Source organism: Prinia subflava, chromosome 31 (genome assembly GCF_021018805.1).
Source record: "Prinia subflava isolate CZ2003 ecotype Zambia chromosome 31, Cam_Psub_1.2, whole genome shotgun sequence".
Classification (NCBI taxonomy): Eukaryota; Metazoa; Chordata; class Aves; order Passeriformes; family Cisticolidae; genus Prinia; species Prinia subflava.
In genome coordinates, this window is record NC_086277.1 from 516664 (window position 1) to 632944 (window position 116281).

At 56.7% G+C, this 116281-nt stretch overlaps 5 protein-coding genes, 2 long non-coding RNA genes and 2 pseudogenes across 7 annotated transcripts; 5 read left to right on the forward strand and 4 right to left on the reverse strand.

Annotated features, from left to right (window-relative positions):
* The first annotated feature begins 22102 nt into the window (after positions 1-22102).
* Positions 22103-24476, forward strand: LOC134562873 (zinc finger protein 239-like). The gene is made up of 2 exons (XM_063420499.1): positions 22103-22577; positions 23094-24476. The coding sequence occupies exon 2, from the start codon at positions 23219-23221 to the stop codon at positions 24233-24235; it is 1017 nt and encodes a 338-aa protein (XP_063276569.1). The 5' UTR covers positions 22103-22577; positions 23094-23218; the 3' UTR covers positions 24236-24476.
* A 1512-nt stretch (positions 24477-25988) lies between these two features.
* LOC134562770 (Fc receptor-like protein 2) lies at positions 25989-48438 on the forward strand. The gene is given in 13 exon segments (XM_063420275.1): positions 25989-26110; positions 28519-28679; positions 28768-28998; positions 29297-29551; positions 29652-29930; positions 30319-30321; positions 46700-46898; positions 46900-46955; positions 47202-47504; positions 47583-47669; positions 48052-48073; positions 48183-48241; positions 48329-48438. Coding segments are annotated over 13 exon segments (1887 nt in total).
* Positions 48439-50884: 2446 nt separating this feature from the next.
* On the reverse strand, positions 50885-51522 carry LOC134562913 (uncharacterized). Its single transcript, XR_010083285.1, has 3 exons — positions 51437-51522; positions 51048-51069; positions 50885-50958 (listed from the first exon to the last, which is right to left on the reverse strand). It is a non-coding gene; the product is annotated as an uncharacterized LOC134562913 (long non-coding RNA).
* A 6725-nt stretch (positions 51523-58247) lies between these two features.
* Positions 58248-61784, forward strand: LOC134562771 (Fc receptor-like protein 4; annotated as a pseudogene).
* A 45-nt stretch (positions 61785-61829) lies between these two features.
* Positions 61830-69042, forward strand: LOC134562772 (Fc receptor-like protein 5; annotated as a pseudogene).
* Positions 69043-71631: 2589 nt separating this feature from the next.
* Positions 71632-72552, reverse strand: LOC134562912 (uncharacterized). The gene is made up of 3 exons (XR_010083284.1): positions 72414-72552; positions 72248-72334; positions 71632-71670 (listed from the first exon to the last, which is right to left on the reverse strand). It is a non-coding gene; the product is annotated as an uncharacterized LOC134562912 (long non-coding RNA).
* A 103-nt stretch (positions 72553-72655) lies between these two features.
* Positions 72656-74427, reverse strand: LOC134562773 (uncharacterized). The gene is made up of 4 exons (XM_063420276.1): positions 74255-74427; positions 73422-74165; positions 73054-73332; positions 72656-72669 (listed from the first exon to the last, which is right to left on the reverse strand). Exons 1-4 carry the CDS (start codon positions 74364-74366, stop codon positions 72656-72658), a joined length of 1149 nt encoding a protein of 382 aa, XP_063276346.1. The 5' UTR covers positions 74367-74427.
* A 4460-nt stretch (positions 74428-78887) lies between these two features.
* Positions 78888-96787, forward strand: LOC134562774 (low affinity immunoglobulin gamma Fc region receptor III-like; the record flags this gene model as incomplete). The annotated part of the gene is made up of 6 exons (XM_063420277.1): positions 78888-79047; positions 93980-94243; positions 95473-95559; positions 96101-96122; positions 96198-96259; positions 96341-96787. Coding segments are annotated over 6 exons (717 nt in total), but the record flags the coding sequence as incomplete, so codon positions are not given.
* A 10113-nt stretch (positions 96788-106900) lies between these two features.
* Positions 106901-114329, reverse strand: LOC134562775 (Fc receptor-like protein 4). The gene is made up of 8 exons (XM_063420278.1): positions 114218-114329; positions 109894-109914; positions 109575-109805; positions 109142-109396; positions 108763-109041; positions 107477-107779; positions 107312-107398; positions 106901-106926 (listed from the first exon to the last, which is right to left on the reverse strand). Exons 1-8 carry the CDS (start codon positions 114327-114329, stop codon positions 106901-106903), a joined length of 1314 nt encoding a protein of 437 aa, XP_063276348.1.
* Positions 114330-116281: the final 1952 nt, after the last annotated feature.

Consider the following 116281-nt stretch of genomic DNA (forward strand, 5'->3'; position numbering starts at 1 on the left):
TGCTTTGGTAATTTGAAGTAGCAGGTGCTGTTGCAGTTCTTCACTCAGCTGCCCGCAGTAGGTGCCAAGTCCTTGTTTCCACAGGAACAGCCAAAAACTCTCTCTTATCACCTGTCAGAAGGCAGAGCAATGTAGAGTCTGTCACTGGAGTCCAGCATAGCAGACATCAGCTCTTTATCCTTAGGAAAAAACTTCCAGAGTTTCGCATTGTCTGACTAAATCACTTCAGCTAGCTGGTTCCCATTCCATCCAAACTCCTCCTAGGTCATGGTGAATCTTTAAACCAGGCCAGGCCGTGCATCCACTTCTTGCTCAGTCAGGGCACTATCTAATTCTCCTCTGACACATCTATCTTCTTGTCTTGGGGTGCAGTTTCCCTAAAAAACCCTCCCAAGATGCACTGGGGCAGTTTTATTTGCATATACAAATGCATATGCATTTGTCCTGGTCACAGCAGAGGTATTCCTGCTAAAGGAGGTATTTACAGAGAACAATGATAGGGCTATCTAGGCATGGGCAGCTTCTTTTCACGTTTTAATGAGGTAGGAAAATGTTGCCAGGCAACTTTTCTTCAGGGCAGCTTCCCTTCCCACTCAAACTTGCTGGGGTGTGGGGGTTACCTCTAGCTGGGAGGGGGTCAGCCGATTTCGAGGGACAGCAGCCTCACCCCAGCTATGAGGTTCTCTGCAAAACAGAAAAAACCCCATTTTTCTCAAAGGCTGGGTGAAGGCACAAATTGGGAGGAGAGGGGTTGCATTCTCAGAGCTCTTTTAATATGCTAATGCGTGCTCCGTGTTTTCCTCTGGTGGGGATGGTGCGACTGTCTCCGCTGTCTCGCTATGGGGATAGGATAGGGATAGCCCAGTCCCACCCCCCCCCCGCCTCCAGGATTATGAGTAGTTTTTTTCTTTTAATTCATTCCTAACAATGGGACTGCTGCTGCTGTGGTGACAGGGACAGGGCAGAGGGATGTGGGGATGGGGACAAAGGTACAAGTGCCATGCGGATTGGCCATGGGGATAGAGGCCATAGGGCTGGTGGGGGTGACGTATGCCAGCACGGGGTGGTTGTGGCGTCCCCATTTCCAGGCTGCCCGCAGTGTCCCCATGTCCTGCCTGAGCATGGAGTGGTCACAATGTCCCAGTCCCTGAGAGATACGTTCCACTCTGGTGTCCCCAAACGGAAACTTTGGAGACAATGCCACAACCTGAGCCCTGGGTGCTTCTGTCCTTGTGGTGCCACGCCCACCCAGCCCTGTCCCTTCTCCCTTCCAGCCCAGACCCTTGGCCTCGCTGGTGAGTCCTTGGGAGATGCCGTGTGCCTGCCCCGCTGTTCCCAGGCAGGCTGGTGTCCCCTGTCACCCGCAGGTGCCCAGACCACTCCGCTCCTGGTGAAGCCTCCCAGGACACCAGCAGTGCTGTGGGACCTGGTGACACTGACCTGCCAGGGCTTGGGGACCGCCAGTTCCACCACCTGGTACAAGGACAGGTGGCGATGGTGGCAGGAGGGACCTGAGTGCCTCAATGTCACAGAGAGTGGCAACTACATGTGTGACAGACCTGGCAGTGGTCTCAGCCCCCCTGTGACAGTCTTAGATGGTGAGGGGCATTTGGGTATCCCCAGGGTGGCACCTGTGGGGTCCCCAGGGTTTTGGTCCATGGGTCACTCCCTGGTGTGGCCAGAGCCCATCCCCTGCACACAGGGACATTCCAGAGCATCCCAGCACGGGGGGACTCTGTTTTTGGGATTGGGAACCCCTGGTGCCCTGGTTGTGACTCAATGGGAGACTGCCCGTGAAAACGGGGGTCCTCCAGTGTGACAGGATCCTCCTATCCCACAGCCCTGTTGGTGCTGCAGGTTCCAGCATGGCCACTGCTGGAGGGGGACACGGTGACACTGCGCTGCCGGTGCAGGATGGACACGTCGTTCACCGGGGTTCAATTCTACCGTGGGGACAAGGAGGTGAGGGAGTCCCTTAAAGGGACCGAGCTGTCCCTGTCCCCTCTGCAGCTGCACCACAGCGGTCACTACCTCTGCGGGGGCCGGGTGAATTTCAGGGCATCACCGGGATGGCTGGAGTTGGTGCCGGTGACAGTGACAGTGCACGGTGAGCACCCCACACCTCACACCTCACACCTCAGCACTCCCACAGCCCCTCCCCAGGGACTCGGGGTCACAAACCCCCCTCCCCTCTCTTCCCAGAGCTCTTCTCGGTGCCGGTGCTGGAGGGTCTCCCCATGCCCATTGAGGGGTCCTCCCTCAATCTCAGCTGCCGCAGCACCCCCAGCCCCCTGTGGCCCCAAGCCCCACTCATGCACCTCTCCTACTGGGACAGGCAGTTGGTGGGGGGTGCACAGGGGTCCCTGAACCTCCTGGTGCCTGCCGTGGAGCTCTCCGACTCGGAGAATTACAGCTGCCAGATGTGGTCCGAGGGGGGGTCCGTGTGGAAGAACAGCGCCCGGCTCGGCATCACAGTGCGCAGTGAGTGCGGAGATGGGCACGGGGAGCCCCCAAAGCCTCCCTGGGATCCCCAGTGTTGGCTGGGGACTGCCATTACTGCCAGGACCCCAATCCGTGCCACTGGTCCCCTTGTTCTTCCTGGGTCTCCTGCCGGTTCCCCCAGCCTATAGTGGGTACCCCCATCTTCCCCATTAAACTTTATCCCTGTCCCCCTGTCCCTGCTTGGCTCCATCTTTCCCTTCAGCCATCCCTGAGCCAACCCCACCCCTCTCTGACCTCTCCCCACAGTCCCCAGGTCCCACTGTCTCCTCCCTGTTGTCGCCCCACTCCCTCCCTAGGTGTCCCCTCCCTGAATGCCCTGTTGCTCCTTTCCAGCCGCGCCTCTATGCCCCCTCTTCCTCACTGCCGTCCACCTGCACCTCCCCGTTTCCCCCCGGGTCCCTCACTGCCCCTTGTTGTCCCCTCCCGCTGCAGGGGTCCCTCTCTTGGGGCTGTCCCTGTCAGCACAGCCCCCTGGGGGACAGGTGGCACCGGGGGACCCCCTGGTGCTGAAATGCGTGGTGGCCACAGGGACAGGTCCCCTGTCCTTCACCTGGCACCGGGAAGGCTCAGGGACACCACTGGGCACTGTGACCCTGCGCTGCTCAGTGCAGGTGGGCTCAGCCCCTGTCACCTTCACCTGGCTGCACAACGGGCAGGAGGTGGCCCAGAGTCCTGTCCTGGAGCTTGGGGACGTCACTGTGGGACATTCAGGCACCTACCAGTGCGTGGCCACCAACCAGCTGGGACAGGACGGGCACCGCGTGTTCCGGACACTCAGCCCCGAGCTGGCCCTGGAGGTGACCCCTGGCTCACTCTGGGTCACAGGTGGCATCACATGGGGTTCTCGGGGTGTTCAGGAACCCCAGAATTCAGGTTGACCCTGATGTGTCCTCCTCTGTTCCCAGCAGTGGCTGTGAATGTGGGCAGGACCCTCCTGTTCCTTGTGCTGCTCCTGGCTGTCATCGGGGGCTGTCAATGCTGGCACCACTGGGGTGGGTGACAATGGCAGGAGATGGGGGTCCTGGAGTGCTGGGAGGCCCCCAGAGTGGGGGTAGAGCCAGGGCAGCATCCAGGGCCCCTTAGCTGGGGGAAGCTGAGCCCACAGTGACCTCGACTTGGGGGCCTGGGTGATTTGGGAGGAATTAGGAGGGTCTTGATTTGGCTCCAGGGGAATCTCTGGGTGAGCTTTGAGGAACATTAGGGTGGCACTAGCAGCTCCTGGAGGGTTTGGGGAGCTCTTAGAGGGCTGTGCAGGGATGTTGCGGGATCATTTAAGGCTCCTGTGTGAGTCTTGGATGGTGCCCCTCCCTGCCGTGTTTGGGGTTCAGGAGGTCAGAGGGTCTGGGAGACCAGGGAGGTTGGGGGCACTGTGCTGATGCAGAAGTTCTGGGGGTTCAGGGGTGCTTGGAGAGTCTGGGAGGAATCAGGGCTCCAGTGGGGATTTGTGGGTCCTGTGGGTGGTTAGAGCTACTGAGGCCAGAGAAAGGGTCAGGAGTCCCAGGGTCCCCACAGTCACCCCCTCCCCTTTCCCTTGCAGCAGCCAGGAAGCTCCAGGACAGGTGAGTGGGGGCCTCCACCCGGGACACCTTTTCCTCTCTCCAGACACCCCTTGGACCCCCCTTATCCCAACAGGACTCCCCCAGAGCAGGGGATGTTGCTGCTCTCCCACATCGTGGGCACAAAGCAAGCAGGGGTGAGTACAGGGGGGGACAGGGCCACCTCACCCACAGGTTTCACCCCTCCATCCAGGTCCCCACAACCGGTGTCACTTCCAGGGCTCCCACAAGTGTCCCCTGACCCTGCCCCACCTCGGGATCCTCAAGTGACCAATGTGGAGCTGCCGGGACCCTACGAGGGACAGAGGGACCCCAGCAACCTGTATGAGAATGAGCTGTGACACTGGGGACACTGGGGGCACTGGGGGGCATCGACTCCCCTCAGGGGTCCCTTCTTCCTCTTCACAGCACCCCACGGGGCTCCTCATTCCATCACCCAGTGCAGGGCATGCACATGACCCTTTTCCCTCTTATTATACCCAAAATGCAGCTTTTTGATTAAACCGTATGGCAAACTAATCTCACTCTTTAAAAGTTTTCAGTGTTTAAGAAGGGATAAAGGGGACAGCAGACAGCTTGCTGAGTGCTTGGCAACTGCCAGAGGCACACGGTTATCTATAACAATTCTTCTTATGCACCTTTTGATTGTATTGGTGAAATACATATTCAAGAAGATGATACATATTCAAACATTCTTTCCAGTTTATGTGTTCTGGGAATTCTTTTGCTTGGTTTGACCCTTGACTCGTTTTCTCAAAGTTCGTGCCTGTGCTGAATTTACCACCTTGGGCCACTGCCCAGGAGAACCGTCGTGCCCTCTGCAGACCTGGGGCAACCGTGACACTTTCTTTGCACAGATGAAACTTGCAAAGCACTAATCCTCTCTTGAGTGAGACGAAATGACAGAGTGAAAACACGTGGGGAGACAATATGAAGATACCAAAGTCAGCGAAGGAGGAGTTGAATCTTAGGGATTCTCTGGGAAGAGAAGGAGAAGATGCCTTGGCTTTAGGCTGAAAATCTTTTGTAAGCCATGGTAATGGACTGTGATCTACTAGAGAATCCCTCTAAGTCATGCAAGGCATGGATGGGGAGATGAGAGTATTCAAATTGTAGATCTGAGCAAAGCCATTTTTGGTGAACTAAGTAAATATTGAAGGAGTTGTGATATTGTGAGAACCATGAACAGAGAGAGAGAGAGATGAGGTGAAGATGAAGAGCTGCCCGCAGAGAGAGAAAAGATCTCTGTTCCTAGAGATGAAAAAACCTTTGCTTTTGAAATGTTCATTTTTAAAATGGTGCCCCGTGAGTTGAGTTTACATGGCCCATTATGCAGCTGTGGGAAGGCTGCGTGATATGGGAGGGACTTCACAAATGCAGAGTCCTGGGCGAGTGCTCTTGTGAGAATTAAAAAGCCACAAGAGAACTGTTCTTTCTTGTGGGGGAGTTTCCATGGCAGACCAAAAGAGCCTTCTCTCTCAGAGAGAACTGATGAAAGACTATTTCAGAGGTAGTAACTGACCTAAAGTCTAAGTTGTGCCTCTGGATGTTTTCAGAGAGAAAGAAAGGAGTTTGTGGGGATCAGAGGAAGTGTTTTGAAGGTTTTCTTCTGGTTCTTATCAAACTTTTTCTTTCTCTTGTAGTTTTGGTAATAAACCTGTCTTTATAGCCTTCTAAATTTTAGCCTGCTTTGCTTTTCTGGTAATCTTACCTCACAGCAGAAAAAAGTGTAAATAATTCAAGTGGGCACTCAAACCACTACACACATTGGTGCCATGACTCACATACAGAAACTGGAGAACCTGAAACCACTACAATGCCATACTGCCGATGAAATGAATTTATTTTATTTCTTCACAAGGCCCCCTGTTCTGTGGTTTGACAGATCTTGGTAACGGAAGAGTCAGTGGTAAATTTCTCTTTGCATTCTTTCTTTTGATGTTTATTTACTTGGTTCTTTTCAATGTTATCTTATCACACAGCTAAGATACTCCACCAGTACATTAAATCAACATTAGGGCTATTTCACAAAATGATCAGAGTTATTCTCACCGTTGTCACTTAGTTACACAAATAAAGGCATTATTGACTTCTGCAACAGATAATGTTCCTATGCACAGTACATAGTCTCTATTTTGATATTTTAGAGGGGTCTAAACTAATATATTTATCACACTAAAATACATAATCTACACTGGGATTAGGGTAAGAAGGGTGACAAATTCGACTGTATCAAAATTATTTAAAACCTGATTACAAACTATATTATATCAAACTAATTTGCAAAAGCCAGTGTAACAGCAAAAGCCAATGACTACATAGTTATTTTTACCATGGGGAAGGTGTATTGAAGGGTTTCTTTGAGGTCTCTTTATTCTGCTGATTTTGTCAGCAATACATTCAATTCATATCTCGAATTGCGACGCTGTTTTGTCCATGACAGGATTTGATGAGGGATCTCCCCTGGTCCTTGACTCAACCCTGGAACACTTTGTTAAAATTTCTCTCCTCGTACACGGGCATAGGGCAGTGAGAGAGAGGCTTTGGTGGGTGCCGGCATCTGGCCACTGTCCATCCACGACAAGGCAGGAAGGAGGAGGAGGGTCCACTCAGGTTGTGGAGCAGATGGGTGTGGGATTTGCAGCACTTCTGGGGCTCTCTCAGCCCCTTGCTGAGAGGGACAAACTGATCCCTTGCTGCATTTCCGAGCTGCTTCCCTCACAGCTGCCCCTGCAGGGGCGGTTTCCAGCCAGCCCTGCTCTCCAAACCATCAAAGGCCCTCCCAGAGCCACTGCTTGGGCTGCCATTGCCACTGCTTTTGTGCTTCTTGCAGGGCTGAGCAAGCCACAGGCAGGCCTTTTTCCCCCACACAATTCTCACCTCTGCAGCAGCTCTAAAGCTGCCACAATCCAAACCAAGGGGGCAGGGGGCAACCTCAGGTGCTGGCTGCCCCCTGGGGCTGGCCAGAGCAGGGCTGGCCAATGCCCATCCCTGTGCAGTGGGGCTGGGCCGTGGCTGGGCCCCACACTTGGATGGCCAGTGGCTTCCAGGAGGAGGAGTTGGGGAGCTCCTTCCTGCCTGTGGCTCCATTCCCCAGCTGCTCTTGCCGGCTAACATCCTGCAGGGGACGAGTTAGAATGGAGAAGTCTGGAACAGGATTTCTCCAAAAACCCAACAAACTCAAAGGGTCAGAGGCCCTCAGGACAGAAACTCCATAGGGGAAATATTGGGGACCAAGAGAGAGCTGGGGCAAGCCACAACGCATTCAGCCACTGCAGATCTGGGGAGTCTCCTGGCTGTGTGCAGCAGCTGTTTGCGGGAACCCGGCTGTCGCTGCCCATGTCCGCTGTTTTCTTCTGCTGCTTTGGGCTTTTTGCTACACCTTAACCCTTCATCCCCTTTCCCACCCAAGCCCTGCAGCTCCTGCTACACCTTTGGAGCTTTTACTACACTTCCTTTGCCACCCTGGGCTCTGCCTTCCCCACCGTTCCAGCTGCCACTCCCAGGGTTCCTGCTGCAGCCCGTTTTGCCATCCGCAGTGGCTCCGTTCCCCGCTGCCCCCACCCCGTCAGGGAGGGAAGGAAGCTTCTCTCTCTCTCCCGCCAGCGGAGTCTCCGCTAACCACGTAGAGAGACGGCCGAGCCCGCGCCACAGCGCCCCCTGCAGCCGCGGGGGAATCATCGCACCCGCCCTGCCCGGCCGGGAGCCCCCAGCGCCCCTGCCGGCCGTGCCTGGAACTGCACCGGAGGGGAAGAGCCTGCGGCTGAGACAGGGCTGGGCCTGGGTTTGTGCTTTGGTTTGTTGTTGCTGGCAGTGCTGTCGTTTGTTTGTCTTGTTATACATATTCTAGTAAAGAACTGTTATTCCTGTTCCCATATCTCTGCCTGAAATCCCTGTAACTTTGAAGTTATAATACTTTGGAGGGAAGGTGCCCATATTTTCCATTCCAAGAGAGGTTCCAGCCTCCCTTGGCAGACACCTTTCAAGCAGGATACCATCCCCTTGGCAGCTGAGGGCACGACACAGTTTGTCTTGACATGGAGCAGCATCCAGAGCTCCTGGAACTGACTGGAAACTCAGCCCCACCCTGTGCCATGGGCTCATTCTGGCTGCCCTGGAGAAGTGGAAGGCTCCACAACAACCACAGGGCCTTGATGACATCATTGTGTGGGGAACACAACACAGGAGGGCTTTGGGACAGAGGAGAAGAGAATCCAGAGCCTCTTGAACGCCGCTTTGGCCATCAGAGCAAGGAAGGTCCAGGGCCTTGGCAGGTTCCTCTGGTGCAGGTATCGTCCTGAGGGATGGGTCCGGGGTTTGTTCCTTTTGGGGAGCTCTCCATGCCAATCGTTCCTTTTGTGACCCTTTGGATTCTGAACCTTGTTGCTGTTGCTGCTGGTCTTGTTCTCTCTTTGCTGTTTACAGGAAATTTTTCTTCTCTCAGCCATTTCAGATCTTTGCCTTTTGTGCCTCCACTGCCAGGGGCTGGGGCAGCAGCCCCTGATTTTTAGTCACAACCCAGAATTGGACAATCCCATTCCTAAAGCCCAACAGAGCTGAACAAAGAAACACCATTTCTGCCAGTTTAACCAAAAAGCTGCATTTTGGTGCCAATGACAGGGAAATGAGTCCTGTGTTCCCCTGGCACTGGGAGGAGAGATGAGGAGCCATGGGTGTACTGGGAATGCTGAGAGGGGGATTGCAGAGCCACTGGGAGTGCAGGGGTGCTGGGAGACAGAATGGGAAACACCTGGATCTACTGGGAACAAGGGAGAGGCTCTGGGAGGGGAAATAGGGAGCCCCTGGGGCTCCTGGGAGCACTGTGGGGAGGGAATGGGGAAGTCTGTGAGGGTACTGGGAGCACTTGGATGTGGAATGGGGAGCCACTGGTGGTAGTGGAAGGGGGGTGGGGAAGCTGTTGGGGGTTCTGGGGGCATGGGGAGCTCTGGGTGCCCTGTGCAGCCCTAAATGTGACCCCAATTTGTGCCCACCTACTTGTGAATGTTGGGAACCCACGGGAGAAGTGGGGGGGACTCACAGGCATGGCTGCCCGTGGGTGGGGTCATCCACTGCCCCCCAGTTCCCCCAGAGTCCCCCAGTGCCCACCCTTGCCCTGAGTGTCACAGCATGTTCCTGTGGATGTCGCTGAGTTCCTGCAGTCGCCACGGGGTCCCCGCAGCTCTGCGTAGGTCACCAGGGCATCCTGGAGTGTGGTGGCACGAGGGGACACTGCGAGAGACACTGGCTGTGGGATCTGGGTGGGGGTGACACTCGTGGGTGATGTGTCCCTCTGTGTGTGTCCCACCCTGTACTCACCCCCCATCTGCTTGGTGCTCACGACGTGGGTGTACAGCACCTTCCCCTCCTCTGGGGGGCTGGGGATCCGGGGGGGCCCTGTGGGGATAAAGTGGATGTGTGGGGGGAATGGGAGGTCTTGGGGGTTGGGGCAAAAGGGGACAGTGTGGTTTGAGCCCCCCCTCACCTTTCCTGGTGCTTCCTGGCAGCTGCAAAGGAAAGAGGGGAGGGGTAACTGTGGGGTCCCCAAGGCCCACTCAGGAATCCTGAGACCCCACTGGACCCTCAATTTCTCCCAGCTCCTCTGAGCATTCCTGATGCCCTCCAGAACCCCTGAACCACCCCAGTGCTCTGCCCCCTGGGTGCCCATAAGTCCAAACATGGCAGGTAAAGAGACCCTCCAGATTCCCCCAGGGTCACTGAAAGAACCCCCAACATCCCTGCAGGACCCTCCAACACCACCCCAAATCCTTGAGGATCCTGGGCAAAGGTCCTGAGCACTCAGCACTGCCCAAGTCAGGGGCTGTGGGTGCCGTCCATCACCCCCACCTTCTCAGTGGCCCCCCACATCTCCACGGCCCCCACTGCTCCCAGTGTCACCCACCCATGTGGTTCCACCTGCACCAGCCAACAACTCCGCCAACAAGCAGGACCAGGAAGAGAAGAGACCCGCCAACCCCAGTGGCCACTTCTGGGGACAGAAGGGACATGTCAGGGTCACCTGTCACTCCGGGGGTCCTGCAATCCCAATGACCCTGTGTGACCCCACCTGTGTTCCAGTGTCCTTGTGGTGTCACCTCCAGGGCCAGCTCGGGGCTGAGTGCCCGGAACACGCGGTGCCCGTCCTGTCCCAGCTGGTTGGTGGCCACGCACTGGTAGATGCCCAAATGTCCCACAGTGACGTTCCCAAGCTCCAGAACAGGACCCCGGGCCACCTCCTGCCCGTTGTGCAGCCAGGTGAAGGTGACAGGGGCTGAGCCCACCTGCAGTGAGCAGTGCAGGGTCATGGGGTCACCTGTGTGCACCTGGTGTGACAGGGGACCGGGGGTGATGGTGGCATTGGCCACAGGCACTGTGGGGACACAGACAGGGCTGGGACTGAGCAAGGTGGGATGGGGCTGCCGTGGGTGGGGTCACCCCCAGCCCGAGGGTCCCACTTACCCAGGACAGTGGCATTCAGGGGGACACTCTCGGCTACGCTGTTGCCATCGCTGACCCGGCAGTGATACTGGCCGCTGTCATTGTCCCCAGTGTTCCACAGCTCCAGGTGGGGGCCAGAGCTCAGCGGTGCCCCCGAGCCCCCCTGGTGCCAGGTGAAGGACAGGGGACCTGTCCCTGCGGCCACTGCGCAGCTCAGCACGAGGCGGTCCCCCAGTGCCACCTGTCCCCCAGGGGGCTGAGTAAGCAGGGACACACCTGAGAGTGGAACCCCTGCAGGAGAGGGGACACAGGAGGGACTGGGGTCATGGGAGGAGCGGGGGACACCAGAGAGCAGTGAAGGACTCAGGGAAGGGGAGGATCAGAGAAGGGTGGGGGGATCCCCGTAAGGAAGAATGCGGCCCAGAGTTGGGGGAGAGGATTGGAAAGGGCTGGAAGGGACCCCAGGGATGGGTGGGAGATTCAGCCAGGGGACAGATGGAGAGGGTTGAAGGGAAGCACAGGGAAGGTTCTGGGGACACAGACAGGGATGGTGGGACCTGTGCACAATGGAGGGACCTCGGAAAGGGAGAGGTGAACCCAGGGAGGGTGAGGGGACCTGGTGAGGGATGCAGGCACCAGGGAAGGTGATGGGAGGATCCAGGGACAGACCTGGGAAGGCAGGGTGACAGGCAGAGGGTTGAACAAGGATGGGGGACCCGTGGAGGTTGCGGGAGCTCCCCGTGCCCATCCCCGCACTCACTGCGCACCGTGACGCTGAGCCGGGCGCTGCTCTTCTGCACGGTCCTCCCCTCGGACCACACCAGGCATCTGTAATTCCTTGAGTGGGAGACCCACACGGCGGGTACCAGGAACTGCGGGGACCCCTGCGGGCCCCCCACCAACTGCCCGTCCCGGATGAAGAGGTGCAGGAGGGAGGCTCGGGCCCACAGGGGGCTGGGTGTGCTGCGGCAGCTGAGATTGAGGAGGGACCCCTCAGTGACTTCAGGGGGACCGTCCAGCACAGGCACTGAGAAGAGCTCTGGGAAGGAGAGGGGAGGGGAGGACTGTGACTCTGAGTCCTCTGGGAAGTGGCTCTGGGGCTGTCAGGATATTGGAGTTCCAGCCGTGGTGGTGCTCACCGTGCACTGTCACTGTCACCGGCGCTGACTGTGACTGCCATAAGTTCACCGAGCCCCTGCAATGGTAGCGGCCCCTGTGGTGCAGCTGCAGCGGGGACAGGGACAGCTCGGTCCCCCTGAGGGACCCCCCCAAATCCTTCTCGTCTTGGTAAAATCTCACCGTGCTGACCGACAGGACCTGCCTGACCTGGCAGCGCAGTGTCACCTTGTCCCCCTCCAGCAGTGGCCGTGCTGGCACCTGCAGCACCAGCCGGTCTGTGGAACAGGAGGGTCCCAAGGCATTGAGGGGTTTGAGCCAGGTCCAAGGTGGGGGTCCATGGCACCAGGGACATCTGGGTGGAGTCTCCATTGCACAGGAGGATCCCAGGGACAGCAGGAGCAACCCCGTGGCAGAGGTGTCCCCATGGGTGTCCCATCCCCCTGGGATGCCCTGGAATGCACTGGGATGTCCCTGTGTGCAGGGGACAGGCTCTTGCCACACGAGGGATACGAGACCACCCATGGAGTAGAGCCCACCCAGACCTATCAGGGGCCACCCTGATCATTCAGGATACCCACTCACCATCTAAGACTGTCACAGGGGGGCTGCGTCCACTGCCAGGTCTGTCACATGTGTAGGTGCCCCTCTCGGTGACAATGACGTAGTCTCGTCTGTTCTGCCCCCATTGCTGCCCATCCCTGTACCAGGTGGTGGCACTGGCGGCCCCCAAGCCGTGGCAGGTCAGTGTCACCCGGTCCCACAGCACTGCTGGTGTCCAGGGGGGCTCCACCAGGAGCTGGGTGGTCTGGGCGCCTGCGGGTGACAGGGGACACCAGCCTGCCAGGGCCACCATGGGGATGGGGACAGCAGGGTGGAGACACGGCATCCCCTGAGGACTCACCAGCGAGGCCGAGGGTCTGGGCTGGAAGGGAGAAGGGACAGGGCTGGGTGGGGGTGGCCCTGCAGGGACAGCAGCACCCGGGGGATGAGGTGTGGTGTCTGTCCCCAGACTGTCCCCAGTGAACACTGGTGTAGCACAGAGGTCTTGAGGACAGGGACACCTTGGTCACCCTATGCTGAGGCAGGACATGGGGACACTGTAGGCACCCCATGCTGGCACAGGTCACTTCCACCATCCTCACAGCGCCTGTCCCCACAGCCACATCCCCATGGCCCTGTGCCCATGATCCCATTCCCATGGCTCCTGTCCCCATGCCCCATCTGCATGGCACGTGGCCCTTGTCCCTGTCCCTGCAACCCTGCCCCTGTCCCTGTCCCATCTGCCGCCCCGGCCCAAAGGTTCCTTTTGCCACATCCATGTCCCCACATCTCTCTCCCCCTGTTCCTGTACCCACATCCCAGTTCCCCTGTTCCTGTCCCTTTGTTCCTGTCCCCAAAGCCACCCCACAGCCCCGATCACCTCCATGCACTGGGTCTGCTGGCCTTGGGGACCTCAGGGGACCCCGCAGCCCCCCCGTGCCTCCTCCCCACTGCTCTCTGCCTCACCAGGGCCCATCCCTGGGGTGCCAGGCCTGTGCCCGGGGCACTCACCCCACAGGAGCAGTGCCACCTTCCTGGCCATCCCCGTGTCCCCGGCCATCCAGGCTGGCTGTCACTCGCTGCTGTGGCCACCGCTCCCCTGTGTGGCAGCTCTTCGGATTGAGAGGAAGGAAGAAAGGTCACAGCTCGTCCCCACGAGTGGTGGCCCTTGTTGTGGGCAGGGTGGGGGAAAGGTGGAGACACAGGAGGGGACAGGCTGGGGACATTAGGGGACAGTCTGGGGGCTCACTGGGGGATGGTGTCCCCAGGATTGGGGGACTCGGGGGTCCTGGGGAACCAAGGATGTGTGTCCATGAGAATGCGGGTCCAGGAAAATTGGCGTCTCCATGCCTGGGGGGATTCAGGGATGGGGCTCCTGTGGGAACATGATCCCCAGGGATTTTGGGTCATGGGATGTGGGTCCCAGGGTTGAAGGTGCAGGGGAAAAAGGGGACCCTCGGCAAGAGGGGTTCTGGGGGAAGAAGCAGCCCATGGGATGGGATAGAGGCCATGGTGGTCCTGGGCAATGGGAGTGATGGGATGTGGGTCCCAGGGAGGAGAGACCAAGGGAATGGGGGTGTCATGGTGGGGGTCCAAGGGGAATGGGGGTCCCAGGGATGGGCAATGGCTGGGTGCTCAGAGGGGTCCCAACTCCTTCCCTGAGTGCCTCAGATTTTGGGGTGATGCAGAGCCCACCACAGCCCCTACAGTGTGCTGATGGCCAGGGAGACACCCAAGGATTGAGGCTCTGGGTCTGTGCCCCACACACCCCTGGGATTTTTCCCGTGCCCCCCATTCCCTGCCTCAACCATCCCAGGGAACACCTGAGCAGGTAACAGGTGGGGGGATCCCAGGAAGGGGAAAAGTGGGGTGAGGGGTGCAGGGAGTGGCTGAGGGCTGTGGGAGATGAAAGATTTTCCCTTTCTCTTTCCTGCAGCACAAGGAAGAGGCCATTCATGCTGAGCCCAGGATGTGGGTTCTGTCCTGGGGGGGCACAGTCAGAGCGGCCCTGCCTGCAGGGAAAAGAGCTCCTGTGGTGTGGGGACACCTGGGTCTTGTGCCAGGGTCTTGTCCCAGGGGGGTCCTGGTTCTGGGGGTGCCACATCCTTGGGGATTCCTGTCCCAGAAGTTGCACATCCTGGGCACCTCTGTCCTGGGGGGCACCTGAAACAACCTTGCCCTGATGATGGTAAATGCCAGGATAAATTTGGTTCATTTCCCTGATGGCAAATTGGCTGAGACAAAATTTTACATCCATGAAATAAAGGAAATAATCTTTTCCCATTTTTCCCCAATAAAAATAAACTCAGAAATAAATCAACCTGGCAATAAAATGGTCTGGATAATAGAATCCTTTTAATCGTTGCTGTCCCTACAAATCATTCACAATAAAACACAAACAAATCAGAGAGAAATGAGACTTTTTGGTTCCCTTTGGGAGCCCATTGGTGCATTCCACAAGCCGTGTTTGCTTGTGGCTGACACCGAGTGTGGAATCTCCTGAGTGTCCAGCAGGTCCATGGCATTGTTCCCTGCCTGCTGGGCTCAACCCAGCCCATGGGGAAGGCTTTGGCTGGGGCACATTTAGGAACTCTTCCCATGTTTCTCATTCCCACCCTGAATCTTGATTTACCCCCCATGGGTTCTGCTCCCCAAAGTGGAGAAGCTCAGTCCATCCTTGGAACAGTGCACAGGGATGAGTGGAAATGCCCGTGTGTCCCTCAGGCTGTGCTTCCCTGGAAAATGCACTCCGCGCTGTCTTGAATTCCCCTGCCTGGGAACTCACTGCTCCTGCTGGGACACCCCGGCTCCCCAGACCCACGTGTGGAGCCCCTGCTCAATATTTCCACACTTTTCACTCTCTTGTAGTGTCCCCATGCAGAACCCAAACATTCTTCCCGGGAGGTTCCAACGGGCTGCAGGTTTTGTTCAAGAAGGAGGGTTCCAGTCAGGTTGTGGAGCAGATGGGTGTGGGATTTGCAGCACTTCTGGGGCCCTCTCAGCCCCTTGCTGAGAGGGACAAACTGATCATTTGCTGCATTTCCGGCCTGCTTCCCTCACAGCTGCACCTGCAGGGGCGGTTTCCAGCCAGCCCTGCTTTCCAAACCATCAAAGGCCCTCCCAGAGCCACTGCTTGGGCTGCCATTGGCTTTTGTGCTTCTTGCAGGGCTGAGCAAGCCACAGGCAGGCCTTTTCCCCCCACACAATTCTCACCTTTGCAGCAGCTCTGAAGCTGCCACAATCCAAGCCAAGGGGGCAGGGGGGACCCTCAGGTGCTGGCTGCCCCCTGGGGCTGGCCAGAGCAGGGCTGGCCAATGCCCATCCCTGTGCAGTGGGGCTGGGCCGTGGCTGGGCCCCACACTTGGATGGCCAGTGGCTTCCAGGAGGAGGAGTAGGGGAGCTCCTTCCTGCCTGTGGCTCCATTCCCCAGCTGCTCTTGATTCCTCAGATCATTCAAGGGGCAAGTGAGAATGGAGAAGTCTGGAACCGGTTTTCTCCCAAAACCCCAGATATCCAGAATGTCCCAAGCCCTCAGGACAGAAACACCATCGGGGATATAGTGGGGACTAGGAGAGAGCTGGGGGAACCCCCAGTATCTTCACCCAATCCTAATTTACATTGGCTCAACCCGTCGCCATCAAACTGGCCCAAATCAGCCATTGCCACTGTAAAAACTGCAGTTTTCACAGTGCTGTGGAGGAGGAGACATAAGGGTTCTTGTGTGTAATGGATGCTGGGGGAAGGCTGCAGGTTTTGTTCCTTGTTGGGGACTTTCCCTGGAAATCGTTCCTTTTGTGACCTTTTGGAATCTGGATCTTTTTGCTGTTGCTGTTGGTTTTGCTCTCTCTTCACTGTTTCAGGAAATTGTTCTTCTCTCAGCCCTTTGGGGTCTTTGCCTTCTGTGCCTCCAAGGGGAGTGGGAGAGGCAGCAGCCCCAGGTTTTTAGTGTGTTGGAGGTGAGGATTTTTTCCCTCTTGTTTTCTTTCTCTCCAGGTGTTTTCTCCCATGTGTTGCTAAGAGAGAATAACGACCATCCCTAAGAGGGACTAAAGAAGCGGCCAAGGTGGGGGAAGGGGTGCAGCTGGCTGGAGCCTCTCAGCCCGTGGGGTTTTTCTCTTGGGAGGGGCAGAGATTCAGCAAGATTTTGCTTGGGTGTGAGGGGAAGGGCTCAGCTCCCAGCTCTCTCTCCATCTGGGAATCAGAAGGAACTGTCAAACTGCTTACAGCAGGGAGAATTCACTGCCACCGCCAGAATCTAGCCCTGTATGGCTTCTTCCTTACGGTGAGTGAGCCTCTGCTCAGAAGAGCAGCCATCGAACTGCGACCTTATTGACATCCCCTTTGACTGGAAAGAACCTTCACCAGCTCCTCAGGCACCTCAGGGAAAACCCGGGACCCCGAGCTCCTCCTCCTGTGAGGGAGCCTCTCCTGGCTGCGTTTGGAAGCCAGGCTGCCGCTGCCCAGCCCCGCCGTTTTTCTGCCTTTGCTCTGTTTTTTTTCTACACTGGAAGTCAGCACCGCGTGCCTGCTGGGACACCCCGCGGCTCTTGCTACAGCTGTGGAGTTTCTGTTACTTTTTGTTTGGCCACTCTGGGGTCTGCTCGCCTCTGCCATTCCAGCTTGCTGCTTCCGAGGTTCCTGCTACAGCACATTTCACTATTCAGTGGGAAACGGGGCAAATTCCCCACCGTGAGTTGGTAAAGGAAACTGCTCTTCCACCTTTTGCACCGGCTGCGCCTGCCATTTCCAGAGAGAGACAGCGAGAGAGAGAGAGAGAGATAAAGAGAGAGATGTTGAGTTTCTGGTTGTTTGTCACTGCCATTGTTGTTGTTTTTTTTGCCTTTTTATCCATATATATGTGTGTTATTAATGACTCAGATCCCAAGTGGGAATGAGTTATAAAAGTTTTGTAACAATAAAAAACCACTAAAAACAATAAAAATTAAAAAATGCACAAAGCAAAAGGCTCCTCCACAAAATGGTGGCTTTTCCTTTTATACCCCTGGTGCTGCATCAGCTTGATGCATGTTCATTTTGATTTTGCACAATCTCAGCCCCTGTCACTCTCCTCAGCGCCAACGCAGTTTCATCACCGTGGTCCTCAGGGCCATCATTGGATGAAGTTCTGCTCCTCTTAAGGTCATGCCCTAAAGGCTTGGCCAGCAATGGTCCATGCAAGGTAAACCCACAAAACCCACACCGCAACACACAAAACCATCCCCATTAAAATCAACCTTGCAACCGGGCCACCACAAGAACATCAACCACTCCACAAGACATCTCACTATCCCAACACTAATCACAATATTTATTCAACAATATAATCAATAATGTAATATCAATTCATATAATAGCCAGCAAAAGTCAACTTCCATTAGCTTGTTTCTCACAATGCATTCTAGTAAAGAACAGTTATTCCTGCTCCCATATCTTTGCCTGCAAGCCCCTTAATTTCAAAGTTCTAATAAGTATGAGGGAAAGGGGTTATGTTTTCCATTCCAAGGGAGGTTCCTGCCTTCCTTGGCAGACACCTCTCTTTCAAACCAAGACATATTGGCAGCCCAAAACTGAAGAATTCTGTTCCTAAAGCCTGAAGAGCTGAACAAAGAATCACCATTTCTGCCAGTTCCCAGGAGCAAAAAACCAGATCCTGTGCCCCCTTGGAACTGGGATGGGAAACACTAAGCCACCTGGCGTACTGGGAGCACTGGGAGGGTGATTGTAGAGCCTCTGGAAGCATGGGGATTGAGAGGAACCAATCTGATTTTCATTTATGTCTCAACATGTGCTATGCATGAGGTGAAAAATTACTCCAGAGGCTGTACATGTGCTGGGAACCCTGTCCCAGGGAGGCTTCATGAAACAGCCGATCAGGGGAGAGAAACTTCCATGAGCGGGCTGTGAGTGACCTCCCACTGGCTGGTGGGACAGATGCCTCAATGCCCAGGAAAAATATCAGGGAAAAATGCCTAGGAAAAAGTGGGGAGGAAATCACGCTATGGGAGGAGCCGTAGCAAATAAAAGCAGTTACCTGTGACACAACAGGAGCCATTTTGCTTTGGGTTTCTTGGGGGGATCAGGGGCTTGCTCTGACGGTCAACTTGGCTCTCATCCCCCCATCTCCTCTTCCTCCCTGACTCCTTCTTCCCTGTCCACAGCCATTCTTCCCTGCTTTGCTGCTTCTGGGAGGCAGCTCGTTCCTGTGACAACCTGGTGCTCCACTGCTTCCCCAGCCTGGTGCTTCACTGCTTCCCCATAGCCCCAGTCCTGCAACACCAGCCCACACCCAGCTTGCAGCCATCACTCACTGATGCCAGAAACATGGAGGTGCTGCCACTTGGAAATTGTGCCCAGCCACTCACAAAAGCCACGAGGGCTCGCCACACACACACTCCATCTGCTGAACTAATGCCAACGGTGTGCCTGGGGTTCTTGCAGAAACGCTGTCCCTGTTTTCTGTTTCTCTCTGTGTCTCTCTTTTTCCCTCTCTACTCTCTCTTCTAATCCCCCTTTGTAAGAACACTTACCCACCTTTATCAATAAACAGTTCTCAGATATAATATTGCCATGTTTGTGCTTCATTTTTATTCAAGAAACTGATCAGAAAGAATCCTCCCTGACTGCTCCTTTTACAGGGGGATGGAACAGGGGGAGTGGGAGGGGGAATGGGGAACCCCTGGGTGTGCTGCAAGCACTGCGGGGAGAGGAGGGGGAGGTCACTGAGGGCACTCGGAGCACTGGGATGGGGGTTGGGGAGCCCCAGCAGGTACTGGGAAGGGGATGGGGGAGCCCCTGGGGGTACTGGGAGAGGAAATGGGGAGCACAGGGTGCCCTGACTCATCACCAACTCCCTTGGAAGGATGGGCAACCACTGGAGCCATGGTGGGAGCACCCCCAGTGTTCTCCAGTGCCTCCTGCTTCCCAGGGTGTCACAGCTTCTGTTGTAGATGTTCATAGATGTCATTGGGTTCCCATAGTTGCCCATGTGGCCCTTTCAGCTCCAGGTAGGTCGCCTGAGGATCCTCCCCGGGGGTGCCAGGGAATCTGGGGGGGCCCTGTGGGAATAAGGGGGGGTGTGGAAGGGGATGGGAGGTCCTGGGGATGTGGGTAAAAGGTGTGTCATGGCTGGAGGCTGCACTCACCTTTCCTGGTGCTTCCTGGCAGCTGCAAAGGAAAACTGGAGGGATGACTTTGGAGTCCCAAGGACCCCCAGAAGAACCACCAGGTCCTCAACTCCCCCCAGGTCCCCCCAGAATCCCTGATGCTCGCCAGAAACCCTGAACCACCCCACTTCCCCCAACACCCTGAAGCCCCAGAACCCAGAGCCTGGCAGAGAATGGGAGCCTCTGAATTCCCAAAAATCCCTGATGGAACCCCCAACATTCCTGCAGGACTCTCCAAATCCACCCAAAATCTTTGAGGACCCTGAGTAAAGGTCCGGAGCACTCAGCACTGCCCAATTCAGGGGCTGTGGGTGCCGCCCATCATCCCCACATTCTCGGTGGCACCCAACCTCCCCAGGGCCCCTGTTGCCCCCATTGTTACCCATCCATGTGGTTCTGCCAATGCCAGCCCAAAACTCCACCCATGAGCAGGACCAGGAAGAGAAGGGACCCGCCAACCCCAGTGGCCACTGCTGGGGACAGAAGGGACATGTCAGGGTCACCTGTCACTCTGGGGGTCCTGCAATCCCAATGACCCAGTGTGACCCCACCTGTGTTCCAGTGTCCTTGTGGTGTCACCTCCAGGGCCAGCTTGGGGCTGAGTGCCCAGAACACGCAGTGCCGGTCCTGTCCCAGCTGGTTGGTGGCCACGCACTGGTAGGTGCCCGAATGGCCCACATTGACGTCCCCAAGCTCCAGGGTGGGACCCCGGGCCACCTCCTGCCTGTTGTGCAGCCAGGTGAAGGTGACAGGGGCTGAGCCCACCGGCACTGAGCAGCGCAGGGTCACAGGGTCACCTGTGTGCACGTGGTGTGACAGGGGACCGGGGGTGATGGTGGCATTGGCCACAGGCACTGTGGGGACACGGAAAGGGCTGAGGCTGGGGGGAAAGACTGGCACCTGCTGTGGGGGAATGGGGGAGTCTGCATGGTGGCACCTGGAGTCAGAGGGTCACCTTCACCCAGTGTGTGACACCCAGTGGTGGGGACTGTCACCTGGGATGGGCTGGGGATGGTGTGGGGGGGTTGAGGTGGAATGGGAATGTGTTGAACTGTGGGTGCTGTGGCTGGGACCACCCTCACCCCAAGGGTCCTTCTCGCCCAGGACAGTGACGTTCAATGTGGGGCTCTCAGCCACGCTGTCCCGTCACTGGCCCAGCCCTGGTGTGGCCACTGTCCCAGTGTGGTGCAGCTCCAGTGGGGGCCTGTGGCCAGCAGTGTCCCCAAGTCCCCCCAGTGCCAGGTGAAAAACAGGGGACCTGTCCCTGCCGCCACCGTGCAGCTCAGCACCAGGTGGTCCCCCAGAGCCACCTGTGCCCCGGGGGGCTGTGCTGACAGTGACACCCCCGAAGGCGGGACTCTGTGGGTGGGAGGGGACACAGGAGGGACTAGGGACATGGGAGGAGTGGGGGACACCAAGGAACAGTGAAGGACTCAGGGAGGGGGAAGATCAGAGAAGGGTGGGGGTACTCAAGTAAGGAAGAATGCGGCCCAGAGATGGGGGGGAGGATTGGAAAGAGGTGGAAGGGACCCTAGGGAAGGGTGGAAGATTCAGCCAGGGGACAGATGTAGAGGGTTGAAGGGAACCACAGGGAAGGTTCTGGGGACCCAGACAGGAATGGTGGGACCTGTGGACAATGGAGGGACCTCAGAAAGGGAGAGGTGCACTCAGGGAGGGGTGAGGGGAACCAGTGAGGGATGCAGGGAAGGTGATGGGAGGACCAAGGGAGAGACCTGGGAAGGCAGGGAGGCAGACAGAGGGTTGAGCAATGATGGGGGAGCTGGGAGGGCTCTGGGGGCTCCCTGTGCCCATCCCCGCCGGGCGCTGCTCTTCCGCACGCCCCCCCCCTCGGAACGCACCTGGCAGCTGTAATTCCCTGAGTGGGAGACCCCCACGGCGGGCACCAGGAGCTGCGGGGACCCCTGCGGGCCCCCCACCAACTGCCCATCCCGGTAGAAGAGGTGCAGGAGGGGGGCTCGGGGCCGCAGGGGGTTGGGGGTACTGAGGCAGCTGAGATTGAGGGGGGACCCCTTGATGGCCTCTGGGGGACCCTCCAGCACCAGGACCGAGAAGAGCTCAGGGAAGAGAGGGGAGGGGGATTTGTGACCCCAACTCGCTGGGGCAGGGCTGTGGGGGTGCTGAGGTGTGAGGTGTGGGGTGGTCACCGTGCACTGTCACTGTCACCGGCGCCGACTCCTGCCACCCCCATGATACCCTGGAGTTCTTCCAGCCCTGGCAGCGGTAGTGGCCACTGTGGTTTAGCTGCAGAGGGCACAGGGACAGCTCGGTCCCTCTGAGGGACTCCCTCACCTTTGGAGAAAAGGGGAAGGAAGCGAGGTCAGGTCTCATCCTCAGGTGTATCTGGCTCTTGGTGGGGGCAGGGTAGCCACAAGCTGGGGACAGGCTTTATCCAGGGTGAGGACAGGGTGGGGACAAGGCTGGGTGGCACACAGTGGGACATGGGGTTCTCAGGAGTGGGGGCCTCAGGGGGTTTTGGGAGCCAGGGATGGAGATCCAGAGGAATGGGGGTGTCCCAGGGTTGGGGGGTCCTGAGAGAAGAGGCCTTGTAGTGGAAGGAATGAGTGGGAGAAGGGTCCGTAGAAATGTTAAGAATGGGCAAGGAGACCTTCTTCTCCTTTTAAAATGCCTTTATTAATCAGCCTGGGTGGGGACTCAAAGGGTTGCACTCACTGCCAGTGCTCACTGGAAAGAATGCAGAGGAGAAGATTCAAACAGCTTAGCCTGAAGGCAGAGCTAGGCCTAAAGGCAGAACTAGGGTCTCCGACCTCGCAAGAGTCCTGCAGGTGACTATTCTCCTTTGGCTCACTGACAGTCTAGGGGGTGACTCTGAGCAAGTTCTATGTTGTCGGGGCGAGGTGACTGTATTGGCTCAACAGATAGCTCAATGTTCTACCAGCACCCCTGTGTGGTCCGCTTCGCTGCTTGGGCGCTGGCTCGCTGGCTCCAGGGGTTTTTATCCAGTGGTCCCACTTACGATTGTTGCTCGGACCCATGGGAGTCAGCTTCATTACCCTACTGGGCAGGCTGCTGGTTGCTATGGGAAACACTGGGGAGCAGTGGAGGTGGAGCCCAACAGGGCATAGAAGCCAGGAACAGGAAATATGGCAGGGAACACAACAACCAAGGTAAGGATACAGCAAAGGCACAAAGGCCTAACAGGGTACAGAAACAAGGAACTAGGAACACTGCAAGAGACAATTACTACAACAACAAAAGGGTAGGGGTACAGCAGGGGTACAAGGTAAGTGTTGACAGTAATGTCTAACAGCAACTTCTTAACTTTTTTGTCCTCTACACTCCCCACTTGTTCCTCTGTCACCCCACTCTTGGTCCCATCCTGCTCCCATCCCTGTCCGGATCCCATTCCCAGTCTCATTCCCTGGCTCGGCCCCGCCCCTCGCCGGCTGCAGCCGCCTCCGGGCGCTGTTTGCTCCCAGTTCCCTCCCAGTGCTCCCAGTAAGAGCCACACTGAGAGGGAAAGCGCTCCCGGTTCCTTCCCGCTGCTCCCACGATCGCTCCCGGTGCCGCGCGGGGCGGGGCCGCTTTGGAACCGCCTCGGGGCAGAGCGCGGCTGCTTTTTGGTGAGGAGGAAGTCAGTGCCCCTTTCCCCCTCTCTCCTGCTCCATCTCCCAGCCCAGCCTGGCCCTGGCTGCAGGACAGCCCCGCTGCTGACGCTGTCCTGCCGGGGATGCACGGGGGGATCTCCTTCCCCTTCCCTCTGGCAAATCCCATCCTGTCCTTGTCCTTCCTCCCCCAGACACGGAGCTGAGCACGGAGCCCAGGGAGGACAAATCCCAGCAGCAGAACCTGGTGGGAGAGGCCGTTTGGAGCGGCTCCACGGCACAGGAATCCATCGGGCAGGAAAAGCCCCGGAGATCCCTCATGAGGAGGGGCTGCAAACGCAGATCTCGGGGATCCGAGGAGGAAAGACCCATCCTGGGCCAGGAAGGTGGACAGAGCTCGGATCTGGGTGTCCATGAGCAGCTTCACGATGAGGAGAAGCCCTACAGATGCTCAATGTGTGAGAAGAGCTTCAGGTGGAGATTCTGCCTGACCCAGCACTTTGTCATCCACACGGGAGAACGGCCCTACGAGTGTGGGGAGTGCAGGAAGAGCTTCAGGCAGAGCTCCCACCTGACTGCCCACCAGAGGAGCCACACAGGGGATTGGCCCTATGAGTGTGAGAAGTGTGGGAAGAGCTTCAGCAGGAAATCCAACCTCACCTCCCACTGGGGAAGCCACACGGGGGATCGGCCCTACGAGTGTGGGGAGTGCGGGAAGAGCTTCAGCCAGAGCTCCCACCTGACTGCCCACCAGAGGACCCACACAGGGGAGAGGCCGTACGAGTGTGACCAGTGCAGGAAGAGGTTTTCCACCAACGCCCGTCTCTCCAAGCACCTGCAGACTCACACGGATGAGAGGCCTTTCTGCTGCCCTGACTGCGGGATGGGCTTCAAGCACAACCCCAACCTCGTCAGGCACCGGCGCATCCACACCGGGGAGAGGCCCTACAAGTGTGGGGAGTGTGGGAAGAGCTTCAGGCAGAAATCCACCCTGGTTGTCCATCAGAGGAGCCACATGGGGGAACGGCCCTACGAGTGTGTGGAGTGTGGGAAGAGCTTCAGCCAGAGCTCTAAACTGATCAAACACCGGAGGAGCCACACAGGGGAGAGGCCCTACGGGTGTGATCAATGCAGGAAGAGGTTTCACACCAGCTCCCTTCTCCTCAGGCACCATCGGATTCACACGGATGAGAGGCCCTTCCGCTGCCCTGACTGCGGGAAGGGCTTCAAGCACAACCCCAACCTCGTCAGGCACCGGCGCATCCACACCGGGGAGAGGCCCTACGAGTGTGGGGAGTGTGGGAAGAGCTTCTCCTGGAGCTCTGGCTTGACCTAACACCAATGGAGGCACCACTAAGAGAAGCCCTGTGAGTGCCCTGAGTGCAGGATCCCCCCTGGATGATCCCCTGTGAGCCCCGGTGGGCAGAGCCCTGGTGATCCGTGGTGCCGGTGATTCGTGTTGAGAAGATTCCTGCCTTGGGGCTCCACATCTCTCTGGCTCCCCGTGGAGCTTTCTCTGGACTTTCTCTGCAGTTCTCTTTGTCCATTCGAAACACCCAAAACCGGGGTAAAAATAAAGATGTTGAACTAAGACAAGGACGGGGAACATGGAGGGATCTTCCAGGGGATGTGGGGGATGCTGATCAAGGACTCCATACCCTGGTCCCCATGTCCGCTTCTCCCAGTTCCCAGTGTCCCCAGTCCAGGATCCCTCTGTCCCTGCTGTCACTCCCCTTGCCCCCTGCCCATTCCCATGTCACCACACTCCCAGTCCCATCCTGCTCCCATCCCAGTCTGGATCCCATTCCTGATCCCTGTCCCATTCCTGGTCCCAGTCCTGTATTCCAAGTCCCATTCCCAGACCCTGACACCATTCCCGGTCCCTGTCTCATAATCCCTGTCCCATTCCTTGTCCCTGTCCCCTTTCCCTCTCCCCATTTCCATCCCCAATCTCATTCCTGGTCCCTGTCCCCATTCCCGGTCCCTGGCCCCATTCCTGGTCCCTGTCCCCTCTCACTGGATGCTGCCACCATCACTCTGCCTCCCCCGCCCCATTACCATGGAAACACCATCCTGTCTGTGTCACCGGGACCCCCCCATGGGTCACACCCAGCACACCAGAGGTCCCCGATCCCACAAACAGGGTCCCCCCGCACTGGGGTGCTCTGGGATGTCCCTGTGTGCAGGGGACGGGCTGTGGTCACACCAGGGGGTGCCCCATGGAGCTGAGCCTGGGTCACAGATCCTTCCTTCCATTCCCAATAAACCCATCCCACTTCAATCCACCTCCTACCATCCCTCATCCCTCAGGGCCTTGATTCTCTCAGGACCCCCCATTCCCCCCGCACCCCATCCCTGGCACCCCATGCACTGACCCCAAATCCCTGGAGCCCACGTTCCCCTGGGCCCCCCTCCCTGAGTTCCCCAGCCCTGGGGACCCCCATTCCCATTGCACCCCCATCCCAATGGCTCCCCCTGCTCAGGACCCCCCATTCCCCAGGGACCCCCCATTGCCCTGGACACCCATCTCTGTCTCCCCAAACCCTTGAGCCCCCCACTCCTGAGAACCCCATGTGATGCTTTGCCAGACCGTGCTTCTCAGTGGCCAGGTGACCAGAAGTTCCACCTGGGGAGAGGGCCCTTGGTGGCCCAAGGGCTTAAAAGGCAGAGTGTGGGGTGGCCCTGTGGCTTACTGTGTTTTGACTTGGAGTGTCTGTCCCATCCACGCTGGAACCCAGGAGCTGGCAACTGTCTTGTTTTAAAAGAGAAATGTCTGCCAAGGAAAGTGAGAACCGTCCTAAAATGGATATAAAACCCATGCCTAAAATTTTAGGGGTTTCCAGGAAAAAATGCAGGAAAGTCTATAAAAGCTCTTTACTAAAGATTTTTTTTGAAGAAAACAGAACAAACAAGAACAGAAACCCAGAACTTTCCCTCCCGCCCAGGGCTGGTTTTTCATCTTTGGTGAATTATGACCACGTCCGGCAGGGGGCGCTGCAGGGAGCGCTCCCATCCAGCAGGGGGCGCTGCAGGGAGCGCTCCCATCCAGCAGGGGGCGCCCCAGGCCCAGCTCGAAGCCCTCAGGGCCGATGGCGGCCTCGGCCGGGACTGAGGAGGGGAAATCGCTCCTTTGGCAAACTCCCAGCCACCAAGAGGTCCTCTTAGCTTCCACGGACAGCGGGTGGAAGCCGCCAAGGCAGCAGGTCGGATCGTAGTGCCCAGTGGCAGCTGAGCAGTGTCCCAGGGCAGGGCACAGCCCTGCACAAAATCCACGACCGCAGTCCCCAATCCTGCACAGAGGAAAGGCAGCACCGACTGCCCAACCAAGTCTCGGGGTCACTACAGAACCTCTCGTGGCTTTATGCCACAATTCCTGAAACCCCTCAGCCTTTCACTCCACACTTTTCCTTCTCTTCTGGCAGTCCAGCCAAAACACGCGTATTCTTTCTGGATCATTCCAAAGGGCTGCAGGTTTGAGACAGGGTCCACTCAGGTTGAGCAGATTATTGTTGCATTTGCAGCACTTCTGGGGCTCTCTCAGCCCCTTGCTGAGAGGGACAAACTGATCCCTTGCTGCATTTCTGGGCTGCTTCCCTCACAGCTGCCCCTGCAGGGGCGGTTTCCAGCCAGCCCTGCTCTCCAAACCATCAAAGGCCCTCCCAGAGCCACTGCTTGGGCTGCCATTGGCTTCTGTGCTTCTTGCAGGGCTGAGCAAGCCACAGGCAGGCCTTTTTCCCCCACGCAATTCTCACCTTTGCAGCAGCTCTAAAGCTGCCACAATGCAAGCCAAGGGGGCAGGGGGGACCCTCAGGTGCTGGCTGCCCCCTGGGGCTGGCCAGAGCAGGGCTGGCCAATGCCCATCCCTGTGCAGTGGGGCTGGGCCGTGGCTGGGCCCCACACTTGGGTGGCCAGTGGCTTCCAGGAGGAGGAGTTGGGGAGCTCCTTCCTGCCTGTGGCTCCATTCCCCAGCTGCTCTTGCTGGCTCAGACCCTGCAGGGGATGAGTGAGAATGGAGAGGTCTGGAACCCTCCCAAGAACTGCCATTCCCACAGGACAGGACCCCCCTGGATGAGCCCCCCTAGGACAGAACCCATACCCCTGTGTGACCAAAGCACAAACAGCCTCTTTCTTCTGCTGCAGGAGAGAGAAAGTGAAAGTGTAGGGGCGCACGGCCGGACACCCCCATCCCACACAACCCCCAGATCTGCTCCTGCAGCCCAGAACCCCTTTTCCCCTTCCCCAGTGTTCCCCAACCCGTTCCCTGCTCAGGAGCTCCCCAGGATCATCAAGCCACAAACTGAGAGATGCAAAACTGAGGAAAAAGGGAAGTAAATGGACATGAAGAGAGGGAAAAGCCCCTGGGGGGCAGGAGGGACACAGACCCAGAGCCCCTCAGAATCTGCCTGTGGTGACTCCCAAAACCATGAGAACCTTGGGTGGGCTGTGTTGGGCTCTGGGTCATCCCAAAATCAGAGGCACCCAGGGAAGGAGCTGCAGCCCATGGGCCCACCCAGCCACTGCCCATCCCTGGGACCCTCATGCCCCTGGGAACTCATCATTGGGACTCCCATTCTTTATGTTTCTCCTCCCTGGGAGCCCCATCCAAGGACTGCCACTCCCCAAGACCTCCATGGCCCAGGGCCCCCATTCCCAAGGAATATTCTCCCCAGATTCCATCATCTATAATCTCCTTTCGCTTTCCAGGAACCTGATTCTCCCAGGACCCCCCTCCATTCTCACGTAACCCTCCATTCCCCCAACCTCATTCCCAGGACCCCCATCCCGTGACCCCAAATCCTTGGATCCCACGTTTCCCTGGGACACCCATCCCTGAGTCTCCCCATCCCTGTGATCCCCATTCCCCTGAGCCCCCCACTCCTGAGAGCCCCATGTCCCACCGTGTGCCACCCAGCCTTGTCCCCAGCCTGTCCCCAGCCTGTCCCCAGCTTGTGGCCACCCTGCCCCCACCAAGAGCCAGATACGCTTGAGGATGAGACCTGACCTTGCTTCCTTCCCCTTTGTCCGAAGAGCCACCACGCAGGGGACAGCAGCTCCTGGCAGCGAGTGACAGCCAGCCTGGATGGCCGGGGACACGGGGATGGTTGTGAAGGTGGCACTGCTCCTGTGGGGTGAGTGCCCTGGGCACGGACCTGGCACCCCGGGGATGGGCCCTGGTGAGGCAGAGAGCGGTGGGGAGGGGGCACAGGGGGACTGCAAGGTCCCTGAGGTCCCCAAGGCCAGCAGAGCCAGTGCATGGAGGTGACCAGGGATGTGGGGTGGCTTTGGGGACAGGAACAGAGGGACAGGAACAGGGGAACTGGGATGTTGAGACAGGAACAGGGGGACAGAGATGTGGGGACAAGGAAGTGGCAAAAGGAACCTTGGGGCTGGGCAGCAGTGGGGACAGGGACAGGGGCATAGGGATGCAGGGACAGGGACAAGGGCCACGTACCATGCAGATGGGGCATGGGGACAGGAGCCATGGGAATGGGGTCACGGGCACAGGGCCATGGGGATGTGGCTGTAGGGACAGGTGCTGTGAGGATGGTGGAGCTGACCTGTGAGAGCATGGGGTGTCCACAGTGTCCCCATGTCCTGCCTCAGCCCAGGGTGACCGAGGTGTCCCTGTCCTCAAGACCTCTGTGCTACACCAGTGTTCCACTGGGGACAGTCTGGGGACAGACACCACACCTCATCCCCCGGGTGCTGCTGTCCCTGCAGGGCCACCCCCACCCAGCCCTGTCCCTTCTCCCTTCCAGCCCAGACCCTCGGCCTCGCTGGTGAGTCCTCAGGGGATGCCGTGTCTCCACCCTGCTGTCCCCATCCCCATGGTGGCCCTGGCAGGCTGGTGTCCCCTGTCACCCACAGGCGCCCAGACCACCCAGCTCCTGGTGGAGCCCCCCTGGACACCAGCAGTGCTGTGGGACAGGGTGACACTGACCTGCCAGGGCTTGGGGACCGCCAGTGCCACCACCTGGTACAAGGATGGGCAGCGATGGGGGCAGAACAGACGAGACTACGTCACTGTCACCGAGAGGGGCACCTACACATGTGACAGACCTGGCAGTGGACGCAGCCCCCCTGTGACAGTCTTAGATGGTGAGTGGGTATCCTGAATGATCAGGGTGGCCCCTGATAGGTCTGGGTGGGCTCCACTCCATGGGTGGTCTCGCATCCCTCATGTGGCAAGAGCATGTCCCCTGCACACAGGGACAATCCCAGTGCATCCCAGGGGGATGGGACACCCATGGGGACACCTCTGCCACGGGGCTGTTCCTGCTGTCCCTGGGATCCTCCTCTGCAATGGAGACTCCACCCAGATGTCCCTGGTGCCACGGACCCCCACCCTGGACCTTTCTCGAGCCCCTCAGTGCCCTGGGACCCTCCTGTCCCACAGATCAGCTGGTGCTGCAGGTGCCAGCACGGCCACTGCTGGAGGGGGACATGGTGACACTGCGCTGCCGGAGCTGGCAGGATATGCCGGTCTCCAAGGTGAAATTTTACAAAGATGAGAAGGATTTGGGGGGGTCCCTCAGGGGGACCGAGCTGTCCCTGCCCCCCCTGCAGCTGCACCACAGCGGCCGCTACCACTGCGGGGCTTTGGTGAACTTGTGGCAGTCACAGTCAGCGCTGGTGACAGTGACAGTGCACGGTGAGCACCCCCACGGCTGGAACTCCAATATCCTGACAGCCCCAGAGCCACTTCCCAGAGGACTCAGAGTCACAGTCCTCCCCTCCCCTCTCCTTCCCAGAGCTGTTCTCAGTGCCAGTGCTGGAGGGTCCACCTGAAGTCACCGAGGGGTCCCCCCTGACTCTCATCTGCCTCAGCACCCCCAGCCCCCTGCGGCCCGGAGCCCCCCTCCTGCACCTCTTCTACCAGGACGGGCAGTTGGTGGGAGGCCCGCAGGGGTCCCCGCAGCTCCTGGTGCCTGCCGTGGGTGTCTCCCACTCGGGGAATTACAGCTGCCATGTGCGCTCCGAGGAGGGGACTGTGCAGAAGAGCAGCGCCCGGCTCGGCGTCACGGTGCGCAGTGAGTGCGGGGATGGGCACGGGGAGCCCTCGCAGCCTCTGTGGGGACCCCACCCCTGCCTGGAGCTGTGGGACAATGGGAACAATGACAGCGACCACTGTCACTGCCGGGTCAGTGACGGGGACATCGTGGCAAAGAGTGTCCCCTTGAAGGTCACCGTCCTGGGTGAGCAGAACCCTCGGGCTGGGGGTGATCCGACCCACGGCACCCCCACTCCATCTCGCCTGGTGCCATCCCTGTCTGTGTTCCCACAGTGCCCGTGGCCAATGCCACCATCACCCCCGGTCCCCTGTCACACCACGTGCACACAGGTGACCCTGTGACCCTGCGCTGCTCGGTGCAGGTGGGCTCAGCCCCTGTCACCTTCACCTGGCTGCACAACGGGCAGGAGGTGGCCCGGGGACCCATCCTGGAGCTTGGGGACATTGATGTGACACATTCGGGCACCTACCAGTGCGTGGCCACCAACCAGCTGGGACAGGAAGGGCACCGTGTGTTCCGGGCACTCAGCCCCGAGCTGGTCCTGGAGGTGACCCCTGGCTCACCCTGGGTCACAGGTGTGGTCATACAGGGTCCCTGGGGTGTTCAGGCTCCCCAGAATTCAGGGTGACCCTAATGTGTCCTCCTCTGTCCCCAGCAGTGGCTGTGAATGTGGGCAGGACCCTCCTGTTCCTTGTGCTGCTCCTGGCTGTCATTGGGGGCTGTCACTGCTGGCACCACTGGGGTGGGTGACAATGGCAGGGGATGAGGGTCCTGGAGTGAGGGGAAGCCCCCAGAGTGGCAGCAGAGACAGGGCAGACCCCAGGGCCCCTGAGCTGGGGTAAACTGAGCCCCCAGTGACCTTGGCTGGGGGCCCTGAGTGTTGTGGAAGGAATTTGTAGGGTCTTGGTTGGGCTCCAGGGGAATCCCTGGGAGAGTTTTGAGGAACATTGGGGTGGCACTAAGAGCTCTTGGAGGGTTCGAGGAACTCTTGGAGGGACGTGCATGGATGTTGGGGGATATTTCTTGGCTCCTGTGTGAGTCTTGGGGGGTTCCCTTCCTGTCAGGCTTGGAGTTCGGGGGCTCAGAGGATCGGGGACATCGGGGGGTTGGGGCACTGTGGTGATGCAGAAGTTCTGGGGGGTTCAGGGGTGCTTGGAGTGTCTGGGGGGAATCGGGGCTCCAGTGGGGATTTGGGGGTCCAGTGGGGATTTGGGCGTCCAGTGGGTGGTTGGGTGCTGAGGCCAGAGAAAGGGTCAGGGGTTCCTGGGTCCCCACAGTCACACCCTTCCCTTTCCCTTGCAGCAGCCAGGAAGCCCCAGGACAGGTGAGTGAGGGGCTCCAGCTGGGACTCCCCTTTTCCTCTCTCCAGACACCCCTTGGACCTCCACTTGTTCCCACAGGACCACCCCAGAGGAGGGGGCGGTGCTGGAACCAAATGTCGTGGGCACCGAGCAGGCAGGGGATGAGTACAGGGGGGGACAGGGACATTTCACCCACAGGTATCACCCCCCACCCAGGTCCCCACAACCGGTGTCACTTCCACGGCTCCCACAAGTGTCCCCTGACCCTCCCCCACCTAAGGATCCTCAAGTGACCAACGTGGAGCTGCCGGGACCCTACGAGGGACAGCAGGACCCCAGAGACATCTACGAGAACGTGCTGTGACACTGGGGACACTGGGGGGCACTGGGGGACATCGATTCCCCTCAGGGGTCCCTTCTTCCTCTTCACAGCACCCCATGGGGCTCCTCATTCCCTCACCCAGTGCTGGGCACGCACATGACCCTTTGCCCTCTTACTGTACCCAAAATGCAGCTTTTTGATTAAACTGTATGGCAAACTAATCTCACTCTTTAGAAGTTTTCAGTGTTTAAGAAGGGATAAAGGGGACAGCAGACAGCTTGCTGAGTGCTTGGCAACTGCCAGAGGCACACGGTTATCTATAACATTTCTTCTTATGAACCTTTTGATTGTATTAGTGAAACACATATTCAAGAAGATTACACATATTCAAACATTCTTTCCAGTTTATGTGTTCTGGGAATTCTTTTGCTTGGTTTGACCCTTGACTCGTTTTCTCAAAGTTCGTGCCTGTGCTGAATTTACCACCTTGGGCCACTGCCCAGGAGAACTGTCGTGCCCTCTGCAGACCCGGGACAATGGTGACTCTTTCTTTGCACAGATGAAACTTGCAAAGCACTAATCCTCTCTTGAGTGAGATGAAAGGACAGAGTGAAAACACGCAGAGAGACAATATGAAGATGTCAAAGTCAGCCAAGGAGGAGTTGAATCTTAGCTGGGAAGAGAAGGAGAAGATGCCTTGGCTTTAGGCTGAAAGTCTTTTGTAAGCCATGGTAATGGACTGTGATCTACTAGAGTATCCCTCTAAGTCATGCAAGGCATGGATGGGGAGATGAGAGTATTCAAATTGTAGGTCTGAGCAAAGTAATTTGTGGTGAACTAAGTAAATATTGAAGGAGTTGTGATCTTGTGAGAAGCTTGAACAGAGAGAGGGAGAGATGAGCTGAAGATGAAGACCTGCCCAGAGAGAGAGAAAAGATCTCTGTTCCTAGAGATGAAATAAACCATTCCTTTTGAAATGTTCACCTGTGAAATGGTGCCCCGTGAGTTTACATGGCCCATTATGCAGCTGTGGGAAGGCTGCGTGATACGGGAGGTACTTCACAAATGCAGAGTCCTGGGCGAGTGCTCTTGTGAGAATTAAAAAGCCACAAGAGAACTGTTCTTTCTTGTGGGGAACTTTCCATGTCAGACCAAAAGAGACTTCTCTGCCGGAGAGAACTGATGAAAGACTATTTTAGAGGTTGCAACTGGCCTAAAGTCTAAGTTTTGTCTCTGGTTGTTGTCAGATAGAAAGAAAGGAGTTTGTGGTTAGAAGAGGAAGCATTTTGAAGGTTTTATTCTGGTTCTTATCAATTTTTTCCTCTCTCTTGTAGTTTTGTAGATAAACTTGTCTTCATACCCTTTTCAGTTTTGAGCCTGCTTTGCTTTTCTGGTAATCTTACCTCACAGCAGAATAAAGAGTAAATAATTCTAGTGGGCACTCAAACCACTACACAAATTGGTGCCATGACTCAGATAGAGAAATTGGCAAACCTGAAACCACTACAATGCCATACTGCTAGTAAAATGAATTCATTTTATTTCCTCACAAGGCCCCCTGTTCTGTGGTTTGACAGATCTTGGTAACGGAAGAGTCAGTGGTAAATTTCTCTTTGCATTCTTTCTTTTGATGTTTATTTACTTGGTTCTTTTCAATGTTATCTTATCACACAGCTAAGATTCTCCACCAGTACATTAAATCAACATCAGGGCTATTTCACAAAATGATCAGAGTTATTCTCACCGTTGTCACTTAGTTACACAAATAAAGGCATTATTGACTTCTGCAACAGATAATGTTCTTATGCACAGTACATAGTCTCTATTTTGATATTTTGCAGGGGTCTAAACTAATATATTTATCATACAAAAATATAGAATCTACACAGGGATTAGGGTAAAAACGCTGACAAATTCAACTGTAACAAAATTAATTAAAACCTGATTACAAATTGTATTATATCAAACTAATCTGCAAAAGCCATGTAATAGCAAAAGCCAGTGACTACATAGTAATTTTTACCATGGGGAAGGTGTATTGAAGAGTTTATTTGACGTCTCCTTATTCTGCTCTGATTTTGTCAGCAATACCTTCAATTCATATCCCGAATTACGATGCTGTTTTGCCTGTGACAGGATTTGATGAGTGATCTCCCCTGGTCCTTGTCTCACCCTAGAAACCATTTGTTGAAATTCCTCTCCTCGTCCAGGGGTGGAGGGCAGTGAGAGAGAGGCTTTGGTGGGTGCAGGCATCTGGCCACTGTCCATCCAATGCAAGGCAGGAAGGAGGAGGAGGGTCCTGGTCAGGTTGTGGAGCAGATGGGTGTGGGATTTGCAGCACTTCTGGGGCTCTCTCAGCCCCTTGCTGAGAGGGACAAACTGATCCCTTGCTGCATTTCCGGGCTGCTTCCCTCACAGCTGCCCCTGCAGGGGCGGTTTCCAGCCAGCCCTGCTCTCCAAACCATCAAAGGCCCTCCCAGAGCCACTGCTTGGGCTGCCATTGGCTTCTGTGCTTCTTGCAGGGCTGAGCAAGCCACAGGCAGGCCTTTTTCCCCCCACACAATTCTCACCTCTGCAGCAGCTCTAAAGCTGCCACAATCCAAGCCAAGGGGGCAGGGGGCAACCTCAGGTGCTGGCTGCCCCCTGGGGCTGGCCAGAGCAGGGCTGGCCAATGCCCATCCCTGTGCAGTGGGGCTGGGCCATGGCTGGGCCCCAAACTTGGATGGTCAGTGGCTTCCAGGAGGAGGAGTTGGGGAGCTCCTTCCTGCCTGGGGCTCCGTTCCCCAGCTGCTTTTGCCAGCTCAGACCCTGCAGGGACAGGTTAGAATGGAAAAGTCTGGAAGAGGAGCCCGATCCTGTGCAGTTCCTCCTACAGTTTCACAGATTTTGCTACACTTCCTTTGCCACCCTGGGCTCTGCCTCCCCCGCTGTTCCAGCTGCCACTCCCAGGGTTCCTGCTGCAGCCCGTTTTGCCATCCGCAGTGGCCCCGTTCCCCGCTGCCCCCACCCCGTCAGGGAGGGAAGGAAGCTTCTCTCTCTCTCCCGCCGGCGGAGTCTCCGCTAACCACGGAGAGAGACGGCCGAGCCCGCGCCACAGCGCCCCCTGCAGCCGCGGGGGAATCATCGCACCCACCCTGCCCAGCCAGGAGCCCCCAGCGCCCCTGCCGGCCGTGCCCGGAACTGCACCGGAGGGGAAGAGCCTGTGGCCGAGACAGGGCTGGGCCTGGGTTTGTGCTTTGGTTTGTTGTTGCTGGTGGTGCTGTCGTTTGTTTGTCTTGTTTTACATATTCTAGTAAAGAACTGTTATTCCTGTTCCTATATCTCTGCCTGAAATCCCCATAATTCTGAAGTTATAATACTTTGGAGGGAAGGTGCCCATATTTTCCATTCCAAGAGAGGTTCCAGCCTCCCTTGGCAGACACCTTTCAAGCAGGATACCATCCCTTTGGCAGCTGAGGGCACGACACAGTTTGTCTTGACATGGAGCAGCATCCAGAGCTCCTGGAACTGAGTGGAAACTCAGCCCCACCATGTGCCATGGGCTCATTCTGGCTGCCCTGGAAAAATGGAGGGCTCCAGAACACCCACAGGGCTTTGAAGACATCAGTGTGTGGGGAACACAACAGAGGAGGGCTTTGGGACAGGGAGAAGAGAATCCAGAATCCCTTGAAGGCTACTTTGGCCATCAGAACAAGGAAGGTCCAGAGCCTTGAAAGGTTCCTCTGGTGAAGGAATCGTGCTGGGAGAAATGTCCGGGGTTTTTTCCATTTGGGGGTCTTTCCCTGCCAGTCGTTCCTTTTGTGACCCTTTGGATTCTGATCTTCGTTGCTGTTGCTGCTGGTTTTGTTCTCTCATTGCTGTGTCAGGAAATTGTTGTTCTCTCAGCCCTTTGAGGTCTTTACCTTTTATGCCTCCACTGCCAGGGGCTGGGCAGAAGACCCTGATTTTTAGTGACAACCCGGACTTGGAGAATCCCATTCCTAAAGCCCAACAGAGCTGAACAAAGAAACACATTTCTGCCAGTTTAACCAAAAAGCTGCATTTTGGAGCCAATGACAGGGAAATGAGTCCTGTGTTCCCCTGGCACTGGAAGGAGAGATGAGAAGCCATGGGTGTACTGGGAATGCTGAGAGGGGGATTGCAGAGCCACTGGGAGTGCAGGGGTGCTGGGAGACAGAATGGGAAACACCTGGATCTACTGGGAGCAAGGGAGAGGCACTGGGAGGGGAAATAGGGAGCCCCTGGGGCTCCTGGGAGCACTGTGGGGAGGGAATGGGGAAGTCTGTGAGTGCACTGGGAGCACTTGGATGTGGAATGGGGAGCCACTGGTGGTAGTGGAAGGGGGGTGGGGAAGCTGTTGGGGGTTCTGGAGGCTTGGGGAGCTCTGGGTGCCCTGTGCAGCCCCACACGTGACCCCAGCTTGTGCCCACCAACCGAATGTTGGGCACCCACGGGAGCAGTGGGGGGGACTCACACGTGTGGCTGCCCGTGGGTGGGGTCTTCCACTGCCCCCCAGTTCCTCCAGAGCCCCCAGTGCCCACCCATGCCCCGAGTGTCACAGCATGTTCCCGTGGATGTCACTGAGTTCCTGCAGTCGCCCACGGGGTCCCCACAGCTCTGCGTAGGTCACCGGGAGATCCTGGAGTGTGGTGGAACGGGGGGACCCTGCGAGAGACACTGGCTGTGGGATCTGGGTGGGGGTGACACTCGTGGGGGACGTGTCCCTCTGTGTGTGTCCCACCCAGTACTCACCCCCCATCTGCTTGGTGCTCACGACGTGGGTGTACAGCACCTCTCCCTCCTCCGGGGGGGCTGGGGGATCCGCGGGTCCCTGTGGGGATAAAGTGGATGTGTGGGGGGAATGGGAGGTCTTGGGGGTTGGGGTAAAAGGGGACAGTGTGGTTTGAGCCACCCACTCACCTTTCCTGCTCTTTCCTGGCAGCTGCAAAGGAAAGAGGGGAGGGGTAACTGTGGGGTCTCCAAGGCCCCCCCAGAAATCCTGAGACCCCACTGGACCGTCAGTTTCTCCCAGACCCTCTGAGCATCCCTGATGCCCTCCAGAACCCCTGGACCACCCCAGTGCTCAGGCCCCCTGAGTGCCCAGAGGTCCAAGCCTGGCAGGGAGAGGTCCCCACCAAATTCCCTCAGGATTGCTGAAAGAATCCCCAGCATTCCTGCAAGACCCTCCAACAAAACCCAAATGCTTGAAGACCCTGAGCAAAGGTCCTGAGCACTCAGCATCGCCCAAGTCAGGGGCTGTGTGTGCCGCCCATCACCCCCACATTCTCGGTTGCCCCCCACCTCCCCAGGGCCCCCATTGCCCCCATTGTCACCCACCCATGTGGTTCCACCAGCGCCTACCAACAACTCCACCCACGAGCAGGACCAGGAAGAGGAGGGACCCAACAACACCAGTGGCCACTGCTGGGGACAGAAGGGACATGTCATGGTCACCTGTCACTCTGGGGGTCCTGCAATCCCAATGACCCTGTGTGACCCCACCTGTGTTCCAGTGTCCTTGTGGTGTCACCACCAGGGCCAGCTTGGGGCTGAGTGTCTGGAACACGTGGTGCCTGTCCTGTCCAAGCTGGTTGGTGGCCATGCACTGGTAGGTGCCCGAATGTGTCACATTGACGTCCCCAAGCTCCAGGACGGGACCCTGGGCCACCTCCTGCCCGTTGTGCAGCCAGGTGAAGGTGACAGGGGCTGAGCCCACCTGCACTGAGCAGTGCAGGGTCACGGGGTCACCTGTGTGCACCTGGTGTGACAGGGGACCAGGGGTGATGGTGGCATTGGCCACAGGCACTGTGGGGACACAGACAGGGCTGGCACCGGGTGAGGTTGGATGGGGGTGTTATTGGTGCGGTCACCCCTAGCCCGAGGGTCCCGCTCGCCCAGGACAGTGACATTCAGGGGGGCACTCTCTGCCACACTGTCCACTTCCTAACCTGGCAGTGATAGTGGCTTCTGTCATTGTCTCCAGCGTGGTGCAGCTACACATGAGGGCTGGTGCCCAGCAGTGTCCCCAAGGCCCCGAAGTGCCAGGTGAAGGACAGGGGACCTGTCCCTATGGCCAGCACGCAGCTCTGCACCAGGCAGTCCCTCAGTGCCACCTGTTCCCCGGGGGGCTGTGCTGACAGGGACACCCCTGAGAGCGGGACCCCTGTGGGTGGGAGGGGACACAGGAGGGACTGGGGTCATGGGCGGAGTGGGGGACACCAGGGAGCAGTGAAGAACTCAGGGAGGGGGAGGATCAGAGAGGGGTGGTGGGATCCCTCTAAGGTGGAACATGGCCGACAGATGGGGGAGAGCACTGGAAAGGGCTGGAAAGGACCCGAGGGAAGGGTGGGAGATTCAGCCAGGGGACAGATGGAGAGGGTTGAAGGGAAGCACAGGGAAGGTTCTGGGGACCCAGACAGGGATGGTGGGACCTTTGGACAATGGAGGGACCTCCGAAATGAAGAGGTACACCCACGGAGGGGTGAGGGGACCTGGTGAGGGATGCAGGCACCAGGGAAGGTGCTGGGAGGACCCAGGGACAGACCTGGGAAGGCAGGGGAGCAGGCAGAGGGTTGAGCAAGGATGGGGGAGCTGGGAGGGCTGTGGGGGCTCCCCGTGCCCATCCCCGCACTCACTGCGCACCGTGACGCCGAGCCGGGCACTGCTCTTCTGCACAGTCCCCTCCTCGGAGCGCACCTGGCAGCTGTAATTCCCTGAGTGGGAGACCCCCACAGCGGGCACCAGGAACTGTGGGGACCCCTGCGGGCCCCCCATCAACTGCCCATCCCGGTAGAAGAGGTGCAGGAGGGGGGCTCCGGGCCGCAGGGGGCTGGGGGTGCTGAGGCAGCTTAGATTGAGGAGGGAGCCCTCGATGGGCTCTGGGGATCCTTCAAGCACTGGCACCGAGAAGAGCTCTGGGAAGGAGAGGGGATGTGAGGACTGTGACTCTGAGTCCTCTGGGAAGTGACTTTGGGGCTGTCAGGATATTGGAGGTGCAGCCATGGCGGTGCTCACCGTGCACTGTCACTGTCACCGGCGCTGACCGTACCCAAAATGACGTCCAGAAGTTCACCCAGCCCCTGCAGTGGTAGCGGCCGCTGTGGTGCGGCTGCAGGGGGGGCAGGGACAGCTCGGTCCCCCTGAGGGTCCCCTCTGGATCTTTCCCATTTCGGTAAAATCTCACCCTGCTCACCGACGTGTCCTGCCTGGCCCGGCAGCGCAGTGTCACCGTGTCCCCCTCCAGCAGTGGCCATGCGGGCACCTGCAGCACCAGCTGGTCTGTGGGACAGGAGGGTCTCATGGCAGTGAGGGATGCGAGAAAGATCCAAGGTGGAGGTCCGTGGCACCAGGGACATCTGGGTGGAGTCTCCATTGCACAGGAGGATCCCAGGGACAGCAGGAGCAACCCCGTGGCAGAGGTGTCCCTATGGGTGTCCCATTTCCCTGGAATGCCCTGGGATGCACTGGGATTGTCCCTGTGTGCAGGGGACAGGCTCTTGCCACATGAGGGTTGTGAGACCACCCAAGGAGTTGAGCCCACCCAGACCTATCAGCGGCCACTCTGATCATTTAGGATCCGCACTCACCATTTAAGACTGTCACGGGGGGACTGCGTCCACTGCCGGGTCTGTCACACGTGTAGTTGCCACTCTCTCTAACAGTGAAGCGGTTGGCTCCCTTCTGTCCCCATCGCCACCCGGCCTTGTACCAGGTGGTGGCACTGGTGGTCCCCGAGCCCTGGCAGGTCAGTGTCACCCGGTCCCACAGCACTGCTGGTGTCCAGGGGGGCTCCACCAGGAGCTGGGTGGTCTGGGCGCCTGCGGGTGACAGGGGACACCAGCCTGCCAGGGCAACACAGGGCTGGGGACAGTAGGGCAGGGACGCAGCTTCCCCTGAGGACTCACCAGCGAGGCTGAGGGTCTGGGCTGGAAGGGAGAAAGGATAGGGCTGGGTGGGGGTGGCCCTGCAGGGACAGCAGCACTCAGGGGATAAGGTGTGATGTCTGTCCCCAGACTGTCCCCACTGGAACACTGGTACAGCACAGAGGTCTTGAGGACAGGGACACCTCGATCACTCTGGGCTGAGACAGGACCTGGGGACACTGTGGACACCCCATGCTGGCACAGGTCACTTCCACCATCCTCACAGTGCCTGTCCCCACAGCCACATCCCCATGGCCGTGTGCCCATGATCCCATTCCCATGGCTCCTGTCCCCATGCCCCATCTGCATGGTACGTGGCCCTTGTCCCTGCCCCTGCATCCCTGTGTCTTTGACCCTCTCCCCACTGCTGCCCCAGCTCCAAGGTTCCTTTTGCCAAAGCCTTGTCCCAAAATCTCTATCCCCCTGAGCCTGTCCCCACATCCCAGTTCCCCAGTTCCTGTCTTGCCTCTCCTATCCCCACAGCCACCCCATGACTCTGGTCACTCTGGGGCTCATGCCCACGCACTCGCCCTGCTGGCCTTGGGGACCTCAGGGTACCCCACAGCCCCCCTACGCCCCCTCCCCACCGCTCTCTGCCTCACCAGGGCCCATCCCCGGGGTGCCAGGCCCATGCCTGGGGCACTCACCCCACAGGAGCAGTGCCACCTTCACAGCCATCCCCGTGTCCCCGGCCATTCAGGCTGGCTGTCACTCGCTGCTGTGGCCACCGCTCCCCTGCGTGGCGGCTCTTCGGATGCAGAGGAAGGAAGAAAGGTCACAGCTCGTCCTCACAAGTAGGTGGCCCTTGTTGTGGGCAGGGTGGGGGAAAGGTGGAGACACAGTAGGGGACAGGCTGGGGACATTAGGGGACAGTCTGGGGGCTCACTGGGGGATGGTGTTCCCAGGAGTAGGGGGGCTCGGGGGTCCTGGGGAACCAAGGATGTGTTTCCATGAGAATGGTGGTTCAGAGGTATTGGGGTCTCTATGACTGGGGGGATTCAGGGATGGGGCTCCTGTAGGAACATGGTCCCCAGGGATTTTGGGTCATGGGATGTGGATCCCAGGGTTGGGGTGCAGAGGGAAACAGGGGACTCTCGGGAAGAGGGGTTCTGGGGGAAGAAGCAGCCCATGGGATAGGATCAAGACTATGGATGTCCTGGGCAATGGGAGTGATGGGATGGGGGTCCCAGGGAGGACAGACCAAGGGAATGGGGGTGCCATGGTTGGGATCCCAGGGGAATGGGGGTCCCAGGGATGGGCAATGGCTGGGTGCTCAGAGGGGTCTCAGCTCCTTCCCTGAGTGCCTCAGATTTTGGGGTGACTCAGACCCCAGCACAGCCCCTACAGTGTGCTGATGGCCAGGGAGACACCCAAGGATTGAGGCTCTGGGTCTGTGCCCCACACAGCCCTGGGCTTTTTCCCATGCCCCCCATTTCCTGGCTGAGCCATTCCAGGGAACACCTGAGCAGGTAACAGGTGGGGGGATCCCAGGAAGAGAAAAGGAGGGTGAGGGGTGCAGGTAGTGGCTTGGGAGATGAAAGATTTTCACTTTTTTTTTTTCACTTTTTCTTTCCTGCAGCAGAAGGAAGAGGTCGTTCATGCTGAGCCCAGGACGTGGGTTCTGTCCCGGGGGGGCACAGCCAGAGGGGCCGTGCCCGCAGGGAAAAGAGCTCCTGTGGTGTGGGGACACCTGGGTCTTGTGCCAGGGTCTTGTCCCAGGGGGGTCCTGGTTCTGGGGATGCCACATCCTTGGGGTTTCCTGTCCCAGAAGTTGCACATCCTGGGCACCTCTCTCCTGGGGGGCACTGAGCATTCCCGCTGTCTCCAGTGGGGCCCTGTGACCTCTGGTGTGTCCAAACTTAAAGGGGCACCTGATACAACCTTGCCCCGATGACAGTAAATGCCAGGATAAATTTGGTTGAATTCCCTGATGCCAAATTGGCTGAGACAAAATTTTACATCCATGAAATAAAGGAAATAATCTTTACAAACACCATTTTTTTCCCATTAAAAAAAACATGGCAAAAATCAAAAAGACAATGTATAAAACAGTCTGGATAATAGAATCCTTTTAATCGTTGCTCTCCCAACAAATCACTCACAATAAAACACAAACAAATCACAGAGAACTGTGACTTTTTGCTTCCCTTTGGGAGCCCATGGGTGCATCCCACAGCAGCGTTTGCTTGTGGCTGACACCGACTGTGGAATCTCCTGAGTGTCCAGCATGTCCATGGCATTGTTCCCTGCCTGCTGGGCTCAACCCAGCCCATGGGGAAGGCTTTGGCTGGACCATATCCGGGAACTCTTCCCATTTTTCCCATTCCCACCCTGAATCTTGATTTACCCCCCATGGGTTCTGCTCCCAAAAGGGGAGAAGCTCAGTCCATCCTTGGAACAGTGCACAGGGATGAGTGGAAATGCCCGTGTGTGCCTCAGGCTGTGCTTCCCTGGGAAATGCACTCCACCCTGCCCTGAATTCTCCTGCCTGGGCACTCACTGCTCCTGCTGGGACACCCCTGCTCCCCAGACCCACGTGTGGAGCCCCAGCTCAATATTTCCACACTTTTCCCTCTCTTCTGGTGTCCCTGTGCAGAACCCAAACATTCTTCCTGGGAGGTTCCAAAGGGCTGCCGGTCTTGATCAAGAAGGACGGTCCCAGTCAGGTTGTGGAGCAGATGGGTGTGGGATTTGCAGCACTTCTGGGGCTCTCTCAGCCCCTTGCTGAGAGGGACAAACTGATCCCTTGCTGCATTTCCGGGCTGCTTCCCTCACAGCTGCCCCTGCAGGGGCGGTTTCCAGTCAGCCCTGCTTTCCAAACCATCAAAGGCCCTCCCAGAGCCACTGCTTGGGCTGCCATTGGCTTTTGTGCTTCTTGCAGGGCTGAGCAAGCCACAGGCAGGCCTTTTTCCCCCACACAATTCTCACCTCTGCAGTAGCTCTAAAGCTGCCACAATCCAAGGCAAGGGGGCAGGGGGGAGCCTCAGGTGCTGGCTGCCCCCTGGGGCTGGCCAGAGCAGGGCTGGCCAATGCCCATCCCTGTGCAGTGGGGCTGGGCCGTGGCTGGGCCCCACACTTGGATGGCCAGTGGCTTGCAGGAGGAGGAGTTGGGGAGCTCCTTCCTGCCTGGGGCTCCATTCCCCAGCTGCTGTTGATGGCTCAGACCCTGCAGGGGATGAGTGAGAATGGAGAAGCCTGGACCCACCCAGTTCTGTCATCCCCCTGGCAAGGACCCCCCTGGATGTGTCCCCCTAGGACAGAACCTTTCCCCCTGTGTGACACTCAGAAGAAACGGCCTCTTCCTTCTGCTGTTGCAGAGAGAAAGTGAAAGTGTTGGGGGCCAGCCAGGCACCCCCATCCCCCACAGCATCCCAACCCTGCAGACCCCTCACCCCTACTTCCTGTGAAATACAAAGTTATGTTTCGTGTCAGGGAAATGAAGAAAATCTGTGTAATTGTAGTTGTGGAACACGGCCATGGGACAGTTATAAAGATAAGTTCTAATAAACAACTGAGGAAAGCATGGAAAGAAGTTTTTGAATAAATCTTTTGCTTGCAATTACCTATTATAAGTCTCAAGCTATTCTGTAGTAAGTGTCTTTTAATTATAACTTTAGAAGCTTGCTTTGTATTAAAGAATTTTAAACTGTAGCTTTAGAATGTAAAAATGTTTTTTTAGACAAAAGAAGGAAGTGAAGAGGGGGCTCAGGCGTTCACAGAAGGTGGAAAAGCATCTTGGACACAAAGGCAAGACTTCAGCTCAGTAATTTATGGCTCCTAGAGAACGAAACTGGACATCACTACCCAAGATTGATAGATCTGGGAATAGAGATGGGGCCCCCACATCTGGAAGACAGATCCCACCATGTGGGAAAACATATCCTGGATGTACATCCTGGAGTATTGAAATATCGAAATAGATCACAATAGTCTATAGAATTATACAGGATAATCTATATATTTATGGCTGTTAGGTATTGAATTGTAACATTAAAACTAGAAATGAAAACTGCTGAGAAAGCCTATGAATATGTATGAATATAGCAAATAAAATCCCAGCAAGTCCAGCAATGGGTGTGCAGTTGGAAGAGAAAACCCCTGGCACTGTACCCAGCACTGCCTTTGCTCAAACTTCATTACATTAATTAATTATTAAATTGCTGGTTGATATATTGGCCGTGTCAAGCGTCTCATTTCTAACATTCCCACACCCTGGGGTACCCCCAAACCTTTCCCTGCTCAGGAGCTCCCCAGGATCATCAAGGCATGAACTAGGGGGTTAGGAAATTGAGGGATAAAAGAAAGGAGATTAAAATGAAGAGAGGAAAAAGCTCCAGGGGGATGGCGGCATACAGACCCAGAGCACCTCGTAATCTGCCTGGGGGATCAGCAGGCCACGAGCACCTCAGGGTGCAGCGCTGGGCCCTGGGTCATCCCAAAATCTGAGGCACCCAGGGAAGGAGCTGTGACCCAGGGGCCCACCCAGCCACTGCCCACCCTGGCATCCCCGTTCCCCTCTGACCTCAACCATGAGGCCCCCATTCCTTATGTGCCCCCTCCCTGGCCCCCAGTCCCAGGACTGGCACTCCCCAGGATCTCCATGGCCCAAAACCCATTCCTGTAGAGGACAAAAAAGTTAAGAAGTTGCTGTTAGACATTACTCTTAACACTGTTATAAATGCCAATATGATATTCCAATTAAAATAATAATTTGGTTTATTAACAAAGATCGAATTACAGAATTTTGGTAAACCCACCAACAGCAGAGATACTTGACAGGCTTTTTCCCCGGAAAATGCCAAGGGTGTACCATGAGACACGGAACCTGGCAGTCTGCTGTCTCCCCTTCGGTTCACAAATTTGCCAGGTTTGGGGCTGAGTTTTTATACACTTTATTCTGCCCTCGGCAATATTTCCCCATATTTCCCTTTGTTTCCCAGCTAGCTATTTAAATCCAAGGGTTTCTCTGACCAGGCTGGAAAGAGTTCTTTTCCTCAGTTCATATGTTAATGTCCAGTTTCTATAGATCCTTATGGCTGATGAATTGTCGAGATATGGATGATGATGCTTGATGATCTGTGAGGCTGTCAGCAGAGGTGTGGATCACTTGGCAGCCTTATCTTGATGGGTCTCCTCCCGGTGCTCGAGGAGACTGCCGGTTTCCCCGTAAACCTTTTGTCTATTCCTGAATGTGAGCTCTTGGGGTGGTGCCTGGCTTTTCACAATTTGGTTTCACCGACTGCTACAAGGTATCCTGAAACATATACTTTTACACAACTCACACATTTATACAGATTTATAGTTTTTCACTTAACCATAAGAACATGAATTAATCATTTCACATTTTTCACAACACTTACCTTGTACCCCTGCTGTATCCCTACCCTTTTGTTGTTGTAGTAATTGTCTCTTGCAGCGTTCCTAGTTCCTTGTTTCTGTACCCTGTTAGGCCTTTGTGCCTTTGCTGTATCCTTACCTTGGTTGTTGTCTTCCCTGCCATGTTTCCTGTTCCTGGTTCCTATGCCCTGTTGGGCTCCACCTCCACTGCTCCCCAGTGTTTCCCATAGCAACCAGCAGCCTGCCCAGTAGGGTAATGAAGCTGACTCCCATGGGTCCGAGCAACAATCGTAAGTGGGACCACTGGATAAAAACCCCTGGAGCCAGCGAGCCAGCGCCCAAGCAGCGAAGCGGACCACACAGGGGTGCTGGCAGGACATTGAGCTATCTGTTGAGCCAATACAGTCACCTCGCCCCGACAACATAGAACTTGCTCAGAGTCACCCCCTAGACTGTCAGTGAGCCAAAGGAGAATAGTCACCTGCAGGACTCTCGCGAGGTCGGAGACCCTAGCTCTGCCTTCAGGCTAAGCTGTTTGAATCTTCTGCTCTGCATTCTTTCCAGAGAGCACTGGCAGTGAGTGCAACCCTTTGAGTCCCCACCCAGGCTGATTAATAAAGGCATTTTAAAAGGAGAAGAAGGTCCCTTGCCCATTCTTAACATTTCTACGGACCCTTCTCCCACTCATTCCTTCCACTACAAAGCTTCTTCTCTCAGGACCCCCCAACCCTGGGACACCCTCATTCCTCTGGATCTCCATCCCTGGCTCCCAAAACCCCCTGAGGCCCCCACTCCTGAGAACCCCATGTCCCACCGTGTGCCACCCAGCCTTGTCCCCAACCTGTCCCCACCCTGGATAAAGGCTGTCCCCAGCTTGTGGCTACCCTGCCCCCACCAAGGGCCAGATACACCTGAGGATGAGACCTGACCTCGCTTCCTTCCCCTTTTCTCCAAAGGTGAGGGAGTCCCTCAGAGGGACCGAGCTGTCCCTGTGCCCTCTGCAGCTGAACCACAGTGGCCACTACTGCTGCCAGGGCTGGGTGAACTCCAAGGTATCATGGGGGTGGCAGGAGTCAGCGCCGGTGACAGTGACAGTGCACGGTGAGCACCCCACACCTCACACCTCAGCACCGCCACAGCCCTGCCCCAGCGAGTTAGGGTCACAAATCCCCCTCCCCTCTCTTCCCAGAGCTCTTCACGGTGCCATTGCTGGAGGGTCCCCCAGAGGCCATCGAGGGGTCTCCCCTCAATCTCAGCTGCCTCATTACCCCCAGCGCCCTGGGGCCCCAAGCCCCCCTCCTGCACCTCTTCTACCAGGACGGGAAGTTGGTGGGGGGCCTACAGGGGTCCCCGCAGCTCCTGGTGCCCGCCGTGAGGGTCTCCCACTCGGGGAATTACAGCTGCCAGGTGCGTTCCGAGGGGGGGGCCGTGCGGAAGAGCAGCGCCCGGCGGGGATGGGCACGGGGAGCCCCCAGAGCCCTCCCAGCTCCCCCATCCTTGCTCAACCCTCTGCCTCCCTGCCTTCCCAGGTCTCTCCCTTGGTCCTCCCATCACCTTCCCTGCATCCCTCACTGGTTCCCCTCACCCCTCCCTGAGTGCACCTCTCCCTTTCTGAGGTCCCTCCATTGTCCACAGGTCCCACCATCCCTGTCTGGGTCCCCAGAACCTTCCCTGTGCTTCCCTTCAACCCTCTCCATCTGTCCCCTGGCTCAGTCTCCCTCCCTTCCCTAGGGTCCCTTCCAGCCCTTTCCAATCCTCCCCCCCATCTCTCTGCAGTGTTCTTCCTTCCTTGAGTACGCCCACTCTTCTCTGATCCTCCTCCTCCCTGAGTCCTTCACTGTTCCTTGGTGTCCCTCACTCCTCCCATGTCCGTAGTCCCTCCTGTGTCCCCTCCCACCCACAGAGTCCCGCCCTCGGGGGTGTCCCTGTCAGCACAGCCCCCCGGGGCACAGGTGGCACTGGGGGACCGCCTGGTGCTGAGCTGCACGGTGGCGGCAGGGACAGGTCCCCTGGCCTTCACCTGGCACTGGCGGCTTTGGGGACACTGCTTGCCTCCGGTCCCCACTGGGGCTGCACCACATTGGGACAGTGGCCACATCAGGGCTGGGCCAGTGACAGGACAGCGTGGCTGAGAGCCCCACATATAATGTCACTGTCCTGGGTGAGCGGGACCCTTGGAGTGAGGGTGGTCCCAGCCACAGCACCCACAGTTCCACACATTCCCAATCCACCTCAACCTCCCCACACCATCCCCAGCACACCCCAGGTGACAGCCCCCACCACTGGGTGTCACACACTGGGTGAAGGAGACCCTCTGTCTCCAGGTGCCACCACGAAGATTCCCCCATTCCCCCACAGCAGGTGCCAGTCCCTCCTCCTGGCCTCACTCCTGTCTGTGTCCCCACAGTGCCTGTGGCCAATGCCACCATCACCCCCGGTCCCCTGTCACACCAGGTGCACACAGGTGACCCCGTGACCCTGTGCTGCTCGGTGCAGGTGGGCTCAGCCCCTGTCACCTTCACCTGGCTGCACAATGGGCAGGAGGTGGCCCGGGGTCCCGTCCTGGAGCTTGGGGACTTTGATGTGACACATTCGGGCACCTACCAGTGCGTGGCCACCAACCAGCTGGGACAGGACGGGCACCGCGTGTTCTGTGCACTCAGCCCCGAGCTGGCCCTGGAGGTGACCCCACAAGGACACTGGAACACAGGTGGGGTCACACTGGGTCATTGGGATTGCCGGACCCCCAGAGTGACAGGTGACCCTGACGTGTCCCTTTTGTCCCCAGAAGTGGCCACTGGGGTTGGCAGGTCCCTCCTCTTCCTGGGTCTGCTCGTGGTTGGAGTTTTTTGCTGGCGCCGGTGGAACCACATGGGTGGGTGACAATGGGGGCAAGAGGGCCCTGGGAAAGAGGGGGGCAACCGAGAATGTGGGGGTGATGGGCAGCACCCACAGCTCCTGACTTGGGCAGTGCTGAGTGCTCAGGACCCTCAAGGATTTGGGCTGGTGTTGGAGGGTCCTGCAGGAATGTTAGGGATCCTTTCACTGATCCTGGGGGAATTTGGATGGTCTCTTTCCCTGCCAGGTTTGGACTTCTGGGCGCCCAGGGGGGCAGAGCACTGGGGTGGTTCAAGGGTTTTGGGGGGCATCAGGGATGCTCAGGGGAGCTGGGAGAAATTGAGGGTCCAGTGGGGTCTCAGGATTCCTGAGGGGATCTTGGGGACCCCACAATTACCCCTCCCCTTGTTCCTTTGCAGCTGCCAGGAAGCAGCAGGAAAGGTGAGTGGGGGCATCAAACCACACTGTCCCCTTTTACCCCAACCCCCAAGAGCTCCCATTCCCCCCACACATCCCCTTTATCCCCACAGGGCCCCCCCGGATCCCCCAGCCCCCCAGAGGAGGGGGAGGTGCTGTACACCCACGTCGTGAGCACCAAGCAGATGGGAGGTGAGTACTGGGTGGGACACACACAGAGGGACACGTACCCCACGAGTGTCACCCCCACCCAGATCCCACAGCCAGTGTCTCTCGCAGTGTCCCCCTGCGCCACCACATTCCAGGATCCCCCGGTGACCTACGCAGAGCTGCGGAGACCCCGTGGGCGACTGCAGGAACTCAGTGACATCTACGGGAACATGCTGTGACACTCGGGGCATGGGTGGGCACTGGGGGGCTCTGGAGGAACTGGGGGGCAGTGGAGGACCCCACCCATGTGGACCCATGCATGTGAGTCCCCCCCCACTGCTCCAGTGGGTGCCCAACATTCACGGGTAGGTGGGCACAAGTGGGGGTCACATTTGGGGCTGCACAGGGCACCCAGAGCTCCCCATGCCGCCAGAACCCCCAAGACCTTCCCCACCCCCCTTCCACTACCACCAGTGGCTCCCCATTCCACATCCAAGTGCTCCCAGTGCCCTCACAGACTTCCCCATTCCCTCCCCACAGTGCTCCCAGTAGCCCCAGGGGCTCCCTATTTCCCCAGGGGCTCCCTATTTCCCCTCCCAGTGCCTCTCCCTTGCTCCCAGTAGATCCAGGTGTTTCCCATTCTGTCTCCCAGCACCCCTGCACTCCCAGAGGCTCTGCAATCCCCCTCTCAGCACTCCCAGTACACCCATGGCTTCTCATCTCTCCTCCTGGTGCCAGGGGAATACAGGACTCATTTCCCTGTCATTGGCTGCACTGGCAAAATGCAGCTTTTTGGTTAAACTGGCAGAAATGTGTTTCTTTGTTCAGCTCTGTTGGGCTTTAGGAATGGGATTCTCCAATTCTGGATTGTCCCTAAAAATCAGTGGCTGCTGCCCCAGACCCTGGCAGTGGAGGCACAAAAGGCAAAGATCTCAAAGGGCTGAGAGAAGAAAAATTTCCTGTAAACAGCAATGAAGAGAACAAAACCAACAGCAACAGCAATGAGGTTCAGAATCCCAAAGGGTCACAAAAGAAATGATTTGCAGGGAGAACTCATCAAAAGGAACAAACCCTGGACACTTCCCCCAGCACATTTCCTCCAACAGAGGAACCTGGCAAGGCCCTGGACCTTCCTTGCTCTGGTGGCCAAAGAGGCCTTCAAGAGACCCTGGAATTCTCTTCTCCCCTCTCCGAAAGCCCTCCTCTGTTGTGTTTCCCACACAATGATGTTATGAATGCCATGTTGGTGTTCTGGACCTTTCCACTTTTCCAGGGCAGCTAGAATGAGCCCATGGCACATGGTGGGGCTGAGTTTCCACTCAGTTCCAGGAGCTCTGGATGCTGCTCCATGTCAAGACAAACTGTGCCGTGCCCTCTGCTGCCAAAGGGATGGTATCCTGCTTGAAAGGTGTCTGCCAAGGAAGGCTGGAACCTCTCTTGGAATGGAAAATATGGGCACCTTCCCTCCAGAGTATTATAACTTCAAAAATACGGGGATTTCAGGCAGAGATATGGGGAAAAGGAATAACAGTTCTTTACTAGAATATGTTATAACAAGACAAACAAATGACAGCACCGCCAGCAACAACAAACCAAAGCACAAACCCAGGCCCAGCCCTGTCTCAGCCGCAGGCTCTTCCCCTCCGGTGCAGTTCCGGGCATGGCCGCAGGGGCGCTGGGGGCTCCCGGCCGGGCAGGGGCGGGTGCGATGATTCCCCCGTGGCTGCAGGGGGGCGCTGTGGCGCGGGCTCGGCCGTCTCTCTCCATGGTTAGCGGAGACTCCGCCAGTGGGAGAGAGAGAGAAGCTTCCTTCCCTCCCTGACAGGGTGTGGGCAGCGGGGAACGGGGCCACTGCGGATGGCAAAACGGGCTGCAGCAGGAACCCTGGGAGTGGCAGCTGGAACGGCAGGGGGAGGCACAGCCCAGGGTGTCTTCATTATCTCTCACTTCTTTCCCAGCTCTGCAGGGCGTCCCCAGCAGAGCAGGACATGTGGCAGACTGGGTGGGTGAGAGGGCCCCAGACCCTTTGTACCATTTCTCTGGTCCAACCACCGTCCAAAATGTACTTTTTATTTACAAAATCTTACCAGTTCTTACTACCCATGTTAACATGTCATTTCTACTCTAAACCAGTCCTTGAGATCCAACTCAGCAGAAAATGGGGGAAGAGAACAAGAACAAGGAGGACAGGAACACTCCCCAATTCCTCCATCTTACCTCTTCAAACCCATACACTAAAAATCCCAGATTTTACATTCACACTCTGTGATAAACTAACAACTACTCATTTCAAATTCTCTTAGGTTGTGATTCTTCATACAATGTGGGCATTCACTCCCATGGACAGTGATCAGAGGCAGTGTCCTCCTGGGCTCTGTGTGAGGCTGGCTGAGCCCCATGTACAGATCCCAGACCCCCTGTCCGGTCTCCAAACCCTCCAGGGCGGCCAGAGGGATGTCCTGGACTCTGACATCCCAAGTGTCACGGCGCAATCTCGTAGATGTCACTGGGCTCCCGCGGTCGTCCGTGGGGTCCCGGGGAGCTCCGCGTAGGCCACCTGGGGTTCCTGGGGGGACAGTGACACGGGGGGGGCCCTGCAAGAGACACCAGTTGGGGGGACCAAGGTGGGGGGTGACACCGGTGGTGACGTGTCACTGTCCCCCCAGACCTGAACTCACGTCGTGCCTGTTTGGTGCTCACAACGGGGGTGTACAGAACCTCCCCCTCCTCTGGGGGGGGCTGGGGGCTCCGGGGGGGCCCTGAGGGGATAAAGGGGATGTGTGGGACGGGATGGAGAGTTGTGGGGTGAGGGGTAAAAGGGGGGCCACAGCTGGAGCCCCCCACTCACCTTTCCTGGTGCTTCCTGGAGGCTGCAGAGGAAGAGGGGAGAGGTCACTGTGGGGTCCTCTCAGGATTCCTGAACGCCCATGGCACCCTCAATTGCCATGAGGACCCCCAAGCATCCCTGAAGCACCCCAGAATCATTCCCCAGTGCCTCGAACCAACTCAGCCTCAAGGATGCAAAGCCTGGCAGGGAGAGAGACCCTCCAAATTCCCCCAGGACCCCTGAAAGAACCCCCAGCATCCCTGCAGGAGGTTGCAGCATCTTCCTAAACCATACAGAAGCCCCTGCCAGCATCATAGTTCTGGGGCTTTGGTTGCCTCCCTGTCACTCCCCAACATTGTGGGGCTTCCTACAGCTCCCCGGGACCCCCTGTCCCCCTCATTGTCACCCACCCAGGTGGTGCCACCAGTGCCAGGTCACGATGACAGCCACAAGCAGGACCAGGAATAAAAGGGACCCACCAACCCCTGTGGCCACTGCAAGAAACAGAGAAGGAAACATCAGGATCCTCCATCACCCCAGGGGGTCCTGCACTCCCTGGTGACCCCCTGTGACCCCACCTGTGTTCCAGTGTCCTTGTGGTGTCACCTCCAGGGCCAGCTCTGGGCTGAGTGTCCGGAACACGCGGGTACCCATCCTGTCCCAGCTGGTTGGTGGCCACGCACTGGTAGGTGCCTGAATGTCCCACAGTGACATCCCCAAGCTCCAGGATGGGACCCCGGGCCACCTCCTGCCCATTGTGCAGCCAGGTGAAGGTGACAGGGGCTGAGCCCACCTGCACGGAGCAGTGCAGGGTCACGGGGTCACCTGTGTGCACCTGGTGTGACAGAGGACCAGGGGTGATGGTGGCATTGGCCACGGGCACTGTGGGGACACAGAAGGGGCTGGCACCAGGCGAGATGGAATGGGGGTGGTGTGGGTGGGGGTCACCCCCAGCCCGAGGGTCCCGCTCACCCAGGACGGTACATTCAGGGGGACACTCTTGGCCACTCTGTCCCCATCGCTATCGGCAGTGATGGTGGCCATTGACATTGTCCCCAATGTCCCAAATCTCCAGGTGGGGGATGGTGACCAGCATTGCCCCCGAGCTCCCCCGGTGCCAGGTGAAGGACAGGGGACCTGTCCCTGCATGCACCGCGCAGCTCAGCACCAGGTGGTCCCCCAGTACCACCTGTCCCTCAGGGGGCTGTGCTGACAGGGACACCCCTGAGGGCGGGGATCCCTGCAGGAGAGGGGCCATAGGTGGGATGGGGCAACCAGGAGGGGTGGGAGACAAGGGAGGGGAAGGAGGGGAGGGGAGGGCAGAGGACCCCAGTGAGCAAAAGTGGACCCCTGGGAGCCAAATTTGGATCTGGGGACAATGAGAGAGACCCCAGGGAAAGGTGGAGAGAGCCAGGCAGGGATTGGGGGTCCACACCAGAGACTGAGGAGACTCAGGGAATGATGTGGGGTTTAGAGAGGGGTGGGTGGACCCAGGGAGGGAAGGGAGACTAGAGGGTGGAGCAAGGACATTGGAAGGGGTTTGGAATGCCAGGGAGGGATGGGGAGAGAGAGAGAGGGATGAGGGATCTGGAGAGGGGACTGGGCAGGCATGGGGGAAACCAAGAGGGACTTGGGAAATTTGGGGTGACTCAGGGAGGGGTAAAGGAGGGATGAAGGATGCAGGCAGTGGTGGGGAAACCCTTGGAGGATTTCAGGATTGCCTGTCCCATCCCTCACTCCACTGTGCATTGTCACTGTCACCAGCTCTGACTCCCTCCACGTGGAATTGCAGCCTCCACCCAGCCCCTGCAGTGGTAGCGGCCGCTGTGGTGCTGCTGCAGGGGGGACAGAGACAGCTCAGTCCCATTACGGGGCTCCCCCAGATCCTTCTCCTCATGGTAGAAGCGCACGCTGGTGAGTGATTTGTTCTTCCAGCTGCGGGCAGCGCAGTGTCACCGTGTCCCCCTCCAGCAGTGCCCGTGCCGGAACCTGCAGCACCAACGGGGCTGGGGGACAGAGGGGTCCCGTCACAACAGGGCCATCTGGAGGGTCCTGGTGGCCACAGGGAGGCACCAGGGGCTACTAACTCCAAGGGAGGAGTCCCCCATCCCCCCACACTGGGATGCTCTGGGCTGTCCCCACGTGCAGGGGAGGGGCTCTGGTCACATCAGAAGCCATGGTGGTGACCTGCTGAGCGAAACCCACCAAGAGCCCTCGGGGCCCCACAGGCGCAACGCTGGGGACACCCAAACTCTCCTCACCATTTAGGATTCTTACGGGGGGGCTGCGCCCGGTGCCAGGTCTGTCACATGTGTAGGTGCCACTCTCTGTGACGATGAGATGATTGGAAGCCTCCTGCCACCACACCTGCCCGTCCCTGTACCAGGTGGTGGCACCGGTGGTCCCCAAGCCCTGGCAGGTCAGTGTCACCCGGTCCCACAGCACTGCTGGTGTCCAGGGGGGCTCCACCAGGAGCTGGGTGGTCTGGGCGCCTGCGGGTGACAGGGGACACCAGCCTGCCTGGGCCACCACGGGGCTGGGGAGAGCGAGGGCAGGGACACGGCATCCCCGAGGACTCACCAGTGAGGCCGAGGATCTGAGCTGGAAGGGAGAAGGGACAGGGCTGAGTGGGAGTGGCCCTGCAGGGACAGCAGCACCAGGGCTCAGGTTGTGACACTGTCCCCAAAATTTCCCTTTAGGGACACCAGAGTGGCACGAATATCTCAGGGGACTGGCACATCATGGCCACTCCATGCTCAGGCAGGACATGGGGACAGTGGCGGGCACCCCAGAAATGGGGATGCCACAACCACCCCGTGCTGGCACAGGTCACCTCCACCAGCTCCCAGGCCTCTGTCCCCATGGCCAATCCGCATGGCACTTGTCCCTTTCTCCCTGTCCCTGCATCCCTTTCCCCTGTCCCTGTCACCACAGCTGCAGCTGTCCCGTGATGTCTCCCCAAATCCCTATCCCTCATTACTGTCTCCCCCTCCCTGTCCCCCAAAGCCACCCCTACAGCCCTGGTCACCTCCATGAAGTGGCTCTGCTGGCCTTGGAGAACTCAGGGGGACCCCCCCCAGCCTCCCTGTGCCCCCCTCCCCATGCCTCTCTTCCCCACCACGGCCAATCCCTGGGGTGTCCAGGCATGTGCCCGGGGCACTCACCCCACAGGAGCAGTGCCACCTTCCCAGCCATCCCCGTGTCCCCGGCCATCCAGGCTGGCTGTCACTTGCTGCCAGGAGCTGTTTGTCCCCAGCGTGGCGGCTCTTCAGCCAGGGCGGAAGGAAGCGAGGTCAGGTCCCTTCCTCAAGTTTAGGTGACACCTGATGGGGGCAGGGTGGCCACAAGCTGGGGACGGGCTGTATACAGGGTAGGACAGGCTGGGGAAAAGGCTGGATGGCACATGGTGGGACATGGGGTTCGCAGGAGTTGGGAGCTGAGGGGTGTTTGGGGAGCCAGGGATGGGTTGTCCAGGGAATGGTGGGTCCTAAGGATGGGATGCCAGGGGGATGGGGGGTCCTGGGAGAAGAGGCCTTGTAGGGGATGGAATGAGTGGGAGAAGGGTCCTTAGGAACGGGTTCTGGGCCATGGAGATCCTGGGGAGTGCCAGTCCTGGGACTGGGGGCCAGGGAGGGGGCACATTAAGGAATGGGGGCCTCATGGTTGAGGTCAGAGGGGAATGGGGATGCCAGGGTGGGCAGTGGCTGGGTGGGCCCCTGGGTCACAGCTCCTTCCCTGGGTGCCTCAGATTTTGGGATGAGCCAGGGCCCAGAGCTGCCCCCTGAGGTGCTCGTGGCCTGCTGATCCCCCAGGCAGATTGCGAGGTGCTCTGGGTCTGTATGCTGCCATCCCCCTGGGGCTTTTTCCTCTCTTCATTTTAATCTCCTTCCTTTTATCCCTCAATTTCCCAACCCCCAGTTCATGCCTTGATGATCCTGGAGAGTTCCTGAGCAGGGAAGTGTTTGGGGGAACCCGAGGGTGAGGGAAGAAGGGGTGAGGGATCTGCTGGGTTGGGATGCTGTGGGGGATGGGGGTGCCTGGTTGGCCCCCAACACTTTCATTTTCTCTCTGCCACAGCAGAAGGAAGAGCCATTTGTTCTGAGTGTCACGGGGGGGGGGGGGGGGGGGGGGGAGAAGGTTCTGTCCTAGGGGGACACATTCTGAGGGTCCTGGCCAGCGGGATGACAGAATTGGGTGGGTCCAGACTTCTCCAGTCACACTCAACCCCTGCAGGGTCTGAGCCAGCAACAGCAGCTGGAGAATGGAGCCACAGGCAGGAAGGAGCTCCCCAAATCCTCATCCTGGAAGCCACTGGCCATCCAAGTGTGGGGCCTAGCCACGGCCCAGCCCCACTGCACAGGGATGGGCATTGGCCAGCCCTGCTCTGGCCATCCCCAGTGGGCAGCCAGCACCTGAGGGTCCCCCCTGCCCCCTTGGTTTGCATTGTGCCAGCTTTAGAGCTGCTGCAGAGGTGAGAATTTTGTGGGGGAAAAAGGCCTGCCTGTGGCTTGCTCAGCCCTGCAAGAAGCACAAAAGCCAATGGCAGCCCAAGCAGTGGCTCTGGGAGGGCCTTTGATGGTTTGGAGAGCAGGGCTGGCTGGAAACCGCCCCTGCAGGGGCAGCTGTGAGGGAAGCAGCCCGGAAATGCAGCAAGTGATCAGTTTGTCCCTCTCAGCAAGGGGCTGAGAGAGCCCCAGAAGTGCTGCAAGTCCCACACCCATCTGCTCCACAACCTGACCGGGACCCTCCTTCTTGAACAAAACCTGCAGCCCTTTGGAACCTCATGGGAATAAGTTTTTGGGGTTTGCACAGGGACACTAGAAGGGAGGGAAAAGTGTGGAAATATTGAGCAGGGGCTCCACACGTGGGTCTGGGGAGCAGGGGTGTCCCAGCAGGAGCAGTGAGTGCCCAGGCAGGGGAATTCAGGGCATTTCCCAGGGAAGCACAACCTGAGGGACACACGGGCATTTCCATGGATCCCTGTGCACTGAGATCCAAGGATCCCTGTGCACCCAAGATCCAAGGATGGACTGAGCTTCTCCCCTTTTGGGAGCAGAACCCATGGGGGGTAAATCAAGTTTCAGGGTAGGAATGAGAAAAAAGGGAAGAGTTCCTAAATGTGGCCCAGCCAAAGCCTTCCCCATGGGCTGGGTTGAGCCCAGCAGGCAGGGAACAATGCCATGGACCTGCTGGACACTCAGGAGATTCCACAGTCGGTGTCAGCCACAAGCAAACCTGCTGTGGGATGCACCCATGGCTCCCAAAGGGAAGCAAAAAGTCTCATTTCCCTGTGATTTGTTTGTGTTTTATTGTGAGTGATTTGTTGGGAGAGCAATGATTAAAAGGATTCTATCATCCAGACCACCTTATTGCCAGTTTGATTTTTTCTGAGTTTATTTTTATTGTGAAAAAATGGGAAAAGATTTTTCACCTTTATTTCATGGATGTGAAATTTTGTCTCAGCCAATTGAGCATCAGGGAATCCAACCAAATTTTGCCTGGCATTTACTGTCATCAGGGCAAGATTGTTTCAGGTGCCCCATCCCTGAATCCCCCTAGACATGGAGACCCCAATTCCCCTGTGTCTCGGTTTGAGGGGGAGGTGAATTTTTCAGGGAACTGTGCGCAAACCAATCGATAGTCAGGTTTGAATGCTGGCATTTTTTTGTGGCCACTGAGCGGTTGGACACGCCTCCGAGGACACAAGGAGTTAAAAGCAAGGACTCTCAGAATGTCTATCTCTTTTGGGTTCTGGTTTCAGCAGGGAAACATCTCCTCTCCCGTGCTCAGCTTTAGGGTGAGTGGGGGAGGGGAGCCACGTGGCCGGGCTGAGGAGAACCATGCGGCCGAACTGAAGTAAGCTGGGGCCCTGGCAGGGGGAAGAGACTGGACAGAAGTGGAGCTGAGCTGGCCCCATCCAGGATGGAGGGGTGGAAAACTGTGGAGGTGCCTTCCGTGTAGTCCGTCCCCCCCCCCGCCCTCCGGGGGAAGATGCCCAGCCGCGTGGGAGTTGCCAAGCCTGGGAGTGCCTGAGCCTGCACCCTGCCGGGAGCCAGAAACTGTTTACCCTTTCTTGGCAGAAGGAAACTTTTCCCAGACATTGATTCTCATGGCTAGTGGCTTCAGAAGAGAGACGGAAACAGCTTGGGACTGAGATGATAAAAGAAGATGAAAAGAATCCCAGATGGGCAGGATTGAAGAAGAGTAGCTTTTTGAGCTGGACTTTTCTTGCATAATGTTAGCCATAGACTGAACTTGAGTCTCTTGTGAACATAAACTGTATTTTGGGGTGGATGTGGCCGGCTCAACTTGCTGCAGTGGAGCAAACAGAGAAGAGAGGGGGAGGGTGTGGTGGCGTCCTCTGCCCTCAGGGGAAACCTGCTCATGGAACCCTCGGCCCCAGGGGAAAGATGGGGAGAGCTCAGCATGCAAGCATCCTTAAAAAAGCCCTATATGCAGTTTTGGCCCATGGACAGTGGTGAGAGCACTGGACATGGAAAAGAGCGTGTCACCACGGCAACTTTCTCTGGGCAGTGCCACGGGTGACATAGAAGCACATAAGGGGTGGACCCGTGTTTTCTGAGGAGCAGTCTGTGATGCGAGAGAGGCTCCTCTCTCCCTTGCTGAATTGAAGATTAGGTTTTTTGAGTGGTGATTGTTTGATTTAAAACCCAAGGGCTTGGTTTATGGAGAGTAACGTGTAGGGGATGGAAATTAGGGGAGGAGAAGAAATGTTCTGGGAAGGTTTCATTTCGGTTTTGTGTGTGTGTTCAGAGTTTTCCTTTCTATTTCTGTTCCTATGTAATGTAATAAAGTTTTGTTCTCTGTTTTCAAGTTTTAGGCTTGCTCTGCTCTGTTCTTGACCACATCTCACAGTAGCTCATTAGGAAAAACATACACTCATGGGTGCATTAACATCTGGTCAGTGCTAACCCATGACACCCTGGACCCCCATTCTAGTGGACACACATCCTTGGTTCCCCAGGACCCCCGAGGCCCCCCACTCCTGGGAACACCATTCCCCAATGATCCCCCAGACTGTCCCCTAATGTCCCCAGCCTGTCCCCTACTGTGTCTCCACCTTTCCCCCACCCTGCCCCCACCAAGGGCCACCTACATGTGGGGACGAGCTGTGACCTTTCTTCCTTCCTCTGCATCCAAAGAGCCACGGTGAGCCACAGCAGTGAGTGACAGCCAGCCTGGATGGCCGGGGACACAGGGATGGCCGGGAAGGTGGCACTGCTCCTGTGGGGTGAGTGCCCCGGGCACGGGCCTGACACTCCGGGGATGGGCCGTGGTGGGGCAGAGGGTGGTGGGGAGGGGGTACAGGGGGGCTGCAGAGTCCCCTGAGGTCCCCAAGGCCAGCAGAGGCAGTGCATTGAGGTGACCAGAGTCATGGGGTGGCTTTGGGGACAGGAGAGGGGGGACAATAATGAGGGATAGGGATTTGGGGAGGCATCACGGGACTGCTGCTGCTGTGGAGAAAGGGACAGGGACACAGGGTTGCAGGGACAGGGACAAAGTTACAAGTGCCATGGGGATCGGCCACGGGGAGAGAGGCCTTGGGGCTGGTGGGGGTGACCTGTGCCAGTACAAGGTGATTGTGGCGTCCCCATTTCTGGGGTGTCCGCACTGTCCCCATGTCCTGCCTGAGCATGGAGTGGCCACAATGTTCCAGTCCCTGAGATATTCGTGCCACTCTGGTGTGCCCAAAGGGAAATTTTGGGGACAAAGCCACAGCCTGAGCCCCGGGTGCTGCTGTACCTGCGGTGCCACCCCCACCCAGCCCTGTCCCTTCTCCCTTCCAGCCCAGACCCTTGGCCTTGCTGGTGAGTCCTCGTGGGATGCCGTGTCCTTGCCCTGCTGTCCCCGGGCCCGTGGTGGCCCAGGCAGGCTGGTGTCCCCTGTCACCCACAGGTGCCCAGACCACCCAGCTCCTGGTGGATCCCCCCTGGATGCCAGCAGTGCTGTGGGACTGGGTGACACTGACCTGTTGGGGCTGGGGGACCGGCAGTGCCACCACATGGTACAAGGATGGGAAGCACTGGTGGCAGGAGGGACCCGATCACCTCATTGTCATAGTGAGTGGCAACTACACGTGTGAGAGACCTGGCACCGGGCTCAGCACCCCCGTGAGAGTCTTATATGGTGAGGGGGGTTGAGTGACTCCAACCTGGGACCCCTGGGGTCCCCAAGGGCTCTGGGTGGGCTTCGCTCCATGGGTCACCCCCTGGTTACACCACAGCCTGTCCCCTGCATACAGGGACATCCCAGAGCACCCCAGATTACGGGGACTCCTCCCTTGCAGTGGGTGGCCCCTGGTGCCTCCCGGGGCCACCAGGACCCTCCAGACGCCCCTGGTGTGACCGGACCCCTCTGTCCCCCAGACTGGCTGATGCTGCAGGTGCCGGTGCGGGCACTGCTGGAGGGGCACACGGTGACACTGCACTGCCGCAGCTGGAAGAACAAACAGATCACCAGTGTGAGCTTCTACCATGTGGAGAAGATTCTGGGGGAGCCCCATGATGGGACCAAGCTGTCTCTGTCCCCCCTGCAGCTGCACCACAGTGGCCGCTACCGCTGCAGGGGCTGGGTGGGGGATGCAATTCCACAGTGGAGAGAGTCAGAGCTGGTGACAGTGACAGTGCACAGTGAGTGAGAGATGGGGACCGGCAACCCTGACACCCTCCAAGGGTTTCCCCACCACTGCCTGCATCCTTCATCCCTCCCTGTACTCCTCCCTGGGTCACCCCAAATTTCCCAAGTCCCTTTTGGTTTCCCCATGACTGCCCAGTCCCCTCTCCAGATCCCTCATCCCTCTCTCTGTCCTCCCAACCCTCCCTGGCATTCCAAACCCCTTCCAATGTCTCCATGCTACCTTCTGGTCTCCCTTCCCTCCCTGGGTCCAACCACTCTCTAAACCCCACATCATTCCCTGAGTCTCCTCAGACTTTCGTGTGCCTGCCTGGCTCTCTCCACCTTTCCCTGGGGTCTCTCCATTGTCCCCAGGTCCCAATTTACCTCCCAGGGTCCACTTCTGCTCACTGGGGTCCTCTGCCCTCCCATCCTCTCCTTGCCCTCCTTTGTTCCCCACCTGTCCTGGGTGCCCCATCCCACCTGTGGCCCCTCTCCTGCAGGGATCCCGCCCTCGGGGGTGTCCCTGTAAGCACAGCCCCCCGGGGGAAAGGTGGCACTGGGGGACCGCCTGGTGCTGAGCTGCGCGGTGGCCACAGGGACAGGTCCCCTGTCCTTCACCTGGAACTGGGGGGACTCGGGGACACTGCTGGGCACTGGCCCCCACCTGGAGCTGAGGCACGTTGGGGACAGTGACAGCGGCCACTATCACTGCCGGGTCAGTGATGGGGACAGCATGGCCGAGAGTGTCTCCCTGCATGTCACCGTCCTGGGTGAGCGGGACACTCGGGCTGGGGGTGACTCCACCCATGGCACCCCCATCCCACCTTGCCCGGTGCCAGCCCTGTCTGTGTCCCTGCAGTGCCCTTGGCCAATGCCACCATCACCCCTGGTCCTCTGTCACACCAGGTGCACACAGGTGACCCCATGACCCTGCGCTGCTCGGTGCCGGTGGGCTCAGCCCCTGTCACCTTCACCTGGCTGCACAACGGGCAGGAGGTGGCCCGGGATCACATCCTGGAGCTTGGGGATGTCACTATGGGACATTTGGGCACGTACCAGTGCGTGGCCACCAACCAGCTGGGACAGGACGGGCACCGCGTGTTCCGGGCACTCAGCCCTGAGCTGGCCCTGGAGGTGACCCCTGGCTCACCCTGGGTCACAGGTGGTGTCACATGGGGTCCCTGGGGTGTTCAGGACCTCCGGAGTTCAGAGTGACCCCATTATGTCCCCCTCTGTCCTCAGCAGTGGCTGTGAATATGGGCAGGACCCTCCTGTTCCTGGTGCTGCTCCTGGCTGTCATTTGAGGCTGTCACTGCTGGAACCACTGGGATGGGTGACAATGGGAAGTTTGGGAGTCCTTAAGGAAGGAGAAGCCCCCAGAGTGGGGGCAGAGCCTAGGCAGCTCTCAGGGCCCCTTAGCTGGGGGAAACTGAGCCCACAGTGTCCTCGGCTGGGGGTCCTGGGGGATTTGGAAGGAATTTGTAGGGTCTTGGTTGGTCTCCAGGGAAATCTCTGGGTGAGCTTTGAGAAACTTTGGAGTGGCACTTGAGCTCCAGGATGGTTTGGGGAACTCTTGGAGGGCCGTGCAGGGATGTTGGGGGATCTTTCTGGTATCTTGGGGTTGTTTGAGGACTGCCCCTCCCTGCCAGGCTTGGGGTTCAGGGGTTCAGAGGGTTGGGGACACCAAGAGGTTTTGGGGCACTATGGTGGTGCAGAAGTTCTTGGGGTTCAGGTGTTCTTGGAGTTTCTGGGGGGAATCATGGGTCCAGTGGGGATTTGAAGGTCCTGTGGGTGGTTGGAGCTGCCGAGGCCAGAGAAAGGGTCACGGATCCCAGGGTCTCCACAGTCAACCCCTCCGCTTTCCCTTGCAGCAGCCAGGAAGCTCTAGGACAGGTGAGTGGGGGCCTCCAGCTGGGACTCCCCTTTTCCTCTCACCAGACAACCCTTGGACCCCCCTTATCCCCACAGGACTCCCCCAGAGGAGGGGGCCATGCTGGACCCCCACATCGTGGGCACCGAGCAGGCAGGGGTGAGTACAGGGGGGGACAGGGACACGTCACCCATGGGTATCACCCCTCACCCAGGTCCCCAAAACCGGTGTCACTTCCACAGCTACCATAGCTGTCCCCTAACCCTGCCCCACCTTGGGATCTTCAAGAGACCAACATGGAGCTGCCGGGACCCTGTGAGGGATAGCAGGACCCAAGCAACATCTACGAGAATGTGCTGTGACACTGGGGGCACTGGGGGCACTGGGGTGCGTCGATTCCCCTCAGGGGTCCCTACTTCGTCTTCACAGCACCCCACGGGGCTCCTCATTCCCTCACCCAGTGCAGGGCACACACATGACCCTTTTCCCTCTTACTGTATCCAAAATGCAGCTTTTTGATTAAACTGTATGGGAAACAAATCTCACTCTTTAAAAGTTTTCAGTGTTTAAAAAGGGATAAAGGGGACAGCAGACACCTTGCTGAGCGCTTGGCAACTGCCAGAGGCACACGGTTATCTATAACAATTCTTCTTATGAACCTTTTGATTGTATTGGTGAAGTACATATTTGTTATAAACGCCAGGACAAATTTATTGCCAAATTCAATAGTTTGGTTTATTAACATCCAAATTACAAAATTTAGAATCAAATTATAACAATTTCAAACAATAAAAACAAAACAATACGAACCCCACAAACAGCGAAACTTACTTGACAGAAGTTCTCCCGGGAAAAGTTGAGCCAAGGGTGACCCCAGAGACACAGGACCTGGCAGCCGGTGTCTCTAGCTGGGTTCACGAATTTGCCATGTTCGAGGCTCGGTTTTTATACTCTTTATTCTGCCTCTGGCAATATTTCCCCATACTTCCCTTTGTTTCTTGGTTAGTTATTGAAACCCAAATTCGTCTCTGGTCAGATTGAAAAAGAGCTCCCCTCCCAAGTCCATGTGTTAATATTCAGTTTTTATGGATCCTTATAGTTGATGAATGTTCGAGATATGGGTGATATTGCTTGATGGTCTGTGAAGGTGGCTCCCGAGGTGTGAGTTGCTGATACAGGCTCATCTCAACAGGTCCCCTCCCAATACTTGAGAAGGCTGCAAAGTCTTTTGTTCCCTTCTGAATGGAGACGCCTGATTTTCAGGGTGGTCAGTTTCACCATCTGCTGCAGAAACCTCCTGAAACATAGACTTTTACCTGATATAAATTTATACAGCTTTATACTTTTCCAGTTTATCATAAGAACATGAATTAATCATCTCACGTTTTTCACAATATTCTAGGAGATTATACATATTCAAACATTCTTTCCAGTTTATGTGTTCTGGGAATTCTTTTGTGTGGTTTGACCCTTGACTCGTTTTCTTAAAGTTCACACCTGTGCTGAATTTACCACCTTGGGCCACTGCCTGGGAGAACCGTTGTGCCCTCTGCAGGCCTGGGACAACGGTGACTCTTTCTTTGCACAGATGAACTTGCAAAGCACTAATCCTCTCTTGAGTGAGACGAAAGGACAGAGAGGAAACAATATTACAGGAAACTAATTTGCAAAAGCCATGTAATAGCAAAAGCCAATGACTACATAGTTATTTTTACCATGGGGAAGGTGTATTGAAGGGTTTTTTTGATGTCTCCTTATTCTGCCCTGATTTTGTCAGCAATACCTTCAATTCATATCTCGAATTGCGATACTGTTTTGCCCATGACAGGATTTGATGAGTGATCTCCCCTGGTCCTTGTCTCACCCTAGGAACCCTTTGTTGAAATTTCTCTCCTCATCCAGGGGCGGAGGGCAGTGAGAGAGAGGCTTTGGTGGGTGCAGGCATCCGACCACAGTCCATCCACAGCAAGGCAGGAAGGAGGAGGAGGGTCCGGGTCAGGTTGTGGAGCAGATGGGTGTGGGATTTGCAGCACTTCTGGGGCTCTCTCAGCCCCTTGCTGAGAGGGACAAACTGATCCCTTGCTGCATTTCCGGGCTGCTTCCCTCACAGCTGCCCCTGCAGGGGTGGTTTCCAGTCAGCCCTGCTCTGCAAACCATCAAAGGCCCTCCCAGAGCCACTGCTTGGGCTGCCATTGGCTTTTGTGCTTCTTGCAGGGCTGAGCAAGCCACAGGCAGGCCTTTTTCCCCCACACAATTCTCACCTCTGCAGCAGCTCTAAAGCTGCCACAATCCAAGCCAAGGGGGCAGGGGGCAACCTCAGGTGCTGGCTGTCCCCTGGGGCTGGCCAGAGCAGGGCTGGCCAATGCCCATCCCTGTGCAGTGGGGCTGGGCCCCACACTTGGATGGCCAGTGGCTTCCAGGAGGAGGAGTTGGGGAGCTCCTTCTTGCCTGGGGCTCCGTTCCCCAGCTGCTCTTGCTGGCTCAGACCCTGCAGGGGACGAGTGAGAATGGAAAAGCCTGGACCCACTCAGTTTTGCCATCCCTCTGGCCAGGACCCCTCAAAATGTGCCCCCCTAGGACAGAACCTGCCCCCCCGTGTGACACTCAGCACAAATGGCCTCTTCCTTCTGCTGTGGCAGAGAAAAATTGAAAGTGTTGGGGGCCAGCCAGGCACCCCCATCCCCCACAGCATCCCAACCCAGCAGATCCCTCACCCCTTCTTCCCCCATCCTAGGGTTCCCCCAACCTGTTCTGTGCTAAAGAGCTCTCCAGGATCATCAAGGCACAAACTAGGGCATTGGGAAAATGAGGGATAAAAGGAAGGAGATTAAAATGAAGAGAGGAAAAAGCCCCAGGGGGATGGCGGCATACAGACCCAGAGCCCCTCGGAATCTGCCTGGGGGGATCAGCAGGCCACGAGCACCTCAGGGGGCAGCTCTGGGCCCTGGCTCATCCCAAAATCTGAGGCACCCAGGGAAGGAGCTGTGACCCAGGGGCCCACCCAGCCACTGCCCACCCTGGCATCCCCATTCCCCTCTGACCTCAACCATGAGGCCCCCATTCCTTATGTGCCCCCTCCCTGGCCCCCAGTCCCAGGACTGGCACTCCCCAGGATCTCCATGGCCCAGAACCCGTTCCTAAGGACCCTTCTCCCACTCATTCCATCCCCTACAAAGCCTCTTCTCCCAGGGCCGTGATTCTCCCATGATGCCCATTTACCCAGGGACCCCATCCCCAGGTCTGCCCCTTCCCCTCGACACCCATCCCTGGCTCCCCAAACACCCTGAGCCCCCCACTCCTGAGAACCCCATGTCCCCCATGTGCCACCCAGCCATGTCCTCAGCCTGTCCCCACGCTGCCCACAGCCTGTCCCCAGCTTGTGGCCACCCTGCCCCCACCAAGGGCCAGATACGCTTGAGGATGAGACCTGACCTCGCTTCCTTCCTCTTTGGCTGAGGAGCCGCAACCAATAGGGGAGCAACTCCTGGCAGCAAGTGACAGCCAGCCTGGATGGCCAGGGACACAGGGAAGGCCGGGAAGGTGGCACTGCTCCTGTGGGGAGAGTGCCCCGGGCATGGGCTTGACACCCCGGGGATCGGCCCTGGTGATGTAGAGCGCAGTGGGGAGGGGGCACAGGGGGCCTGTGGGGTCCCCTGAGGTCCCCAAGGCCTGCAAAGCAATTGCATGGAGGTGACCAGAGTCATGGGGTGGCTTTGGGGACAGGAGAGAGGGGACAATAAAGGGGGATTTGGGGAGGCATCACATCACAGGACTGCTGCAGCTGTGGTGACAGGGACAGGAGCACAGGGATGCAGGGACAGGGACAAAGTGCCATGTGGATTGGCCATGGGGACAGAGGTCTTTGGGCTGGTGGGGGTGACCTGTGCCAGCACGGGGTGGTTGTGGCGTCCCCATTTCTGGGGTCCCCGCAGTGTCCCCATGTCATGCTGTCCCTGCAGGGCCAGCCCCACCCAGCCCTGTCCCTTCTCCCTTCCAGCCCAGACCCTCAGCCTCGCTGGTGAGTCCTCGGGGGATGCCGTGTCCCTGCCCCACTGTCCCCAGCCCTGTGGTGGCTCTGGCAAGCTGGTGTCCCCTGTCATCCGCAGGTGCCCAGACCACCCAGCTCCTGGTGGAGCTCCCCTGGATGCCAGCAGTTCTGTGGGACCCGGTGACACTGACCTGCCAGGGCTGGGGGACTGCCGGTGCCACCACCTGGTACAGGGATTGGCAGCACTAGTGGCAGGAGGGACCCAGCCCCTTCACTGTCACCGAGAGCGGCACATACATGTGTGACAGACCTGGCACCGGGTTGAGCCCGCCCGAAGAGTCTTAAGTAGTGAGGGGAGTTGAGTGACTCCAACCTGGCACCTGTGGGACTCTGAGGCCTCTGGGTGGTTTTGCTCCATGGGTCACCCCGAGGTGTGACCAGAGCCCATCCTCTGCAAATGGGGACATCCCAGAGCATCCCAGATCAAGGGGACTCCTCCCTTGCAGTGGGTGGCTCCTGGTGCCTTCCAGGGCCACCAGGTCCCTCCAGATGCCCCTGGTGTGACGGGACCTCTCTGTCCCCCAGACTGGTTGGTGCTGCAGGTGCCAGCACGGGCACTGCTGGAGGGGGACACGGTGACACTGCGCTGCCGCAGCTGGAAGAACAAATCACACACCAGTGTGCACTTCTACCATGCGGAGAAGGACCTGGGGGAGCCCCCTGATGGGACTGAGCTGTCTCTGTCCCCCTTGCAGCTGCACCACAGCAGCCGCTACCGCTGCAGGGACAGGATAGAGGCCCTAATGCCACAGTGGAGAGAGTTGGAGCTGGTGACAGTGACAGTGCACAGTGAGTGAGAGATGGGGACAGGCAACCCCAACATCATCTGAGGGTTTCCCCACCACTGCCTGCATCCTTCATCTCTCCTTTTACCCCAACCTGGGTCACCCCAAATTTCCCAAGTCCCTCTTGGTTTCCCCCATGACTGCCTGGTCCCCTCTCCAGATCCCTCATCCCTCTCTCTGTCTCCTCATCCCTCCCTGGCATTCCACACCCCTTCCAATGTCCTTGCTCCACCCTCTGGTCTCCCTTCCCTCTCTGGGTCCACCCACCCATCTCTAAACCCCACATCATTCCCTGAGTCTCCTCTGTCTCTTGTGTGGTCCTCCATCCCTGCCTGGCTCTCTCCACCTTTCCATGGGGTCTCTCCATTGTCCCCAGATCCCAATTTGCCTCCCAGGGTCTACTTCTGCTCACTGGGGTCCTCTGTGCTCCCCTCCAATCCCCCTCCTTCTCTTCCTGTGTCCCTCATCTGTCCTGGGTGCCCCATCCCACCTGTGTCCCCTTGCAGGGATCCTGCTCTCAGGTGTGTGCCTGTGTCCTAGTTTAGGACAAATTAGGGGAAAAATCTCCAAAGGAGCCCCTTAAAGGAAACAAACCTCCACAACTCCTCCCCCCACCCCCCACCACCGGGTTCGGGAGGAATTTCCTTGGAGGAAAAGTGGAAAAAACTTGTTTATTAAGAAACAACAAAAAACCACTCCCCAACACAAGAAAAAACAGCCTGAGATGACAACAAATGTTTTCACCAGTCCAAGAGAGGGTGAGCAGTCTCTGCTGGGGAGGGTGCCAAAGCTTCTCTCAGGTGCAGACTCTGGGCAGGGGGGGGCGTCCCTTGACGTTCCCCGATCAGGGCCCGAAGCAGGTCTGATGTCTTCAGGGAAGGGGAGTAAGGAAAGAAGGGGAAAAACAAAAGCAGAAAAATGGCAAAAAAGCAAGCAAAAAGCAAAAAGCAAGAGAGCAAAGCCAGCAAAGCAGCCTAAAGCCAGCAGCAAGCAAGCCAAAGACAAGCAGCCAGGGGAAGGGCCCGGCTATAGACAAAACAAACTGAGAACATGGGAACAGAAACACACGATTGGGATACAAAGCATGAAAATGTCCTGTCACCCCAGGACAGCCTGTCAGCACAGCCCCCAGGGGCAGAGGTGGCACTGGGGGACTGCCTGGTGCTGAGCTGCACGGTGGCAACAGGGACAGGTCCCCTGTCCTTCACCTGGCACCGGGGAGGCTCGAAGACACTGCTGGGCACCAGCCCCCACCTGGAGCTGTGGGACATTGGATACAGTGACAGCAGCCACTATCACTGCCAGGTCAGCAATGGGGAGAGGGTGGCTGAGAGTGTCCCCCTGAATGTCACCGTCCTGGGTGAGTGGGACCCTCGGGCCGGGGGTGACCCCACCCATGGCATCCTCCAGGACACCCTCATTGCCCTGTGCCTCTCTCTCTTGCTGGGTGACAGCGCCTGCCCCCGTCCTCAGCCCTGTCTGTGTCCCTGCACTGCCTGTGGCCAATGCCACCATCACCCCCGGTCCCCCGGCACACCACGTGCGCACAGGTGACCCCATGACCCTGCGCTGCTCGGTGCAGGCAGGATCAGCCCCTGTCACCTTCACCTGACTGCACAACAGGCAGGAGGTGGCCCGGGGTCTGGACCTGGAGCTTGGGGACATCGATGTGACACATTCGGGCACCTACCAGTGCGTGGCCACCAACCAGCTGGGACAGGACGGGCACCACGTGTTCCGGGCACTCAGCCCCGAGCTGGCCCTGGAGGTGACACTGCAGGGACACTGGAACACAGGTGGGGTCACAGGGGGTCACCAGGGAGTGCAGGACCCCTGGGGTGATGGGGGATCCTGATGTTTCCCTCTCTGTTCCTTGCAGTGGCTGCAGGGGTTGGTGGATCCCTTTTGTTCCTTGTCCTGCTTGTGGCTGTCATTGTGGCCTAGTACTTGTGGCACCACCTGGGTGGGTGACAGTGGAGGGGACGGGGATCCCGGGGAGCCTTAGGAAGCCCCACAATGTTGGGGAGTGACAGGGAGGCAACCAAAGCCCAAGAATTGTGATGTTGGCAGGGGATCCTGTACAGATGGGGGAGGTGCTGGAGCCTCCTGCAAGGATTTTGGGGGTTCTTTCAGGGGTCCTGGGGGAATTTAGGGTGTCTCTCTCCCTGCCAGGCTTTGGGTCCTTGAGGCTGAGTTGGTTCGAGGCACTGGGGAATGAATTCTGGGGTGCTTCAGGGATGCTTGGGGGTCCTCATTGGAATTGAGGGTGCCATGGGCGTTCATGAATCCTGAGAGGACCCCACAGTGACCTCTCCCCTCTTTCCTCTGCAGGCTCCAGGAAGCACCAGGAAAGGTGAGTGGGGGGCTCCAGCTGTGGCCCCCCATTTACCCCCACCCCACAACTCTCCATCCCCTCCCACACATCCCCTTTATCCCCTCAGGGCCCCCCCGGAGCCCCCACTCCCCCAGAGGAGGGGGAGGTTCTGTACATCCACGTCGTGAGCACCAAACAGGCACGGCGTGAGTTCAGTGCTGGGGGGACAGTGACACGTCACCACTGGCGTCACCCCTCCACCTTGGTCCCGCCAACTGGTGTCTCTTGCAGGGCCCCCCCGTGTCACTGTCCCCCAGGAACCCCAGGTGGCCTACGCGGAGCTGCCAGGACCCCACGGGTGACCGCGGGAACTCAGTTACATCTACGAGATTGCGCCATGACACTTGGGATGTCGGAGTCCAGGACATCCCTCTGGCAGCCCTGGAGGGTTTGGAGACCAGACAGGGGGGTCTGGGATCTGTACAAGGGGCTCAGCCAGCCTCACACAGAACCCATGAGGACACTGCCTCTGATCCCTGTCCATGGGAGTGAATGCCCAAAGTGTATGAAGAATCACAACCCAAGAGAATTTGAAATGAGTAGTAGTTAGTTTAACACAGAGTGTGAATGTAGAATCTAGGATTTTTAGTGTATGGGTTTGAAGAGGCGAGATGGAGGCGTGTAGAAGTAGATAAGTTTTGTGGCGCAGTTAGAAATTAAGTTAAGGTGTGTGCATGCTTCAGCTAGGACAGTTAGAATAGAAACACAGTAGCTGCCTTAAGCTAAGATTGTTTGCATTCTTTCTCATGCTGAATGCCAGTAGAAATGAACCTGCAACTGTAAATTATCTGACACTGTATAAAACCAGCCATTTCAGGAATAAACGGGGAGAACGTATTTTGTAACCACATTGGTCATATCGTACGTTGCTCTCTTCCAGCACCATATAGAGACCCTGGTTTCAGAGTGTGAATGTAGAACCTAGGATTTTCAGCATATGGGTTTGAAGAGGCTAGAGGGAGGAATTGGGGAGTGGTCCCGTCCTCCTTGTTCTTGTTCTTTTCCCCATTTTCTGCTGAGTTGGATCACAAGGATTGATTTAGAGCAGAAATGACATGTTAACATAGGTAGTAAGTATTGGTAAGATTTTGTAAATAAAAAGAAGGTTGAGGAGGGTGGTTAGACCAGAGAAATGGAACAAAGGGTCTGGGACCCTCTGACCCACCCAGTCTGCCGCGTGTCCTGCTCTGCTGGGAAAGAAGTGAGAGATAATGAAGACACCCTTGGCTGTGCCTCCCCCGCCGTTCCAGCTGCCACTCCCAGGGTTCCTGCTGCAGCCCGTTTTGCCATCCGCAGTGGCTCCGTTCCCCGCTGCCCCCATCCCGTCAGGGAGGGAAGGAAGCTTCTCTCTCTCTCCCGCTGGCGGAGTCTCCATTAACCACGGAGAGAGACGGCCGAGCCCGCGCCACAGCGCCCCCTGCAGCCGCGGGGGAATCATCGCACCCGCCCTGCCCGGCTGGGAGCCCCCAGCGCCCCTGCCGGCCGTACCCGGAACTGCACCGGAGGGGAAGAGCCTGCGGCCGAGACAGGGCTGGGCCTGGGTTTGTGCTTTGGTTTGTTGTTGCTGGTGGTGTTGTTGTTTGTTTGTCTTGTTTTACATATTCTAGTAAAGAACTGTTATTCTTCTTCCCATATCTCTACCTGAAATCCCCGTAATTTTGAAGTTATAATACTTTAGAGGGAATGTGGTCATATTTTCCATTCCAAGAGAGGTTCCAGCCTTCCTTGGCAGACACCTTTCAAGCAGGATACCATCCCTTTGGCAGCAGAGGGCACGGCACAGTTTGTCTTGACATGGAGCAGCATCCAGAGCTCCTGGAACTGACTGGAATCTCAGCCCCACCATGTGCCATGGGCTCATTCTGGCTGCCCCGGAAAAGTGGAAGGCTCCGAAACACCCACAGGGCCTTGATGACATCACTGTGTGGGGAACATGGCAGAGTAGGATTTTGGGACAGGGGAGAAGAGAATCCAGAGCCCCTTGAAGGCCACTTTGGTCATCAGAGCAAGGAAGGTCCAGGGCCTTCACAGGTTCCTCTGGTAGAGGAAACATGCTGGGGAAAGGGTCCAAGGTTTGTTCCTTTTTGGGGGCTTTCCATGGAAATTGTTCCTTTTGTGGCCCTTTGGATTCTGAACCTCGTTGCTGTTGCTGTTGATTTTGTTCTCTCATTGCTGTTTACAGGAAATTGTTCCTCTCTCAGCCATTTGGGATCTTTGCCTTATGTGCCTCCACTGCCAGCGGCTGGGGCAGCAGACCCTGATTTTTAGTGACAATCCAGAATTGGAGAATCCCATTCCTAAAGCCCAACAGAGCTGAACAAAGAAACTCCATTTCTGCCAGTTTAACCAAAAAGCTGCATTTTGGGCCAAAAACCAGGGAAATGGGCCCTGTGCCCCCTGGCACTGGGAGGAGGGATGGGGGTGTACTGGGAGCACTGGGGAGGCAAAAGGGCAGCACTGGGTGCCCTCTGCAGCCCCCCCAACTCGTGATCATCACCCTGGGCAGTATGGATGACCACAGGAGCCATGGGGTGGGGGCTCTGAGTGTCCACCAGTGTCCCCCAGTGTCACAGCATGTTCTCATAGATGTCACTGGTGTCCTGCCCATGTGGTCCTGGCAGCTCCCTTTCAGTCACCTGTGAGTCCTTAGGGGGAACAGCATGGGGCGACCCTGTAAGAAACATTGGATCTGGGGATCTGAATTGGGGTGACACCTGTGGGTGACATGTCCATGTCCCCACCCACCCCCATACTCACCCCCTGCCCACTCAGTGCCCATGAGGTGGGTGTCCAGCACCTCCCCCTCCTCCAGGGGAGCCAGGGGCTCTGGGGGGGCCCTGCGGGCACAAGGGGCTGTGGGAGGGGTATTTGGGGAGGGGGGAAAGTCATGGCTGGAGCCTCCAACTCACCTGCCTGGGATTTCTTGGCAGCTGAAAGAAAAAGGGGAGGGGGTGATCACGGGGTCCCCTGGGCACCCAACCCCACCTGGGAGCTTTAAATGCCCACTGGACCCCTGAGCCTCCACCAGACACCAATTTCTACTGGACCCCCAGGCCTCCTGCTCCCAAAAACCACCCCGAGGACCCCCAGAACTCTTGAGACACCCAGGCACTCCCCTGAACCCCCCAGGACCCTGAATTGCCATGGAAACCCCGATTCTTCTCAGGGCCCCTGAGCACCCCTTGAGCACCCAGGAACCCCAAGAATGGAATGCAAGGAACCCTCCAAACTCCTTCAGGGTCCCTGATGATCTCTCAACATCCCTGCAAAACTCTCCAACACCTCCCTACAGCCCCCAGGAGCTCCCAGTGACATCCCAGTATTCCTCAAGGACCTTTCTGGGACACGCCAGGACCGTCCAAAATGCCCCCAAACCTGTGAGCACCCCAAGAAAAGGTCCCTGGGGGCTCAGCTTCCCCCAGGTAAGGGGCTTTGGGTGATGCCCCCCCCATCTGGGAGCTTCCCCCCACTTCTTGTAGGACCTCGTCTACCCCCATTGTCACCCACCCAGGTGATGCCACCAGTGACAGCCCCCGATGACAGCCACGAGAAGGACCAGGAACAGGAGGGTCCTGCCACCATTCACGGCCACTGCTGAGGACAGAGGGGGACACAGCAGGGTCATGACTCACCTCAGGAGTGCTGCACCCCCCATGACCCCCTGTGACCTCACCTGTACCCCAGTGTCCCCATGATGTCACCTCCAGGGCCAGCTCAGGGCTGAGTGCCCGGAACACGCGGTGCCCGTCCTGTCCCAGCTGGTTGGTGGCCACGCACTGGTACGTGCCCAAATGTCCCGCAGTGACGTTCCCAAACTCCAGGACAGGACCCTGGGCCATCTCCTGCCCGTTGTGCAGCCAGGTGAAGGTGACAGGGGCTGAGCCCACCTGCACCGAGCAGCGCAGTGTCACGGGGTCACCTGTGTTCACCTGGTGTGACAGGGGACCAGGGGTGATGGTGGCATTGGTCACGGGAACTATGGGGACACAGAGCTGAGTCCAGAAGGAGGGACTGGCACCCAGTGGTGGGGAGGGGACAACGGGAACCAGAGGAGAGAGAGGCACCTCAGAGAGGGGTGCAGGAAGCAGGGTTTGAAGGACACAGGCAGAGAAATGAGACCAGAAGATGGCGTAGGGACCTGGAAGAGGGTGTGGGATGCCAGGGAGAGATGGGGGGCCACGTGGACACCCAGGGAGAGGTGCAGGACTGGATGAGGGACCTGGGAAGGGTGTCAGGGAGGGTTGGGGTCCCCAGGCAGGGCTGGGGAACCCGAGGAGGCTGTGGAGGCTCCCCATGCCCATCCCTGTACTCACTGCGCACCGTGACGCCAAGCCAGGCGCTGCTTTTCCGCACGGCCCCTGACTCGGAGGGCACCTGGCAGCTGTAACTCCCCGAGTGGGAGACCCCCACAGCGGGCACCAGGAGCTGCGGGGACCCCTGCAGGCCCCCCACCAACTGCCCGTCCCGGTAGAAGAGGTGCAGGAGGGGGGCTCTGGGACGCAGGGGGCTGGGGGTGCTGAGGCAGATGAGAGTCAGGGGGGACCCCTCAGAGACTTCAGGGGGACCCTGCAGCACCGGGACCGTGAAGAGCTCTGGGAAGAGAGGGGAGGGGGATTTGTGACCCTGAGTCTGCTGTGAAGGGGCTGTGGGGGTGCTGCAGTGTGAGGTGTGGCGTGCTCACTGTGCACTGTCACTGTCACAGGCGCCGACTCCTGCCACAGTGACGACCGAGGCCAGAACCTCCGGCAGACGCTGCAGCTGCGGCTGCCGCTGTGGTGCAGCTGCAAGGGGGGCAGGGGCAGCTCAGTTCGACGGATGGGCCACCACGGACCCGTCCCGTTGTGGTAGAAACGAACAAAAAGATTTGACTCCTCCTGCCTGGCCCAGCAGCGCAGTGTCACCGTGTCCCCCTCCAGCAGCGCCCACGCTGGCACCTGCAACACTGGGATGGCTGCGGGACAGGAGGGTCCCAATGGCAACAGAGGGAACAGGGTCTCCCCCAGCACAACAGGGTGGGCTCGCTGCACCTGGGTGCACTGGTGCACACAGGACATGCTCCAGTGAGGCCCTCGGATGTCCCCGTGCGCAGGGGATGGACTCTGGTCACACCAGGGGGTGACCCCATGGAGCTGAGGCAACCCAGATCTCTCGGGGCTCCCGCACGTGCCAGGGTGGGGAAACAAAGACCTCTCACCATTTACAACGAGCACGGAGGGGCTCAGCCTGGTACCAGGTCTGTCACACCAGTAGGTGCCAGTCTTGGTGACAATGAGGCAGTCGGGTCCCTCCTGCAACCACCGCTTCCCATCCTTGTACCAGGTGGTGGCACCGGCGGTCCCCGAGCCCTGGCAGGTCAGTGTCACCCGGTCCCACAGCACTGCTGGTGTCCAAGGGGGCTCCACCAGGAGCTGGGTGGTCTGGGCACCTGCAGGTGAAAAAGGGACACCAGCCTGCCACGGTCACCATGGGGCTGCGGACAGCAGGACAGGGACACGGCATCCCCTGACGACTCACCAGCAAGGCCGAGGGCCAGGGCTGGGGGTGGCATCGCAGGGACAGCAGCACCCGGGGAATGAGGTGTGGTGTCTGTCCCCAGACTGTCCCCAGTGGAACACTGGTGTAGCATGGAGGTCTTGAGGACAGGGACACCTCGATCACCCTGGGCTGAGGCAAGACCTGAGGACACTGTGGACACCCCATGCTGGCACAGGTCACCTCCTTCATCCTCACAGCACCTGTCCCCACAGCCACATCCCCATTGTTGTCCCCCCTCTCCTGTCCCAAAAGCCATCCCACAATCCTGGACACACTGAAGGGTCCATGCCCATGCACTGGCTCTGCTGGCCTTGGGGAGCTCAGAGGACTTCGCAGCCCCCCTGTGCCCCCTCCCCACTGCTCTCTGCCTTAACAGGGCCCATCCCCGGGGTGCCAGGCCCGTGCCCGGGGCACTCACCCCACAAGAGCAGTGCCACCTTCACGGCCATCCCCGTGTCCCCGGCCATCCAGGCTGGCTGTCACTCGCTGCTGTGGCCACCGCTCCCCTCCGTGGCGGCTCTTCGGATGGAGAGGAAGGAAGAAAGGTCACAGCTTGTCCCCACGAGTAGGTGGCCCTTGGTGGGGGCAGGGTGGGGAAAGGTGGAGACACAGGAGGGGACAAGCTTGGGACATTAGGGGACAGTCTGGGGACTCACTGGGGGATGGTGTTCTTAAGAGTGGGGTGGCTCGGGGGTCCTGGGGAACCAAAGAGAATGGGGATCCAGGGAAATCGGGGTCTCCATGCCTGGGGAGATTCAGGGATGGGGCTACTGTGGGAACATGGTCCCCACAGATTTTGGGTCATTGGATGCAGGTTCCAGGGTTTGGGGTGCAGGAGGAAAAAGGGGACCCTTGGGAAGAGGGGTTCTGGGGGGAGAAGCAGCCCATGAGATTGGATCAAGGCCATGGTGGTCCTGTGCAATGGGAGTGATGGGATGGGGGTCCCAGGGAGGAGAGACCAAGGGAATGGGGGTGCCATGGTTGGGATCCCAGGGGAATGGGGGTCCCAGGGATGGGCGGTGGCTGGGTGGGCACAGGGGTCCCAGTCCCTTCCCTGAGTGCCTCAGATTTTGGGGTGACCCAGAGCCCAGCACAGCCCCCACAGTGTGCTGATGGCCAGGGGGGCACCCCAGGTTTGAGGCTCTGGGTCTGTGCCCCACACAGCTCTGGGCTTTTTCCTGTGCTCCCCCTTTTCCCAGCTCAGCCATCCCAGGGAACACCTGAGCAGGTAACAAGTGAGGAAATCCCAGGAAGGGGAAAAGGGGGCTGAGGGGTGCAGGAAGTGGCTGGGGCCTGTGGGGGATGAAAAATTTTCACTTTCTCTTTCCTGCAGCAGAAGGAAGAGGCCGTTCATGCTGAGCCAAGGACATGGGTTCTGTCCTGGGGGGGCACAGCCAGAGGGGCCCTGCCTGCAGGGAAAAGAGCTCCTGTGGTGTGGGGATGCCTGGGTCTTGTGCCAGGGTCTTGTCCCAGGGGGGTCCTGGTTCTGGGGGTGGCACGTCCTTGGGGATTTCTGTCCCAGAGATGGCACATCCTGGCCACCTCTGTCCTGGGAGTGGACTGAGCATTCTTGCTGTCCACAGAGGTGCCCTGTGACCTCTGGGGTGCCCAAACTTAAGCGGGCACCTGAAATAACCTTTTTCTGAAGATGGTAAATGCCAGGCAAAATTTGCTTGGTTTCCCTGATGCTCAATTGGCTGAGACAAAATTTTACACTCATGAAATAAAGGCAAACATTTTTTCCCATTTTTTTTCCTATGAAAATTAACTCAGCAAAAATCAAACTGACAGTGCATTAAATTTTATGGATGATAAAATTCTTTTAATCGTTGTTCTTCAAACCAAGCACTCACAGCAAAACACAAACAAATCACAGAGAAATGAAACTTTTTGCTTCCGCTCTGGGAGCCTATTGGTTCATCCCACAGCAGTGTTTGCTTGGGGCTGACACCGAGTGTGGAATCTCCTGAGTGTCCAGCAGGTCCATGGCATTGTTCCCTGCCTGCTGGGCTCAACCCAGCCCATGGGGAAGGCTTTGGCTGGGCCACATTTAGGAACTCTTCCCATTTCTCTCATTCCCACCCTGAAACTTGATTTACTTCCTATGGGTTCTGCTCGCCAAAGGGGAGAAGCTCAGTCCATCCTTGGAACAGTGCACAGGGATCCTTGGAAATGCCCGTGTGTCCCTCAGGTTGTGCTTCCCTGGGAAATGCACTCCACCCTGGCCTGAATTCCCCTGCCTGGGCACTCCCTGCTCTCCAGACCCACGGGTGGAGCCCCTGCTCAATATTGCCACACTTTTCCCTCTCTTATGGTATCCCTGTGCAGAACCCAAACATTCTTCCTAGGAGGTTCCAAAGGGCTGCAGGTTTTGTTCAAGAAGGAGGGTCCTGGTCAGGTTGTGGAGCAGATGGGTGTGGGATTTGCAGCACTTCTGGGGCTCTCTCAGCCCCTTGCTGAGAGGGACAAACTGATCCCTTGCTGCATTTCCGGCCTGGTTCCCTCACAGCTGCCCCTGCAGGGGCGGTTTCCAGCCAGCCCTGCTCTGCAAACCATCAAAGGCCCTCCCAGAGCCACTGCTTGGGCTGCCATTGGTTTTTGTGCTTCTTGCAGGGCTGAGCAAGCCACAGGCAGGCCTTTTTCCCCCACACAATTCTCACCTCTGCAGCAGCTCTAAAGCTGCCACAATCCAAGCCAAAGGGGCAGGGGGGACTCTCAGGTGCTGGCTGCCCCCTGGAGCTGGCCAGAGCAGGGCTGGCCAATGCCCATCCCTGTGCAGTGGGGCTGGGCCGTGGCTGGGCCCCACACTTGGATGGCCAGTGGCTTCCAGGAGGAGGAGTTGGGGAGCTCCTTCCTGCCTGGGGCTCCATTCCCCAGCTGCTCTTGCTGGCTCAGACCCTGCAGGGAACGAGCAAGAATGGAAAAGTTTGGAACCCTCCCAGTTCTGCCATTCCCCAGGACAGGACCCCCTTGACCACCATGTGTCCCGCCCCTTGGGACAGGATCCCCTCAGGACTGGACCCCTCTGGATGTGCTCCCCCAGGACAGAACCCTCCCTCCCGCGTGTGACCAAAGCAGAAATGACCTCTTCCTTCTGCTGTTGTAGAGAGAAAGTGAAAGTGTTGGGGCACACAGCCAGACACCCCCATCCCCCACTGCCCCTAAATCTTCTCCTGCAGCCCCAGATCCCCTTTTCCCTTTCCCCAGTGTTCCCCTAACTTGTTCCCTGCTCAGGAGCTCCCCAGGATCATCAAGCCACAAAATGAGAGATGCGAAACTGAGGGAAAAAGGAAGGAAGTGGAAAAGAAGAGAGGGAAAAGCCCCTGAGGGGCAGGAGAGGGACACAGACCCAGAACCCCTCAGAATCTGCCTGTGGTGATGCCCCCAGACCACGAGCACCTTGGGTGGGCTGTGGGACACCCCAAAATCTGAGGCACCCAGGGAAGGAGCTGCAGCCCACCGGCCCACCCAGCCACTGCCCATCCCTGGGACCCTCATGCCCCTGGGAACTCAGCATTGGGACCCCCATTCTTTATGTTCCCCCTCCCTGGGAGCCCCATCCAAGGACTGCCCCTCCCCAAGAGCTCCATGGCCCAGGACCCCCATTCCTAAGGAATATTCTCCCCAAATTCCATCACCTATAATCCCTTTCAAGTTCCAGGATCTTGAATCTCCTAGGAGCTGCCAATTCCCATGTAAGCCCCCATTCCCCCTCACCTCATCCCCAGGACCGCCAACCCATGACCCCATATCCTTGGATCCCGCGTTCCCCTGGCACTCACATCCCTGAGTCCCCCATCCCTTGGATCCCCATTCCCCTGGACACCCATCCCTGGCTCCCCAAACCCCTGAGCCCCCACTCCTGAGAACGCCGTGTCCCACCGTGCACCACCCAGCTTGTGCCCAGCCTGTCCACCGCCCGTCCCCAGCTTGTGGCCACCCTACCCTGAGACACTAATTTTGAAGCTTTGAGGAAAGCTGAGGTTACAGTTAGCAATAGGTGTTGCTGATTTAGCTGAAATGAATAGATAAGCATTGCTGAAATCAGTTAAAAGTTAGAAGATAGTTAAAAGAAAGCAGATTTAAGATAAGCTACCCTGGATTTAATAACTCATTTCTTGTCAAACAGAGAAACTAATCAATACAACACCAGACCTCCTGTTTCCAGAAACCCACTGAAATAGTCCTGGAAAACAAGAAACAGAGAGTTCTACTATCCATCAATCACATCTGCATTAGAAAGGTTGAAAGTTTATTACAAGGAAGACTCGTTTTACTTCCTCCTTTTGGTGACCACTCCTCACAAAAGGACCACCGACCCATTTCAGGGAACAAACTACGTGTTTAATAGCTTTTGTGTCAATTAGCACACAGAGCGGAGAAGAAAAAGTGACAGGGGTATGACTATGCATTTGTACTTTGTATATTCAACATTTTTGTAAATAAAAGGCTTTGTAATGACCTGTGATCTTTGCAGTGCGCATTAGGGAGCTATCCCACGCGCTGCCTGGCGTTACAACAAACATACACTTTCTAACTTTAACTGTTAGAGAGTCTTTTGTCCGTCACAGTTGAATATTGATATTAGATCAATATTCATATTTTAATAAATCATCTGGCAGCTGTGGCACGACTGCTCTCTCTGGCCGAGGGGCTATTGAGGTCTGGGATCCCTCTGGGCGCCTACCCAGGATTTTCTGGGAAGAGGGCTCCCACGGCCCTGCTGACACCCTGGGGAAAGACCAGGACCTGTCAAAACTACAGACAAAAAGGTATGTTTAATAAATATTGGAAACGGGTACCTTTGAATAGAGGCAGTTTGTAAGTCATAAGAGACGTCTTATGCAAAGCAGAGGCCTGATTGGGTTTTGTAAGCTCCGCGGACTCTGGTATTTGTGGTTTGTGTTTCAGGTGGTGCTGGCAGCAGCACCAGGAGTTTGTAGCCTGTGTCCGGACGTGGGGCAGCGGCAGCAGGACAGACAGTTTTGCTGCGTTCTGGGAGCAGTAGTGACTCCATTTGGCTTGGTTTGTGGCTGAGAAGCGGCTTGGTGAGCTGCGTGTGGGTGTCAGCCACGAGTTTTGGGACGAGAGGGTTGCAGGAGACTCTGTGGGTTGCAGGAGATCGCAATTGCAGCCCGTGCGCGCTGGATGTGCGTGTAGTGTAAGCAGATCTTTGTTTTGTAAGTTTGCGTGCTTACACTGTGGAAATTACTGGTGTGCCATACGTGTGATGGTTTGTGAGGATTTGTATTTTGATTTGTGTGGTTTTGGGGCGTGCTGGTAGTGTGCTGTACGTATTTTGGAGGAGTGGTGTATGTTTAAAGTCGTAAAAGAATTTTAAAACCCCCGCCTGATCAGCGGAGGGATATCTGCGTTGGTGTTTGCGAAAGTAGTGCTTATACAGTTCCTGGAATGTGTGCCACGGGGAAGGACTGTGTGTGAGTTTTGTTTGTGTGGCTAGCAATGATATTTTAACCAGTGTGTTGTTAAGTAGAGAAGACAGTTGTGAGTAAATAAGCTGTTTGTTTTGTGTGAAGGAATGAGTAGTGTGAAAAGTTTGAAATTACGCCCGGTATCACCCTGGTAATCGGCAGAAGGATCCAGGTTTTGTAGTCTCTCACTGTGTTCTACCAGCCCCTCTCGACCCCAAAAAGTTTTGTTTGTGGGGACTTGTCTTTACTGTGAAGGAACATACTTGATTGCTTGTGAGGCTTTGAGATTGCCAGTGTGTGTGGTGTAGTATTTTAACTAGGAACTGGTGATTCCTGGCTGTGAAAAAGGCATATTGTATGTGTGGCTCTACGCAGATATTTACTATATGTAATCTGATAGATAGAAAAGTTATACTACGTTAACATTAGAATAATGTAGTGAATGTAGTTTTGTAATTAACAATGTCATAGTACAATAGAAGCTGTGTATGTGTGTTATATTTTTTTCTCAAGAAGAAAAATTCCTCAGCACAGAGATAACATTCACAGAGGCCCCTAAACCTTCTAGTGAAGAAGAATTTATAGCCTCTTATCCACAAAACCTAACTTTCTCAAGGACGTATTCTCTCATGCATTCTTTTAATTAACAGAAAGCTTTTGTGACAAGAAACAGCTGAAAATTACTCGTTTTACGTAAGATATGAATAGTCATCAACTGAAAGCTTAAAAAAAAAAGACTTCTCTTTGTTCTGAGCCCTTCTCCCTCTAGCCTTTGTCTGGAAGGGGGGGGGGTCTTGGGTGGCCCGAGCTACCTTCTTTGCTTTTATTGTCTCATTATTTGTCCTGTCTCTGAAAACTTTTTAAACTTTTATTATTGTATTAAAATTTTTGTAACCAATTTTTATTCTTTATTAAATTTTCATAAATTTCAAAAAGCGAGTGATTGGCATTTATCACACTGGTCTCAGAAGTGTGCAGGACGGTGTGGGGCCGGAATCACCCCTCCCCCCGCTTCCTTCTTGCAGAGGGATTTGTGCTGTGCCTCCGTGTGAGCCCTTTGGCTTACGGCGAGACTTTGTTAAAATTTTTTGGTTGATTGTGCATGTTTAGGATTGTTAACATCTGGCCAAAGCCAGATATTGGTTGGTATTCTGCAAGAGCCCCATCTATACTCTAATTACAGCTCGACAGGAATCGCGTTAAGTTTTAACTGTATGCTTGCTGCAGTATGTGTAAAACTGCTTGCAATTTTTGAGTGCATTTTAGCTGCACTATAGCCAGTGCAAGGTATAACAGTAGATTTGGTTCAATCGCGATTTGTAATCAGCAATTTAAGCAAGGAAGGGGGACAAGTCTGTGTGTTGTCAGTTTGTTTGACTGTGTTGTGTTGTTTCCTTTTAGATTAAAATTAAAAGGAGCTTTTCCCTTCCCATGGTGTGTGTGTGTGCATGCGTGTAAACCCTGCTTCATTCCTCAGTAAAAGTATATGCCCAGGAGCAGGAGATATAAGGAAGCCAGTGGAAATCTTTAGGGTGAAGAGTGCCCAGTATATCTTTATACCAGAGGGATATTAAGGATGGGAGCAAGTGAAAGTCAAGAGATTCCTAAAGGCAGTCCTCTGGGATGTATTTTAACACACTGGAAAGAATTGGTGGGCTATGGGGGTACAGAAACCAAAAGGGACCTTGTTAAGTTTTGTACACAGTGGTGGCCACTGTATAGGCTGGAAGAGGGGGTGAAGTGGCCAGCAAATGGTACACTGCACTATGAGACTATTGCAGCTAATGCTCTTCCTACGCCGTAAACCAAAGTGGCAGGAAGTGGCTTATGCTGGTATGTTTTTTACTCTTAGGGAACACCCTGAGTGGCAAAGGGATTGTGGAATGAGGCCACGATCTGATCCTTTAGTATTGGCCCTGAAAAGGACCATAAAGTTACTAAGGGAAAGCCCAAACGGTGTTGTAGCACCTGCTCAATAAATCAGAGGTGCACACATCCTGACAAGGTATACCAAGCAGAGGCATTGGAACGGGAGACAGAAGACACACTTGAACCACTCCCTAAAAGTCAGAAAAGGAGGAGGGTGGTGGGGGATGCAGATTCAGAACCGTCATTAACTCCAACCTCCCCTGTTTCATCTCTAGCTTCATCTTCCTTTGGAAGGACAGCAGCTGAGGTAGGGGTTTCTCCATCCACTCCTGAACCCAGGGAACCATCCAAATTTTATCCACCACTGCCTAGCAGTGACAGTGAGTGGGATGAACCTGAACCTCCCCCACCAGCTCCCAAACTTCCCCCACAAGGACCCATAGCATTAAGGACCCGAAAACAAACCAGAGAGGTCATACAAGCACCTCTAAGGCAAGCAATGACCTCTGATGGAGAAACAAAACTGATTAAGGTTCCCTTTTCCTTGATTGATTTAGAAATTTGGGAAAAGAGTGCTAAGGGCTATCGAAGTGATCCAATAGGAGTTGCTAAGAAAATGAAGTTTATGATTAAGCAGCATTTACCTGATTGGGCAGACCTCCAACTGCTGCTTGATGCCCTAACAGAAACTGAGAAGCAATTAGTTTTGAAAGTAGCTAAGGATTTGGCCGAGGATGATTGTAGAACAACACAGGAGGATGTTAAGGATATATTTCCCCTCCAAAACTGAAAATGGGATCCTAATGAAGATGAGGGGTTGGGACAGTTAAAGAGATACCAGGAATTGATAGTAAAAGGGCTGGAAAGAGTAATCCCCAAAACCATAAACTGGTCAGCCTTATATACTATCAAACAGGGCCCTTCTCAAACACTTTCTGAATTACTAGATCACCTGTGAGACACAATGCGCCGACACACCACCCTGGATCCTGGATCTGATGAAAGGACGCAGCAATTAATAAATTTATTTTTAGGACAGTCTACAGGAGACATCAGGCAGAAACTCCAGAAGATCCGGGGTCCAAACAGCCAGAATTTAGAAGCTTTACTGGACGAGGCCTGGAGAGTTTTTAGTAATCTGGAAGAAGGATATAAACAAGGGATGAAGAAATTAGTAGCAGTAGTAAAAGAGGGAGAAAAAGGAAAATGTGGGCAAGGTCCACCGAAACAGGGACCACCCTGACTAGGAAAAGATCAATGTGCATTTTGCAAAAGATTTGGTCACTGGAAAAACCAGTGTCCAGAACTAAAAAAGGTTGATGAACATAGAAAAGGTGGTCGGAAAGGGGAGAAAGTGATTGCTCATGTAAAAGAGGACTGAGGGGGACCGGAGGGCCCTACCCTAGAGGACCCTCTGGTTATAGTCAAACTGGGGAACAAAGAAACAAAGGTGAAATTTTTGATAGACACAGGGGCAACATTTTCAGTGCTGAACAAGGCCCTAGTACCTGTAACCAATGACTATGTTATGGTAAAAGGGGCGACTGGCCAATCTGGAAGAACTTATTTTTGAAAACCACTGAAGTATAAATTGGGTAAACAGTGGGGAATCCACTGATTTTTATACATGCCTAAAGCTCCATCTGCACTTTTGGGCAGAGACCTGCTAGAGCAGCTGGAAGCAAAAATAACATTTAAGAATGGGGACATTATTTTGGAGGTAAAAGATCAACAATATGTAGAACTGTTAAGTTTAATGATGATAACCAAAGAAATTGAAGTTGCAAATGAAGAGGAAAATTTCAGGAAAATAATAGATCAGGTATTTCCTGGAGTGTGGGCTTCTGATATACCAGGAAGGGCAAAGAATGCACTACCAGTGCAGATAAAACTTAAAGAAGGAGGACAGCCAGTAAGGGTTAAACAATACCCCCTAAAGAAAGAAGATAGAGAGGGGATTAGTCCAATTATTGAAAACTTTTTGAAGATAGGACTACTGAGGGAGTGTCAGTCTGATTTCAACACTCCTATTTTGCCAGTGAAGAAGCCTGATGGGTCATATAGGTTGGTACAAGATTTAAGAGATGTTAACAAAGTAACTGAGGACTTGTACCCAGTAGTTGCCAATCCTTACACCCTGTTAACCCATTTAACACCTGAATTAACCTGATTTACCGTTTCAGATTCAAAGGATGCTTTCTTTTGCCTACCTCTCCATGAAGCCAGCCAGAAAATATTTGCATTTGAATGGGAAAGCCCTAGATCTGGACGTAAAACTCAGCTCACATGGTGCGTATTACCGCAGGGGTATAAGAACCCGCCCACTGTATTTGGGGAGCAGCTTGCAAAGGATTTGGAGTCCTGGGAACCTCCTCCAGGAGAAGGACGGCTCCTCCAGTATGTGGATGACCTCTTAATAGCCACCCAGACTCAGGAAACATGTGTGGACTGGATGGTAAGCCTCCTAAACTTTCTGGGCATGCAAGGATATTGAGTATCTCAAAAGAAGGCTCAGATGGTAAAGCAGACAGTTATTTACCTGGGCTATGAAGGAAGTGCTGGACAAAGAACCTTGGGACAAGATCGCAAGGAGGCAATATGCCAGACCCCAAAGCCTCAGACAGTGAAAGAACTGAGAACCTTTCTAGGCATGACAGGGTGGTACAGACTGTGGATTTATAATTATGGATTGCTTGTCAAACTTCTGTATGTCTTGATCACGGAAAGGAACAGAGATCTTCAGTGGACAAAAGAAACAACTCGAGTCTTTGACCAGCTAAAGAAGGCCCTCATGTCAGCACCAGTCTTGGGACTTCCAGACATGGGTAAGCCGTTCTTTTTGTTTTCTCACGAGAAGCAAGGAATTGCTTTAAGAATACTAGCACAAAATCTGGGCCCGTATTGAAGGGCAGTTGCCTACCACTCCAAACAGCTGGATACAGCAGCTAAAGAGTGGCCAGGGTGTCTCAGAGACTTTGCAGCAGTAGGAGTGAATATCCAAGAGGCACGCAAGTTCACCCTGGGCCAGAAGATGACTGTACTAGTGTCCCACACAGTGTCTGCAGTCCTGGAAGCGAAAGAGGAGCATTGACTCTCCCCACAGAGATTCCTGAAGTACCAAGCTATACTGGTAGAACAAGATGATGTTGAGATTGTGGTGACTAACACTGTGAACCCAGCTTCCTTCCTCAGCGGGAATATGGGAGAACCAGTGATCCATGATTGCCTGGAGACCATCAAAGCCACCTTCTCCAGTCGCCCGGGTCTGAAGGATACCCCGCTTGAGAATGCCGAGACCTGGTTTACTGATGGGAGCAGTTATGTCATCAGTGTAAAGAGGCATGCTGGGTATGCAGTCACCACAAGCAGAGCAGTAATAGAGTCTGGACCATTACCAACAAATACCTCTGCGCAGAAGGCTGAAATAATCGCCTCAATTCGAGCCCTAGAGCTGGCGAAAGGAAAAGAAATTAATATCTCTACAGATTCCAGATATGGATTTGGAGTAGTTCATGCACATGGAGCCATTTGGAAGGAAAGAGGACTGTTGAACTCACAAGGGAAGAATATTAATCATGCCCAAGAAATACTGAGACTATTGGAAGCAGTATAATTACCTGAAAAGGTAGCCATCATGCACATTAAAGCACATCAAAAAGTGAGCTCTGAATTGGAGGAAGGGAATATGCTGGCGGATAGGGAGGCAAAAGAAGCATCAAAAGGTGAGATACCTGATGAGACAATTGAGGCAGCATTGATTCCAGATGGAAAAATTTCTATTGAGGGTAAGCCAATATACAATAAAAAGGATAAGAAACTTATTAAGGTAGAAAAGGCAAGTTATAACCAGGAGGGATTAGCTGTAACAGAAGAAGGGAAACTTGTAGCACCCTCTTATTTGTTGTGGTCATTAGTACAGAGGGAACATGAGAAAACATGCTGGGGAATAGATGCTCTGTATAACCATTTGAAAGAAAGAATTATGGCTAGGAAATTGCAGGGCACACTGATACAAGTAACTCATCAGTGTAGCCTTTGCCTCCGAACTAACCCTAAAAACACCCCAAAGCCTAAAGTGGGACAAATTGGGAAAGGTTGTGGACCTGGGCAACAATGGCAAATTGATTTTACAGAACTGCCCAGGAAGGGAGGGTATTGTTACCTATTGGTGCTAACTGATACCTTTTCAGGATGGCCAGAAGCCTTTCCTGCCAGGACAGCTAAGGCCCGAGAAGTGACCAAAACACTGTTGCAAGAAATAATACTGCGATTTGGAGTTCCAGCCACCATATCCTCAGATAGGGGGTCACACTTTATTTCAAAAATTGTTCAGCAAATAAGTCACCACCTGGGAATAGACTGGGAATTGCATACCCCATACCACCCTCAATCTAGTGGGCAAGTAGAGAAAATGAACCATTTGATTAAACAACAAATTGTAAGATTGGAGCAAGAAGCAAATTTGCCCTGGCCCCAGGCTCTCCCATTGGCATTATTGCACATTTGGACAAAACCAAGGGCAAAAGAGAAACTAAGCCCTTTTGAAATATTGTATGGGAGGCCATATGCAGTTCAAGAGGGGACAACACCCATACAAGTAGGGGAAGAAACCCTACATAGATATATGGTGGCCCTAAATAAACAGCTCAGAGAAATTGAGAGATATGTGGCTGGAGCTCAAAACAGGGAATTAGATGGGCCAGTACATGATGTACAACCTGGGGATTATGTGTACATTAAGTCATTTGCAGAAAAGACCTTGGAACCGCAGTGGGAAGGACCATCCCAGGTACTCCTCACTACCTTCACTGCAATCAAGATCAAAGAACAGAAGGCCTAGATCCATCACTCCCGAGTGAAGAAAGCCCCAGAGGGAATTTGGAAGATCAAACCAGGGGATAACAAACTGAAGCTGAAGCTCACTTGGGACCACAAATAAATAGACTAATAATTATTATGGACATGATGTGGAAAGTTATAACTATTGTAGTAATTACCTTAGCCATAACAAGAGTTAACACAATACCATGTAGGTATAATGTGACTGGGATATACCAGTGCCAAGGAAGAGCTTATGACCCTTACTCTCGTAAGGCTTTAAACAAGATGCTAAAAGTCACGAATGCAAGCTTGTGGGAAGGAAGAAATGTTTAGAGATGTAAGTATGCATTCATACAGGATGGATTCCATGAGGCTTACCACCCACCCATGAGACCCATCCGGATTAGTCCTGAATGCTGTGACAAATGCTTGAGTAAATGTCCTCAGTTTAGACTCAAAATAGAGGTGTGTGCGATAAGAGGGTATGATATTGACTTTAACATCACCCAGGTATGTACTGAGCTCCATAAGGACCAGACTAAGATTACTCCACCAGTGCCAAGAAAGGCTGTGATCACCCAGATGCCAGCTATTCCAGAAGCAGAGGAACAAATAACTCCTGTTGTTACCGGAATTGGGCCATATGCTATTAAGAAGACTGGAGTTCAGAAGCTGATAGTTAACCCAAAGTGGTCTTTGAAACGAGTAGAAATGGGAGTACAGGTAAATGCTTCTCACGTTCAGCCAGAATGTGCCCCATTTCTCAGGAACTCCTTTATGGACTAGACCACTTGGCTCCAAAAAAGTACGTCTCCTAATTTTAGGAGTAAGAGGGATCTCACTGGGTTGCTAAGGACAGGACTGGGAGTGCTGAACACAATAGATTCAGAAGTGCTGATGAATAAATTAACCTCAGTAGAGAGCGATTTAGTCAAATTACAACAACCTTTGCAACCTCTCTACTAGCACTGGGTAACAATCATTGGAAATTGACCCAAATATTACCAGAATGGGAAAATACAGAGGAGCGAGATCATGAGGTAATTATTACTGCACTAGGCACAGCTAGTGAAAACATCTCGCTGGCTCTAGGGTGTACTCAAGCACAACTGTGGATGCAATCAGTAGCTGCTGCAGTTATCAGGGAAGGTGGAGAGGGAACATTCCCTGCTGAAATTCGCAAGCTTGTTTGGGACAATGCCTCTGATATGGAGAGGGAACTTCAGTCTTGGTGGATGTTGGTCCATTTCACCCATAACCCTGTGACCAGTATGGTGACAGCCTTTGTTTTAACTATACACAATGCCTCAGTGGACCTAATACATGCAATAGTCCCCTTAGGATTAAACCATGAGGGAACGGTACTGTACCCTTCTGAACACAGGATGTGGGCACGAGAAATTAAAAGAAAATGGCAAACTGTTAATCTAGAGCCCTGTACTGTGAGGAGACAACTAGGATACATATGTGAAGGGACATTAGAAGGTGACAAAGACACTTGTTTGGATACGGACCAAAGTATTTGTCACTTTGAAATGCATCCAGGCAAACAGACAACTTCACGTGTGTATACGGGACAAGGTTGTGTCTGTCTTAGGACTGCATGCCCCATCATAAGGACAGACAACCAAATTATAGATGAGACTCAATTCAATTTGTGTGTTTGCAATTTTGTTAGAATTAAAGGATGTGATTTTTCCTATCGGGCACCTGTAATATCACATCAATATATAAAGGCCAACCTAGCCACTGTGCAAGAGATACTGCCTGTGCCCATAGGAATGAATTTGACTTTAGTTGCTCAATTGTTGAAACATCACGAATTGAGAGAAATCTTAAAAAAAAATTAGAGATGGAGGGAACAAAACATTAATTACAATACATCATGACACTGAGACCATCAAAGGGGTTTTTAAAAGGCTTGAGGGACACTTGTCTCATCATTGGTGGGATGTGCTTTTTGGGTGGTCACCAACAGCAACTGGTATGCTGAATGCCTTAGTCCACCCTATAATTGTGTTGCTTATTTTAGTCAGCATAAGTTTAGTATTATCTGTTTTAATACTTGTTTGGAATTGGAGGATGCTACGATGAGTGGCAGCTTTAACATCACTATCAAAGGCGTATGGCTTGGTCTTGAGAGACACCAGCCGTACAGCTTGGATAGATGAAGAAGACGCTGTATACTGAGTAAAAGAATTTGCTCATTTCAAAGAAGAAGTGGCGGAATGAGACACTAATTTTGAAGCTTTGAGAAAAGCTAAGGTTACAGTTAACAATAGCTGTTGCTGATTTAGCTGAAATGAATAGATAAGCATTGCTGAAATCAGTTAAAAGTTAGAGGATGGTTAAAACAAACCGGATTTAAGATAAGCTACCCTGGATTTAATAACTCATTGCTTGTCAAACACAGAAACTAATCAATACAACACCAGACCTCCTGTTTCCAGAAACCCACTGAAATAGTCCTGGAAAACAGGAAACAGGGAGTTCTACCATCCATCAATCACATCTGCATTAGAAAGGTTGAAAGTTTATTACAAGGAAGACTCGTTTTACTTCCTCCTTTTGGTGACCACTCCTCACAAAAGGACCACCGACCCATTTCAGGGAACAAACTCCCCATGCTTAATTGCCTTGTTTTCAATTAGCACACAGAGCGGAGAAGAGGAAGTGACAGGGGTATGAATATGCATTTGTATTTTGTGTATTCAACATTTTTGTAAATAAAAGGCTTTGTAATGACCTGTGATCTTTGCAGTGCGTATTAGGGAGCTATCCTACGCGCTGCCCGGCGTCGCAATGAACATACACTTTCTAACTTTAACTGTTAGAGAGTCTTTTGTCCGTCACAGTTGAATATTGATATTAGAGCGATATTCATATTTTAATAAATCAGGCGGGGGGGACCTGGGAGCCCGCGGAGGAGCCCCCAGCGCTGCGGGAGCCGAGCCCTGCCCTCGGGTCGCTGTCGCGGGTGGCGGCTGCGGGCACCGACGGTGGCCCTGTGTCCCGAGCGGGCGGTGGCAGCGTGTCCGAGGCCACTGTCGCGATGTGTCGGGATCGGCTGTTGCCACGGCAACGGCAGCAGCGGCTCCGGGCACCCGCGGGGCGCCCTGGAACAGGCGGGGGGAGCTCGGAGGGGCCGGGGCCGCCCGATGTTGGGAAGGGCAAATCCAAGGGATGGTGGAGATGGAACTGGGAGAGCCGAGAGGAGCCCGAGGCTGCGGGAGGAACAGCCCTGCAGAGAGGAGGGAGAGGCACGAGGGGAGCCCGTGGGGGTCCCCGGTGAGCAGAGACCCCCCTGCAGCCCTGCAGGAGCCCCTGGCTGAGGAGGGGATGGCCGAACGGGCTGTGAGCCCGTGGGAAGACCCCGCTGGATCCGTTCCCGAGAGGCGAAGGTGTTTTTGAGACGTGTTTCACCTCTCCTTTTTCAGCTCTGAACTGATGAATGATAAATTCATTTCCTGAAGTCGAGGCCCATTTTGGCCGTGACGGCACTCACGGCCCTTCTCCCAGGACAGGGCGCCACCGGCTGGGATGTGACACCCCCAGGAGGAGTCACCCCCAGAACAGGGACACCCCTGTACAGGGACAGGATGCCATCCCCATCCTTTGACCTCCATCCCTTGACCACAAACCCCTGGAGGCCACGTGGTTCTGGGACCCTCACCCCCAAGTCTGAGTCCACCCAAACCTTGGGACCCACATTCCATGGCAGCCCATCCCTGGTACCCCTAATTCCCCAGGACAACTATGCTTGACTCCCTACGCCACCTCAGCCTCCAAATTCTGGTAACACCTTGTCCCCACCCTGTCCCACAATCACCCCCATGTACCAGAAGATCCCCACCCAGCCCCCATCCTCTCCCTACACTGCCCCCCCAGCAAGGGACACTAACACGTGGAACGAGACCTGACCTCGCTTCCTTCCACTTTGGCTGGAGAGTTTTCACACCGGGAACAAGTGGCCCCAGAACGGAGTGACAGCCAGCCTGGATGGCGGGGGCACGGGGATGGCCAGGAAGGTGGCACTGCTCCTGTGGGGTGAGTGCCCCAGGGACGGGCCTGACACCCCGGGGATAGGCCCTGGTGAGGCAGAGAGCGGTGGGGAGGGGACACAGGGGGGCTGTGGTGACCCCTGAGGTCCCCAAGGCCAGCAGAGCCAGGGCATGGAGGTGAGACCAGGGTTGTGGAGCAGCTCTGGGGACAGGAGAGGGGGGACAATAATGGGGGATAGGGATTTGGGGAAGCATCATGGGACTGCTGCAGCTGTGGTGACAGGGACAGGGACACAGGGATGCGAGGATAGGGACAAAGGTACAAGTGCCATAAGGATTGGCCATGGGGACAGAGGCCTTGGAGCTGGTGGGCGTGACCTGTGCCAGCACAGGGTGATTGTGGTGTCCTCATTTCTGGGGTGCCCGCAGTGTCCCCATGTCCTGGTTGAGCATGGAGTGGCCACGATGTCCCAGTGCCTGCAAGATTTGTGCCAATCTGGTGTCCCGAAAGAGAAACTTTGGGGACAGTGTCACAACCTGAGCCCTGGGTGCTGCTTTTCCTGCAAGACCACCCCACCCAACCCTGTCCTTTCTCCCTTCCAGCCCAGACCCTCGGCCTAGCTGCTGAGTCCTCGGGGGATGCCATGTCCCTGTCCCGCTGTCCCCAGCCCCATGGTGGCCCTGGCAGGCTGGTGTCCCCTGTCACCCGCAGACGCCCAGACCACCCAGCTCCTGGTGGAGCCCCCCTGGACACCAGCAGTGCTGTTAGACTGGGTGACACTGACCTGCCAGGGCTGGGGGACCACCGGTGCCACCGCTGGTGCCACCACCTGGTACGGGGACAGGCAGCGATGGGGGCAGCAGGGACCCGAAGATGTCACTGTAACCAAGAGTGGCACCTACATGTGTGACAGACCTGGCAGTGGACTCAGCCCCCCCGTGAGAGCCTTAGATGGTGAGGGGGGTTTGGGTGTCCCCAGAGTGGCACCTGCCGGACTCTGAGGTCTCTGGATGGGCTCTGCTCCATGGGTCACCCCCTGGTGTGACCAGAGCCCGTCCCCTGCACACGGAGAAATCCCAGAGCATCCCAGTGTGGGGGGACCCTCTTTGTGGGATTGGGGACCCATGGTGCGCTGGGTGTGACCAAATGGGGGGGTCCTTGGGAAAAGAGGACAGCCCAAGTGTTACAGGCTCCCCTTGTACGACAGCCCCGTTGGTGCTGCAGGTGCCAGCACGGCCACTGCTGGAGTGGGACACGGTGATACCGCACTGCCGGGGCTGGCAGGACATGTTGGTCACTGGGGTGAGATTCTACCGTGGGAACGAGGAGGTGAGAGAGTCTCTCAGTGGGACCGAGCTGTCCCTGTCCCCTCTGCAGCTGAACCACAGCGGCCACTACCACTGCGGGGGCTGGGTGAACTCCAGGGCATCACGGGGGTGGCTGGAGTCGGTGCCGGTGACAGTGACAGTGCACGGTGAGCACCCCACACCTCACACCTCAGCACTCCCACAGCCCCGCCCCAGGGACTTGGGGTCACAAATCCCCCTCCCCTCTCTTCCCAGAGCTCTTCTCGGTGCCGGTGCTGGAGGGTCCCCCTGAGCCCATCGAGGGGTCCCCCCTGACTCTCAGCTGCCTCAGCACCCCCAACCCCCTGTGGCCCCGAGCCCCCCTCCTGCACCTCTTCTACCAGGACGGGCAGTTGGTGGGGGGCCCGCAGGGGTCCCTGCAGGTCCTGGTGCCTGCCATGGGGGTCTCCCACTCGGGGAATTACAGCTGCCAGGTGCGTTGCGAGGGGGAAGCCGTGCAGAAGAGCAGCACCTGGCTCAGCATCACGGTGCGCAGTGAGTGCGGGGATGGGCACGGGGAGCCCCCAGAGCCTCCCCAGATTTCCCAGCCCTGCCTGCAGACCCCCATTACCGCCCAGGTCCCCTCACCTGTATTGCATGTCACGCATCTTTCCCTGGGTCACTCACCAGATCTCCCAGCCCTTACTGGGTATCCCCATCTTTCCCATAAACTTGTTCCACGTACCACCATCCCTCAGCTCCCCCTCCGTGTTCCTGAATTCCTCACTAAGTCCTTTTGCCCATCACTGAGTAAACCTCACCCCTCTCTGATCTGCATCCACAGTCCCCAGATTCCAGTATCCTTACACTGTGTCCCCACACCCTTCCTGGTGTCCCCCTTATCCCTCTCCAGGTGTCCCCTCCCTGAAAACCCCATCCTCCTTGGGGTTCCTCTCCAGGCTGCAGCTCAGCTCTGCGCCTCCTCTTCTTCACTTTGGTCCCCATGCCCCTCTCTGCACACCCCCCCACCATCACTCTGGGTCTCTCACTGTCCACTTGTGTCACCCCCTCCTGCCAGGGTCCTGCCTTTGGGGGTGTCCCTGTCAGCACAGCACTCCGGGGGACAGGTGGCACTGGGGGACAGCCTGGTGCTGAGCTGCACGGTGGCTGCAGGGACAGATCGCCTGGAATCAGGGGGGCTTAGGGACTGCGCTTGGCACCGGCACCCACCTGGAGCTACGGCACGCTGCGGACAATGACAGTGGCCACTATCACTACCAGGTCAGCAACAGGGACAGCATGGCTGTGAGTGTCCCCCTGAATGTCATCATCCTGGGTGAGCGGGACCATCGGGCTGGGGGTGACCACACCCACGGCACCCCCATCCCACCTCGCCTGGTGCCAGCCCTGTCTGTGTCCTCACAGTGCCTGTGGCCAATGTCACCATCACCTCCGGTCCCCTGTCACACCAGGTGCACACAGGTGACCCCGTGACCCTGCGCTGCTCGGTGCAGGTGGGCTCAGCCCCTGTCACCTTCACCTGGCTGCACAATGGGCAGGAGGTGGACCGGGGTCCCATCCTGGAGCTTGGGAACGTCACTGCGGGACATTCGGGCACCTACCAGTGCGTGGCCACCAACCAGCTGGGACAGGACGGGCACCGTGTGTTCTGGGCACTCTGAGCTGGCCGTGGAGGTGACCCCTGGCTCACCCTGGGTCACAGGTGGGATCACAGGGGGTCCCCAGGGTGTTCAGGCCCCCCAGAATTCAGGATGACCCTAATGTGTCCTCCTCTGTTCCCAGCAGTGGCTGTGAATGTTGTCAGGACCATCCAGCTCCTGGTGCAGCCCCCCTGGAAACCAGCCATGCTGTGGGACCAGGTGACACTGACCTGCCAGGGCTTGGGGACCACCAGTGCCACCACCTGGTACAGGGTCAGGCAGGTGTGGTGGCAGGAGGCTTCCGATCACCTCATTGTCACTGAGAGTGGCACCTACGCATGTGACAGACCAGGCGCTGGGCTCAGCCCCCCTGTGAAAGTCCTAAATGGTGAGGGGGTTTGGGTGTCCACAGCATGGCACCTGTGGGGCCCCGAGGGCTCTTGGTGGGTTTTGCTCCATGGGTCACCACCATGGTGCTGGTGTGACCAGAGCCCATCCCCTGCACACGGGGACATCCCAGAGCATCCCAGTGTGGGGGGACTCCTCCCTTGGAGTGGGTGGCCCCTGGTGCCCCCCGTGGCCACCAGGACCCTTCACACGCCCCTGTTGTGACAGGACCTCTCTGTCCCACAGCCCCGTTGGTGCTGCAGGTGCCGGCGCGGGCACTGCTGGAGGGGGACACGGTGACACTGCACTGCCGCAGCTGGAAGAAGAAATCACTCACCAGTGTGAGCTTCTACCATGAGGAGAAGGACCTGGGGGAGCCCCGTGTTTGGACTGAGCTGTCTCTGTCCCCTCTGCAGCTGCACCACAGTGGTCGCTACCGCTACAGCGGCTGGGTGGGGGTTGCAATTCCACAGTGGAGAGAGTCGGAGCTGGTGACAGTGACAGTGCACAGTGAGTGAGGGATGGGGACAGGCAACCCCAACATCCTCCGAGGGTTTCCCCACCACTGCCTGCGTCCTTTACCCCTCTCTGAGTCACCTCAAATTTCCAAGTCCCTCTTGGTTTCCCCCATGACTGCCCAGTCCCCTCTCCAGATCCCTCATCCCTCCCTCTCTCTCCCAATCCCTCCCTGGCATTCCTCACCCTTTCCAATGTTCCCGCTCCATCCTCTGGTCTCCCTTCCATCCCTGGGTCCACCCACCCCTCCCTAAACCCCACATCATTCCCTGAGTCTCCTCAATCTCTCGTGTGGACTCCAATCCCTGCCTGGCTCTCTCCACCTTTCCATGGGGTCTCTCCATTGTCCCCGTGTCCCAATTTGCCTCCCAGGGTCCACTTCTGCTCACTGGGGTCCTCTGCCCTCGCCTCCCCTCCCTCTTCTCCCTTGTCCTTCACCCCTCCTGGTTGCCCCATCCCACCTGTGGCCCCTTCCCTGCAGGGGTCCAGCCCTCGAGGGTGTCCCTGTCAGCAAGGCCACCTGTAGCAAAGGTGGCACTGGGGGACCACCTGGTGCTGAGCTGCGTGGTGGCTGCAGGGAAACGTCCCCTGTCCTTCACCTGGCACCGGGGGGGCTCAGGGGCAGTGCTGGTCTCCAGCCTCCACCTGGACCTGCACAACATTGGGGACAATGACAGAGGCCACTATCACTGCCGGGTCAGGAACGGGGACAGCGTGGCAGAGAGTGTCCCCCTGAATGTCACTGTCGTGGGTGCGAGAGGCCCTTGGGCTGGGGGTGACCCCACCCATGGCACCCCCATCCCACCTCGCCTGGTGCCAGCCCTGTCTATGTCCACACAGCGCCTGTGGCCAATGCCACCATCACCCCCAGTCCCCTGTCACACCAGGTGCACACAGGTGACCTCATCACCCTGCGCTGCTCGGTGCAGGTGGGCTCAGCCCCTGTCACCTTCACCTGGCTGCACAATGGGCAGGAGGTGGACCGGGGTCCCATCCTGGAGCTTGGGAACGTCACTGTGGGACATTCGGGCACCTACCAGTGCGTGGCCACCAACCAGCTGGGACAGGACGGGCACCGTGTGTTCCGGGCAGTCAGCCCCGAGCTGGCCCTGGAGGTGACCCCTGGCTCACCCTTGGTCACAGGTGGGGTCACAGGGGGTCCCCAGGGTGTTCAGGACCCCCAGAATTCAGGATGACCCTAATGTGTCCTCCTCTGTTCCCAGCAGTGGCTGTGAATGTGGGCAGGACCCTCCTGTTCCTTGTGCTGCTCCTGGCTGTCATCGGGGGCTGTCACTGCTGGCACCACTGGAGTGGGTGACAATGGCAGGGGATGGGGGTCCTGGAGTGCCGGGAAGCCCCCTGAGTGGGGGCAGAGCCAGGGCAGCCCACAGGGCCCCTTAGCTGGGGGAAACTGAGCCCAGTGACCTTACTGGGGGTCCTGGGTGATTTGGGAGGAATTTGGAGGGTCTTGGTTGGGTTCCAGGGGAATCCCTGGGTGAGCTTTGAGGAACATTGGGGTGGCACTAGGAGCCCTGGAGAGTTTGGGGAACGCTTGGACGGCCATGCAGGGTTGTTGGGGGATCTTTCAGGTGTACTGGGGTTGTTTAGGGAGTGCCCCTCCCTGCCAGGCTTGGAGTTCAGGGGCTCAGAGGGTCTGGGACACCAGGCACATTGGGGGCACTGTTGTGGGGCAGAAGTTCTGGGGGATTCAGGGCTGCTTGGATTGTCTCGCGAGAATCAGGAGTCCAGTGGGGATTTGTGGGTCCTGTGGGTGGTTGGATCTGCCAAGGCCAGAGAAAGGGTCAGGGGTCTCGGGGTCCCCACAGTCACCCCCTCCCCTTTCCCTTGCAGCAACCAGGAAGCCCCAGGACAGGTGAGTGGGGGGCTTCACCCGGGACTCCCCTTTTCCTCTCTCCAGAAACCCCTTGAACCCCCCTTATCCCCACAGGACTCCCCCAGAGAAGGGGGTTATGCTTGACCCCCACATCGTGGGCACCGAGCAGGCAGGGGGTGAGTACAGGGGGGGACAGGGACACGTCACCCATGGCTGTCACCCCCCATCCAGGTCCACACGACCTGTGTCACTTCCAGGGCTCCCACAAGTGTCCCCTGACCCTGCCCCACCTCGGGATCCTCAAGTGACCAACGTGGAGCTGCTGGGACCCTACGAGGGACAGCAGGACCCCAGAGACATCTACGAGAATGTGCTGTGACTCTGGGGGCACTGGGAGCACTGGAGGACATCGATTGCCCTCAGGGGTCCCTTCTTCCTCTTCTCAGCACCCCACGAGGCTCCTCATTCCCTCACCCAGTGATGGGCAAGCACATGACCATTTTCCCTCTTATTGTACCCAAAATGCAGCTTTTGGATAAAACTGTATGGGAAATAAATCTCACTCTTTACAAGTTTTCAGTGTTTAAGAAGGGATAAAGGGGACAGCAGACAGCTTGCTGAGTGCTTGGCAACTGCCAGAGGCACACGGTTATCTATAACGATTCTTCTTATGTACCTTTTGATTGTATTGGTGAAATACATATTCAAGGAGATTATACATATTCAAACATTCTTTCCAGTTTATGTGTTCTGGGAATTCTTTTGCGTGGTTTGACCCTTGACTCGTTTTCTCAAAGTTCGTGCCTGTGCTGAATTTACCACCTTGGGCCACTGCCCAGGAGAACCGTTGTGCCCTCTGCAGACCTGGGACAATGGTGACTCTTTCTTTGCACAGATGAAACTTGCAAAGCACTAATCCTCTCTTGAGTGAGATGAAAGGACTGAGTGAAAAGACGTAGCGAGACAATATGAAGATATCAAAGTCAGCAGAGGAGCAGTTGAACCTTAGCTGGGAAGGGAAGGAGAAGATGCCTTGGCTTTAGGCTGAAAGTCTTTTGTAAGCCATGGTAATGGACTGGGATCTACTAGAGTATCCCTCTAAGTGATGGAAGGCATGGGTGGGGAGATGAGAGTATTCAAATTGTAGACCTGAGCAAAGGCATTTGTGGTGAACTAAGTAAATACTGAAGTAGTTGTGATCTTGTGTGAGGCTTGAACAGAGAGAGAGAGAGAGATGAGGTGAAGATGAAGACCTGTCCGCAGAGAGAGAAAAGATCTCTGTTCCTAGAGATGAAAAAAACCTTTCCTTTTGAAATGTTCATCTTTAAAATGGTGCCCCGTGAGGTTACAGGGCCCATTATGCAGCTGTGGGAAGGCTGCGTGATACGGGAGGGACTTCACAAATGCAGAGTCCCGGGTGAGAGCTCTTGTGAGAATTAAAAAGCCACAAGAGAACTGTTCTTTCTTGTGGGGAAGTTTCCATGGCAGACCAAAAGAGCCTTCTCTCTCAGAGAGAACTGATGAAAGACTATTTCAGAGGTAGTAACTGACCTAAAGTCTAAGTTCTGCCTCTGGATGTTTTCAGAGAGAAAGAAAGGAGTTTGTGGGGATCAGAGGAAGCATTTTGAAGGTTTTATTCTGGTTCTTATCAAATTTTTTCTCTCTCTTGTAGTTTTGGTAATAAACCTGTCTTTATGGCCTTTTCAGTTTTGAGCCTGCTTTGCTTTTCTGGTAGTCTTATCTCTCAGCAGAAAAAAGAGTAAATAATTCAAGTGGGCACTCAAACCACTACTCAAATTGGTGCCATGATGCAGATACAGAAATTGGAGAACCTGAAACCACTACAATGCCATACTGCCGATGAAATGAATTTATTTTATTTCTTCACAAGGCCCCCTGTTCTGTGGTTTGACAGATCTTGGTAACGGAAGAGTCAGTGGTAAATTTCTCTTTGCATTCTTTCTTTTGATGTTTATTTACTTGGTTCTTTTCAATGTTATCTTATCATACAGCTATGATGCTCCACCAGAGCATTAAATCAACATTAGGGCTATTTCACAAAATGATCAGAGTTATTCTCACCATTGTCAGTTAGTTACACAAATAAAGGCATTATTGACTTCTGCAACAGATAATGTTCTTATGCACAGTACATAGTCTCTCTTTTGATATTTTGCAGGGGTCTAAACTAATATATTTATCACACTAAAATACATAATCGACACAGGGATTAGGATAAAAAGGCTGACAAATTCGACTGTATCAAAATTAGTTTTGATTAGTTTTGATTACAAACTATATTATATCAAACTAATTTGCAAAAGCTAGTGTAATACCAAAAGCCAATGACTACATAGTTATTTTTACTACGGGGAAGGTGTTTGAAGGGTTTATTTGACGTCTCCTTATTCTGCTCTGATTTTGTCAGCAAAACTTCAATTCATATCTCGAACTACGATACTGTTTTGCCTATGAGAGGATTTGATGAGTGATCTCTCCTGATCCTTGTCTCAACCCAGGAACCCTTTGTTGAAATTCCTCTCCTCGTCCAGGGACAGAGGGCAGCGAGAGAGAGGCTTTGGTGGGTGCCGGCATCTGGCCACTGTCCATCCATGGCAAGGCAGGAAGGAGGAGGAGAGTCCTGGTCAGGTTGTGGAGCAGATGGGTGTGGGATTTGCAGCACTTCTGGGGCTCTCTCAGCCCCTTGCTGAGAGGGACAAACTGATCCCTTGCTGCATTTCCGGGCTGGTTCCCTCACAGCTGCCCCTGCAGGGGCGGTTTCCAGCCAGCCCTGCTCTCCAAACCATCAAAGGCCCTCCCAGAGCCACTGCTTGGGCTGCCATTGGCTTCTGTGCTTCTTGCAGGTCTGAGCAAGCCAGAGGCAGGCCTTTTTCCCCCACACAATTCTCACCTTTGCAGCAGCTCTAAAGCTGCCACAATGCAAGCCAAGGGGGCAGGGGGGACTCTCAGGTGCTGGCTGCCCCCTGGGGCTGGCCAGAGCAGGGCTGGCCAATGCCCATCCCTGTGCAGTGGGGCTGGGCCGTGGCTGGGCCCCACACTTGGATGGCCAGTGGCTTCCAGGAGGAGGAGTTGGGGAGCTCCTTCCTGCCTGAGGCTCCATTCCCCAGCTGCTCTTGCTGGCTCAGACCCTGCAGGGGACGAGCAAGAATGGAAAACTCTTGACTTACCCAGATCTTCCATTCCCCTGGCCAGGACACTCCTGGTTGGGAAGTGCCCCCCCCCCCGGGACTGGACCCCCCAGGATGTGTCACTTCCAGAACAGGGAACACCCTGAACAGGACATGACCCTCCTGGGTGACCCCAGAACAGAAGTCATCCCCAGCACAAACAGCATCTTCCTTTTGCTGCGTGAAAGAGAGAGTGTTGGGGCTGCACAGCTGGACAACCCAATCCCCCACAGCCCCCAAATCTCATCCTGCAGCCCCAGAACCCCTTTTCCCCTTCCCCAGTGTTACCCCAATCCATTTCCTGCTCTCCAGGATCATTAAGCCACGAACTGAGAGATGCAAAACTGAGGGAAAAAGGAAGGAAATGGAAACGAATAGGAGTAAAAGCCCCTGGGGGCAGGGGGGACACAGAACCAGAGCCCTAAGAATCTGCCTGGGCTGACCACCCCAGACTCTGAGCACCTTGGTTGGGCTCTGCTGGGCTCTGTGTCACCCCAAAAACTGATGCCCCCAGGGAAGGAGCTGCAGCCCATGGGCCCACCCAGCCACTGCCCATCCCTGGGACCCTCATGCCACTGGGAACTCAGCATTGGGACACCCATTCTTTATGTTCACCCTCCCTGGGAGTCCCAGGACTGCCACTCCCCAAGAGCTCCATGGCCCAGGACCTCCATTCCCAAGGAATATTCTCCCCAAATTCCATCCTTTTTAATCCCCTTTCACGTTCCAGGAATTCGATTCTCCTAGAAGCTGCCAATTCCCACGTAACTCCTCATTTTCGATCACCTCATCCCTAGGACCCCCATCCCATGACCCCAAATCCTTGGATCCCACATTCCCCTGGCACTCCCATCCCTGAGTCCCCCCATCCATGAGATTCCCATTCCCCTGGACACCCATCCCTGGCTCCCCAAACGCCTGAGTCCCCCACTCCTGAGAACCCCATGTCCCACCGTGTGCCCCCCAGCCTGTCCCCACCCTGTCCCCACCCTGTCCACAACCTGTCCCCAGCTTGTGGCCACCCTGCCCCCACCAAAGGCCACCTATGCGTGGGGACGAGCTGTGACATTTCTTTCTTCCTCTCCATCCGAAAAGCCAGGGGAGTGGTGGCCACAGCAGCGAGTGACAGCCAGCCTGGATGGCCAGGGACACAGGGATGGCCTGGAAGGTGGCACTGCTCCTGTGGGGTGAGTTCCCTGGGCATGGGCCTGACACCCCGGGGATGGGCCCTGTTAAGGCAGAGAGCGGTGGGGAGGAGGCACAGGTGGTCTGCAGGGTCCCCTCAGGTCCCCAACGCCAGCAGAGCCAGCCCATTGGCATGGACCCCAGAGTGAGCAGAGTCATGGGGTGGCTTTGGGGACAGGAACAGGGGGACAGGAACAGGGGAATTGAGATGTGGGGGCAGGAACACGGGGATAGAGATGTGGGGACAAGGATGTGGCAAAAGGAAGCTAGGGCTGGGGCAGCAGAGGGGACAGGGACAGGGGCACATGGATGCAGGGACAGGGACAAGGGCCGTGTACCATGCAGATGGGGCATGGGGACAGGAGCCATGGGAATGAGGTTACGGGCACAGGGCCATGGGGATGTGGCTGTAGGGACAGGCACTGTGAGGATGGTGGAGGTGACCTGTGCCAGCATGGGGTGTCCACAGTGTCCCCATGTCCTGCCTCAGCCCAGGGTGACCGAGGTGTCCCTGTCCTCAAGACCTCCATGCTACACCAGTGTTGCATTGGGGCCAGTCTGGGGACAGACACCACACCTCATCCCCCGGGTGCTGCTCTCCCTGCAGGGCCACCCCCACCCAGCCCTGTGCCTTCTCCCTTCCAGTCCAGACCCTCGGCCTGACTGGTGAGTCCTCAGGGGATGCCATGTCCCTGCCCTGCTGTCCCCAGCCCCGTGGTGGCCCTGGCAGGCTGGTGTCCCCTGTCACCCGCAGGCACCCAGACCACCCAGCTCCTGATGCAGCCCCCCTGGACACCAGCAGTGCTGTGGGACCGGGTGACACTGACCTGCCAGGGCTTGGGGACCACTGGTGCCACCACCTGGTACAGGGACAGGCAGGTGTGGTGGCAGGAGGCTTCTGATCACCTCATTGTCACAGAGAGTGGCACCTACGCATGTGACAGACCTGGCACCGGGCGCAGCCTCCCCGTGAGAGTCTTAAATGGTGACGAGGGTTTGGGTGCCCCCAGAGTAGCACCTGTGGGGCCCTGAAGGCTCTGGGTGGGTTTTGAACCATGGGTCACCCCCTGGTGTGACCAGAGCCTGTCCCCTGCACACAGGGACATCCCAGAGCATCCCAGCGTGGGGTAACTCCTCACTTGCAATGGGTGGCCCCTGGTGCCCCCCATGGCCACCAGGACCGTGCAGATGCCCCTCTTGTGACGGGACCCCTCTGTCCCCCAGACTGGCTGGTGCTGCAGTTGCCGGCGCGGGCCCTGCTGGAGGGGGACACGGTGACACTGCACTGCCGCAGCTGGAAGAACAAATCACTCACCAGCATGCGCTTCTACCATGAGGAGAAGGACCTGGGGGAGCCCCGTGATGGGACTGAGTGGTCTCTGTACCCCCTGCAGCTGCACCACAGCGGCCACTACCGCTGCAGGGGCTGGGTGGGGGCTGTAATGCCACAGTGGAGAGAGTTGGAGCTGGTGACAGTGACAGTGCACAGTGAGTGAGGGATGGGGACAGGCAACCCCAACATCCTCCGAGGGTTTCCCCATCACTGCCTGCATCCTTCATCCCTCCCTTTACTCCTCCCTGTGTCACCCCAAATTTCCCAAGTCCCTCTTGGTTTCCCCCATGACTGCCCACTCCCCTCTCCAGATCCCTCATCCCTCTCTCTGTCCCCCCATCCCTCCCTGGCATTCCTCACCCCTTCCAATGTCCTTGCTCCACCCTCTGGTCTCCCTTCTCTCCCTGGGTCCACCCACCCCTCCGTAAACCCCACATCATCCCCTGAGTCTCCTCAGTCTCTTGTGTGGACCCCAATCCCTGCCTGGCTCTCTCCACATTTCCATGGGGTCTCTCCATTGTCCCCAGGTCCCAATTTGCCTCCCAAGGTCCACATCTGCTCAGTCGGGTCCTCTGCCCTCCCCTCCCCTCGTTCCCCTCCCTTGTCTCCCACCCCTCCTGGGTACCCCATCCCACCTGTGGCCCCTCTCCTGCAGAGATCCCGCCCTCGGGGGTGTCCCAGTAAGCACAGCCCCCCGGGGGAAAGGTGGCACTGGGGGACTGCCTGGTGCTGAGCTGCCTGGTGACCACAGGGACAGGTCCCCTGTCCTTCACCTGGCACCGAGGGGGTTCAGGGGCAGTGCTGGTCACCGGTTGCCTCCTGGAGCTGCATCATGTTGGGGACAATGACAGCGGCCACTATCACTGCTGGGTCAGCAACAGGGACAGCATGGCCGAGAGTGTCCCCCTGAATGTCACCGTCCTGGGTGAGTGGGACCCTCGGGCTGGGGGTGACCCCACCCATGGCACCCCAAACCCACCTCACCTGGTGCCAGCCCTGTCTGTGTCCCCACAGCGCCTGTGGCCAATGCCACCATCACCTCCGGTCCCCTGTTACATCAGGTGCACACAGGTGACCCCATCACCCTGCGCTGCTCGGTGCAGGTGGGCTCAGCCCCTGTCACCTTCACCTGGCTGCACAGTGGGCAGGAGGTGGCTCGAGGTCCCATCCTGGAGCTTGAGGACGTCACTGTGGGACATTCAGGGACCTACCAGTGCGTGGCCACCAACCAGCTGGGATAGGACAGGCACCGCGTGTTCCGGGCAGTCAGCCCCAAGCTGGCCCTGGAGGTGACACTGCAGGGACACTGGAACACAGGTGGGGTCACAGGGGGTCACCCTGGAGTTCAGGACCTCTTCAATGATGGGTGATCTTGATGTTTCTCTCTCTGTTCCTTGCAGTGGCTGCTGGGGTTGGTAGATCCCATTTGTTCCTGGTCCTGCTTGTGGCTGTCATCATGGCCTGGCACTGGTGGCACCACCTGGGTGGGTGACAATGAGGGGATGGAGGTCCCGGGGAGCTGAAGGAAGCCCCACAATGTTGGGGAGGCAACCAAAGCCCAAGAACTCTGATGTTGGCAGGGGCTTCTGTATGGTTTAGGGAGGTGCTGGGACCTCCTGCAGGGATGCTGGGGATTCTTTCAAGGGTCCTGGGAGAATCTGGGGGTCTCTGTCCCTGCCAGGCTTTGGATCCGTGAGGCTGAGTTGGTTCGAGGCACTGAGGAATGAATTCTGGGGTGCTTCAGGGATGCTTGGGGGTCCTCATGGGGGTTCAGAAATCCTGAGAGGACCCGAAAATGACGTCTCCCCTCTTTCCTCTGCAGCCTCCAGGAAGCACCAGGAAAGGTGAGTGGGGGACTCCAGCTGTGGCCCCCCATTTACCCCCACCTCACAATTCTCCATCCCCTCCCACACATCCCCTTTATCCCCACAGGCTCCCCCCGGAGCCCCTGGCCTCCCCCAGAGGAGGGGGAGGTTCTGTACACACACGTCATGAGCACCAAACAGGCACGCCGTGAGTTCAGTGCTGGGGGGACAGTGACACATCACCACTGGTGTCACCCCCCACCTTGATCCCCCCAACTGGTGTCTCTTGCAGGGCTCCCCCATGTCACCGTCCCCAGGAACCCCAGGTGGCCTACGCAGAGCTCCCGGGACCTCACAGGCGACCACAGGAGCCCAGTGACATCTACGAGATTGCGCCGTGACACTTGGGATGTCGGAGTCCAGGACATCCCTCTGGCCGCCCTGGAGGGTTTGGAGACCAGACAGGGGGGTCTGGGATCTGTACAAGGGGCTCAGCCAGCCTCACACAGAGCCCAGGAGGACACTGCCTCTGATCCCTGCCATGGGAGTGAGTGCCCACAGTGTATGAAGAATCACAACCCAAGAGAATTCGAAATGAGTAGCAGTTAGTTTATCACAGAGTGTGAATGTAGAATCTAGGATTTTTAGTGTATCGGTTTGAAGAGGCAAGATGAAGGAATTGGGGAGTGTTCCTGTCCTCCTTGTTCTTGTTCTTTCCCCTCATTTTCTGCTGAATTAGATCACAAGGCTTAGGTTAGAGTAGAAATGACATGTTAACATAGGTACTAAGTATTGGTAAGATTTTGTAAATAAAATGTTTGTTGTGGACGGTGGTTGGACCAGAGAAATGGAACAAAGAGTCCAGGACCCTCTGACCCGCCCAGTCTGCTGCGTGTCCTGCTCTGCTAGGGACGACTTGCAGAGCTGGGAAAGAACTGAGAGACACTGAAGACACCCTGGGTTGTGCCTCCACCACCGTTCCAGCTGCCACTCCCAGGGTTCCTGCTGCAGCCCGTTTTGCCATCCGCAGTGGCTCCGTTCCCCGCTGCCCCCACCCCGTCAGGGAGGGAAGGAAGCTTCTCTCTCTCTCCTGCTGGCGAAGTCTCCGCTAACCACGGAGAGAGACGGCCGAGCCCGCGCCACAGCGCCCCCTGCAGCCACGGGGGAATCATCGCACCCACCCCGCCCGGCCGGGAGCCCCCAGTGCCCCTGCCGGCCGTGCCTGGAACTGCACCCGAGGGGAAGAGCCTGCGGCCGAGAGAGGGCTGGGCCTGGGGTTGTGCTTTGGTTTGTTGTTTGCTGGCGGTGCTGTCGTTTGTTTGTCTTGTAATATAGATTATAGTAAAGAACTGTTATTCCTTTTCCTATATCTCTACCGGAAATCCCATAATTTTGAAGTTATAATACTTTGGAGGGAAGGTGGTCATATTTTCCATTCCAAGAGAGGAGCCAGCCTCCCTTGGCAGACACCTTTCAAGCAGGATACCATCCCTTTGGCAGCTGAGGGGAAGGCACAGTTTGTCTTGACATGGAGCAGCATCCAGAGCTCCTGGAACTGAGTGGAATCTCAGCCCCACCCTGTGCCATGGGCTCATTCTGGCTGCCCTGGAAAAATGGAGGGCTCCAGAACAACCACAGGGCCTTGAAGACATCACTGTGTGGGGAACACAACAGAGGAGGGCTTTGGGACAGGCAAGAAGAGAATCCAGAGCCCTTTGAAGGCCATTTTGGCCATCAGACCACCGAAGGCCCAGGGCCTTAACAGGTTCCTCTGGTGGAGGAAATGTGCTGAGGGAAGGGTCTGGGGTATGTTCCTTTTCGGGAGCTCTCCCTGCCAATCGTTCCTTTTGTGACCCTTTGGATTCTGAACCTTGTTGCTGTTACTACTGGTTTTGTTCTCTTATTACTGTGTCAGGAAATTTTTCTTCTCTCAGCCCTTTGAGATCTTTGCCTTTTGTGCCTCCACTGCCAGGGGCTGGGGCAGCAGCCCCTGATTTTTAGTCACAACCCAGAATTGGACAATCCCATTCCTAAAGCCCAACAGAGCTCAACAAAGAAACACCATTTCTGCCAGTTTAACCAAAAAGCTGCATTTTGGTGCCAATGACAGGGAAATGAGTCCTGTGTTCCCCTGGCACTGGGAGGAGCGATGAGGAGCCATGGGTGTACTGGGAGTGCTGAGAGGGGGATTGCAGAGCCACTGGGAGTGCAGGGGTGCTGGGAGACAGAATGGAAAACACCTGGATCTACTGGGAGCAAGGGAGAGGCACTGGGAGGGGAAATAGGGAGCCCCTGGGGCTCCTGGGAGCACTGTGGGGAGGGAATGGGGAAGTCTGTGAGGGTACTGGGAGCACTTGGATGTGGAATGGGGAGCCACTGGTGGTAGTGGAAGTGGTGGTGGGGAAGGCCTTGGGGGTTCTGGGGGCACGGGGAGCTCTGAGTGCCCTGTGCAGCCCCACATGTGACCCCCATTTGTGCCCACCGACCCGTGAATGTTGGGCACCCACGGGAGCAGTGGGGAGGACTCATGAAATAAATCCTCTTTTTAACCCCTCCGAGTTTCCAATGCTAGCTCAGGCCTTAGAAGGCTTTGGAGGAATATTTCATGAACACGATAAAGGACCCAAAAGAGGCTCTGAACCCCAGCAGCAGTTCAAATCGTCTATTCCAGGTGGTATCCAGAGGGAAAGAGGGCGTGCACAGAGGGAGAAGGTATTTCCTTAGCTCCTGCCAGGGAAGGGCAGTTTGGGACACAGCCAATAGGGTCAGAAAAGGGGAGGAAGGGTTAAACGACATGGTTGGAAACTCTAGGGGTCCTTGAGGGGGAGAAAACATTCCACAGGGGAATGTAACAGACTCATACACGTCGCTGCCCCTAGGTGGGGTCCTCCACTGCCCTCCAGTTCCCCCAGAGCCCCCCAGTACCCACCCATGCCCCGAGTGTCACAGCACGTTCCCATGGATGTCACTGAGTTCCCGCACTCGCCCGTGGGGTCCCCGCAGCTCCGCGTAGGTCACCCGGGGATCCTGGAGTGTGGTGGCACGGGGGGACACTGCGAGAGACACTGGCTGTGGGATCTGGGTGGGAGTAACACTCGTGGGGGATGTGTCCCTCTGTGTGTGTCCCACCCAGTACTCACCCCCCATCTGCTTGGTGCTCACGACGTGGGTGTACAGCACCTCCCCCTCCTCTGGGGGGGCTGGGGGATCCGGTGGGGCCCTGTGGGGATAAAGGGGATGTGTGGGGGGGAATGGGAGCTCTTGGGGGTGTGGGTAAAAGGGGACAGTGTGGTTTGAGCCCCCCACTCACCTTTCCTGCTGCTTCGTGGCAGCTGCAAAGGAAAGAGGGGAGGGGTAACTTTGGGGTCCCCAAGGCGCCCTCAGGCCCCACTGGACCCCCAATTTCTCCCAGCTCCCCTGAGCATCCCTGATGCCCTCCAGAACCCCTGAACCACCCCAGTGCTTGGCCCCCATGGGCACCCAGAAGTCCAAGCCTGGCGGGGAGAGGAACCCTCCAAATTCCCTGAGGATCACTGAAAGAACCCCCAACATTCCTGCAGGACCTTCCAACGCCACCCCAAATCCTTGAGAGCTCTGAGCAAAGGTCCTGAGCACTCAGCACTGCCCAAGTCAGGGGCTGTGGGTGCCGCTCATCACCCCCACATTCTCGGTGGCCCCCACCTCCCCAGGGCCCCTGTTGCCCCCATTGTCACCCACCCATGTGGTTCCACTGGCGCCAGCCCAAAACTCCACTCATGAGCAGGACCAGGAAGAGGAGGGACCCACCAACCCCTGTGGCCACTGCTGGGGACAGAAGGGACATGTCAGGGTCACCTGTCACTCTGGGGATCCTGCAATCCCAATGACCCTGTGTGACCCCACCTGTGTTCCAGTGCCCTTGTGGTGTCACCTCCAGGGCCAGCTCGGGGCTGAGTGCCCGGAACATGCGGTGCCTGTCCTGTCCCAGCTGGTTGGTGGCCACGCACTGGTAGGTGCCCGAATGTCCCACAGTGACGTTCCCAAGCTCCAGGACGGGACCCTGGGCCACCTCCTGCCCATTGTGCAGCCAGGTGAAGGTGACAGGGGCTGAGCCCACCTGCACCGAGCAGCGCAGGGTCACGGGGTCACCTGTGTGCACCTGGTGGGACAGGGGACCGGGGGTGATGGTGGCATTGGCCACGGGCACTGCGGGGACACAGACAAGAGTGAGGCTGGAGGGAGGGACTGGCACCTGCAATGAGGGAATGAGGGAGTCTGCGTGGTGGCACCTGGAGAGAGAGGGTCTGCTTCACCCAGTGCGTGACACCCATTGATGGGGGCTGTGTCTTGGGGTGGGCTGGGGATGGTGTGGGGTGGTTGAAGTGGAATAGGAATGTGTTGAATTTGGGACACTGTGGGTGGGATCACCCTCAGCCCAAGGGTTCCGCTTGCCCAAGACAGTGACATTCAATGTGGGGTTCTCAGCCACGCTGTCCTGTCACTGGCCCAGCCCTGGTGTGGCCGCTGTCTTTGTCACAATGTGCCACAGCCCCAGCGGGAGCCCATTCCCAGCAGTGTCCCCAGGGACCCCCAGTTCCAGGTGAAGGACAGGGGACCTGTCCCTGCAGCCACTGCGCAGCTCAGCACCAGGTGGTCCCCCAGTGCCACCTGTGCCCCGGGGGACTGTGCTGACAGGGACACCCCCGAGGGCGGGACTGCTGTGGGTGGGAGGTGGCACAGGAGGGACTGGGGTCATGGGAGGAGCGGAGGACACCAGGGAGCAGTGAAGGACTCAGGGAGGAAGAGGATCAGAGAAGGGTGGGGGGATCCCAGTAAGGAAGAGCACTGCCCAGATTTGGGGGAGAGGATTGGAAAGGGCTGGAATGGACCCCAGGGAAGGGTGGAAGATTCAGGCAGGGGTCAGATGGAGAGGGTTGAAGAGAACCACGGGGAAGGTTCTGGGGACCCAGACAGGGATGGTGAGACCTGTGGACAATGGAGGGACCTCGGAAAGGGAGAGGTGAACCCAGGGAGGGTGAGGGGACCTGGTGAGGGATGCAGGCACCAGGGAAGGTGATGGGAGGACCCAGGGACAGACCTGGGAAGGCAGGGCAGCAGGCAGAGAGTTGAGCAAGGATGAGGGAGCTGGGAGGGCTGTGGGGGCTCCGCGTGCCCATCCCCGCACTCACTGTGCACCGTGATGCCGAGCCGGGCGCTGCTCTTCTGCACGGTTCCCCCCTCAGAGCGCACCTGGCAGCTGTAATTCCCCGAGTGGGAGACCCCCACGACAGGCACCAGGAGCTGTGGGGACCCCTGCGGGCCCCCCACCAACTGCCCGTCCCGGTAGAAGAGGTGCCGGAGGGGGGCTCGGGGCCGCAGGGGGCTGGGGGTGCTGAGGCAGCTGAGATTGAGGGGGGACCCCTCAGTGACTTCAGGGGGACCCTCCAGCATCGGCATCGAGAAGAGCTCTGGGAAGGAGAGGGGAGGGGAGGACTGTGACTCTGAGTCCTCTGGGAAGTGGCTCTGGGGCTGTCAGGATGTTGGAGTTCCAGCCGTGGCGGTGCTCACCCTGCACTGTCACTGTCACCGGCGCTGACTGTGACTGCCACAAGTTCACCAAACCCCTGCAGTGGTAGCGGCCGCTGTGGTGCAGCTGCAGGGGGGGCAGGGACAGCTCGGTCCCCCTGAGGGACCCCCCTGGATCCTTCTCATCTCGATAAAATTTCACCTTGGAGACCGGCATATCCCGCCAGCCCCGGCAGCGCAGTGTCACTGTGTCCCCCTCCAGCATTGGCCGTGCTGGCACCTGCAGCACCAGCCGATCTGTGGGACAGGAGGGTCCCATGGCACTGAGGCACAGATGTATCCCCATGGGTGTCCCATTTCCCTGGAATGCACTGGGATTATCCATGTGTACAGGGCACAGGCTCTGGCCCTTGAGGGATGCAAGACCACCCAGACCTATCAGGAGCCACTCTGACCATTAAGGATCCCCACTCACCATTTAAGACACTCACGGGGGAGCTGCGTCCACTGCCGGGTCTTTCACAGCTGTAGGTACCACTCTCAGTGACAGTGACATGGTCTCGTCTGTTCTGCTCCCATCGCTGCCTGTCCTTGTACCAGGTGGTGGCACCGGTGGTCCCCAAGCCCTGGCAGGTCAGTGTCACCCGGTCCCATAACACTGCTGGTGTCCAGGGGGGCTCCACCAGGAGCTGGGTGGTCTGGGCACCTGCGGGTGACAGGGGACACCAGCCTGCCAGGGCCACCATGGGGCTGGGGACAGCAGGACAGGGACACGGCATCCCCTGAGGACTCACCAGCGAGGCTGAGGGTCTGGGCTGGAAGGGAGAAGGGACAGGGCTGAGTGGGGGTGGCCCTGCAGGGACAGCAGAACCCAGGGCATGAGGTGTGGTGTCTGTCCCCAGACTGTACCCAGTGCAACACTGGTGTAGCATGGAGGTCTTGAGGACAGGGACACCTCGGTCACCCTGGGCTGAGGCAGGACATGCGGACACTGTGGACAATGCTGGCACAGGTCACCTCCACCATCCTCACAGTGCCTGTCCCTACAGCCACATCCCCATGGCCCTGTGCCCGTGATCCCATTCCCATGGCTCCTGTCCCCATGCCCCATCTGCATGGGCACGTGGCTCTTGTCCCTGTCCCTGCCTCCCTGTGCCCCTGTCCCTGTCCCCACTGCTGCCCCAGCCCCAAGGTTCCTTTTGCCACTTCCTTGTCCCCATACCTCTATCCCGCTGTTCCTGTCCCCACATCCCAGTTCCCCTGTTCCTGTCCCCCTGTTCCTGTCCCCAAAGCCACCCCATGACTCTGGTCACTCTGGGGTCTGTGCCCATGCACTGGCCCTGCTGGCCTTGGGGACCTCAGGGGACCCCACAGCCCCCTGTGCCCCCTCCCCACCGCTGTCTGCCTCACCAGTGCCCATCCCCAGGGTGCCAGGCCCGTGCCCGGGGCACTCACCCCACAGGAGCAGTGTCACCTTCCCAGCCATCCCCGTGTCCCCGGCCATCCAGGCTGGCTGTCACTCGCTGCTGTGGCCACCGCTCCCCTGGGTGGCGGCTTTTCGGATGGAGAGGAAGGAAGAAAGGTCACAGCTCATCCCCACGAGTAGGTGGCCCTTGGTGGGGGCAGGGTGGCCACAAGCTGGGGACAGGGTGGGGACAGGCTGGGGACAGGCTGGGGGCAAGGCCGGGGGGCACACGGTGGGACATGGGGTTCTCAGGAGTGGGGGGCTCTGGGGAATGGGGATCCCAGGGATGGGTGTCCAGGGCAATGGGGGTCCCAGGGATGGGGGGACTCAGAGATGGGAGTCCCAGGGAAACGTGAGATCCAAGGATTTGGGGTCACGGGATGGAGGTCCTGGGGATGAGGTTGGGGGAATGGGGGGGTTCCGTGAGAATGGGGGGGTGGTCCTGGGAGTATCAAATTCCTGGAAAGCGAAAGGAGATTATAGGTGATGGAATCTGGGGAGAATATTCCTTGGGAATGGGGGTCCTGGGCCATGGAGGTCTTGGGGAGGGGCAGTCTTTGGATGGGGCTCCCAGGGAGGGGGAACATAAAGAATGGGGGTCCCAATGCTGAGTTCCCAGGGGCATGAGGGTCCCAGGGATGGGCAGTGGCCGGGTGGGCCGGTGGGCTGCAGCTCCTTCCCTGGGTGCCTCAGATTTTGGGGTGACCCAGAGCCCAGCACAGCCCACCCAAGGTGCTCATGGTTTTGGGGGTCACAACAGGCAGATTCTGAGGGGCTCTGGGTCTGTGTTCCTCCTGCCCCCCAGGGACTTTTCCCTCTCCTCATTTCCATTTCCTTCCTTTTTTCCTCAGTTTTGCAACTCTCAGTTTGTGGATTGATGATCCTGGGGAGCTCCTGAGCAGGGAACAAGTTGGGCGGACTCTGGGGACGGGGAAGAGGGGTTCTGGGCTGTAGGAGGAGATCTGGGGGCTGTGGGATATGGGGGTGTCTGGCTGTGCACCCCAACACTTTCACTTTCTCTCTCCTGCAGCAGAAGGAAGAGGCCGTTTGTGCTTTGGTCACACAGGGGGAGTGGGTTCTGTCCTAGGGGGGCTCATCCAGGGCAGTCCTGTCCTGGGGGGATCCTGTCCCGGAAGGGGACAAATCCCAGCCAGAGGGGTCCTGGCCTGGGGAATGGCAGCCCTTGGAGGGTTCCATACTTTTCCATTCTCACCCATTCCCTACAGGGTCTGAGCCGGCAAGAGCAGATGGGGAATGGTAGCCCTTGGAGGGTTCCATACTTTTCCATTCTCACTCGTCCCCTGCAGGATCTGAGCCGGCAAGAGCAGCTGGGGAATGGAGCCCCAGGCAGGAAGGAGCTCCCCAACTCCTCCTTCTGCAAGCCACTGACCATCCAAGTGTGGGGCCCAGCCACGGCCCAGCCCCACTGCACAGGGATGGGCATTGGCCAGCCCTGCTCTGGCCAGCCCCAGGGGGCAGCCAGCACCTGAGGCTCCCCCCTGCCCCCTTGGCTTGCATTGTGGCAGCTTTAGAGCTGCTGCAGAGGTGAGAATTATGTGGGAGAAAAAGGCCTGCCTGTGGCTTGCTCAGCCCTGCAAGAAGCACAAAAGCCAATGGCAGCCCAAGCAGTGGCTCTGGGAGGGCCTTTGATGGTTTGCAGAGCAGGGCTGGCTGGAAACCGCCCCTGCAGGGGCAGCTGTGAGGGAAGCAGCCCGGAAATGCAGCAAGGGATCAGTTTGTCCCTCTCAGCAAGGGACTGAGAGAGCCCCAGAAGTGCTGCAAATCCCACACCCATCTGCTCCACAACCTGACGGGCACCCTCCTTCATGAACAAAACCTGCAGCCCTTTGGAATCTCATGGGAAGAATGTTTGGGTTCTGCACGGGGACACGAGAAGAGAGGGAAAAGTGTGGAAATATTAAGCAGGGGCTCCACATGTCGGTCTGAGGAGCAGGGGTGTCCCAGCAGGAGCAGGGAGTGCCCAGGCAGGGGAATTCAGGGCAGGGTGGAGTGCATTTCCCAGGGAAGCACAGCCTGAGGGACACACGGGCATTTCCACGGATCCCTGTGCACTGTTCCAAGCATGGACTGAGCTTCTCCCCTTTTGAGAGCAGTACCTATGGGAAGTAAATCAAGATTCAGGGTGGGAATGAGAAAAATGGGAAGACTTCCTAAATATGGCCCAGCCGAAGCCTTCCCCATGGGCTGGGTTGAGCCCAGCAGGCAGGGAACAATGCCATGGACCTGCTGGACACTCAGGAGATTCCACACTCAGTGTCAGCCACAAGCAAATGCTCCTGGGGGGATGCACCAATGGGCTCCCAAAGGGAAGCAAAAAGTCTCATTTCTCTGTGATTTTTTTGTGTTTGATTGTGAGTGATTTTTTGGGAGAGTGATGATTAAAAGGATTCTATCATCCAGACCACTTTATTGCCAGTTTGATTTTTTCTGAGTTTATTTTTACTAGGGAAAAACAGGAAAGATTTTTCACCTTTATTTCATGGATGTGAAATTTTGTCTCAACTAATTGGGCTTTAGAGAACTCAACTAAATTTATCCTGGCATTTACCATCCTCAGGGCAAGATTGTTTCAGGTGGCCCATTAATTTTGGGCACACCTGAGGTCACAGGGCCCCACTGGGGACAGCGGGAATGCTCAGTCCCCTCCCCCAGGACAGAGGTGCTCAGGATGTGCCACCTCTGGGACAGGAAACCCCAAGGATGTGGCACCCCCAGAACCAGGACCCCCCTGGGACAAGACCCTGGCACAAGACCCAGGCCTCCCCACACCACAGGAGCTCTTTTCCCTGCGGGCAGGGCCCCTCTGGCTGTGCCCTCCCAGGACAGAACCACACCCTCGGCTCAGCATGAATGGCCTCTTCCTTCTGCTGCAGGAAAGAGAAAGGGAAAATCTTTCATCCCCTACAGGCCCCCAGCCACTGCCTGCACACCTCACCCCACTTTTCCCCTTCCTGGGATCCCCTCACTTTTACCGCTCAGGTGTTCCCTGGGATGGCTGAGGCAGGGAATGGGAGGCAGGGGAAAAATCCCAGGGCTGTGTGGGGCAACCCTGGAGTGTCCCCCTGGCCATGAGCGCACTGTGGGGGCTGTGCTGGGCTCTGCGTCACCCCAAAATCTGAGGCACTCAGGGAAGGAGCTGGGACCCCTGTGCCCACCCATCCACCGCCCACCCCTGGGACCCCCCTTCCCCAGGAACTCTAGCCACGGCACCCCCATTGCCTCTGTCTCTCCTTCCTGGGACCCCCATCCCATCACTCCCACATCCCAGGACCACCATGGCCTTGATCCCATCCCATGGGCTGCTTCTTCCCCCAGAACCCCTCTTCCCGAGGGTCCCCTTTTTCTCCCTTGCACCCCCAACCCTGGGATCCACAGCCCATGACCCAAAATCCCTGGGGACCATGTTCTCACAGGAGCCCCATCCCTGAATCCCCCAAGGCATGGAGGCCCCAATTCCCCTGGACCCCCATTCTCATGGACACACATCCCTGGTTCCCCAGGACCCCCGAGCTCCCCCACTCCTGAGAACACCATCCCCCTGTGAGTCCCCAGACTGTCCCCTAATGTCCCCATGCTGTCCCCTACTGTGTCTCCACCTTTCCCCCACCCTTCCCCAACCAAGGGCCACCTACTCGTGGGGACGAGCTGTGACCTTTCTTCCTTCCTCTGCATCCGAAGAGCCGCCACGCAGGGGAGCGGTGGCCACAGCAGCGAGTGACAGCCAGCCTGGATGGCCGGGGACATGGGGATGGCTGGGAAGGTGGCACTGCTCCTGTGGGGTGAGTGCCCCGGGCATGGACCTGACACCCCTGAGATGAGTTTTGGTGAGGCAGAGAGCGGTGGGGAAGGGGCACAGGGGGTCTGTGGGGTCCCCTGAGGTCCCCAAGGCCAGCAGAGCCAGTGCATGGGCATGGACCCTTCGGTGTGTCCAGGACTGTGGCGTGGCTTTGGGGACAGCAGAGTGGGGAAAATTATGGTGGATAGCGATTTTTGGAGGCATCATGTTGAAAAGAACAGGGCATATACCTTTATTAATATTCAGCTCTTTATTAAAATGATCAGCTCTTTATTAAATTCATCAGCAGTATTGCAGAGTCCAAGCGGAGTTCTTCTCACTGCTGTGGTAATTTGAAGGAGCAGGTGCTGTTGCAGTTCTTCACTCAGTTGCCTGCAGTAGGTGCCGAGTCCTTGTCTCCACAGGAACAGACAGAAACTCTCTCTCATCAATCATCAGAAGGCGGAGCAGTCAACACTCTGTCACTGGAGTCCAGCATAGCAGACATCAGCTCTTTACCATTAGGGAAAAACTTCGAGAGTTTCCCGTTGTCTGACTAAGTCACTTCAGCTAGCTGGTTCCCATTCCATCCAAACTCCTCATAGGTCATGGCAAATCTTCAAACCAGGCCAGGCCGTGCATCCACTTCTTGCTCGGCCAGGGTGTAAGAGTCGGTCTCATCTGCCTCATGACTGTCAGAGGCTGAGACCCCCACGGACCCTGGGCCACAGCACAGGAGAGATGATCCAAGCTTCTCCCTGCAGCTGCACCCACTGGACCAAGACGCTCTCCTCAGGGACCCGTGCATGAAACAATGGGGGACTGCTACGGTTCCTGGGCCATGTTTGCAGGGGCTGTGTTTGCTTTGACTGACTGTGCTGTACCTGCTGCAGAGCCCAGACCTGCTTGCCCCAAACCTGCCTGATCTGAATGTTTGCACCTGATTGCCAGAGCAATGGGCCTCCTCACAGTGACTCTTGGGTGCTCCCCCCACGTTGCCCGGGTGCCCCCCACTTCTGCCTGCATTGGCCGGGTGCCCCCTGCTTCTGAAATGACTATAAAAGTTTCCCCCTGCGACTCACACTTTGAGGCCTCCCTGGCAGACGACGGATCTATTGATGCATGCCACGAGGACTGCAAAGGTGGTCTATTGGTATCAGTGTCACAAAGACTCATGTCTGTTCAGTCGGTAGCTATACCACCCTTTTCCTCTTTTCTCTCTCTCTTTCTTCTTTTCCCTTCTCTACTATCACATAATTGTGTGTATCAATAAAGATACAATTGATTTTTACTTGAATTAAGTTATCATTGCCTCTTTTTGCACTCTGAAATCGAAACGAACCATCACGACCATCCTTTGGCTCGTGACAGGGCACTATCTAATTCTCCTCTAACGCATCTAGTTTCTTGTCTTGGGGTGCACTTTCCCTAAAAAACCCTCCCAGGATCCACTGGGGCAGTTTTATTTGCATATACAAATACATATGCATTTGTCCTGGTCACAGCAGAGGTATTCCTGCTAAAGGAGGTATTTACAGAGAACAATGACAGGGCTATCTAGGCATGGGCAGCTTCTTTTCACATTTTAATGAGGTAGGAAAATGTTGCCAGGCAACTTTTCTTCAGGGTAGCTTCCCTTCCCACTGAACTTGCTGGGGTGTGGGGGTTACCTCTAGCTGGGAGGGGGTCAGCCGATTTCAAGGGACAGCAGCCTCACCCCAGCTATGGGGATCTCTGCAAAACAGAAAAACCCCCATTTTTCTCAAAGGCTGGGTGAAGGCACAAATTGGGAGAAGGGGGGTTGCATTCTCAGAGCTCTTTTAATATGCTAATGCGTGCTCCGTGTTTTCCTCTGGTGGGGATGGTGCGACTGTCTCGCCTGTCTCGCTATGGGGCTAGGACAGGGATAGCCCAGTCCCCC

Excerpts from the sequence above, each read along its gene's own strand:
- LOC134562873 (XM_063420499.1), top strand. The coding sequence starts at position 23,219 with ATGAGGAGGGGCTGCAAACGCAGATCTCGGGGATCCGAGGAGGAAAGA.
- LOC134562773 (XM_063420276.1), bottom strand. The coding sequence starts at position 74,366 with ATGCTACACCAGTGTTCCACTGGGGACAGTCTGGGGACAGACACCACA. Across the intron at positions 74,166-74,254 it reads CCTGGCCCTCGGCCTTGCTG|GTGCCCAGACCACCCAGCTC; the intron begins GTGAGTCGTCAG and ends TTTCACCTGCAG. Across the intron at positions 73,333-73,421 it reads TGTGACAGTGACAGTGCACA|AGCTCTTCACGGTCCCGGTG; the intron begins GTGAGCACGCCA and ends CTCTCTTCCCAG.
- LOC134562775 (XM_063420278.1), bottom strand. The coding sequence starts at position 114,329 with ATGTCCCCGGCCATCCAGGCTGGCTGTCACTCGCTGCTGTGGCCACCG. Across the intron at positions 109,915-114,217 it reads GTCACAGCTCGTCCCCACGA|CCCAGACCCTCAGCCTCGCT; the intron begins GTAGGTGGCCCT and ends TCTCCCTTCCAG. Across the intron at positions 106,927-107,311 it reads GCGCCAGTGGAACCACATGG|CTGCCACGAAGCAGCAGGAA; the intron begins GTGGGTGACAAT and ends TTTCCTTTGCAG.